Below are 106,264 nucleotides of genomic sequence, written 5' to 3' on the forward strand. Positions count from 1 at the left end.
TTTAAAATAACTCTAAACAAGGTGATTTTATGTCTCTCCTTAATCAGGGCCGTTCCTAAGGGTAATTTTGAGGTGCAACTATCTAAAGCTCAACTTATAATAAAATGGCCCAAATTGAGTTCATCTTTATTATTAAAATTTAGTTTGTGCAAAAGTACCTTAATCATTATATAATCTTAATTTTGTGTATTTATTTGACATTGATATGATGGAAAAAAAAGAAATTATATGATGCATAGTTGGAGAAAAAAGAACCAAAACTTTACTTATACAAAGGCTATTTTTTATGTTTCACCTAGGGCCCAAAACTAGTCAAGAACGACATTGCCCTTAATCCTTATCTTTGTCCTATGTATGAATTATTAGCTTTATTATCATATTTATCATCATGATCATTTAAACATTAAGGGGTGTTTGGTATGAATTTTTTAATACTAAGTAAGGGATTCAATTACCATTACTCCACATATTTGTTTGGTATGATATTAGGTTAACCCAATCCCTTTCTTGAGGGTAATAGATACCCTTACTTTGTTACCATCCATTTATGTCAAGTAACAAATTCCCTTTCTATGATCAATTAAGTGTTTCCCTTATATTTTCATACCAAACAACATATAACTATAACCTATACCTTTACCCTTACTCTTTTTTATCATTTTCCTTTGCATTACATTTTATATTCCCATACCAAACAGCCCTAAGTTTGTTCACAATTTCTAATTAAAATTTCGCAATTCTCCTAAGTACATATAAATATACTAATACACTAAATACTAGTCTTACGACTCAAATCATACATTTAGTTTCTCAAGACCAATTTATACAATATACTTATGCATAAAACATAGAAAACTACTTAAGCAAAACCTTGTGAACCTTTTCAGACTGATCATCAACAGACTCAACAGTGCAAGGATCAGCATCAACAAGCATCTTTACGACATCTCGCATCGTAGGTCGAAGTGATGGAAGCTTTGTAGTACATAGTGTTGCTATCCTTAACACTTTCATCATATCATCTTTGATGCTTTCATTAACAATCTTTGTGTCTAGAACTTGAATGTTGCAATCTTTGTTGTTTAAGCACCTTAAAACCCATTGTACTATGTCTCGGCCTTCTCCATATTGATCCTCGATGGGCCCTCGGCCTGTTAGGAGTTCGAGAAGTACAACCCCGAAACTATATACATCGCTCTTTTCTGTCACCTTGCGAGTGTATGCTAGCTCTACATGTACGGTTAGACACTAAAATAAGAAATTTATGGACTATAAATTGTTGAGAAGTTGTATGTTTGATGCACTATTATGTAGTTTTATGGAAGGGAAAGCTTGTCTATATGGGTGAAAACCCGCGCCCCATTCAACGTGGTGACATTGGAGAGTCGAAACTCATCTATGCATATGTACGGAACCAATGCAGCTACCATTTTTCGTGTTATAGGTTATACCATTCAATATTAATTGTTTTTTTTATAAAATGACCTAAGACATGGCCTAGCAAGCTCGCTATGAGCATCATTATCATCATCAGCATACCCAGTGTATTCCGCTCATAGGAAACTATGATTAGAGTTTGGATGAAAACCCGCACCCCTTCAACGTGGTGACATTGGAGAGTTGAAACTCATCTCTACATATGTAATGAACCAATGCAACTGTCATTTTTCAAGCTATATGTTATACCATTCAATATTAATTGTTTTTTTATATAATGACCTGAGGTATAGCCTAGCAAGCTCGCTATGAGCAACAACAGCATCGTCATCATATCCAGTGTATTCCGCTCATAGAAAACTATGATCAGGGTCTGAGAAGGGAAGGAAAGCGGCGACCCATACCCATAAAGGAGGATGCGGCCAAAGCAAGCTCGCTATGAGCCCAAAGTCTCAAATCCAAGACCTATTATATAAGTATATAAGTGTATAATGGCAATATTAATGCATAAAGATTAAGAAAGTACCAGGAGCCATATAGCCATGAGTACCAGCAAAGCAGATAAACTCGGACGAGTCAGAAGACTTATCAGTGGCTCTCGCAACACCAAAATCTGCAATCTTAGGCTCGTAATCCTTGTCGAGTAAAATGTTAGTACATTTAATATCTCGGTGAATAATAGGCGGTGAACAATCATGATGCAGATAACAAAGACCCTTTGCAACCCCTAAACCGATCTTGTAGCGCTTATACCAATCCAATTCAGGCTGTCCACCCTTAATCTCCCGGTGAAGTACTTGAAACAAGTTGCCCATTTCCATGTATTCGAACACCAAAAAAGCCGTGTTTCCTCTCAATAAGCAGGCATAAAGCTTCAATATGTTCCTATGTCGAATTGTTCCCAAGATGTTTATCTCGGCAGATAACACCTTGCTTGAAGGCCCCTTCCATAGCTGTTTTACAGCCACTATACCGCCATTTTTCTTAAGATCCAATCGGTATACCTTTCCTGTACCTCCACTTCCGATCAAATTCTTCTCGTCCAAATTGCAAACCTCATCCACATCAAATTCCAAATTATGGAAAGACTCGACTTTCCATTTTGGATCCGTGTCAACTTCTCCTTCACATACATTTTCTGAGCACGAGTTTGAAACTCTGTACTTCCTGAAATTGATCAGTAACAGCACGGATAAGATGAACACAACGAGCGACAGCACAACACAAGTTAGTATCAGTTTATTTGAGAAACCCGTCTTGTGATATTGTTCGTCATTGCATACTCCGATCCCATAATTTATCGAAGTTCTCATATCAACCTTATCATCAACACACAACCATTTGTTCCCTTGAAATGAATCAGTTGTGCCAATCTCCAACAAATCTTGTGGAATGCTTCCTGATAGCCGGTTTTCAGACAAATCGATCATACTCAATTTCAACTTTCCTAGATTACTAGGAATGGAACCCATAAGTCTGTTCTTCGAAAGATTTAGCGAGTTCAATGAAGTCATCGTTGCTAGCATAGTAGGAATACTACCATCTAACATATTCCCGGCAAGATTAAGATCAGCCAGCCTCGAGCATTCACTTAACGTTGGTGGGATCGATCCAGTAAACGAATTGTCTTGCAATTGTAAAGACGATAACTGTTTCAACGCCCCAAGCTGAGGAGGAAGCTCACCCGAAAAAGAATTATTACTCAAGCATAACCTCTCTAGTCGAGTAAGTTTCCCGAGTTCTGATGGGAGCGATCCTGAAAACCGATTGTTATCTAGAATCAGCTGATTCATACTAGCTGAATTCCCTATAACAGGCGATATTTGACCTGTAAAATTGTTATCACTGAAATCCATTAGGCCTACATTCGGCATTGACCATATCCCTTCTGGTACTTCCCCTGATAAACGATTCTGACTGATTCGGAACCTCTGCAGTGTCTTACAATCAGCTAACGATACAGGAAGCTCCCCCGAAAAGTCGTTTTGCAATGCGAGCAAGAACATCAGGGTTCGGTTCTCACACAAGTATCGAGGAAAATCTCCTGTGAAGTAATTTTCAGAAATGTCGATACTTTGCAAAGGCGAAAATCTGCCAAAGTTCTCCGGGAATTTCCCTGAAAAGTTGTTTCGGTATATAGAGAAGCCAATAAGATTAGTCCAATCTCCGAATCCTTGGGGAATTTCCCCTGAAAATTCATTCTCATAGAGCTGAAAAACTGTTATGTTCTCGAGATTTTCGATCCCAGGAGGCAATTTCCCGAAGAAATGATTAGCTGAGATATCAAACTGTTGCAAATGGGTTAGATTTGCTAATCCTGCAGGGATTTCCCCTGTCAAAATGTTACCAAAAAGTTCGATTTGTCTAATCTTTTTTAGCTCGGAAATCGATTCAGATAACACCCCAGATAATCTATTTCTGGATAAATCAAATACTTCAAGCTGTTTAAGGCTATAAATAGAATCTGGGATTTCTCCAATTCTTTTACAGTTTGATAAATACAACCAAGTTAAGTTCTTTAGATTGCCTAAACTTTCTGGGATTGTCCCTTCAGTAAAGAAGTTATTCCCAATACCCAATTGGACTAATCCTCTCAAATTACTAACCCAATAAGGAAACTCCCCGGTAAAGAAATTATCCGAAAAATCAAGATTTTCCAAGGCCCTTAAACCCGAAAGATCAGGAATTCTGCCCACTAATCTGTTCACTGTGAGGTTCAGGATTTTAAGGTTAGTGCATTGATTCAATTGAGGTGGGATTTTCCCCGAAATTTCGTTTTCAGATAGATCAAGAAGTCGTAAGCTTTGTAGACGACATAAGGAAGGCGAAATGTGGCCGGATAATGAAGCATTATTAAGTGAAATACTAACTACTCTCCATGTTTGTGTATCACAAGTGACTCCATTGTATGCACAACGAAAATTGGATGTGTTCCATGAACTAAGATGGTTTGATGGATCTTTTAGGTGGGATTTGAAGTCTAGAAGAACATCTTTTTCGACCGTTGGAGATGCAAAGTTTGGAGGGAAATAGTATGATAAGAAGACTAAAAGGATCAAGGTTTTGAATGGTTTGGCTCCCATTTTTGTGGCAAGGTTAGAGAATGAGGAAAATGAGTGATTCATAGAGGAAGAGATCATATAATTGTGGAGTAATAAGTGTTGAATCTTGATTGTGATGAGTCCATGATTTGCTTCTTGAGTACCTAAAGATGGAATCCAAAAAAGTTTTGTTAAATCTAGGAACTAGAGTTTCAATGTTAATGATATGTAAACTAACTCAATACTAGCTCATAGCATCATTATTGGACAATTAAATTTTTTTTTTTAAAAAAAAATAGAGGAAGGGAATTCCGGAAAAAATAATTTAAGTTTCTGTAAATGGTGACAATCAACACTATTATAAGAATGGAACGTAAATCTTGAACCACAAGATCAACCATTGATCATTATAAGAACTGAGGAAGTAAAATTTAAATCATAAGTTTAAGCACTAAATATATATCAAATTTAAATTTTCTATTAAATTATGCATCGATCAATAATTATTAATGTCAATATTTAACTTATTATATAAATTTTGTAACACTAAAAAAATCATTCTTTAAGTTTGATTTCATTTCTCAAACACCTTTAAAATTTTACTCTATCTATTATTTTGGTATAGAATATATAAAAAAAATTTCATTTCAATTTCTACAATATAGCAAAATCAAAATAATGAAAAACTATCAACCAAGTTACGAAAATCTCATGTTACTTACCAACTTTTTTATTTGTTCATTTCAACTAATATGTTTAACGTATATAAATATCTATGAGTCAAACTTTTTTAGGTCTCCGTCATAATAGATTCTAAGATTATTTATAATCATTAAATATAAGATCACACATTAATTGATATACTTAATGATTGCTATTCCTTATTTAAGCTATAATAAATATCCAATTTCAACAATAAAATATAATGACTTAAATACAATCATAGGAGAAACAATAACACTCAAAATGGTGTTAAAACGTCATTAATTAAGTGGGGTTTGGGTAAAAGAGAAAAAAGTTGAAAACTTTCTTGGAAGGCACTCATATGATGAATGGGGCCATTCCCAATCACGTTAGTCATTTCTATACAACATGCATGATGATCCACAAACATACTACTCTGTTTTCTGTACTTGCTTTCTAAATTACTCCTACTTAGACTAATGTTTCTAACACCGAATTTGCCTCATTTTTTTCATTTTACTCCATTTTATAAATTTGATCTATCTTTATATTTTTATATGTGCCCATTATTTTAGTCTTTCTATTTCAAATACGTTGTTGCCTTAAATCTTCTCGAGAGAGGGTCTTTCCGAGAGACATATTAGATATATTGGTTAAATAGTCCAATTAATACAAATTAAAGAAAAAATTAAAAAAGTGGATTTTTTTTGAGGTCGTCTCTTTAAGAGACTGCAACTCACGAGAATAAATGATTTCTTAATCTCTTTCAAAAATAAATGAGACTCAATTTCATTATCGTCTTCAACTCAATAATCTGCTTAAAAATAAGATCAAAGTAATAAAATATAACGAACAACCTATACCCGTGTCACTCGAAAAGGGCCAACATATTAGTAACAACTTTATCAATCACAAAGTTCAAGGCAAAATATTAGTAACAACTTACATACTTAAAGTAAACTTTTAACATAATTACTCCAATTCTCAAACTAATTTAAATCATAAATCATAATCAAATCCATTCCAAATATTAAATATTTTTATCAATTAATCAAAGATTATGTTGAATATACTGCATAAATGATGCAAACCCAAGTCACATATCATAGAATTATTTATGAAAATATTAAAATTTTATAAATATGATGAAATGAAACCAAGATTGAGATAGAAATGGAATACCTTGATGGGTTCAGAGAGTAAAGAAGAAAACAGAGTACTCTGTAAATATGTGATTCAATGTAAGGAAAATGATGAAGAAATTGGAAAATTTTGGGGGAATAGTGATGGGTGTTTTGAAATTAGAGGTAATAATGGAATGTAATAGTAAAAATGGAAGTGAGAGTGAAGGGAATGGGTTGGGACTTGGGAGAGAGATGGAAAGCAAGAAAATGAATTTGGTGAGTTGTGACAAAATACAAGTCTATATGAATGGTAAGTTTTAAGTTTTGTGGTAAAATGAAATGCTCTTTTGGATTTTGCACCAATTAATATAATTTAATAGCAAGTATTTTATGATACCGTCTTGGGATATATAGGCTCATACAACCAGTCTATTAGTTAAAAAATAAGAAAAATTAAAAAAATTTGAATTTACACTCGTATTGAAAACAATTTTTTTAAATAATTTAGGCTAATTCAATTAAATTCGTCTCACGGTGAGACTGTCTCAATAAAAAATTAATAATAATTTAAATATTTTAAAACTCTAGAGTATTAATACACTAATTTTTTTAATTTAATGAGGTAATAGAGAGATTTAGAGGGGTCTTAGACATGGACCCTTAAGGCTATGACTATGGGTATAAGGTCAAGAACACTTACAAGATCATTATCATTATCATTTTAATTAGTGTATTTCACTCATAGGAGCTAAGTTTAAAGTCTGGGAAGGAAAGGAACTAGAAAGACGGCAACCCATACTCATAAGGAAGATGCGACCAAAGAGTCTCTTAGCTCCATAAAAAAACATCAGAAAAAAAAGTTCTTGCAACGAAAAGAACCGAATGAAGCTGAAACCGCAAGCCCGCATCTAACTATACAAGCTTGGACCTTTATCAAAAATTAAAAATAAATAAAAAATATATATAAATAAAATAAAAATAATTACGTAAAAATGAGTAAAAAAATAATCTATAAAAGGCAAAAAACAAAAACACCTACAACTTACAAAAATGTGATTATTTTTTAAATTTTAATGTATCATAGATGTCAAAAGACTCGTAATATAATAAGTGATAGCTTTAAAAAAATTTTGTCAATTGTCCTAATTTTAAAGAATTTAATTTAATTATATGGCTTAAAGTTATTCAGTTGACCAAAAACATTATAAAAAAAAATTAAATATAAGTTGTAATATTTCAGGGAATATTAACGGTTAAAATAAACATATGATTGAACCTTAAAATAGATGTCTAATATTTATTTCAGAAAAATTTTAAAATTTTAAGTACTCCTATTGATTGATTGTTATTGCGCAACTTTGCTAAACAAGTATCAATTGCACAATATTACTAATTATAATTAGCTAAATTTGCAATAAATAAAGCATAATTAAATTAATTTTAACACAATTTTTGCTACTAATGCACTGACTTTTTAATTGGTCAATCATTAAAGTATATACACTTGAATTTTAGGTATATCAAAAACAATCCAATCAATTAATAATATAATTTACTTCGAAATTAACTAGACAAATCAGAAAATTGAATCATATATGTAAGATTAAAGAGTTTTAAAAAATTTTGCAAATCAATAAAATTATTGTCTCGCTAAATTGAAAATAGGTCAAAATAATTTAGTTAAATATTATATATACAACCGTGTGATTCAAGTAAATAATCATGTATATTTCTTATACATTAGTAACCATGACAATTTCTTTATATATATATATATATATATATATATATATATATATAAGGGAGGAAAAATTGTAAAAATTATACTTTATGAAAAGTGAAAGAAATCTGTAAATTTAATGAAAATATAAGTTAAAGTTGAAAATTAAATAAAATAAGTAAATTATAGTCAAAATAAAAATGGCACAGGCTTTATAAGCTGGACTAAAATGAAAAATGTGCTGAGGCTAATTTACTAATAATTAAATTTAATTTTTGAAATTGATAATCTTTGTTATCGATCATCATACATGTAAATATGTGATCAATTTAGTTACATATGTACACTAGTGCGAGAATAAAGGCTTTTTGTTGATGTAAATTTGTCATAACTCATAATATATTATGCGCTTTGAAAGCTTTAATTACTAATTTAGGTCAGACCTATTAATATTAAAGATAAGAAACTTACAATTTATATAAAACTTAGATATGGTAAGATTAATTTTATTATATAAGTTTAATATTTTTTAAAAGATGCATTTATAAATACTGATCTTTTGTACATATACCTTAAAAATGTGCAAAAACAAATTAAATAAGAAAAGGAAGGGGTATTGTATTTAGTACTTATTTATGTGTTTAACCTAGTTCCTGTTCTCGTATAAAAGCCACCTCTAAAGTCATTAAAAACACTTTTACCTAAAAACTTATTTTTATGTCACATTTTTTTTTGCTTTAGTGGTTTTTGTAATTGTAATAATACTGAATTAAATTTATTGTTGTTTAACAGAATTTATGTGTTAATCTATATATTTTCTGAAGTTTATTTATTAAAAGTAAGAAAATTAAATAGAGTAAATTAATGATGATTAAAATTAATAATTTTTGTTTCCTTTGATTTTTAGTGTAGTTATGATCATAATTACAAAAATGTATGTCAAAAAGTAGAATCTAGGTATCAGTTAGAAGTTTTTTGATTGTGCGCATTCTCTCTACTTTCTCAATGAGGGGAATAGGTATGATTTGTCCACATCTTTCAGCAAAAAAACCCTCACCTGAACGATGCCTTATGCGGGATATTGGGAGTGTTCTTTACCTTTACCTTAACTTTAGTTAATAGTTGAACGTTGTGTTATTGTGTGTGATATATGAAGAAGTTCACTATAAAGTTGATTAACCTCAAGGCGAATATATATCATCAAATTCAATATTAAAAAATAACTACATAAATGATCTATTTAAAAAATGATTGTTGGATTGAGCTATGCCTTATTTGATCAACTAGAAATATTAATTTATGAGAAGATCTTAGTAAATAACGGTTATTTATAAGGTAAATAAATTAACCTTATGTGGTAGAATGTGATAGGGTGAGAGTTCACTTGAGGAACAACTCTATTATGCATGGATCAAATGATTAACAAAAAAGTGGAAGAAGCCATTAAAACACCATTCCTTGACAGCTTAAGTTTGTAGGATAGTGCCGACAAAAAGCAGATAGGGCCTTAAGAGAAAATGGGCATTGGTCCTACCTTTAATTCTACTCCTGTCAAAATAGTTCTAGTTATCATCCATCAATATTCTCCAACTAGTAAACGTGTGCATGTACAGTCTTATACTATCCTTTCGTCTTTTTATTAGTCAATTTTACTTTTTACTCAATTTTATAAAATAAATTTTTGACATTAATATCTCTAAATACATACATAAATACATACATATGTATCTATCCTTTAATTTTTAGTACATTAAATATCAAGCATGGAAACCCACAATGCAATACATGCATTGTGCCTTTATTCATACATTGTTTCCGAGACCAAGTTTAATGTGAATTAATTACTAGAATAATTAGCTTGGGTAATTAAATATCTATATAAGCCTTGTTTAGCAATTAATACGATGTTTTTTTTCTAGGGTAAAAGTTCATAAAATTATTTCATTTAACTTGTTTGACTAGATATTCTGTTGTTATTCAAAATTAAACGTTAAATGTATGATAATTAATTTATTGAATTAGAGTTTAGACCACAGTGCAAAATAAGTCACATCGCATTATATTGGTCGCTAATTGATATTTTTTCACATGGTAAAGTTGTAAAATAAAGTGTTTTGGGTCGTTTTGATGGATGTGTCATGCCGTTATCCGATATTTTTCACATCGCATCATTTTCGTTATCGTATCATCGTTTCGTTACTTCAATTATATCCGTTTCCGTAATTTTGCACATGCTATAGATTTTTGGTAAAATGACATTTTAAATGTTCAAAAGTACTCTAAAAGAATACATTATATAACGGTGGACATTTCATACACCTTACTACCATGATTTCATAAACCTTAATAAATACATAGAGAGCTCATTGAGAATTGATGGAGAAAAAAATATATATTGGCTAAATAAGTGTTGTTTCACTCCACCATAGTATTTGTATGAAACAAGAAATGTATTTCGAGATACAACCATTCACACAATATCACTCGGTACAAATGATGTTGAAAGCAAAACTTCGATTCAAGAGAATATAAAATCAAAAAACTACGTTAAGTTAGCAAGAAACTTAACATAGAGTTTGTGAGAGAACGAGCAATATGAATAATCAAATTCTTATTTACTAGACATCCCTTATAAAGAATAACATGTATATTAGCCAAAATAAGCATCATGTCGCGTAAAAACATGACTCGATCAAGAACATATATAGTTTTAAAAGAATCAAAATGAATTGTAAAGGCTCTTGCATGCTCGATCGAGCAGAGCTTGGTCAATTGAGAAGGCATGCTCGTATGAGCAATCCATTACTCGAACGATCATAACGACTCCCCTCCTTCCCATGCTTGCTTTTTTCGACAAAATTTTAAATGTCAAATGTCTATCATTAACTTCCCGACTTTGTATCTCATGGATGCTAACAACTTCACACAAATAGAAAACCTCATTAAAGTAGCTCATAAGAATTGGGGATTTAAACTTTATATAACATATACATAAATTTTGTAACTAGAGTTTTAAATAATAAAAACTCAGAGCAATCAGAATTTCTCTTTATTTTCTATCTGAAGGTACACTTGCTCACTTGCTTTTGGAGGGACTTAGTTGGAGCGAAAACTCTCATGTAGTGACCCCTTCCCTTTCTCTGTGCTAGATGAAGGACAAAAGAATAATACGAACTTTTCTCTTTTGAGCACACGATAATAGTAAAAAAAAAAATGAGTTTATTAAGAAGAATTATAAAATGATAAAAATAAATAAAATTTGTGATGGCCCCATCAAATTCTTTGTATTTGTTAATTATTATAATTAATTTTAAGGACTCCATTAAAATCTTAGATTTGTCATATAATTACATGGTGAATGTGAAAATTAGAAGAATTGATAGAAGACTTACATGAATGATTATGAATATTTTATGGTTAAGCATCATACTAGAGGGTCAAAGAGTACTACTTTAAACATGGAGTAGTAAAGCAAAATCATAGCTTGCATATATCAACAAGACATAGCAAATTAAATTGTGGTAGTCCTAATCATAGATGTATGTGCTTGCTTTTTTGTAACACTAGCCAAATTGGTTAAACTAACCCAACAAAGTCCTTCACTCTCTAAATATGATGCCTTTGATGCTCATTTCGTTTTCAATCTTTGCTACCAAGAAAATCTAACAAGATAGGTTAATTATAGGAGTGAAATTATTGTGATATTGGCTACACATACAAAGAAAAAAGTGCATAAGGCTTATTAGAACAAACCAAACAAGCACATACAAAACTAAATCAGAATACACGTGTTTTAGTATGGGTATTTTATCCCTTTGCACAATCAATTTTCTCAAAGTAATTTCAAAAAATTATATATTTTGTTCGTAAGTCTTAAACACATTAATAATACAGCACGCACAAGGAATTCAACCCCGTACTCTTAAAAGTCATCACCATGCAAAATGCAAAAAATGATGCTCTAACAAAGTGTGCTCGCACAAGCACAATTTTACTCATTTGAGCATTTGGTTTAATTGATGGAGTATGAAGTGGAAGCGATTAACAAGCCAAAATCGGGTTCAATATTGTATTATGAAAGTATACTAATGAACCAGATATTTAGACAAGTGATGAGATGAAATGCAATTAAAATAGCAAACAAGATCATCAAATTTATTGAGACTAATGAGGCGACATCATACTCTAGGCTAATTAGAAATATAAACCTCAAGCATGAGCTTGTTTTACTTTTAATGCATAAAAATATCCAAATACAAATCCTTGATATATTTGTGAATTTATTTTGAATATTGTATAAATCTAGGTTTTTTTTATTATATGATAGGACCAAGAAAAATAAACTAAGTAAAATACGAACTTAAAACCTTATAACCAGTAAAACAGTACTAGCTCTCTAATAGAAATAAGATCTGATTTTCGTATAAATCTAAGTTAGTTGGGATGAAAATCTATATAACATGATATGCGCACGTTATATGGGCCATCTCATGAAAAGCCTCAATCAGCCACTCACTATACACGTTCACATTCTTCTTGTCTTATAGGCTATATAGCTCCTTTTCACTGAACGATGGAATTATATAAAAAATAATAACATAAAAACTTGGATGGGACGGTCTCATATGGACTGGCTCAAAAGTTAAAAATAGAAAAATAAAAATGATCAATCTCCCAAAAGTTAAAGAAAAAAAATTCAATTTTGATACTTAAGCTATTAATTTTGAACTTAAAGGTATCTATTTCAACTTAATGTAGACCTTAAACGAATAAATTAGAATAAAAAATTTCAATTTTGACCTATAAGTGATCAATTTTAACAATAAACTGATCAATTTCTACCTAAATATGATTCTGTTTTCACAAAATCAAAACGAAGGTAATAAAATAATACTATTATAACATTCTGTGGATAAATTTCAAACAACTATTGAACGTTCAATAAGACTGTGAATTATAGTGTTAAAACAATACACAATACAAGTACTCTTATTCAATGCAACATGATGGTTCTAATAGAATATAAGAGTACTTGTACTCTTTAATTATCGATCAATAATAGTGATACTGCTTTTCCCTCAACAGTTTATGTTCATAATGGAATTGGAAATAAAATTGTAGCGGTAGTGTCGATCTATTGGTTCATATAGCTGATTCCAATCTTTTTTAGAATTAAAACTTTGTGGCATTATTGTATTCATATATATTGTTTTTGGACTTTCTTTCCATTTTTAATTTATATGTTTTTAGTTGATTCTAATATGTCATATGATTATATGACTTTGATTTTAGAAATTTAATTTGGGTTTTTTTAAAGTTTTTATACTCAATCCTTAAACATCGCCATCCTTTTCATTTTATCGCCATCCCCTTCAAATGAAATTACAAATTTGCCCTTGATTTTTAAAAAATTACAATTTTGCCACTCTCTACAAATTTCTTATTTATAATAATAATAATAATAATAATATTAATAATAATAATAATAATAATAATAATAATAATAATAATATCAATAACAACAATAATAATAATAATAAACTTTTTTATATTCTTCAAAAAGAATATATAAATAAAATTAATAATAATAACAGTAATAATAATAATAATAATAATAATAATAATAATAATAATAATAATAATAATAATAATAATAATAATAATAACAATAATAATAATAATAATAATAATAATAATAATAATAATAATAATAATAATAATAACAATAATAAAATTAAAATTAATAATTATTATTCAAAAAGAAAAAAAAATAAAATAAAATTGAATCGCCCAGAATCGGTCATTTGGACCCCGGTTCCATCGCCAAAAAAGTGGCGATTGAACCGGGGTCCAATCACGCAATTTTGGGCGATTCATTTTTTTTTTAAATGAATCGCTCAAAATTGGGCGATTGGACCCCGGTTCAATCGCCACTTTTTTGGCGATTGAACCGGGGTCCAATCGCCCGATTCTGGGCGATTCAATTTTTTTTTCTTTTTGAATAATAATTATTAATTTTAATTTTATTATTATTATTATTATTATTATTATTATTATTATTATTATTACTACTGTTATTATTATTAATTTTATTTATATTCTTTTTGAAGAATATAAAAAAGTTAATTATTATTATTATTGTTGTCATTGATATTATTATTATTATTATTATTAATATTATTATTATTATTAATATTATTATTATTATGATTATTATAAATAAGAAATTTATAGGGAGTGACAATTTTGTAATTTTTTAAAAATTAGAGGCAAATTTGTAATTTTATTTGGAGGGGTGGTGATAAAATGAAAAGGGTGGCGATATTTAGTAACTCCCTTTTTATAAAAAGAACCTCCAACTTTTTTTATTGGCAAGATCTTCCTTTTATCCTACTCATCCTTACTTATTTATGTTTTTAATAACCAGCAAATCAAATTATTTCTGCGGATTGAAGTACTCTTAAGCAAAAGAAAAGCATTATCCTCATTCTTTTCCAAGCAATTTATGTTTCATGATGTCCAAAAAGCAAATCCATAACCATTTATCTTACCCATAGACAATAATATATTCAAAAATATCAAACAGATTCAATAATCCGACATTATAACAAATTCGAATTTAACTCGACTTCAAAATATATTTACTATTATATTACAATTAACGAGAACAAAAGATTCGATTTTAAATCTACTCAAAACACCTAACTTGAAATCGACTTGATAATTCAAATTGAGACCTCTAAACATATTCAACTATTCAAATAACTTTAAATCACATCAAAATTAAGACAATCAACATCAATGCTAAAGGGTCTAGCTATGAACAGATATCACACAAATCAAGAGAAGAATATAGACGCAACAACTCAACATCATATCAAAAACTCTAATTAATAATTGTGATTTATAAATCACTATAAAAAGACAAAAATAATAATAATAAAATCAATAAAATAAAAAAATAACTTAAAATAATAAAATTTTCACCTTATCAAATTCTACCACATAAGATGATTTATTATCCTTATAAATAACCGTTATTTACTTAGACTTTCTCGCATCATATATCACTCTGACTCTCTTTTGTAGTATATGAAGTATATTTTGGGACCATTCTTATTTGCTAACTGGTTGTCCATCTAGACTATAGCGAGTGAATTGAACGTCATTTATACTAATAAAAAATTGATAATAAAAAATCATTAGAAATCATTTCATATGAAATTATTACATTTTAAAAAAATTTGTTAAGCTCTTTAAATATTTTATTCTGAACAAAATAAATAAAAATATATCATAAAACCATTTTAATTTTATGGTTTTTGCCTACTCTTAAAGTTCAAACGAGTTTACTTGTCTTTCAAATTCACTTGATTTTAAATTTGGTTCTTATGGTTTTTTTTTTCTTACATTGGAGTCTGCAGGGAGCTTTCTAATACATACTCTGTAATTTTCATCGCTTTCTTGGCAGAGCTGTAGCTTTTGGGGTCTAATTGACCACATTTCTCATGTTCAAGGAGATACTGTTAATCTGGTATGGCTTGTTTTTCATCTAGCCACCGAACCCTGGCTTTATAAGCGGAATTTATTGGGTATGATAGTACGATATAGAATATGAAAAAAGTTACTCATAGGTAGTCAATTTTTCCTTCAAGCTTTAATTAAAGTTAGACTAAATGTACTTGAACACTTCAAACCAAATTGCCCAAATTTTTTAAGAAAGCACCTTAATGAAAGTTTAAGGACCGCCATTATTAAAGATAGTAACAATGAAACTTGATGAATGTCCACTTTGGTTAGAGTTGCGTAGGGATATTAGCCTAATTTTAGTAGAATGAGAATCTATCTTAAAATGTTTACCAATGTGGGGGATTACTATCTATTCTTATATGTTATTCAGTCCCTAGCTTTTTGACCATTCCTTAATAGTGTATTAGTATTCATCATTAAATGCAATTATAGAGACTATTAAAAAGTAGCCAAACATAGTTGTTCATTCGGGTCATCAGTTCGATTTGGAGTTGGATATTTCGGGTTAAATCAAACTCATATTTTATGTCTATGTTGGCTTTTATATAACTATTAGTCTATTTTTATGTCGGGTCAAATTGAATTTAGTTATAAAGTCTAGTAAAGAAAGTCAACAAGTTTATTTTGAATAAGTTTAGTAGGCAACAAGGGGAACTTTTAAAGCAAAAACTTGTCAAATCAAAGATAATAAATAGTTCTTACAATTTCTTTTTATTTTTTTATCATAGGATAGGTCAATCAAAGAGTTGGGCTTGGAGAAAATCAATATCAAGATCTGCCTGTGGAAAATGACATGCTCAAACTGAGAAAAAATCTTCAAATCTTGCAATTTATTCTTTTTATGTTATGTTCTTGCATATATAAGATCTAGTAAAGTGAGAATTATGAGTTTCTCTAGTAGTTAAAGCTTTAACCTTTCATCTTTGAAATAGTCGTTTGATTTTTAATGGTCAACTCCCCTTCGCTCATATTGCTCCTCAAACCCAAAAAAAAAAAAAAAAAAAAAAAAAAAAAAAACAAAAATCCCTTAAAATAGTTATTCTTTCTAAATCAACAATTAGAATCACTATTTCTAATTGTCATTTTGCATTCAATCCATAGATAATTGTATCACTTGATTGGTTTGATTAACTTTTTTTTTTTGGGTCATTTGGTTAGTTAAATGTTTAGTTTATAGCACTTCTTTCTAAATCTTTTGTTACTATTCAAGGAGTCAAAATACAAGTCAAGCCCAATTTGAAACCTCATTTCCGACATAATGTCGGTTGATTTAAAACTTTGCGGGTTATTCGAAATGAGCTTCTTAGTTACTATAAAGATAAAGTTACATACACACGATCATTCAAATCTCCCCTGCTTACATTTGGTAAGGTTAAATATACATAAATGATTATGACAATTTTCTCTAGAAACCGAGTCTTTCATTGTAGAATTTCCATCGAAATCATGAACATACACTTCATACCTCTCCGCACGACTTCAAAAAGAGCGATCAAAGCTAAGAACATAGAAAGTAATGTACGAGTTTCCGATGCCTTTGCTACGAAATCACAAACAAATTCCTTATTCATATTGATAAAAAAAACACCATAAACATTGCTGGGATATTCAACTTTAAGCAAAAGATAACATTTATGACAATCTAATTGTGCAAAACTAAAAATAATATCATAAATATACTAACTCGCAGATTTTACCTAAACTTTGCAGAGGCCAGGATCTAATCTCTTCAGCCCTAAATTAACACCGCCTTGGATATTTGTTGATGCTTTCACGGACGTTGGTGAAATAATAAATGGTTTAGCGGCAAAGCGGACAACATTTTCCAATACGAGAACTACTTGAATTGCAGACCGGATCAGAAAGGGCCGGATGTCCCAGGAAAAAGTTGTTGTATTTTGTTAAACACGTCCATGACCTGAACCGAAAGTATGAGAAAGATCATAAGTTTTCCTACATTGGAATTCAAAAAGATATTGAACAAAAGTGGATGACACGGAAGGATTGCTCTAAGTCCTCTTCTTGAGAGCGACTGAATATTGTTCGCTAGTGAAACAACTAAAGCGAGTTCAACAGAAAGCAAAACGGAAAAACTAAAGAATTCCTACAGTAAACGGAATAAGAATGTGATTTAGAGGAAGGAGTGAATTCATAGAAATCAGATTTTCCAGAATAAGGTGATAGATGGAGATTGTTTTCAGTCTTGGACAAACATTTGAACAATGGAAAGGAGGGGGGAAAAGGGTGACAGTGGCGCAAGGAAAAGAGTATGGAAAGGGCGGCGGCGACACAGGTAAAGGGAAAGGGGAGGGTGATAGGTGGCGGTTGTACGTTGGATGGTGGTGGTGGTGAAGGGAGAGGTTTTGTTTTGTTTTTAAATTTTTTGCTCCAAAAACGTTTTTTATTGTTCAAAAAATGTGAAAGAAACCTAGAGGTCCTTTAGAAGATAAGAAATCCAAAGGTCGGACCTTTATAGGATAAATAAAAGGTCGTACCTTCAAAAGATAAACACCTAAATGTGCGACTATTAGAATTAAATTTTACTTTTTAACATCTGGGAATAAGCTCTTCTATCAAGGAACCAAACAACAGAAATTTAAAGTCCGATTTACGTTGAATATTCCTTAGCAAAATATATACGCATTCAAAACATTTTATTATCAAATAGAATGCAGCTTTTTGTCAGTTTTGCTCAGAATAATCAGTAGGGAGAATCGGAAATTTTGAAACTATTAACAAAAGTATTTGAGGTTCTTGGTATTCAAATTCATGTCGGTATAGGTAGTGATTGTAATCATCGGAGCTTTAGATGTGACTTGGGGAGACAATTGATTTGATTTACAGCATTTCCCTCCCAAAGGTTACCTTAACAGCTGAAATCATTGAGTTTTGACGGAATTGGTTATAGAATCTTATCCTTTATGTTGTTATAGCGTTACCCCCCTCTTCCAAAAAATTAATTGTCGAGTGTAGAACTATGGAAGTATTGATGGCAAGACACGTAACAAATTTCAGATTACAAATAAAAAAATTCTTTTACCTCCTTATCGTTTTGATACTTGACGATATTCATGGGGTTCTGCGAAACCTGCAACAGCAACACGGGTTAAATGAGTTCAAAAGATGGAGAACGGTATGACAGTATCTAGATTAAGAACATACATCCATTATGGCTTGCTGAACTCTGGGGTTCTGGAACGCCATTGCAATATCAGGGTTAGCCATAATTTTTGAGATGACTTCTTCAGGTGTAAGGCCGATTTGATCTGCCCCCAAAAAAAGAACACCCAAGGTTAACCCAATAGATAAACAGATCAAGGTTTCATCATTGATCATAATCATCCAGTGTACACGGAAAGTAAACAAGTTTTGGCCTAAAAATGAAATATTCAAGTATCCATGATCAAGATGAACCGATGAATTGTTTAGAGGTGTTCATTCGGGTCAGAAGCTACTGCATGTGTACGGATGTAGGCTGAAGGAATCACAAGTTCAAGTTCAATAATTGATCTTTGACTTCGGTGATGAAATTTTGAATATTTTTCTGTAAGGGCAATTCCCAGATAAACCGTAAAACTTAAAAATAATTGTAGACGAAGTATAATATTTTCTAAGTAATGGATAAGTGATCAATAGATATTGGAACCTTTCTACAGGTATCCTCAATCCTCACATAAACTTTTTTTTTTTATACTTTACATATCGTGTTTTGAACAAAATGAGAAACCGATATCCCTACTAGTTCTCATAAAATATTCCAAAATCCTTTATTGGGTTCATAACAATTTTCAAGCATACAATGCAGTAGCTATAGGTATCCTGTAAAAGAGCTCTAAAAAAGAAAGACAACGTTCATTCGGAGAAATGGACAAAGAAAGTTTTTGTAAAGCAATCTAACATCAAATTCAAAAGTGATCACGGAACTTACCAAACTGCTGCTTAACTTCAGGACTATTTATATCAAAATTCTTTAGGTTTTCCAACATACGATTGTCGAAATCTGGAGTTCCCCCCATATTGTCTCTGAAAAAAACACAATAAGTTACACTTAACATCAATTGAATCAAGATAAAGTCTCTCAAAAGGTAAAAGGATAGGGGCATATAGATAATAGAGTAATGACTAATGACAAAAAAAAGGTACGAGTGCTTTAGTATGGGAGTGTGAACATTGTCGGAGACTATGCAAAATCATGTCACTACCCCAATAAATCAATGCGGCGATGAAAAAAAGAATAACGTCTTGTGTGATGGAATATTGAAACCTTTAATAGATAGCCAATCAGATCTTATAGGAAAGACGAAAGATGAATGTAACGGACTCTCATGGCCATTTACAAAATGAGATGAAGATGATCGGTGTTGGCTCCCAAACCGACAGCAGTCACAAAACACCCACGTGCAGATCAAAAACGTCCGGAATCGATCGAGTCACTTTTTGATGACATTGTGATGACATTGGGTTCAAAATCCTAATGTTGACTAGATAAAGGAAATACAGTAAAATAAAGATAGTTTCTTTGAGCGGCTTGAAACTCTCCCAAAACAACAAAACTCAAATCAACACTCACAGCATTCTGATATTTTGTCTCCACACCTACTTTATTTATAGAATTACTCGAATTATATTCTAAATGCAAAACCGACGAGTATCATAGAGCTTTTTGGATGCCCCTCGAAGGAGCTCAAAACATATCTAATGGATACATTAGAAGATGATGTTTAGGAGTGCTTCATATTTACTGTCTACACTTCATTTTTTCTAATTAATTTCATGTGTATCATCATCTGCTACTTCATTTAAAGAGTTTACAATGTCAAATTTTAATGCCATGAATATTAACTACATTCACTAAATACCATAGTGAAAGTTTTGTCAAAATGAATGCTAACCAGTAACAACTAACAAGTAAGCAAAAAAACTTCCAACAATTACACAGGTAGCAGGTCCAACAGTCAAGCACAATAGACAACCATATTCCATTACCCAAGTGTCATTAAGTGGCACCCACATAGGTAGTGTTTGGGGGATGGATGTGTACAGCCTTAACCGTATAAAAACAAAGAGGTAGTTTCCGATTAGCCGTATCAGCACTTTCACATAAATAAGAAACGCATATGACTTATCAAGTCATCTTACTAATATCCAAAACAAAGAACTATATACCTTGGCTCCATCAAGAATGGACACTCGAGCACGATAGACATTAAACAAATTAGTATAGATCATGTCATCAGCCATGACATAGACAAATGTGTAAACCAAAATCGACGGTACACCGTTGATAAAATTAAAATTATAACAAATACCCCTTCCGTTTCTTTTCACAAATGTCTCATTTGCTTTTTGAGTATTATTCATCAACCACTCTTAATATTTAATTTATTCTTAATCTATAAATTAAAACATAGTCAAATGGGATCTTCTTTTGATTTATCTCAACATAAGGTGTATTAATATCTATTTTTTATAACTTTTAATAATGCACAATTAGAGATATTAAAGATTGAATTAGTGCATTGGCAAACGCAAAAAGCAAATGGGACATTTGAAAAGAAACGGAGGGAGTATAATGTAAAAAGAGATGAAGAAGTTGAAGGATGGCATCAAATAGAACAAAAACACACTAGCTGAGAATGGAACTCACAACATTTCTTGCAACTGCTGACGGTATACTGGATTTTGTAGCATCCCTGCCATCAAATAAGCTTAGCATCTTTAGTAACATTGTAGCATAATCCCCAAAACGATAGCAGAACATTTTCTTTTTGATAATGAAAAGATTGCATAACACTATACAACACATTATTATTGAAAGATCGAATAGGCAATGAAAAGGCCATCTTCATGTACTAATGAGACTATGAGAGAACTGCCTAAGATGCAAATTAAAATTGTGTAAGGCAGGAACATCACTAGACCTGACAAAAATAAGGCAAAATATGCAATACTCAATGTTCTATGCATTTTATGGCTTTAGTTGAAGGATTGAAGTCACTGTCACACGATTCACTAATCTTCTAGCAAATTGCGAATCAAAAAAAGCAAATTATGGTTGGGTTTGGGCTATTTTAGGGTCATTTTGAGCAAATTGCGAATTCAAAAAGCGAATTAACTGGCGAATTATGTTACACTGGTTGAAGTTAGATACTAAACTAGAAATGGGAGGAATACTAACATAATGGTTTGGGTAAGCCTAATATGTTGTTTATTTGAAGGAATAATTAGAATTGCAAGTGGAATGGTTATTAAAAGTTCGGAAATCCAAAGGAATTCCGTTTTCAATTATGTAGTGTTAAATAATTATTAAACATTAAACAATCAAAAAGTGACTGTTTTAATTAATTTAGTTGGACTATTTAGCTCAATTAAGGACTGTCTAACAATGCAACGTCTGAAATGAGAATTTTTGTAATTTGTAATGCTATTCCACATAAGTATGGCCACCCATTGTTTTCACGTGACGCAGATTTTTTCTCCTAACTTCTTGTCAGACAGCTAATAATATTCTTTTCAAATTTATTTTAAAATATTATATTGGCACAGGTGATAATTTTTTATGGATTCACCTTTGAAAGGAGCACATGTCTCAAATCTAAAAGGAGAACAGAGATCTTATAACACTCATACTTAGTGGGTGAATCAAAATATGAACTCATCTGTATTTCAATCATCATAACACACACATCCTTTCCATACTTTATTGCGACCCCATTATAAATTCTCTAAACCTCAAGTGAAAACACATATTAAAGCAAAGAGGGAGTTTCTTGCTGCTAGATTCTCGACCAATTCAGTAAAAAGACAATGCTTATATTAAATGAACGAAAGAAAAAAAACAACATCCAATAAATGAGTTAATAGAAGGAAGTGAATCAGCAAGCTTACATTTAAAGGTAGCGGGATCTCTCATCTCCTCAGGAAGATGTCTGAAACAAGAAACAAAATAGAAAAGATCTTCATCATTTTTCTCTAACTAGTACCACATGTCAATAACAATTAAGCTATGAACTTGTGATCATGTCCACACCACAAGACAACCAATTCAACTCCGTGCTTCTATATTTAAGGCAAAAGTCGGGTCTGGCAGCATATTCAAGGCTATAATACTTAAAAGAGGGAAGGGGGGAGGAGAAAAAATCACAGCTTTCTGACTACAATTTAACCATTATAACATATGAAATTCGTAACTCGCCATCTAGGTTCACCAGCATATAACATAATTTTTCAGTTAACATAAGTGGGAATGATTAGAAGACGTGCAACTTCTACGCATGTCCAAAGTCATTGTCATAAAATAACATAATTCCCAAATGGGATATCATTTTTTAGGCGAGTATTAATTTGAAGAGTTTCTTAAGGTCATTATCGTTTTTAATCTGCTCCTCTTGTATCACAATATCACCTAATATTTGAAGAAATGGGTGGGTGCATCAGAGAAAAGTCTGATGACAACAGGTATGACACAAAGGTCACAAAGTATGTCATAATAATACGTGAAAAGATCACAATGGAAAGAAGTATTACGGAAAAACCATCTTCTGGACAGACGGATCTTCCATCATTTTCTCCAAAGTGTCCACTGATAACAACGAACCCTTTTTCCCTGGATACGCATATAAAATCAAAATCATCATTTCAATATATTACAAGAAGAAATTCCATATGATCTTTTATGTGTATCAAAATCATCATTTGAATTAATACTCCATACACAAGAATATAAATAAAGAAATAAATAAATAAATAAAACTACATGTCATTTTCCTCATTTCTCTCTCATATAAAGAGCATTGTTGTCGCACTACAGGGACTTTTATCATTGATTTAGACTTTTTGAAGTCATATACAACTAAAATACAAGGAACTTTATAATCTGAACCAAACTTAGCAATATATACGTTTCACTCACGTGTAGATTGATCCTGCTCGGAAGTACTTTCTGTTGAAGCAGCTCCGTTTTGTACAACCTAAATAAAGTGAACTTGAGACTTTACATATTCATGTTTAGATAACCATAACAAAATAATGCTGCTGCAAATTACCTCAGCAAATTTAGTAATCTCGGATGGTGTCGGTGAAGATGAGTCATTATAGTTTTCAAATGCTGTATTTTGAAAAGTTTCTTCAGGAGAAACATCAACAAATGCTGCATTAAAATTGAATATCACCCAATGAAAAATGAAACAATTGTCATCATATAATATTAGTAGACATCAGTTCATACATATTTTAAACAAACTATAAAGATGGCTTTTAAGCCAAAACCAAAGTTGCTTATCTTAAGCTACTATGAGTAGTTTTTTGTTCTTTTGAGTAGTTTTCGGTTAGTTTTTGGCTTTACAACCCGCCTCTACTCTTATATACGACAACCCTCGCCATAACAGCTAGATTAAACAACTCCCTTTTAAGCCAATACTTCCAGCTAGTCAAACCAACTAATAGTTAACTCCAGCCACCAGCCATTACCCAAGACGTTAGGAGGCAATTATTGCACTCAAATGTACAGAAACCTAATTCCTAATGTACCCATCAAACCAGCCAGGTAAAATTTTAAAATAATTATTTCTGCAGCTTCAAGCACACCCGTTCAAAGTTATTGAAGTATTAAGCTTTCAAGTTCTGATTAGTTTATACACAAGGAAATCAAGAACCTCAGGGGGATTGCAACTATACCAGATCTTTTTGTTTCAGTCTTATTTTCCGTTTCCTCTTTAACAACTTCAGGTTCTGATGATTCTGTTTTAGTCGGAGAAACATCTACTACTGCAGAAGCTTCAGAAGCAGCAGGAGATGGATAAGTAGCCCGGCTTGATGCAGATGTAGTAGTTGACTTTGATGAGGTACTCATTCCAGATGTAGAAGGTGGTTGGTAAGGATAACCAAATGGATTAGATCCTGATGTAGATGGAGGTGTGTATGGGAAAGGTGAGCCAGATCCATAGCCTGCATTGCTAAATTGATTGTTTTGAGATCCCATCTGGCTCATCATAGTCTTGAAAGTTTGTTGCATAGCAAATTTCTGACAGAAAACATGACCGGATTTATGAGAATGTAACATGGTAATCCAAGCAATGAAAACAATTAAAACTTTATATCCACCATGTAAGCAGACAGAAACTTAAAAAATTATAAAGGACAAGACAAGTCCACAAATTACATATATATACGCACAAAGACCAGTACTGAAAAATATATCTTGATCATATCATCTTGAGCGTCCAGTAAGTCACTTGATCAACATTAAACGTCTTATATTTTTAATTAATATTATTAAAAAATTGAACACATTCATTGGATGTTGTCCATTCTTCCGCATTCCTTAAGATCACAACCTAATTCCAAGTATTGTGCCGAATAACATTCACAAGTTTATCTAAATCGGAAAGAGTCTAGGTTTTTGTCAACCTAAACCATAAATCATATCGACTATGCAAAGACGGGGGAAAGTACAATATGTTTTACTTTGAGATCCATTTTCTCTGTTTATTTGAATATATTAATTCAAACCCATTTTCTTTTTTTTTTTTTTTGTTCTTTGAATCACCGAGGGTGACCAAATGACAATAGGAGAAAAGAAAATTGTCTCATGACATGTGACACTAGAACAAACTTGAAAATCTCCAAGATCGTGAAATCCAAAAATTGCCATGAACTAAATTTTCAGTTCTTTGGGCTAAGCCTCAACATTGCCAAAAGGAAAATCCAATAATATCCTAATAGGGCCTCCCAAAGAAGAGCTTTCCTAAAGGCATAAACTCCTTGAATGAAATAAACCCCCCCAAGGCAATGTTAGGCACAAAATCCAAATTTCTTGAAAGGTCTCCTTAGTTTCAAAGTCAATGATTACTTGAAGGAAGTAAGGTTGACACTCCCTATAATGGTCATTTGCCAAATATTTTGATACTCACCACTTGGATAGTAATCAATATTTGGTTCTCTAATTTGGGTTAGCTCTACTATGAATATTTTGGAATCATAAGGGTACAACCAACAAAGAATACTATGTACAAAATGTAAAGGATTATTCCCCTCCATTTTCCTCCTCCGACCCTCTCCTTTTAGTATCCAAATGAAGAAATTGTCATCTCTCCGCTTCCCTCTATTTTCTTTCCCTTTGTTTCCTCTCATTTCAACAAAACAGAAAACAATAATCAACATATCAATCCTTCTATTTAATAATTACACATTTCTAAGCATTCAATTCCACTTTCATCTCTCAAAGCTCAAATTTCATAAATTGAAGACCATTCCTCTCATTGTCTACATTCTCCTACACACCGTATCATTTAACATATTTAATTACTTCAAAAGCTTTTTCTTCTTTATGATCCCTTACAATGAAGTACTAGAAGCATCACGTTACCCAACCTTAGTTCCTTGCAAGTTTACTTCTCTTTCAATTTCTTAAAATATTTTTTTACATCACCTTGATATTACATCATCCACCAAGACCATGTAAGCCTCACATTTCAAATCATGCACTCAAGAGCAGGTGACAATACCGCTTTAACTTCTGTAAGTGCATTTGTAATTCCACATCTTGAAAAAGTTGAATTCATATCATAAATGAAAAGGGTTTTCTTGCATCACGGCATCATCCACAAGGCATTAGTGCGTCTCACAAATTGCTAATTAATACCTCAAACCTCAAGTCAACTTCTTGTAATTATGGATTCCACGTATCTTGATATAAGCTTCTTCGACAACAATCCCAACCTTCAAACTTAAAATTGTGGGAAAAAAAAAACAAACACCATTACAATATAATCCACATTTGATTATTGGCTTTATGCATAGTATATTGGTTTTTCGGCTTTTGATTTTTAACTTATTAATTGGTGAGCTAAAAGCCTTATTTAGGAAATGAATTTTAACTAAAGCAACCAACAATCAACAATAAACGGCCAATTGTCAAACACCCTTATTTCGTGTTCAATCAATTTACCATAACGCAAAATGCAAAAGTCTTATATTGACATGTTCGCCTTGTCAAATATCATTTACTTAAGAAATGCCAATCAGTACTTTCAAAGACTTCTACTTACCATAATATACCCCCATATACAAAATCATGACTAATGGAATTGGTAAAACAACCATAAAAGCCAACAGTTGTTAATGATAAAGTCATCGCCCTCTCAACGTGATGTCTTTTAAGGCTTAAGTTAGTCATAAACTCCACATATATCTTCAAAATAATAAACAATATATTGGAACGTACTTCCACAAAATTTAATTTAACACTTAGTTTTAAAAAGTGTGTCTCACTTTGCACCTTGTGCGCTTCGAGCACAGGCTCGGCTAAAACACCTTGGTTAGATGAGACAAAGCCCACTACAAGAGTCAAAAGGTGTGCACCTTGGTACACTTCTATGCGCTTCTTCCCTTGTGCACCAAATGTGCCACCTCATTGGTTTTGTGATTAACTCAAGCTTGTTTGTTTGAAAAAAACAATTAAAACTCCAACCCATATTTACTTAAAATGACATTTGAGAAATTGTTCCTTCCACTAAAAAAACTGGGTAAAGAAGAAGAAATAACTTCAGGCAATCTTCATATTCTTATTACAATAGTTATATGCTAAAGGGTGTTTACCCAAATGATAATGAATGATTTCTTGCTTATTGCAATTATAATATGAATGTCATGTCGTTTAAGTATATTATATGTATTAAAATTGATTTAAAGCTTTATAACAAAAAAGTGTGCCTCGCCTATAAAAACTCAAGCCTTCACCCTGCTTAGCAACTAATCTCTAATGAGCTTTTGCACTTCGATACAAAAGACAGAGTTGATAGAATAAATGATGATCATAAAAATGTAATGAGATGTCTTCATTATTCATGCAGGAGATGTTCAATATGAAATGTCCTAAACTCTTAACAACTTGCAATACATAGTTGATAGAATAAATGATGGTCATAAAAATGTAATGAGATGTCTAAACCCCAAGATTAAACCCAAACATACAATCTCAACAATTGATGGTTGATACAATCAAATGAAGGACATAAAAATGTAATAGGTTATACCAAGTCCCTATGGGAAAGTATATATTCACATATATTTAGTTTATTCTATTTTCCCTTTATTATTGTATAGGATATTTAGCTTCCTAATTTAGTGACTAGTATTACTTGTATATATTGGAGGCCGAGTTACTCATTAATGTAATACAAACCGTATTCCCAAAACCCTAATCTTCCGCGATTGTTTATTCTTCATGGTATCAGAGTCTTAGGGTTCAGATCCAGGAAAAACCCATAAACCTTTGAATGACTCATCATCTACCTTTTCTTACCTACAATGGCCAAACCCACAAATGAACCAGCACAGAAACAAGTAATTTCTATGGAACAAATGTTCCAGATGTTTCAAAAACTCAATAAAACAACCAGCCAAACAGAAAACCCATCCACCATTCGAATCTCAGAAAAACTAACATACCATAATTACACTAAATGGTGCAAGCTAATGCACATAGCCATTGGTGGTCGAGGACGGCTCAGCCATATCACTGCCGCACCTCCACTACCTACAGATCCGAAATTTGCTCAATGGGAACAGAGGGACTCCATGGTAATATCATGGATCATTGAAAATATAGACGGTAACATTGTCAATCAATTCTTGGATTACACCAATGCTCAAAGTTTATGGCAGGGAATTGAGAATCTCTTAAGCAGTGGTAGGGACGAACTCTATACCTTTGATCCGAGTTCAAAAGCAGCCACTTTGACGCAAGCCAATGACACTATTGAAGTTTACTACGGTAAACAGAATGTGTTGTGGAAAGAAATTGACCGGAGAATGCCAAACACGATGGTATGCTCAAAGGACATCACATAATTCAACAAATACATACAAAGGCAAAGACTATCAATTTCTCACGGGAATCAATGAAGATCTAGACAAAGAAAGAAAAGATCTCCTCCACAATGACCCACTGCAATAGTGGAGATGGCGTATGCCACCATCAGGTGAGAAATATCATGTCGGAAAATAACGAACGACGTCTCATCACTGGGATTGGGTCCCTCGGAGATTGGATCGGGGTTAGCCATGCAAAACAAAAACCTCCATAGAAACCGAGATGAAGATGACAGGAGAAAACTCCGATGTACCCACTGTGGAGGCTCAAGGCATACTAAGGAGGGATGTTTCAAGCTTATGGGATACCCCGAGTGGTGGGACGATCTAAAGAAGAGAAAAGTTGCCACCAAGGCACCGACAAATCGAACCGGCAGCAAGGTGCACCTGACTACTGTCGATCAACCCTCATCATGTGATATGTCAGGTAGTGTGAAGGGCTACAAGGGGGAAGAGGATATAGTGGCCGGAACCAAAACAGAAAGAAGAAAGGAGTAGAGAGAAACAGCTGCAACACATGGGAGGGAAGTGAGAACTTTCCTAACTCACTTATTTATACTACCCCTGAAACCCTAATGTCCCAAACACTTGAAACCCAAACCCACATAAAATCGAGTGGGCATTTAAAAATAAAATCCCCTATGTTTTTAAATTCCAGCCCACTCCCAAATAATAAGCCCACATGTTTGTTTAACCCAAAACACCAAACACCCATAAGTCTTCTAAGCCACAAAACCAACTCTCAATGGATATTTGATTGCGGGGCGACAGATACTATGACCTTTGACCCCCGTGATCTTCTATCCACACACTCTACCACCCGAACCCATATCTAGACAACCAATGGGGAATGTATACCAGTTGACCAAGCAGGGCCAGTTGACATCTCACCCTCCCTCCATATTAAAATTTGCTTGTTAATTCCCAGTTTGTCACATAAGTTGTTGTCTGTTAGCCAGTTAACCAAAGATTTGAATTGTACTGTGCTATTAACTTCTGATGGTTGTGTTGTGCAGGATGCTCGGACAGGGACGATTGTTGGGCGTAGTACTTAACGGGATGGGCTATACTATGTTGACGAGGCAATTCAAAATGATAGTGCAATGCTTGCTCACGTTTCTCTTGCTCACCAATTGTGGACATGGCATCGTCATTTAGGTCACCCATCTCTAGGTTATCTAAAACGACTTTTTCCTTTCATGATTGTAAAGTGCCCTTGGATTGTGAAACTTGTGTACTAGCCAAGAGTCATAAATATTCTTATTTTCCTAGTAACACTTGAGCAAATAACCCATTTGATTTAGTACATTCTGATGTATGGGGCCCAAATCCGAACATAAATTCTCATGGTTTTGCATATTTTGTGTTATTTGTTGATGATTGTACTCGTATGTGCTGGGATTATTTCTCGAAACACAAATCTGGAGTCTTTGATGTTTTTGGTAAATTTTATTACATGATCCTCACCCAATTTCATTCCCAAATAAAAATTCTTCGATCTGATAATGGTGGTGAATATGTTTCCCTCGTTATCAAACAATATTTCCCTGAGCATGGTTTGATTCACCAAACATCTTGTTCTAATACCCCACAACAAAATGGGGTTGCCAAAAGGAAAAATCATACCCTCCTTGAGATATCACGGGCACTCATGTTTGAAGCTCGTATGCTTGCTCGTTTTTGGCCTGAGGCCATTGCTATAGCGACCTATCTAACCAACCGACTCCCTACAAAGTCTCTTCAGTTTCAAACACTCTTGCTACCTTGAATAATTTCACTACCATTCTTTCGTCTCATTCCCTTTCTCCTCGCATATTTGGGTGTGTAGTGTATGTTCACCTTCCAACCAAGGTGAGGACCCAATTTGAACCCCGAGCAGTCAAATGGGAGTTTCTTGGGTATGGGGTAACTCAAAAGACTTATCGATGTTATGATCAAATTCACAACAAATTATATACCACCATGAACTGTGACTTTTTTAGCAGTCCTACTACTATACCCAGCCTCGATCTCAGGGGGAGAGTGTGAGTGAAGATCTTAGCTGGTTAATTTATTCCTTGGTCGACAGTTGAGATCAAAAAGAGCAAGTAGGTAATACCACAGACATTGCTATTGAAAACACAGTTACTCCGTCTACTTAGGCTACTCCCGTCCTCGAGCATCCAATTGAACAAGAGATAACACCGAATTCTCCCTCTATTGATATATCTAATGATGATGTTGTGCCAAGTGTTGATGCTCCCAGGATATGAGTTGCCTCCCAAGAGGACACGAGGGGTGCCTCCTAGGAGATATGATCCGGAATTCGAATCTCAGAGATCCCGATATCCTATTAGTAGAGAAGATAATGAACAGTTATCATAGACAGCAATTGCCTTCAACATTGCTCTGTATTCCAGCACTCTTCCAAAAACCACTGAAGAAGCCCTTCGTGATCCGAAATGAAAGAAAGCCATGGATGAAGAAATTACAGCCCTCCAGAAGAATGAGACATGGGAAAAGTGTACATTACCAAACGGGAAGAAAACAGTTGGGTGTAAATGGGTGTTCTCAGTCAAGTATCATGCTGATGGGACCATCGAGAGATACAAAGCACGTCCTGTAGCCAAAATCGACACTATCCGGGTTCTCTTCTCTATAACAGCAAACAAAGATTGGCCACTATATCAGTTTGATGTGAAGAATGTCTTTCTATATGGGGAAATTGAAAAGGAGGTTTATATGAAGCTACCACCAAGATTCTCAGATGAATATAACCAAGGCGAACGGTGTAAACTCAAGAAAGCCCTGTATGGTTTGAAACAGTCTCCAAGGGCCTGGTTTGGGAGATTGACTGCAGCTTTGAAGAAATTTGGGTACAAACAAAGTAACTCAAATCATACTCTGTTTCTCTGGAAGAAAGGGGATCAGATCACGTCTTGTTATTTATATTGATAATATGGTTATTACCGGAAACAATGCTAAGGAGATCGATGAACTTAAGAGACAATTATTTCGAGAATTTGAGATGAAAGATATGGGAAACTTGAAATACTTCCTTAGAATAAAGGTCCTAAGATCCAAGAAAGGGATATTCATTAATCAACGGAAGTATCTTCTGGATCTCTTAGCAGAAGCAGGAATGGTGGATTGCAAACCAGTAGAAACACCTATGGTAACCAATCATGGTCTTCAGAATGTTGAAGGGGCAGAAATGACAGATCAGGAACGTTATAGAAGCATGGTGGGGAAGCTGATCTATTTATCACACACAAGAACAGACATTGTTTATGCTGTAGGGGTTTTAAGTAAATTCATGCATCGACCCCAAGTGGAACACATGGCGGCAGTCATGAGGATTTTGAGATACTTGAAGGGGACAAGTAGTAAGGGAATCCTTTATAAAAGGAATGAACACCTTGATCTTGTTGGTTACACAGATGCAGACTGAGCTGGTGATCGAGACGACAGAAAATCTACTTCGGAATACTTCACCCTTGTAGGAGGAAATCTGGTTACTTGGAAGAGTAAGAAACAGAAGGTGGTCGCCTTATCAAGTGCTGAGGCTGAATTTAGAGGTATAGCAAAAGGGGTCACGGAAATTCTATGGATTAGAAAGCTCTTAAACGAGCTAAATTGCCACCAAACACAGGCATGTCTTCTATACTGTGATAATAAAGCAACAATCAGCATCTTAGAGAATCCAGTTCAGCATGATCGAACAAAAAACGTAGAAATTGACAGGCACTTCATCAAAGAGAAATTGGAAAACAAGATCATCAACCTTCCTTTTGTTAGATCGAAGGATCAACTAGCCGACATTCTCACGAAAGTTGTGCTCTTTAATGATACTTTATGCAAGTTAGGCATCGGTGATCCCATGACCTAACTTAAGGGGGAGTATGGGAAAGTATATATTCACATATATTTAGTTTAATCTATTTTCCCTTTATTATTGTATAGGATATTAAGCTTCCTAATTTTGACTAGTATTACTTGTATATATTGGAGGCTGATTTACTCATTAATGTAATACAAACCGTATTCCCAAAACCCTAATCTTCCGCAGCTGTTTATTCTTCAGTCCCTCCCAACAACTTGCAAATTGCAATACATAGCTTCCTCATTTATACAAAATTCATTCATTATGAGAAACATTGTACCACAAAATAGCATAACTGACAAAAAAACTTACCTTCAACCATGAAGAAGCAAAAGAGAAAAGTGCAGAACATGCAACACCAACCCCAATCCAAAACAAAGGTGACCCACTGTAATTCAACATTAATACATATCAAAAAATTCAGCTAATTTCAACCACAAAAACAAAAGGTAATAAACTTTGCACCAAATTAGAAAAGAAAACAAAAAACAAGATAAAAAGCTTAAAACTTTACAATTGAGAAGGGGGAGGAGCAGCATAAGGAAGTGGATTAACCCCAACAGAAGTGGTCTGTTTATCAGCTGTTTCAGGAGTACTTTGAACAACTTTTTTGTTGGAATTAGAGGAAAACAAAGCAAAAAGAACAGTTTTTGATCTGGGTTTTGAAACAAAGACAGACCCTTTTGTTCTCTTGGGTAGAAGAGGAAGACCAAAGCATTGTTTGGTAGAAATAATTCTACAACCAGGGAAATTGCTTAAACCCATTACTGGTTTTGAAGAAACTAGGGCTAAATTTTCCATCTTTTTGGAAAAGGGTTCTGAATTTCAGGGGATTTATTGGATATTGTAGGAAGAAGAAAAGAGGGCTTCCCTTCCTATGGTTTTGGCTTAGTAGAGACGAGAGAGATTACTCACAGAGAGGGAGGGTGTACCGCGTATGACAATAGAGATAGTAACTTAGGTTTTTTTTCAAAAAAACAATTACAATCGGTACTATCCAACTTTATAAAATGACAGTGTTAGCACTTTTATTATATTTTTTCACATAGTAGCATCTAGTTTAAGCCTTATTTAATTTTCGTTAAATTCTTGTTAATACCGTTTAATTTATCATTTTAACGTTTCCACCCTTATTAAGTGTTGGTTATTATCTTTATAATTTGCCCTAAACCATTGTTATGCTCTCAAATGTTTAATTCACTATTTTTACGTTTGGTTCACCGTTTGATTTATCAATGCTCTCAAATGTTTAGGGTAAATTATAAAGATAAGAACCAACACTTAATAAAGGTATAAACGTCAAAATGGTGAATTTAACGAAAATTAACAAGAATTTATTAGATAAGACATAAATTGGATGCTACCATGTGAAAAAATCTTACAACAGGCTACCACTAGTGTTTCATCAAAGTTCGATATTATCATGTAGAATTTTTTTTTTTTTTTTTTGGAATCCTAGTAAATTAGGTTCATTTGAGTGAAAATCTACCCTTTTGGTTGGGATCAAACCTCTCAAATTTTGATCCAAATCAAAAATTCGACTCGTCAAGATTTAATTTGGACCCGACCAATCACACTAAAACCCAACCCTTACTAAATTTGACAAATTTTTTAGCTCTACATCAATTATCATGAAAATAAACACAAATTATAAGGAGATAGTGTCTCATAGTGATATCAAATAGTTGATCCATTTTTAGTTTTGACGTATTAGTGATTAATTTTAACCTTAACATAATCAATTTGTACTTAACCTATATAACCTCAAATGAATTGGCCTTTTTAAGATGATAAATTAGGATCTTAAGCATCAATTTAGACCTTAAAGTGATCAGTTATATATAAAGTGATAAATTATAATATTAGAGCGAATAACTTTAACTTGATGACTAACAAGTTTAAAAATAATTAATTACAATCTTAAAGTGATTAATTTAAAACTTATAATGACAAAGCATAAGCCATCACTTGTATAATGATCAGTTATAATTTCTAATCTTAAATGAGTACATTATAACTTTAAAGGGATGAATTATAATCTTAAAGTGGTTAATTGTGACTTCAAGTAATAAATTATAAATGATTTGTAATAACTTTTTAAATGTATTAATTTTGACCTTAAAAATTTCAATTATAACCTTAATATTGATCAATTTAATAATTGCGTATTGTAAAAAATTAAAATTAAATTAATTAAACTACTCTTATGTAAATGATTTCACGTTAAGGCGGTCTTTTACAAGATTCGAGGAAAAATCAATAGAGATGTAATAAAGCAGTAATTAACACATGGAGAAAGTTTAGTTGAGAGTTGTATGAACTATTATGGCGCTTATATATACCAGAACTAGAATCGGATGTATTAAAATTGATTTATTAAAATTATTTAATTATTTTTTAAGGAATTTAATTTAGCTATATAAGTACAAATATCACAAGATTGGATTAAACTGAATCTCGAAATCACTGTTATCTCTATCTTCGGATTAAATTAATACTGAATTACTGATAGAATAGATTAAAAACAAGATAAAGAAAATATATAAATAAAATAAGGTTAAAAAAATATATTTGTGGATGAGTTAGAAGATTGAATATAAAACTAAAATATAAATAAAAAATAAAAAATAAAAAATAAAAACTATTAGGAAAACTCATACAAATGGACCAAAAATTTACTAACAGGAACAATAAAGACAAAAGAACACAAAAAGTCAAGAATAGGTCTTCAATCGGTAAGAGTAAATACCCTTTTATTTCTAAGATAAGATCTTGGTTACAATTCATACTTAACCCTAGCATATTTTCATTTTACCCAATAATAAAAAATAACACAAAAAAGTAGAAGCATTTAATACAAACAAGTTTATTCACTAAGGGGTTAGAGAATGATTTTTTGACTTTTGGCTTTTAGCCATTTTGTTGGTTAAACAAAAAATTGGTAAATGACTATGAAGTCAAAATAAGAAAATTAATCATACCAATGTTTTGTTTTTTGGGTTTTATTTTTGTTGATTTTTGGCTTTTAGTTTTTCACTTTTTTGGTTGGTCAAGTAATTAAATAGTCAAGAGATTATTTTTATCAAACATCTCTATAACATTATTTTAAAAAATTCCTTTAAGAATTAAGATCCGACTTAAACATTTAGGTCTAAACGGATATCTTATCATCCAATACTTACATCCTATCAAACAAGTCAACAACTTGAGTTAACAGTCATTTGTCAAACGATCCTAAATATAAAGATTAACTCTTAGTTCTCAATACTTGTTTAAGCTAGTAAAACAATTAGCCCATATTCGATTTTAGGTGTGGGATATTCTTTCAAAAACTTTTTAAATAATACTTTTTCGGTCCTTCTAAAAAATTAATGATTTAAATATTTGAAAGTTTTATAAGTTAATTGATGTCTTTTCTCATGAGAGTAATATTCAAAAATAAGTCAATAAAAATATAAAAAACGAGTCCAAAAATATAAGAATTAAGTCAAAAGTAACTCCAAATTCCAAAGCCTCACACGAAAAATTCAATTTATTATACGAAGAGTCGTAAAAGAAGAAAAATAATAAAAATCAAACATAAAATCTTATTTAGAAAGTGGTAATTGATCTTCAATAAAGATCAAGCACTTGGTCTCATCCTCAAATAATAATTCTTGGTTTCATTTGTTCCTAAACTATAGTAAATTATTAGGGTGATACTTAGTTGATAGCCAGCTCACCTCTACTAATATAGAATATTTTGTTTTAGTAATCCTGGATAGCTTGTATATATATACCTCTTTTGTTTTAGTTTAAGGGCATAATTTTTGATTGAGAAATAAAAGCTTCTTCTTCTTCTTAACCTTCTTGATATACTCATCTACAAATCAAGATTATCTTGATTTCTTATCTGCAAGTTTGCAGTTACTCATGGTATCAGAGCAAGATTTCGCTCCTACTGCTTCCGTCTAATCTTCTTTCTTCATCCTTTGATTTCTTCTTTTTCTTAAAATGGCTGATTCAGAAACGCCATTTTCTAAACAAGCAGAAACACCTTTGACAATCAATGATGAAATTTCGTTAACAAATAATCCTGAAATTCCAGTTCAAAGCAATATGAATTTCAATTTTAATGATCCTTATTTTCTTTCTTCTTCTGACATTTCACAACATTCTATTGTCGCTCTTCTTTTTTCGGGTTCTAACTATGTAAACTGGAGTAGATCTGTGAAGATGGCTTTATATGCAAGAAATAAATTGAGTTTTATTGATGGAACTCTTCTCAAACCATCTGTTTCTTCCTCTGATTTCAAGAAATGGATCCGGAATGATTACATTGTAAGATCTTGGATCATCAATTCCATGGAGAGAGGTATTGCAGAAACCTTCATGTTTGTTGATTCAGCTTATCAATTGTGGAAGGAAGTTAAAGATAGATATGGTCAAAGCAATGTGCCTCAATTGTTTGATCTACATAGATCTCTTTTTCTTATTGAACAGAAAGATTCTTCCATTACTGAATATTATGCTAAAAAAAAGAATATGGGATGAAATTCATGACCTAGAAGGCTTTCCTGATTGTTCTTGTGGTATTCTTGCTAATTGTTCTTGTGGAATTTTTAAAAAAATCTTAGATGCTGACAATAGAATGAAGTTAATTCAATTTCTTTCCGGTATCAACCCAGCTTATGATCAAGTTAAGACAAACATTCTTAGTACTGATCCTTTACCTAACATTAATAAAGTATATCACATTTTACAATCTGTTGAGAGACAACATCAGAATAACCTTTATACAAGTCATTCCAATGAAATTAGTGCTTTTGCTGCTCATCAATTCAAACCTGATAATTCTGCTGGTATGAGGAAGGATTCCGAGAAAACTAAGTTTGAAAGAGTATGTGAGCATTGTAAAGGCAAAGGTCACACGATTGATCAATGTTTCAAGCTTATAGGCTATCCTGAGTGGTATGCAAACAAGAAATTTAAATCCGTTTCTAGAACGGCTGCAAATGTTCAAGTTGATAATTCTGCCATTCTTGGGTCTGTTCCTTGTTCTGGTTCCTCTGGAAAGATGTCTTCTCCTGTTATTGATCCTCAAATGCTATCTGTTGTATGCAAGGAAGTTATTAAATGCATGAATCAATCTTCTATATCTACTGATCCTCTTACTTCTTCCTATACAAATGTGAACTCTGCAGGTATTTTTTTTGTTTCTCATGTTGCTTCTAATTTTCCAAACATTCCTGCCAATTCTTGGATTATAGACACTGGTGCTTCTGAACATATGTGTTCTAATTCTAAATTTTTTTTTTCCTTCCACCCTCTGCATTCTCCTATTCTTGTTGGATTACCTGATGGTTCAACAAACACTGTCACTCATTCTGGATCTATAAAACTTAATTCTGATATCACTCTTAACAGCGTTTTATTTGTTCCTTCTTTTAAATATAATCTTTTATCTGTTGGACAATTGCTTGACAATAACAATCTTCTTGCTAAATTTACTAATCATTCTTGTATATTTCAGGACCTTACAACTAATGAGGTCAAAGCCACTGCTATGAGAACATCAGGCTTATATCTTTTGTGTTCTTCAGCTTCTTCATATCATGTTTCCCCCAATAATCTTGTTGTAAATACAGCATGTTCTTCTTCTAGTCTTGATTTACTTCATGCAAGATTAGGCCATGTTTCTTTTTCTACTATAAAACATATTCCTCATGTAATAATCAATAATAATAAATAGAATTTTCATTGTGAATCTTGTATTTTAGGCAAACATCATAAGTTTCCTTTTCCTGTTTCATCCTCTCATGCTACTGCACCTTTTGCACTTATTCATATTGATCTTTGGGGTCCATACAGATCACCCTCCTTATCAGGAGCCACATATTTTCTTACTATTCTTGATGATTTCTCTAGAACTACTTGGACACATTTACTTCACAGTAAACACCAAGTTTTTCATATAATATCTAATTTTCTTTCCTATGTCTCAAATCAATTTAACACCACTGTTAAAATTATACGAAGTGATAATGGCACTGAAATTTTCCAACAATCTTGCTGTTCTCTTTTTGCCTCAAAAGGTATTATACATCAAAGGAGCCTTCCTGGTTTACCTCAACAAAATGGCAGAGTTAAGAGGAAACACAGGCACCTTTTAGATATTGCCAGAACACTACGATTTCATGCTGGTTTACCTATTAAATTTTGGGGTGATTGTTTATTAACTGCCACATATCTCATAAATCTCATGCCCACCCCTGTCTTGGATTGGAAAACTCCATATGAATTACTCATGAACAAGCCTGTCACTTTTGATCATCTCAAAGTTTTTGGTTCTTTATGTTATCCTGCTCACAAAACTAATGACAAATTTGCTCCTAGAGCTAAACGATGCATATTTCTAGGTTATCCTTATGCTCAGAAGGGATACAAATTGTATGATTTGGATCAACACAAAATTCTTCTTAGCAGAGATGTTATTTTCAAAGAAAACATTTTCCCTTATAAACAACAAGATTCATCTAATTTTACTTCTCAGCAAACTGAGCCCATTTTTCTTTCATCAGATACTTCTGATGATATTTCCAATTTTCAACAAATTCCTTCCATTAATCCTCTTTTAACTCCTTCTTTCAGTTCTCCTCAAACCACTAGTCCTTCTTCTACTTTTGGTTCTGATCAGCACAATAACTTCATTGCTTCCCCTAATTCTTCTCCTCTCCTTCCTAACCCAAGAAGATCTTCCAGAATCCCAAATTTTCCTTCTAAATATCAAGATTTTATTACCAATATTCCTAACATCAAACCTTTAACTACTCCACAAGATATCTCTTCTCCCTCTTCCTTATCCTTTAATGTTCATACTGAACCTTCTCTTCAACATATGTCCTCTGCAGACTTAGATAGTCTTTCTTTCATGCTATCTGTTTATGAACCCACTTCTTATAATAAAGCTAAAAATGACCCTAGATGGATCAATTCCATGAACAAAGAACTTGAAGCTTTGGAAAACAATCATACTTGGGACTTAACTACTTTACCTCCTGATAAGACTCCTATTGGTTGCAAATGGGTTTACAAAATTAAATTTCAACCTAATGGAACTGTTGAAAGATGCAAGGCTAGGTTAGTGGCCAGGGGTCATAAACAGGTAAAAGGAAAAGACTATAGATACACTTTTAGTCCTGTTGCAAGGTTTACCACTGTAAGAACTATTATTGCCCTAGCTGCTGCTAAAACTGGAGTATTCAACAGATTGATATCAACAATGCTTTTTTACATGGCTACATATCAGAAGACATATATATATGAATCCTCCCCAAGGGTATTCCAAAGCTCTTCCTGGTCAGGTATGTAAACTGAAAAGATCTTTATATGGCCTTAAACAGGCTTCCAGACAATGGAATATTGAACTTAAAAAGTTCCTGCTTCATTCTTTGGGTTTTATTCAATCCAAGCAAGATTTTTCAATGTTTACTAAAAAAGATGGAATTGATTTTACTGTTATTGTTGCTTATGTTGATGATCTTTTGATTTCTGCTTCAAATAAATTTATCATTTCTCATATTAAATCTCAACTTCACCAAGCCTTCACTATCAAGGACTTGGGTGATTTGAAGTTTTTCCTTGGCATTGAAATTCATAGAACTTCAGAAGGGATTCTATTGAATCAAAGAAAATACATTCTTGATTTGCTTCAGGACAAAAAAATAAAAAATTGCAAAATTTCTCCTTTTCCATTACCCAAAGGTCTCAAACTCAGTACTTTGACTGGTGATTTATTGGCTAATCCTGAGATATACAGAAGACTCATTGGGAAACTCCTATATTTGTTCATGACTAGGCCAGATATTTCTTATTCTGTCCAGCAACTTAGTCAATTCTTGAGTGCTCCCAAGGCTCCTCATTTTGCAGCTGCTTTACATGTCTTGAAATATCTTAAGGGTTTTCTCAATACAGGGTTATTTTACAGTTCTAAAATTGAATTTCAACTACAAGCTTATAGTGATGCTGATTGCGGAACTTGTGCTTACTCTGGCAAATCTCTCACAGGCTATTGTGTTTTCCTTGGACAATCCCTTATCTCCTGGAAGACTAAGAAGCAAAAAGTCACTTCTAAAAGTTCTACAGAAGCTGAATATAGATCTATGAGTCAGACAACCAGTGAATTAGTATGGTTGGAAGGTTTATTACAAGATCTGGATATTTTTGTTCCAAGACTTATATTTCTTTTCTGTGATAACAAATCAGCCCAATACATTGTAGAGAATGAAGTTTTCTTGGAAAGAACTAAGCATCTCAAACTCAATTGTCACTACATCAAGGATCATGTTGTATCTGACTTTATATCTCTATCTCATGTCAATTCCACTCTTCAACTGGCCGATTTGATGACTAAACCATTAGGGGCTGCTCAGCATAATTTTCTTTGTTCCAAGATTGGACTTCTTCACTATCCCTCATATCCATCTTGAAGGGGGGTATTAGGGTGATACTTAGTTGATAGCCAGCTCAATTCTACTAATATAGAATATTTTGTTTTAGTAATCCTGGATAGCTTGTATATATATACCTCTTTTGTTTTAGTTTAAGGGCATAATTTTTGATTGAGAAATAAAAGCTTGTTCTTCTTCTTAACCTTCTTGATACTCATCTACAAATCAAGATTATCTTGATTTCTTATCTGCAAGTTTGCAGTTTCTATAAATGCTTATCCATATAAGAATCACAAAAACTTAAATGAATACCTATCGGCTATCGTGCGTTGATGTGTAATCATTTGTTTATATTATTCAATCATTCCATGAATTATTTGTTATTATTATCTTTTTTGATGATATGAATTATTTGTTACTCTATATTACATATCACCTCCGTTCTACACAATAATTTGATATTATTTATTATTTAAATTTATTTTATATATTATAGTTAATGTGTATAAAAAAATATAATTAAATGAAATTTTGTTTAAATCGTATAATTGTGTATCCTTACAATAATATATTTCTATGATTTTTAGTTATGCAAAACAATCAAGATTTAAATGATCAAAATAAAGTGAAAATATGAGCTTCACTAAGTAAATAATTGTGGTTTACATTAATTGTATATCATTGGTATGTGACACTATACTATAGGTCCATCATTTTTATATTTTTGTTTTTCTTATTTTATTTTGTTTATTTTATTTGTTTTATTTTTATTTTTTTTTATTGTTATTTACAAATAACCGTGATTGACTAAAATTTTCTAGTGAAAATATAGCAAATACTAATAATACTCCATCCTATTCACCACATGCGTCTAAATTTTCATTAATTTTTAGGTAGTCAATTGAAACCACATGCGTAAGAGAGAGAATCCAATTTATGGTGGGTTTAACACAAGTGTAGAAGAGAGAATTTAATTTATAGTCATATGTGACCACATGTATAGGAGAGAGAGAGTGTTCAATTATGGTAAAAAAAAAGTGCCTAAAATAAAAGTGAGACATTTAAAATGAGTTGACTTCAAATGAAAATAAGACACATGTGTTAAATAGAAGAGTGTCTTATACATGCCACATTTAATTTTATTACGTAATTTAATGTGTTGTTTTTATCGTTGCTCTCAATACAAATTCTTCAACTGGGTCAGAATCCAAAAATACTTACCCTCCTGCTAACTTAATACCTGGTTTTCTAACATAGTTGACTATAACAAGGCTCCAAATTCTCTATTTATACATAGCTTCAAACCCATACAAAACACATTACAATACAATGGCCTTCTCTTCCATCTATCTACTTACAATCATATCTCTATTCTTGTTCCCTACCATGTCTATCTCTACCTCCCTCAAATCCATGCATTTTACATTCTACCAACATGATATTGTTAATAAGACCGATTTCATGATTATTAAGGGTATAACTGGTGCTGATCTCAGTTTAACAGCAAGCCCATTTGGGAGTATTTTTATACTTCATGACCCACTAACTATAAGCCCAGATCCTTCATCTGACTTAATTGGGCATGCTGAGGGTGCAACAATTACATCAAGCTTTGATGGTCTTGATAATTTGTCTATTGGAAAGTTTACTCTTAACTTTAGGGCCCACAAAGGTTCTTTTTCTGTTCTTGGAAGTGTTAATAATCTTAAGCCTTCTGATATTCCTGTGGTGGGTGGTACTGGAGATTTCATGTTTGTTCAAGGGTTTTTGAGATCATCACTTGTTGATATTAAGGGTTTATATTTTGTTTATAAGGTGGAAGCCAATTTATATTGGCCTCCTTTTGCTACCACGCTATGATATATAATCAAGTTTAAGTTATTGGGGTGTTTGACAAAAGGCTGATAGCTATTTTTAGTGGTTAATTTGACTAGCTGATTATGTTAATTGGTTTGACCAACTTGCTGCTACGAGTAGCTTGTTTAAAAACAACTTATTCATAATAATAAACTGTTTCAACTAACTAATTTACCATACACTAGTATTTGCTGAGTTGACCACTCAGCCCTTTATTTATATCAAAATAATAAGTTAAAATAATTGTTCAATAAGCTGTGTTGCCAAACATCCTCAATATTGTTGGTTTGATGAGTGGTTATTGTCTCTCGTTGAAACAACTTTCATAAAAAGAACTCATATGCTAATAACTTAGTAATTGAGTTATTTAACCTTTGTATGAAGTAACTTTATGAATGATTATGTGATGTTATGTTAATCAAATTTTTTAATGTATAAAAGATATAATATAATAATATGGTAGAGTGGTTTGTTAAATATTTTTTATCTTGAAAGACCACTTTTTGTCTTATCGAAAAAGACACAATAATTTGATGAACAAAATAGATACTTCCTCCATTCTAAATTATTTGCACCTTTACAAGATAATGTATTATTTATTCATCACTCTTAATCTACGATTAGTTTTTAACTTATAAGTTAAAGCATGATCAAGCTAAGACTTTATTTGTTTCATCTCAACACAAACATTATTAATATTAAAATTTATAGTATTTTATTATACATAACTAAAGATATTAAGAATTGAATTAGTGTATTAGATTGCACAAAAAGACAAATAGTACAAATATTTAAGAAATAATTTTTATACCTATCTTCATACTCAGAATCGATCTAAAAGGGAAATTATGATAAATTAAACCGATATTTAAACATTTATTGTGAGTTACAAGAAACTTTGTATGAAATCGTTTAAGACCGACATTTAAACTAACATATATATGAGAGTAATTGTCTAAAAAAAATATGAGTAGGTATGAAGTAGCGAGGATGGGTATTATTTTATGTTTGAAAGGATAATAATATTTTGTTAGATAATAGCATATTTTAATAAAATATATATTTTATTATATTGAGTAAAAATAAAATGGAGGTAATTGCTTAACATAATACGGAGTATCTTAACAAGTTAGTATTTTTAAAATCAGCATATAATAAGCATACAGCTGTGAATTGTGATATAACGATAATAAAACATATCTTTGAGAATTTGTCGCCGCATCAAGTGTAAGAGAATTTTTTTTCTTATAAACAAATCAACCTAGATATAAAATATTATTTTCTTATAAAAATAATTGTAATAGCTTGTATTAATTTATTAGAAAGTGTCAAAAAATATATCTAATAAATTTTTTTTTTCAAAAAGTACCTAATAAAAAGTTTTGTCAAGTATAACGTTTGACTGGTCATAATCGAAAATTCTTCTTCTTCATTTTCAATTTCTTTTCCAATTTAATTTCTTCACTGTCTTCTTTCTCTATTTTTTACTCAAAATCGAAGTTAAATTGGAAAAGAAATTGAAGATGAGAAAAAAGAATTTTCGATTTTAACCAGTCAACCGTTATATTTAACGGTCAACTGAAGGAAAAAGTCACTTGGTACTCTTTGAAAAAAAAAATTTGTTAGGTATTTTTTGACAAATTTTTTTTTATTAGGTACTTTTTGAAAAAATAAATTTTTATTAGGTACTTTTTGACAATTTTCCTTTTAATTTATTGAAAATATTGTTAGACTTAAATTTGTGTAGCTCAAAAATATGTGTAAATAAGTTCAGTTTAATATCAATCAACAATTTTATAATTTTCAAAAGGTGAAGGAGGTCGGTGCCATATTGAGTAACTAGTATGAATGATTTGAAAATACTCATAAGTGATAAGAATAATAAATTAATAACACATTTTGTGAGACATATAACTTTTTTTATTTTACACTTCATACTGAATTTAAAATGTAAATACATTAAAAAATTAAATATATAATGGCTAAGTTTTCTAATTATAAAGAAAATTGTGTATTGCATGAGTGCATATAGGATAATACTAATTATAACAATAAAATAATACTCTATTTGTTAACTTATTAATAAAAGTAATCATATTACAATAATTTTCCTACGGTATCAATTGCTTAAGCACAACAAATAAGCTAAATTACTAATTAGAGATGCTTAAAAATTTACATTTATACAAATTATTATAATACAGGAGAATTGAATTAAATATAAAAAAGTATTTTTAAAATTTATCATGAAAAGAAATAAATTTAATACACAAATGGTTGTTGTTTAAGATTTATAATGTTCTATGAATGAAGTTGTAGATGAACTTTAAGACCATCCACAGGAATTGGGTCTGGATTATAGAAAATCTTTTCATTGGGATTAACCATTTTTAATTTAAATTTTGTGACTAAATTATGGAGAAAAACAAGAGTTTCTATTTTAGCATATTCTTTTCCTATACACATTCTAGGTCCACCCCCAAATGGTACAAATGTATAAGGGGCTGGCCCACTTCCTTCAAATCTTGATGGATAAAATTTCTCTGGATTCTCAAAGTACTTGGGATTCATATTTGTTGAGTATGCACTCCAATGTATCTGTAATTTTTTTTTTTTTTTTTATCATTATATCATCATCAAAGTCAAATATATTAATTAAGAGTCACAAAATACATGTTGCATCAATAAATATATATTACTATAAATTTGTATTTTGCTTAGCTTAATGAAAGATAAATTTGATATTTGAATAATGGGTATCTTATCCTCTTTTCTGATACTATTTTAAATTTGTTATTTAGCCTATATATGTATATCAGTAACAAAGAACGATATGATTGAATAGAAGTTTGATGACTTTGTATCCTAAAGCTAATGAATTGTAAGTAGAGTAACTCACTAGATTATAAGTATTTTAGTCATCAGCGAACCAACCTTAGAGCATTCATAGGTCTATGGCGCCACCATTATGTTACAAAATTAATTATTTTAATAAAATTTGTAAAAAAAAGACACATAAAGATTATAACCAAACTTATATGAGAATATAAGAACCAATCTCTTAAAAACAACACTAAAGTAACAATTTTATTGTCAAAAGTTAACACCATTTTGTATAAATGTAACATTTTTTTTAACACGGTCATTAGTTTTTCTGCGGAAATTTTTCTTTTGAGGAAAAAAGTTTCGTCTTAAAAGTAACACTTTTTGTCTAAAAAAAATGGGTTTTTAGTAAACATTAATACTTTCTGCCAGATTTTTTTTTTTCTTTAAAACTTTTTCATAAAAGTAATAGTTTTTATTTGCCAAAAATAACATGGTTTTACCGAGTCTCATATAAGCTTGATTCTAACATGAACTTCTTTTTTTATAATTTATATGTATACATATCATGTATTTTGATTCAACCATTGATGAAAAATTGAATAAAATAGTGTTTAAAGAATGTGATACCTTCCATCCTTTAGGGATGTGAAACCCTGCAAAGTTAAAATCAGTAATAGCCTCCTTGAAACCTCCTGGAGAAGGTGGTTTAAGTCTCATGGTTTCACATATTACATTCCATGAGTACTTCATTTTCTGAACGTCTATCCAATTGAGTTGCTCTCCTTCTCCTTTCGATCTTTTGATATTCATTTGTTCTATTAGTTCAACAAATTACTTTACACGAATTAGTTTGAAAAACTCAACAAATAATCTAATAGACAGATAGACTAGTTGAATTCAAACTCTTATCACAAAACGTGAAGGTGAAGAAGCCTTTCAACTACTAGCATAGACCTTGAGTACTAACAAACATTTTAATGAAGTAACAACAACTTATGTCAAGCCGAATTAATACAACTTATTTTCTTTTTTGGCAATGTTCCACTATCCTTCTTTTAATCTCATTTAGAAACTTATACTTTCTCTCGATCTTAATCATTTATTCTCATCCTTCAATTTTTTTTTTATCATTCTCCAACCCAATATCCCTTTTCACTAATTTTCTCACATTTTGCAATGAGTGTAAATGAGAGGGAAAGAGAGTGTTTATGAAGTAATAAAGTCAATTCAATCAAAAACTTAAGAAAATCATTGAGGCACAAAAATATCATATATACTCTAACACACAGTGTAATACGCACAAGAGCTCTTTGCGTTTGAATTGTGGATGTCCCTTCTCATACCTGGCCTTGTATAATCTACTTTAAATGAAGGGTGATTGAGATTCAAACCTATAACCTTTTTATCACGCTGGCTCTGATACTACTTAATGACTTAAAGAACCAACTCAAACTAAAGTTTAAACTGATAGTTAAAACCTCATAATATGTTACATACTCTAACACATCCCTCACAAGATAGCTCATTAGGTTAGAAATGCGAGTGCTGCATAAAAAAAACCAAATTAAAAATGAAAAATTACCTTGCAAAACTTTATCATAAACATGAGGATGTTTAGAAAGGTAGGCAATTGTGAAGGCAATAGTAGTAGTAGTTGTATAAAAACTAGCAAATATAAACCCAACAATAACTCTAGCAATATCCTCTTTGCTTACACAACTTCCATCCTCATCCCTAACCATCAAAAATCTACCCAACAAATCACCATCAATTTGATCATGATCATGATCATCATTCCCCATTTTGTTCTTTCTCTTCTCCACCATCTCAAAAATCTTCTCTTGGACAATTTTCGACGCTTTAAGAGCCTTATAATAAGGCATCCCAGGGACATAAAGAGGTGTAGATAAAATCCCTTCAATAAATTCAAAAAAAGGATCACGTAATTCTTTCAAAGACTTCAAATTTGGGTTAAAATACTCAACAAAAACCCTATAAGATAACTCAAAAGTGAACTCTTTTATTAAGGGATGTACTTTAACTTGGAGGGAGGGTACCCAAAATGTGTCCAAATGTTGTTGGGCCATAGAATCCATAGTACCCACAAATTTTTGTATATTGTCTAATTTTAGGAACTTATGGGCAATTTCATCAGCCATTTTATAAGAATTTGAATTAGGGTTAGCATTTTGTTGAGCAAGAGCTTTAGAAACAGAGTAGGGTAGCCAGAATTTGAGCAATTTGTTTTCATTAGAGAAGATAAATTTGTTGGCTGCGGGCCCACATAGAATAGCTACTGTTTCACCAGCAATGGAGGTTTGAAATGCATTACGGTTGTATGTTTTCATTCTATCAAGTATGAATTTTTTTGGGGATGATACAAAACTTGGGGTTTCTCCTATTAATGGCCAACCTTTTTTGCCTGGTGGAAATGGTAATTGTTTTTTTGAGCATGTTTTTGAAATGATAAAAAGTTGGAATTTTTTTGTAATAAGTATGACTATGAATGTTATGGTTAATCCTAAAAGAATGGTTAAATCCATAATTTGGAACAATTTTTTTAAATACTCAAGATGTAAAACGAGAAATAAACTAATACAGTGAATAACAATATGTTTAGCTCATGAGGATAAAGGTTTTATTTGAAATGAGAAGAATTGGATATGTATAAATACAAAGATTGGTTCCTAAATGTCATGAATTAATTGAAGTACACTTCAACAATGCATATAATGTTAAGAGGAAGACACAAAATTTTATACTATAATCTTACGCAATGATGTGTTTGTTCTATGATATTAAGCTTCACTTAAAATAATTTGCTACAATTTTTCCTTCTTTTATGTGACTTGGTAAGTTTTGATTGTTTTTGTTAAGTTTTGCCATTCTTTTACCCTAGTTTTTGTTCATTTGTATTTCTAGATGCTCTTTTTTTTAATATAGTTTGGTTGGAGATTTCACTCAACAACTTTGACATAGACTATTGAAATGTTTTACTCCACCATATTGATGTTGGATCCGTCGGTCGTGCATAATTCACATTAGTATGAGATTGTCCATTATGAGCCGAACTCACACAAATTTGTTTTTGACATCTTTTTTATTGGTCTCATATTAATAATTTGTTGTTTGATCAGTTTGTTAACATTTTCTTATATTTCTGATGGGAAATTTGAGAAGTAGACTTAAACCGTTTTGAATTGAGATATACTCGTAGAAATACTCATACAGGTGATTGCTTAGTAAACTTTTTTGACATGGTTTACGTAACAGCATCTGTCCCTTTGAAGACAATCATTTACAACCCAACACTACAAGGGCATTTCACACTTGTGAAAGAACATAGGTGACATCATTTGGTGAAATTTTCCACTGCTTCGATGACCTATGTTATATGGGTAGGTGATGAGTATCAAACCTCTATTATAACGGTGAATAAAAAAAATCTTCAGCCATTTAGTCTGCTCATAATTCTAAATTAAATTGTATTTGAATTGAGAGAATTAGACGGAAAGAAAAGAGATAGATAGGAAAGGTTGTATCTTCCATTGTTTGTATAATAAATTCGGATGAAAAGGATTTGAAGTTTTATTAATGAACAGTTCTCGCCAATAGTGAAAATATTTAAAAGACAAATAATTTTTGTATTCACTCTCTTCCCTTTACTTCTAACAATCAAAGTTTTTCCCTTCCCTTTCTTTTTTTCTTCCCCTTCTCCTCTCCTTCCTTTTATTTCCTTCTTAAATTGTTATCTAAATAAAGTATTAATAAAAGTATGTAGTACTTATTAAAAGATTAGATGAAGTAAAAGAGATAGTCAAAACTCAAATTAAATATAATTATTAGTTGTTTATTATTTGTCAAACCGACCCTTAATGATATGAATATTCGTAAACTATTCTAGAATTACTACTTTACTCTTTGAAAATTGTAAACACCAAAAAATAGTTCAATTAGTATGTGTACTCCCATCGTGATAATTGTTTCTCCCTTAAGCCTCATCATCTCAAAATATTTGTTTAATAAGTTTGAAGCCTAATGCCTTTTTGGGCTTATCACATTAGCTTCATGTACACTTCAATTTTGACTCCTTTTCCTTTTATGAATATGTGTTATTGTGAATTGTTGATAGTTAGTTAGAAGTATTAGTTCGTTAACAAGTGTTGTACGAGACCGTATTACCATGAGAATATAAGTGATTATTTTAAGGTTATATCAGCCTATTATTCTAATTGATTAATTGAGATAGTAAGTAATCACTTTAAAATAATATGTGATCACATCAACATTATGAAAAGTGACATTTATAAAACTGTAATTAATCACTGTAAGGTTATACATGGTCTTTTTAAGATTATAAGTGATCATGATTAGTTTAACACTATAAAATGTGATCACTTTAAGACTGTAAGTGATTATTTTAAGTTTAAAACTTAGCCACTTTAAAATTATAAATAATTTTTTTTAACTTTAAATATATATTAAATCAACCAATAAATAACATGTCACCATGAGACTTTGTGTTTGTTATCAATTATCTCAACCTTTAATAGTACTACTAACTATATGGGCAACCTACAAATAAATATTGGGCCAATTTAATCGTTTAATGATAACTGTTATTGCCTGTCACATAGTAGTTGGAATTGGGCTAGCCCATTGTTATTTCGTAAACTGCAAGACGTGATCATATATTCCGTGGTTCTCTATCCTATTTCTTCAATTTTCATTATGTTCTTGTTTTTTAATACTTTATTTTATTTATTTTAATAGTTCCATTTAATTTTTTACACTTGATGAAATAATATTTTAATTGTTTATATTCTAATCTTTTAAAATTAAAAATTAATTCTCAATATTGTTCATTTGTTAGTTGATTCTACATTATTAACTTGGTGATTAATTTATAGTAACAATTAATTAGTAGAGGGAGCCATTAGCCATTAATGTACATATAATTAAAGGATTTATAGGCCTTAGAAATTAAAGTAGGTAATTGAGGCCTTTTTTTTAACAAGTAGGTGGTTAATTTGGAAGTTATATTATATTGAAATTTCAATATCTGCATAAGGCAGTATGCTTGGACCACTCTAAATGATTGAATTTTATTGAAAGATAAAACAAATAGTAGGTGAGACTTAGAGAGGAATTTAAATCTATTAAACATTAATTATCTAATTAATATATTAAGTTTTTATCTAAACTTAATAGTGTTGCAAATTAGTGGGATAATTGCATTCAAATAATATAATAAAGATGTGTAAATGATAAGACAATTCGTATATGAATAATAGGAGTAAGGAACAAGGAGTACAATTAATATCAAAATATTAATTCTTTTTAAAAAAAATCAAAAAATTAAGAAAGAATTAAGTTTTTGGGAAAAATTATTAAAAATAATCCAATCTTTTACTCATCTGCTATGAATAATCTCACCTTTTAATTATTATTTAATAGTTCACCATTTGGTATGTATTTGCTCTTAGTATATCCAATGATCTGAACCATTATAGGTCACAACCCTACTCCTCCCCTCTAACACTGGATATGCTGGGAGCAAATAAGTATTAAGGATGAGATTTTTACAATATAATTTATAGGTGATTAGTATATACTTCTTGGTCCCAACCAAATAATTTCATAGACTTTTGGGACGAAGACTATGAAACTGAATATAATGAGTTAAAGTAATGGTATTTAGAAATAAAAGATAGAATATAGAGTATAAAAGTGGTGGATTATATCCAAAATTGTGACAAATTAATTATTAAAAAAAGACTAAAAAAATTAGACAAATTGAATTCCAAAGAAAAGTAGAGATGTAAGTTTGGTGTTTGGTTTGGATTCAATATAAATCCATCAAACTAAATTAAATTCGCTTTTAACTTTTTGACTCAAAATTTCAGTCCAAATCACTGAAAAAAAAATAGTCGAACAAAATACAATTCAATTTTGTTTAGTTTTATGTTTAATTGATTTTTCACCAAATTAGTTGTATTTACCACTAGAGGAGTATCTCATCATGTCAACTATAACACAAACAAAAAATCAATTTGATTTTTTTGGCTTTTCGGCATCATGTTGATAAGTTCCAATATATTCAATTAATGAAGTACAAACTAACCATTTTATTATTTTCAATGTATGATGCAACTTAAATATAATACACATAACTATAGCCAATCATAAGACATTTCCCAAAAAAAAAAAATCTTCAATTGTTCTGTTTGGTACAGAAGAAATTCCTGTTGGAATCAGTTGGTAGAGAAAAATTCCTCTAATAAAATTTTATTGAAGTCATTGAGTTAGCCAACCTAAATTAAGAAAATTATTTATCCCTCTCAATGACATTGTCTTAATTATATTTTGACAATAAAAAAGTATTATATACATCAATTGATACACTCTTTATCTATTTAATTTCGTACTGTATACGTACATTTTCTATATACTTTTACTTAACAAGGGACAAAATCAAAAGATGAAAGAATGCTAAAAGGGATGTGTGGCTAATGGTTGATTATAATTAAAGTGACTGATTTGATCAGTTCATTTTAAATACGTTATTAGAAGCAACTTGTTTAAAAATAACTTATTCATAACAATGAGTTATTTCAATTAGTAATTAATCAAACACTGGCATCATCTTTTTGTATCAAAATAAGCAGAAATTTGTCCGATAAGCTATTTTACCAAATACATCTATAAACTTAGAAAACATGAAAACGATTTATTTGACTAAAAAAGTTGCTCCTATACAATTTTAATTGGTACATGGTCCCACTATGATTTTGTTAACCTTATTTTTGAAAACTTCTTTGTTAATTATGAGGAGTTGAACAAATTTGATCCCACCTCTTAATTAACATACAATTTTTGACATTTTATAACTTGGGCATCTATATTTGAATGTACTTTTTAACTAACATTTTTTCAACATGTTGAATAATTAGGTAAATTAACTAGAATTATAAGAAAATAGGTCATTTTTTGAAGTAACATTGGTAGATTGTAGTTGTGTAGATCCATCACTTAGATGATCAAGTCCAAGTTCATTTTCCAAGTATACTAACCACCACCAACTTTCACCAACTTCTTTACTAGTATTATCATCCTTCTTGTCATTGTTAGACATTTGGGTGTCCACATTTTGGAATTGTACTTCATTGTCACCATGTAACAAATCCCACAAGTCCAAATTAGGTTCAAAGGGGATCTCAATTAACTCATCTAATGAATTTTCGATGTTCTTCGTAGGGTACGTGCTCATTTCATCCTTGTTACGATCATCTATATTTTCGATTATGCTAGGGTTCATATTGGTCATCATCAAATGGTCGGATAATGAGTTGTATGAGGAAGAAGACGAGCTTGAATACTCGATTGTGTCGTTGATGATTGTTTCATTCGTTCCATCGAGGACTGCATCATTTGGAGAAGTTGTATTTGCTGATGCTAAGTCGTTACATGTTGATGATGATGATGATGGTGCATTCTTTTCATTAGTCTTCTTAACTTTGAGACGTTTTTTTAGGTGGGTGTTCCACACGTTCTTTATTTCATTGTCGGTTCTCCCAGGAAAATGAGATGCTATTTTTGACCATCTAAAATATAAACATGTATAAGAGAAAAAGATTAATTAAATTGAAAAGATAAAACGTACGTATAATAATACATGAGAAATATCAAAAGAAAATAAAGGTGAAAATGAATATTTACTTGTTTCCTAGTGTTTGATGTAACTTGATAATGGCTTCTTCTTCTTGAAGAGTAAAATTACCACGTTTAAGATCAGGTCGAAGGTAATTAACCCATCTTAATCGACAACTTTTTCCACATCGAGCTAATCCTGAAATCAAAATTGGGGATGATTAATTAGTTACTAATGACAAATTATATACATGTACAGACAAATTAATTAGTATTTTCTCTATTAGAGAAAGCAACATTTGAATTTTGATGCGATTATATAAAAGTTAATATGATTGATTTACTTTTGTGAGAGATCGTCTTACGGTGAAAAGACCTTAAACAAGTAGCTCATATTATTATAATATAAATTAAATAGACTATTTAAGCCAATTATAAGACACGTCTCTAGGTAATACCGTCTTATACAACAATTTGTGAATATCATATGTTCACTAATATACTACTCTACTTTCATAATTATATTTATTTTATTATTTTCTTGTATAGAAAGAGTTGCATAGTATTATCTCACATCTCACACGAAAATCCTTTTGGGTTAGATTTATGGGCACAACACAATTTTCCCTTATATGTAACGTTAATACTTCGACTTGAAATATATGCTAAGAGGTGATTATTTTTTGAACCCATAACAAGGGCTTCTGATACCATATATGTTAAAGGGTCAACTCAACTAAAAGTTTAACGTTTAATATGATAAGCTAACGTGACAAAAAGTCATGAGTTTGAATCTCTCCATCATCATTATTGCGTGAAGGAGCATAACAGAATATATTACACATCTTAGAGTTTCAATCACCAGCTTAATTTATTTGGATTAAAATTCACCATATATATAGAATTCATAAATGCTCTTTTCTTTTATAGTTTGGGTGGAGAAATCACTCAACAACTTTGACATAGACTCAATGTTTCATACCATTATTTTGAGAATTGAGGTATAATATTCAAATAGGTGATTGCTTAGTAAACTTCTTTGACTTGGTTTACCTAACAGCATTTGTCCCTTTGAAGACAATCATTTATACTATTTGTTAGTTAGTTGTCTGACTAAGTTACCAACCCACCACTACAAGGGCAGTTCACACGTGTGAAAGAAAATATGTGATACTTATCATTTTGCAAATAACATTTTCCGTTTTTATTTAATCGTTATCATTTAATTTTTTCACAATTTACATTTTGACTTGCATTAGTGATTTAAAAATAAAGTTAGGTAGAATCTTTATTTTTAGAGGACTAATCATAAAATCTACTATCAAACTATATCTATGTTTTATAATTTTTGTATTTGTATATTGATAATTCAAGATATTATTAGTTTAAAGTGTGCATGACATGTGTGAAAAGTAAGGTGTAACAATTAAATAAAGAAAGTAAAAGATATGTGCATGGAAGCTCAATTTAAAAACATCACTTGTGAAAAGTAAAGTGTAACAATTAATATTAGCAACTTGTAATATTTAAATTATTTATTAATATCTAAGTAGTATTTATAATTAATAGCTCATAATTGTGATTTAGATATTGTATGACTTGTTTTTAATCCATGAATCAATATAAATTTCTATGTAAAATATGTTTTATTGTTGCACAAAAAATTATCTATTATTGAAAATTTTACAGAATTAATAATTTGAAAAATTTAATCAAAATTAATCTATAAACAAGTTATAAAACCACTATTAATATACGAATACAAAAAAGACTTATTAATACATTGATTTATACATATATAATATAATATTTTTAGTAGGTTTTCATGGCTAACATTTTTCTTAAAAAAAAATAAAATTTTACAAGTATATATAAGATATATTATTCTTTGTCTTATTGTAGTATTTAGTTAATAAATATATTTATTTTAACTCTTAAATATAAAATAAAAAACATAAGAATCAATTCAATGAAAAACTTAAGTTGATGGTTGAGACTCTATATTATATACTCTATCAGTCAATACAATCCATTAAATTTGCAAATTATCCTAGCAAACGATTTGAGCCGCATTTTCTTTGGATTATAGGATAGACAGAAAATGAGAGTTAGGCCGTGAGAATTAAACTCGAAATTTTTTATGAAAAGTGGTACTTGCTCTCTGACTAAGAGAAGGCCTGATTTTGATTTTTGTTAAATGAGAATTAGCTATGAGATTATCCTTAGACCCTTAGTCAAATCTTACGCAATTTGCAGTTCGACAACTAATCCCATGATCAGTCACTATACCTACTCAATTATAAACTTTTTATTCAAGTAAAATGCATGCCATTTTTATAAAATATTTTTACTCTTAGTACTAATGAAGCCAATATTTTAAATTTTGTTATCAAAATTGTGATATCATACTTCCAATACAAAATTACTATGAAAGATAATTATCAAGGCACTTAATTTTAGGACATAAAATGATTTAAAATATTATCTTTTTTCATTTCAATAGAATTAGAATATAAATATGGTAAGATATAACGTTCTTAAATCGAAGAAAAATAAAATGAAAGAAATAAGAATGATATAATCAAAAGGCAGGGAAGATATATTTGATAGAAGTTGGAGCATTTTTATATTACAAATGTTCAAATAAATGGGAATGTCCTAATATTAACCCGACCTTATAATTAAATCCAATTTGATTTAAATTTAAAAATGAACTGATAATTATATAAAAGCTTACATTGATAAAAGATTCGATTATATACTGACTCGGAAAGTTTGACCTGATTGAACACCTCTAACCGAGAGAGCATGAAAAAAGTAATTTATTATGGGTTAAAACCATATGAGTTTATTCAGGTTATTTTTCGAATCATTTAATTAAAAATTTTATTTATATTGAATTTCTTAGCAGATAACACAAATAATAACTAAGTTGGCACACATGTAAAAGTGAGTTTTAGCCTACTATAGTTGATCCTCCCCTAGCTAACCAATAAGGTGTCAAAGCAAAACTCAAATTGGATTGGAAGTTCATAATCAACAATGTACAGAAAAGTATGAAGTAACAAAGTCAATAAATACGTTGTTAAGAGTATGATTATTCACATGTTTTAAAAAATTATTCTAAAAAAATCTAAACCGCTTTCTGATTTCTGTTGGCTAATGATGCCAAAATCCCATTAAGATCATCAAAAGTCATGAATTAATTTAAGTAATCAATCTAGTTAAGATAATTGTCGGAAAATACTTTACTTAGTGGATAAATTATCCACTCGACCACTTATATAACTAACAAAAACTCTACATAACAAGTACTCTTAATAATGAATAATGAATATGTTTCATAAAAATTACGATATATTTAATATTTTATCACGCATTCTCGCATAATAATTTTTTTGGTCGTAAGTGTGGATATTGTAGAGACATCCTCGTACATAACGTTAAATATTTAATTCTAAATAAAGGATGGATCAAATTTGAACTCTTTATGAGCATGTTAGCTTAATTCAAATATCATTTTAAGGAATCAATTTAACTAAAAGATTAGCTTTTAGTCTGTTGGAATTGTTTCCCAACTGATAAAATCCTGAAATGACTCTCCTGTGAGGGAACATGATGATAAAAAATAGAGTTTAATATACGTTGAGGTATCATCTGCTTAAGTTTTTAGTAAAATAGGTTTATTAACCGACAGAATAATAATATTTATGATTAATTATTGCTAACCCACTATAATAAAACATAAAATAGTGCTAATCATGGGTGTAACAATAAATTAAAAAGAAGAAAAACCTGCAAGTTTAGGGAGAGCACGCCAATTATTATGGCCATGTTTCTGAATGAAAGAAATGAGCTTAAAGTCCTCAGCTTGAGACCAAGGTCCTCTTTTTACTCCTGCTTTGTCACAGCATGGTTTTCTTCCTTTACCCATATTATTAATTACCCCTTAATTACACACTAATTATAAACCTAGGAATAATTTATTTATACTATAAGAAAAGGATTGAAATTTAAGGGAATTAATTATAACAAGATTTTATAGAGTAAGTAATTAACTCTAGCTAATTATTACTAATTATGGGTTAAGTAAGATAAGAAGTTTGGGTGATGACAAATGTTGAGTGTTAAGTAACCAAGATTGGATGTGTGTGTTATATATATATATAGTAAGTTGGGGGGAAATGAAAGGATGATGGCATTTCATGCATTGGGCTTACGCCAACGTTGTAGTATGATTCCTCCACTTTCACCTAACTCTTTGGACCTTACTCCTACTTCTTTTCGTTTTAAGCTTTTCTTTCTTTTTTTTGTTTGGTATGTCATGTCACTATATTCTATTTTTTATTTGGGGGTAAGATGAGAGATGTGGTAAGTTTATTATATACTCTAAGTGTCCATTTGAGTTTGTGCTTTCTTTTTGGAGGGATACAAGTATAGTTTCTTTGTTATCTTTTTCGTTTCTACCATTAAATGGGGTTTATTGGGTTTGATGATATGGTATGTGTTTGCAATATAGGATGAGAGATGTGGTCGTCAGGTCTATTATATACTCTCTGTCTTTTCAGAGGCGTACTGATTTAGTTTGTTTGTTGTCTTTTCTGAACCCTGCCCCAAGCGGAATTTACTGGGTATTATTGTATGATATGGTGTGATTTGTCCCTTTAAGTTTGCATTATAGGACGAGAGATGTGGTCGCCAAGTCTATTAGATACTCTTTCTATACCTTATTTGTGTTTTCTATATTTGAAAGGGGTACAAATATGGTTTGTTTTTGGTCGCCTCTTCAGACTCTACCACCAAGTGGGATTTACTAGATATGTTAGTATGGTGTGGTATTATGTGCCTTTGAGTTTGCACTATAAGACTGCAAAATTCTCGTATATTTGAGTCTTATAATGTTAATTTAAAAAGACAAAGTTGTATATTGAGAAAATAAATTATAACATGTTCACTTGATATACATATAATTAGAATATATCTTTTATTAACAGAATCAACCAGATAATGATGATAAACATGACCAAGACTAAGACTAGTGAAACAAAGTATACCAAAAAAAGAAAAGGGTGGAGCATTTACTATTTTTAATAAGTTAACATAAAAAGTTTTACGCATATAATTGAGTCTTTCATGTAGAGAAAGATTATAATCAAAAGACTATACTAGTATTACAATAATTTTTTCTTTTCAAAACAAAACTACATTATTTTGATAATTGTAGCTTAATTTTTTTTTTTAAAAAAACATATTTTTAGGTGTATTCATAAGTTTACACTGAGATAGGTCAAAGATTCCATATTTTTTGATTTTCATTAAAATGAACTATATGAATTTACCTCATCAAATTAAGGATTACATAAAAAATTGATAATAAAAATAAATAATTTATACCATATAATTCAACGGGATTTACTGAATATAATAGTATAATACACTAACTCAATAAGAATAAATAATATTAAAATAATAGGATATTATAGTAATTGAGCTTCTATGTATGTCAATTACTTAAGTTTTTATTTGGGTTAATGGACCAATTGGCTAAGAGGTCTTGATAAATTAGACCACTAGTCAATATACAATTGATTAGTTAAGTACTAGTACTATTTAATTACTTATATTTTATTCTTTGTAGATTTTATGCTTTTTTGAGGTTTCATGGGTGGTAATAGTATAGTGTATCATTTGCAACTTTACCTCACGTCATGCTTATCTAATTCTTGTGTGAGCTTAAAATAACATCAACTAGAAGTACATTTTATTTCAAACAAAGAATAGTTTTTTAATTTATGTTACACTTATTTTCAATTTAATTTAGTTCGTTTACATTTTAATGTATAATTATAAAACTCCTAGTTTTATATGTTCTTCTTAAATGAAAGTTATAAAATTTAATGTCAAATTTTAATATTGATTTCGAAATCATATTCATGAGTGATCATGATTAATATGAAAAAAACAACTTCATGAGTGACCATAATTGATTCGTTTTAATAAATACTTTTTAAAAATCAACTTCTTAAAATTTTTAGAAACTCATAATTAAAATTATTTGATTTTAAAATTTGTATTGAAATTTGTAACAAAAGTAATAAGAAGAACAAATGAAAAATATATATATATATATATCATTCGGATGCTTAAATTTTTGATATACATACCAAAATATAATGATATACTTATAAGGTATGCTCAGTTTAGATCATCAATTTGATTCAAAATGAGTTCGATAAAGCTCTTTTAATATAAACATAGTAGAATGTAATTCGTTTTGTTTATAAACGAACTCTATATTTAATAATAATTCTAAATTTCAAACAATTACTCATCCTAAGAATTCTATATTCTTACAATATTTATTATGTTACAAGAATTATATAATAAATAATAAATACTCCCCCGATGAAGAAAAATAAACAAGAAAAGCTTGTAGGAATGTGAATATTTAGAAAATAATGAGATTATTCTCCTTAATTATATTTGATTGTAGTAATTATCTTTATTTTCTTATTTAGTGTCTTGTATTATGTATATATAGGATCTCTGTATTTCATAACAAATATAAAAAATGGTATTCTTAACCCTAAACACTTTTCTTAACCCTAATTTCCGCATAATTAATTTTTTCATGGTATCAGAGCCATAAGGCGAAATCCAGGACCGGCAACCACCTTTCTCAGCCTTCATCATTTACCATGGCAAATTAAAAATCAAACCAAAACACAGACAACCAAATCGTAACAATGGCCCAAATTGAACACATGTTTCAATTATTCCAGCAAATGAATAAGAAAAATCAAACCATAGAACCATTAGCATCCGAATTGAAGGTAGCCGAAAAATTGAATTATCACAATTACACCAAATTGTGTAAATTTATGCATATAGCCATCGAAGCAAGGGGGCGACTAGAGCATATCACCTGCAAACCACCAAACTCCACAGATCCGACATATGAACAATGGAAATAGAAAGATGTGGTAGTCCTTTCATGGATTCCCACAAATATTGAACCAGACTTAATCAATCAATTCCTAGACTATAGTACAACCAGGGATTTATGGAGGGGTATCAAAACACTCTTCGGTAGTGGATGGGACAAACTTCAGATCTTTGATCTGAGTTTGAAGGCGGCGTCTTTGAAGCAAAATAATGACACTATTAAAGTTTACTTTGGTAAACTAAATACCCTCTGGAAAGAGATCGATAGGAGAATGCCTAACCCCATGAAGTTTGATGAAGATATCACCATTTTTAACACCTTCATCCAGACACAAAGGCTATACCAATTTTTGGCCGGAATTAATGACTCGTTTGACAAAGAAAGACAGATCTATTAAATCAAACACCACTGCCGATACTAGATGTGGCTTATGCCACGATTCGTCGGGAAGTAGCTCGACGTGGAATCATGGTCCATGTTTCATTATTGGGGCACAACCCCTCAGAAATTGGTAGTGGTCTCATTGCACATCACCGGTCAGAAAAATCATCACTCCGGTGAAAGGATAGAACAAACTTGAAGTGTAGCCATTTTGGTGGTTCTAGACACACCAAGGATGGATGTTTCAAGATCATAGGCTACCCCGATTGGTGGGATGATCTACAAAAGAGGAAGGCTGCCACCAAGGCACCGACAAGCCAGACCAGCGGCAAAGCCCTCCTCATGGTTGTAGACTACACCGACGGCAAGGAGGACCACATTGGAGGTGAGACAAACGAAACAAAAGTGGACAGAAACCCAACAAAAAACATCACAGAGAAAGAGGAGAGAAAGAGAGGCCGGATGAAGAAGGGGAAGGGCAAATGAAAAACTTTCCAAAATTAAGTATTTATGGGGAGGGGGGAATACTCCTAAAAACCTTAACCTAACAAACCCTAATAGCCCAAAATAGGTCGGCCCACTTTACCCATAAAAATGCAAAACAAATAACCCTCTTGTTCCCAAATCTTTTCTTTCAACCCAACAAACACATAGTCAACCCACTACGACACCATGGATCTTTGACTGTGGTGCCACAGATACTATGACCTTTGACCCAAATGATTTTTTAACCCATAAATCCTTATCCCGATCTCATATACAAACAGCTAATGGAGAGTGTGTTCAGGTTCTTAGTGCTGGTTTAATTGATATATCTCCCTCTATTCATCTTAAAAATTGTTTACTGATTTCCAGTTTGTCTCATAAATTATTGTCTGTTAGCCAGCTGACTAAAGAGCTTAATTGTACTATTCTCATGTCTGCTACTGGTTGTATTGTGCAAAGTGCTCAGATCGGGACAATCATTGGACGTGGTACTGAACGAGGAGGTCTATACGATGTAGATGAGACGACTCAACAAAGTCAAGCATTGCTTAATCGTGGGTCTCCTGATCATCACCTCTGGCTATGGCATCGGCATTTGGGTCACCCCTCTTTAGCTTATTTAAAACATTTATTTCCTTGTTTTAAGCGTACTATGTCTTTGGATTGTGAATCTTGTGTCTTGGCGAAAAGCCATAAACACTCTTATTTACCTAGTATTACTTGCACTACTAGTCCTTTTGTTTTGATACATTCTGATGTATGGGGGCCTGCTCCTAATTTTGGTACTCATACTTATTCTTATTATGTTTTATTTGTAGATGACTACACCCGTATAAGTTTGGTTTTTTTTTTGAAACACAAATTTGAAGTTTTTTTTTTTATTATTATTTTTTACTTTTTTTTTACTGTTTTTTGTCACCTTCTCTAATATGCTTAAAACTCAATATCATACTACACAACAAATTCTTCGTTCAGACAATGGGGGGGGGGGGGGGGGGGGGGGGGTGGGATTTATTAATTTTGCAATGAAAACCTTTCTTTCTGATCATAGGATGCTTCATCAAACCTCTTGCCCGGACACTCCACAACAAAATGGGGTGGTTGAGCGCAAGAATCATACTTTACTTGAGATCACTCGGGCTCTCATGATCGAATATCATTCCCAGCCTATTTTTGGCCCGAAGCTATTGCTACAGCTACATACCTTACTAACCGTCTCCCTTCCAAACCTCTCCACTATAAAACCCCTCTCGAAACTCTGGGCTCCTTTGTCTCCCTTCCATCTTTCATTCTTTATCTCCTCGGATTTTTGGGTGTGTAGTGTTTGTTCATCTTCTTAAGCAGGTTAGGACTAAACTTGAGGCACAAGCTATTGAGTGTGTTTTTGTTGGCTATGGGGTGAACTAGAAAGGATATCGATGTTTTGATCCGATTCATAATCGCATGTATACCACCATGGATTGTGACTTATTTGAACAATCCTATTATTATACCCAGCCTGGTCCTTAGGGGGAGATGAGCAGTGATGACCTAAGCTGGCTTATCTACCCAACTGTGACTAAACCAGTTGTGACTGATATACCAGAACCGAAAGAGTAAGTAGGCGAAACTACCAATGTTGTCTCTGAAAACATAGTATCTCCTTTTCAGCCAAGTGCAGTCCTACCTATTGAGCATCCTGATCTACAAGAGGTAAATTCTGATGTTCCCTCTGTGATTGAGAATAATTCTGATGATGTTGTGAATGTAGACATACCAAACTGGTATGAGTTATCACCCAGGAGGACAAGAGGTATTCCACCAAGGAGATATGATCCAGAGTTTGAGGCTCAAAGATCCCGATATCCTGTGAACAAAGAAAATAATGAAAGTCTTTCACAAACAGCCATGGCTTTCAATTCTACTCTTTACTCAAGTGATGTGCCGAGAAATATTGAGGAAGCTCTCCGAGATTTAAAGTGGAGGAAAGCAATGAAAGAAGAGATCTCTGCCCTTGATAAGAATGAAACGTGGGAGAAATGCAAGTTGCCACAAGGAAAGAAAACAATGGGGTGCAGATAGGTATACACTGTCAAGTATCAAGTTGATGGAACTATGGAGAAATACAAAGCTTGATTGGTAGCTCAAGGGTATACTCAAACTTATGGAGTGGATTACTTAGAGACTTTTTCCCTGGTGGCCAAGATTGATACTATTCGTGTTTTATTCTCTGTTGCTGCGAACAAGGATTGACTCCCACACCAGTTTGATGTTAAAAATGTCTTCCTCCATGGGAAAATTAAAGAAGAAGTATACATAAAAGCTCCTCCAGGCTTCTCGGGTGATTATAGACCAGGTGAAGGGTGTAAGCTGAAAAAGGCTCTCTGTGGCTTAAAACAATCTCTAAGAGTATGGTTTGGGAGATTTACCTCAGCTATGATGAAGCTCGGGTACAAGCAGAGTAATTCAGACCACACAATGTTCCTTAAGAGACAAAAGGGCCGTATCACATGTTTGATCATCTATGTAGATGACATGATCATTACAGGAGATGATGAAGAAGAAATTAAGGTTCTTAAAGAAAAATTGTCATGTGAATTTGAGATGAAAGATCTGGGTCAACTGAAGAACTTTCTTGGCATTGAAGTCTTGAGATCAAAATGAGGTATCTTTATTAGTCAGAAGAAGTATATCCTTGATTTATTAGCTGAAACTGGAATGATTGATTGTCGACCTGCAGAAACACCTATCATAGCTCATCATGGTCTCCGGATGATTGAAGGAGGGAAGCTAGCAGACAGAGGGCAATATTAGAGAATAGTTGCTGGAAAACTTATCTACCTTGCTCATACTCGACCTGACTGCATATGCTGTTGGAGTAGTAAGCAGATTCATGCATCGACCCCAGACACATCATATGGGAGTAGTTATGAGAATCCTAATGTATCTTAAGGGCACAAGCAGTAGAGGAGTGTTTTATAAGAAGAATGGATACTTAAACCTTCTAGCACACAGATGCTGATTGGGCAGGTGATCGAGATGATAGGAAGTCGACATCTGGGTACTTCACATTGGTTGAAGGTAATCTTGTCACATGGAAGAGTAAGAAACAGAAGGTAGTCACCTTATCAAGTGCAGAAGCAGAGTTTAGAGGAATAGCCAAGGGGATCACAGAAGTCATATAGCTTAAGAAACTCCTAAGTGAACTACATTTCCCACAAAAAAGGACGTGTAGCTTGTTCTGTGATAATAAAGCAGCAATTAGTATTTCAGAGAATCCCATTCAACATGATTGCACTAAGCATGTTGAAATTGATAGACACTTCATAAAGGAGAAATTGGAGAAAAAGGTTATCAGTCTACCTTATGTGAGATCAGAAGATCAACTCGCAGACATTCTCACAAAAGCAATAACCTCATAAGCTTTCGAACAAACTTTATGCAAGTTAGGTATTGGTGAACCGAAAACCTAACTTGAGGGGGAGTGTAGGAATGTGATATTTAGGAAATAATGAGATTATTCTCCTTGATTATATTTGATTGTAGTAATTATCTTTATTTCCTTATTTAGTGTCTTGTATCATGTATATATAGGATCTCAATATTTCATATCAAATATACAAAACGATATTCTTAACCCTAAAAACTTTTCTTTACCCTAATTTTCTGCATAATTAATCTTTTCAAAACTCCCCCTAACTACTAAAGACTATGTCAAATAAGAATTTGTCTTAATTTTGCGCATCTTCTACTTTATAGTTTGTGTGAGAGTTGTGCACTTCTTTTGTATAAATTCACTTTGATTAATTTTTCATAAAACAAAAAATTAAAAAAATATCACATAAAACTTATACAATTAAATTTAATTTATTTCAAACTCTACTCAAAATTCTGACCCTAAATTTGTGAAAATATAGGAGTACAAAAATTTAAAATGGATATTATGAAAATGTAGACATAAAGACGAATATCTTATTTCATCTTTATGTTTAGATTTTCATAATATCAACTTTTTTATGATTTTTTCGCGCCTATATTTTAAAAATTTAGGGTGAAAATTTAGAGTTGTGGAGCGATAGTACTATGATACATATGTATAATCATAGAATTTTTTAGTCCAAGGAGCAATGAATTTTTAAAATGCAAAATTAAAGAAATAGAAGAATATAAAAAATATTGCTATTTCAAAGAGACATAGAAAGTAAAATTTTAAGTCTAGGGAGCAATGAATTTTTCAATGTGTAAATTAATATCTCACTTGACTCACTACAAGCAGTTGGGTTCTTAAGAAGTTATGTAAAGTAAAGTAGATTCTTATGCTATGTTTGGATGGAAGGAAATAGAGGGGAAAAAAGGGAAAAAATTTAGAGGGATGAAGAGTCTTTTGTTTGGATAACTAAATGAGAGGGAACGGAATTAGAGGGGAGAAATTTGAAGGGAATAAATGGATGATTTTTGTTAAAGGTATCAATTTTTCTAAAGTTGAAAATATTTGAAGGGAAAGGTCTCATCTTTCTTCCATTCCCTTCCTTTTCCTCCTAAACAAACAAGATTTAATTCAGTTCTATTTTTCTTTCTTTTCTTTTCCTCCCCCTCCCTTTCCGTTTTTTTCTTTTCTTTTCTCTTCAAAATTGTTATACAAATATAGTGTTAGGGTATAGATGATAAAGAACACATACTCGATTAAAAAGGTGTATGAAGAATTGCTAGGGAAGAACCCTCGAATTCCTTGGGCTATTACTATTTGGAATAGAGCTTCTTTACCTAGAGCATGTTTCATTTGGTGGTTAGCTATACAAGACTATTTGAAAATGACGAGCAGACTTAAGGCCATAGGTTGTTATGAGAAGGATTTTTGCCCCATGTGCATCACTGCCTCAGAATCAATCAACCACATCAACTTCAATTGCCCTTTTAGTTTCAAATGTTTGGAAGGATTGATGGTTTGGTTAGATATTCATATCCAAACACCAAGTTTGTAGAATCTGAGCACGAGAAGTTTTAAGATATCATATGGAAAGAAAAGAGTTGTTTTGAAAGCTTTAAGCAGTCTTAGATATGCGATTTGGCATGCTAAAAATGAGGTGATCTGGAACTTTCGTCTTCAAAGAGTTGATTCTGTCATTCGAAACACTAAAGAGGAGACCATGATAAGAAAAGCAACTAATCCTTCGAAGCAAATTTCTGCAACAGATGCTACATGGATTGCACAAAGACATACATAGTTTTACTGTTTTGTTTCTTACTGTTGTTTGTTTTTCTTTCTGACTGGCATGTTGCCATGTCTGTTTTCTCATTTCCTTTTGGCTTCCCCATCTTGGCTTGGTATCACATAAAGAGTGAGATCTTGATACCCTTCATAGGAGGTGAGCTTCGTTTTCGTACTGATGCTTTTCATGCCGAGTTTAGTCGGGACACTTCCAGTTTTGATGTATAATGCCTTTGTTTTGGCTTTTCCTTAGTAAGTAATAAATTTTTATTTGCCAAAAAGAATTTATCTCACTTGGCTATATTTTTCTTATATTTTAAACCTTAAGGTTAAACTTTGTTTATAAATAGTAAAAAAAATTGCAACATTGAAAAAACTCTTCATAGCTCTTAGACTTAAAATTTTAATTTCTATGTCTTTTTGAAATAGTAAATTTTTTTATATTTTTCCGTTCCTTAACTTTGCAATGTCTTTGCCGTGTTCATTAATATTCATTTATATATTTTCTTACAATTTTAATACTATCCACACAATTTAAATGACTCCAATATTTATAGGATGAAAAGAGTATATTTCACAATTTTTAAGAACAAATGTGAACCCATATATTTTCAAAAAGGCACATTAGAAAGAAAAGATGAAAAATCACTAATGCACTATAATTATTAAGATTTTAACGGTCAAAATCAACTACTTAACAACAAAAGTCAAAGTTTTAAGAAAATAAGAACTATTTCATAAATATTCAAATTTAAACCTTGATATTAAAAAAAGTGGTTAACTTGTATTAGAAAATATAGAATATTAAAATAAGGGAGTAGGACTTACTTAATTACTTGGCTCTAAGGTCAATTACTTGCTTGAAATCCCAACCGTAAGTTAATAGTGATTGACGATGTTGACTATCCATCCATGAAAGCTTAACAATAAGAGACATAATTGACTGATTACGCATGCGTAAGATATCCGATTGTACAATTTCAAAATTTTAATTATAAAAGATTAAAATTAGTTATATAAATCAACATATCAGTTTCAATAGTCGTTTGCGTAGATTCTTTCCCTCTATATATACTGATCGACTTTTTAGTATCTTAATTTGTAAAACTAGATTATTTAAATTACCTTCGGTAGATAAAATTTTTTTAATTATTTTGTATTTTTAACCCAATTCCCTAAAATTAAAATCAAAAATCTTCTTCAATTAAAAAAATAAAAATAAAAATAATGTAGTTTTCGAATGATAATAATATACTCTTGCAGTTGGAAAATAATTATCACATATGCCTAACCTTTCATAATCTCAATTGTTACACTATTAATTATATTGATTTTTAAAGCAATACAATGGAAATAGTGTTTGTGGATATTATTTTCAAAGGAGTGAATGACAAGAAGAAGAAAATGTAAACACATGAAACTTGTGACACTAGGATTTATTATTTGTGGTTAGGTTTTCTTGTAATTTTTAAAAATTATAAGTTATTCTTAGCTAAGGTAAGTATACTCCTATGTCCCACAAAAATTACTAACATTCAATCCCACTATTTAATATATATGAGTTTTTAGAGTTAGATATAATAATTTAAATAGGACGGATGAATACTAATTTGTACTATATTTAATTGTGGGTTTTTAAAAATTATAAAAAGTTAATATTTGGAAAATATATATTGATATAAAGCTATCAAGATCTCATATAAATATATTTTTCAAACTGATTAAATATTTAAGTATTCTATTTGAAAAGAACAAAAGTGAACTGAGAAAGTAATTTAATTCCTAATATAGAATTATTACATATATAATTTAATACAAATTACACAAATAATGATATATAATCACTATTTATTGTTTATTAAATATTTCTACAATTAACTTTATATATGTCATTATTCTTAATTTATTTTTTGTATGATTATCCTCAATTATTACCTATACATCAATCAATACTCTTAAAAAAAATTCAAAATGTTTTTAGATACCATAAAATTTACAAAAAGAAAATTTTACCCTATACTCTTGTGACTTACAAGATTCCATTAACAAATAAAAAAGAGATTAGATAGTAGTATTAATTAATTGGTTGTATTTAAAATAGAGTGAATATGATTGACAGTCTTAAACCTCAACATAGAAATTAATAAACGTGTTTATATATAAAAAAATATGTTGGTAATTTTACATCTAAACATACTTATAGAACTTTTTAATGTAATTTTTGGGCATATATTTTCTTATTTGGAAATTTTCATATGAAAATTTATACAATTAATACATTATTCTCCGTGAAAAGAAAAATACAATGTGTATAATGTGTATGTACGTTACATTAAATGTTTTTAAGGCCTTAACGTACTCAATTTTATATTTTTGTATAACGAGTTAATAAAGATCTAATACAAATCCATCATTCGTGCCACGATTTCAACCTTGGCAGAAGTGATGAAATAAATAAATTGTGGTTGACCATCAAAATTTTATAAATTAAACAAAATTGATGAATTTATAATCATTAATGTTGTTGTTAATTAAATTCCAGGAATCCTAGATAATTATTTGAATTTTACTATTTTAGTGAGAAATTGGTTGAAAATTTTTTTTCGACTATAATTTAGTCGGAAATGTAGTGGGAAGGTAAAGGGTGGAAATTTTCCCTCCTTTTCAATTTTAAATTCCGACTAAACACCTTTATAGTCGTAGATTTAGTCGGAAAATTTTCGACTACTAACGAAACAATAGAAGATTCAATCAGAAATTTCCGACTAGCAAGGATTCAGTAGCAGTTTAGTTGAAAATTTTGACCAACACATTTTAATACTTTCTCCTACCCTCCCCTAGAGTAAATAGTTATCCCACAAAATTAAGAGCTCCCTTCGTTTTTCATTACTTTGTAATCATTCTTCCACCTCTACGACAATTAAATTTTAATAATTTTTCATTTATTAACTTTGTTTTCTTATTTTGACTTTTTTATCCTCTTAAATATTTACATCCAATCTCAGCATGTCTCGAAGAGTAATAGGTGTGGATGGGAAAGATTGTTGGTGAATTGTTTGGGTCAACATGTATCGTTGAGACTAATATTCCTACCAGATGTAATAAGAGAGTTAAAAGGGCAATTTTAATCATACATATAAATATATTTGTAAAGACCTACTTTTAGTCACGGCTAACTATATGTTGTCGTATCACTTATGACTCGCAAAAAAAAAAAGATAACAAATGTACTTCTACTGCAAATTTTTTGTTGAAGGTAATTTTTTAAAAAACACTTAAGTCTTATTAAAAATGCAATTTTATTATTTTGTATATCTCTATTTTTTTTTAAACTCATTATTTCGATAGTTTCAAATATTTATAATTTTATGGTTTTCGAATTCTAATAAATATACAGTAAAATAGTTCATCAAATCATATGTATTTATTTATGTGATATTGTATATGATATTTGCTACCAATATTCATCAGAAACATTTAATCAATTTTATCATTAATAAGGATACAGTTCCATAGATCCAACTCTCCCAAATGGAAATCACACTCTAGACGAAAGCCACTAATAGCACTGAGGTAATAGAATGTTGCTTTAGTTTTCAGATTTATTACCGAGGTGATTAGTATACAGAAAAGAGAGAATTTGAAGGAATATAATTAGTGGTGTTCATTCGGGTCATTGGTTTGATTTCGGATCAGGTGTTTCAGGTCGGTTTGAAATCGAATTTTGTATTCATATTGTTTTTTACATAATTTAAATCATTTTTAAAATCATGTCAAATCGGATTCGATTACAATGTCGGGTAAATTTCGAGCTATCGAATATATTTTGAAAACCCCTAGATATAATCATATCGTACAATTTAACAAGACATGAACCTCACAATACATTCTATTTTCCAAGTAATAGTGTTAAGTTTGGCTTTGGCCCTGTGGTCTAGGCTTTACTCTTAATGAATTAAGCATATAATAACAAAATCAAATTAGGCTGAAAGCATTAATGAGTGGAGTAGATAGTATTAGAAGAGATACCATTTCTTATACATTTTCACATGGAAAGTCTTCAAGTCAGCTAAACTGTGTGTACACCAGAAACAGATGGCCATCTAAAATAATTATACTTGTACCATCTCATATGTATGTTTCTCTCCCACCCACACAAAATATTCGGAGTATACATCAACTGATCCCATCCAAGAGTCTCAAGGTGGTTGTTGGCTGTGACTTGTTAGCATCTTTCAAATATCCTGTACAGCTTCTCCAGTGACGCCACCTGTTATTCAATGTCCGCGTGTATATTTTTAAGGAAAGATATTCTAGTTAGAAAACGCAAATGTAGGATTTCGAATAGAGTTTTACGCATAATGTATACGAAGATATAAAAACAGTTTCATAATTAAAATTCATTGAGATAACGCTGATTGAGACGATCAAATTCGACCTAGCCTGCATGCCATGTCCCGCTAGGCCCAAATGGGCTTGAAAAGCCTAAATTTTGGGATCAGAGCAGGGTTTGGGCTGCAGGATAATCAACTCTAAAATGAACCAATGAATATATAAGATTCAGCATCATTTTGTATCAGTGTCACATGATTCGCTAATCGCCTCGCGAATCACGAATAAAAAAAAATTGAAATGGTCGGTTTTAGGCTATTTTTGAACCATTTTGAGCGAATAGCGAATTCAAAAGGCTAACTAACTAGCGAATTATGTTTCACTAATCTGTATGCTTTTCTTACCTGTACAAATGTCCCGTTTTTAGCCATCGAATTTGAGGGTTTAAGGAAGAGTCTCATCGCAGGAAATAGAATGTGCTGCACAGACCACTCGCGTTGTGCCCAGGCTGTCTCTGCCTCTGCAAGTAATTCATGCTCGATCTCATCCTCGCCGGCCCCATTGGTACCTGAAAATAAAGGAAGTAGGCATTAAATCGTATTCGTTAGAACTTTTGAGTTTAAGATGATGATTTACGGAAATATACCAGATGTGTTCAAATCTTCACCAAGAGAGACTACAGAAGGTTTTTTCCTGTAGTGTTGTATGCCATCCCCTGATGGGTTTGGCAAAATAGGCGGATGCATGGCATAGAAATTCGCAAGAGCAGCCGCAATTGTTTGGAAGCAACTTTTCTCATTCTCCCAGTCAACCTACCAAGAAAAACGCAAACCAGAGCTAAACGAAGTACAGGAAGCAGAATACAACACAAAACTCGGATAAAGAAACATGAGTAAAAATATTGATCTTGTAAATAATAGCAATGAACACGGTAATTACATCATTGCCAAGACAAAGAACGAATTCAGGAACACGATCCATGTCAGGTGTGTACTGGTCGAGTATGACAGGGAGCCTGGACAAATTCCCAAGTCCATCTATATAAATGCAGAAATACTCTTCCAGCATTTCAGCTTTTCTCTTGAGTAGCTCCGTGTTCATCTGGAGACCAAATGATTCATCAGATAGTTAAAATCAGCAATCAGCAGCATTAGTTAACGAGTCAAAAACAAGTTGCGAAACACTAATAGATAATAGCTGGTATATTACATGGCCTAAGGTTTTAAATCCACATGAAACTCTATGAGTGAACAGGGGATGCCCGAAGTAAGAAAATATAAGCAAAGATGACGAGCGTGGCAATGCTAAATAAAAAAACCGCAACACAACAAGGTGTCAAGGCAGAACAAGTAGGGACATATATCAACTTACAATCATCCCTCAGTCCCTCCCTCTTTCTTACTAGACCAAATGGCTGGGATTTTATTTCTGCTTCTGCCTCTCAAACTCTATAAATTCTAAGTTGGAATTAGGAAAGTTTAGTCATTATATCCGAACCCCTCCGAAATCAGGGTCACTAATCATTTACCTAACCTATATCAAATGGACAGCAGCATTCTTCATAGAGAAGTGCAAAAGAAGTAATCACCTCCGCGATTTTTTTCTTCAGATCATCGTTTTCACTTCCATCCACATACATATCCTCCTCTTTAAGTGCCAACATTATTAACTCTGGCAGTGATGCAGGGTCACTCAATTGTATAGCATTAAAATGAGCAAAACGGCGTAGAACTTGTTGATACATGAGTTCTTTGCTGGACAGAAAGGAGGATAGTTAGCCTCACGAAAGTTACCAGGCAAACCGAGTCAGAAGAGAGAGACAACAATAGTATTTAACATTTAATCTTTATGGCACTCAACAAACTCGAGTAAGAAAACCAACTCGTAAGTTGTTTTCCACTCAGAACATAGCTGGTACATTGTTGAACACAGATGTTGCAGCAAAAGCTGTACCAGTCAAATGAAACTAACCCTTGTGGTGAACCGAATACAGATACAATAAAAGATTCATGCAGAGCATAGTAATTCTTTTAGAAAGGCAGAGAAGTAATAATAGAAATGGAGCAAGATGTACACAAACGGCTAATAACTGTTTTCATCACCAAAAACGATCAGTGTTATTAAAAACTCAAAAGCAGTTGTATGATACCTCAAGCTTACTACATTTGCTAGATAAAGATGAGTCTTATACTGCAACAATGCTAAAACATTATCTGCCATTCCAACATAAGTGCAGCCTCTGACAATTTCAAGCAGCCCTAAACATCGTAACAAATCAATAAACTAACAGAAAGCTTCAGAAGCAAACAATTTATTTGGAAAAAATATCTAACCAGGATGAGAGTTATTATCAATTTCATCCATAAGCTCCTGAATGCTGGTAAGATCGGCACTTTCCTTGGGATTTCGCCTTTGTCTGATAGAAGACCTGCAAAGTATTCAAATTCTTTTCTTAAATATATCACCAGCACAGAAAAAATAGGAGTACGTCTGTTAATTTTCATAGATAATGCTCCAAATTCCCTTAATGCAGTACAATAAACAATCCTGTTGATATAAACTAAGCAAATTTTACTAGGAAAAAAAGATGTAATACTGACTATTTTAGCACTCAGAAAAAAGCAGGATGCACAAAGTAACATAGCATGATTAAAGATGATAGTATGATACTACACGTAACACCCCGGCCCAACGGACCACTGGTGACTAGTCATGGAGACTGTAGACTGGCCCCACAAATCAATACAAATCTTTTCAGCGCACTTTGTCCTCACTCATGCGCACCAGGGAAAACTTCCCAAAAGGTCACCCATCCTAAGATTGCTCCCCACCAAGCACGCTTAACTGTGGAGTTTTTAGTAAACGGGCTCCCATGAAAAGAAGATACATGTTGTTGTTATGAGTAGTCTATCAATCCTTTTTAAATCTCAATCTGGGGTATCACACTCACCCCCACTTAGGAATACAAAGTTCTCGTTAGACCGAAGTTTTCCCCCACTAGGTGCACTGCACACAATCAGCCACGGTCGTACGGTTGCTCTCATACCATTTATAACACCCCGACCCAACGGACCATTGGTGAGTACTCATAAAGACTGTAGACTGGCCCCACAAATCAACACAAGTCTTACAAGCATGCTTAACTGTGGAGTTTTTAGCAAATGGGCTCCTATGAAAAGAAGATGCATCTAGTTGTTATGAGTAGTCTATCAATCCTTTTTAAATCTCAATTTGGGGTATCACACTACAAACATTCGTTGATCAAATATGGTTATAAGACATAAACATGCAATCAAGTACATATAATCTTATTAACATCACTTATGACAAGATTAACGGTAAGTGATTTCAGAATAACAGCAGCACACTTAGCATTAGAGAGCAAGTCATAAGGGTAGAGCGTAGAGGAAAAAGACACATAATATAATATAGTATATACATCTAAGGACTAAACTCCAGGTCAGCCATTCCATCTGATCTACTATCTAATTGCCCACTCAACTTACATTTTGAGTTCTTAAAAACGCTGCAACCTTCACTACTGTTTAGTGGGCATTCTGAGACAGGTGACAGACACAAATATATATATACAAACACCAAATACTTAGTAGTTATATGTGGTAAATGGGACAGGTCCGTCCAACGGGTTATGGGCTAGTTTACATTTATTGGGTCACTAGCGGCGCGAGTCATTAATGGGATGGATCGTTACTGGTCTTTGTTAGAGTGAGTCAATAATGAGTTAATAGAGGGACAATAATGGGTTTTAAAAGGTACAACAAAGAGCCCTTCATTGATATCCTTCCGAGTTCTGATGTTACTTTAAGGTGGCTTGTAAATATATTGTTGTGTTGAAACGATGTACCTAGGGCAACAACCAGCATCCCCATTTCAAGAGGGACTTAGTCTGTACTTGGCTAAAGTTTATAAAGATTTTCCTCTTGTCTGAAACCTTCTTCTATTACTAATCTTTTAAGAGCATCAGCAGTAGAGGATAGCAGTGAAGACAGTAGCAAAAGAAAAAGAGACAGACAGAAGTTGCGGTAAATGGAAATGAGTTTCTTTAGACTTATTCGACCTGCTAATGACCCTCTTGAAGAATTTCACCTGCACGCATGACCCATGACCCATCTCATAACCCGCAAACAATAATGTTGACCCGCCCAATTCCGCCCAAACCTGCCTAGTAATCAGGTCTGTTAGTAGTACAGGCTCTCAGCGAAGTTTGTTATATACTGATACAATCTGACAAGAGCCTCATTCTTTTTGATGAGTAGATTTCATTAGACATTTACTACACTCCTTTATTGCCAGTTCGGGGAAGAACATTAAAGGAAAGAAAATGGAATGTAGGAGCTGCCAGTGATGTGATATATTAATGAAAAAGGGAAGAGATGAGAGCAAATAGGAAAATCATCACAGCAGCCTCTCAATATCTTCCCCTTGCAACACGAAGAGTATGTGCTGGACATTAGCATCTTCTACTCAGACTTTCTTTTCGCTCCATCAAAACAGAATCTATCCGTCAAAAGTAAACACAAACCAGAAAACTAAAGGCTCAATTTATGCAATTTTGTCACAACTCAAAAACAGAGGCAGGCCTGAGCTATATATATGCACTTCATCTGCGGTTCCCTCGTTGACCTATCTCAGAAAAATAGAAATACTGGGTACACATTCACCATCCAGGTCCTAGGTCTCCCATCTGGATGTCCCCTATACAGGATACAATGTCCTAGAAATCCTACCAAACTTCCAGTTATGTCCCTGTCCAGACTGACACAATCATGTAGCCGTTTAGGGATTGCTAGTCCCTGTCCATAATAAATTTGTTAGTAATCACTTTAACACACTAAATGTATATAAGTCAGCCCAATAGAGAGGTCTCACCATGAGACTGTTTCTTTAAGAATTTGTGTAATATAAAATATCTTAAGAGAAGTGTCAGAGCCCAGAATATGCCATAAATGAGATATTGCAGCGTAATTCTCAACAACTCCATCACCCATCCAATTTCATTTATTTAGAAAGGTAACAAGCTTAACAGCAAGTGATAAGAATATAAGCTGCATTGAAAAAGGCTCACCTTATTGAATTCAAGCTAGCATTTCTATCCAGCTGGGTAGAGGGCTTAACTTGCATATATGCATGCAACCTTCCTGCAGGATCCGATGCATCAGTTCTAACCATCTTTCGCACTGGAACTTTCTGTGACTTTAATGCTGCAATTGAACCTCCTGGGGGGAGGGTGTCAAAAAGTCAAAAGAATATTTTTTTATAAATTAGGAGAAAACTGTGAGCATCTGATGCGTGATTATATCATTTAACTGTCAGTCAGTATCGGTCATGCAGCGTTTTAGCAAGCAAATATTATCAGTATGAGTCCAAGGAGGAAGAAGATATATTAACTTGGCTTCCTCATTGGAAAGAGGCATTTCAAAATCTATTATTAAGGTCTTTCCTTGTGTGTTTAGTTTGTTTCATGTTTATTATAAATCTTGTCACAAATACTTTTCCCCACTTTTTTATTTGCAAAAAGTGAACTTTTGTTATTTTCCAACAAACAAGGAACCATGTGAGAAAGTAAGAACTTTCTTTGGATAAGGTCAAAGCACATCCTTGTAAGTCATTATAGTCAAACAATGCAGTGGTTGAAGTTTAATAAGTGTTGGTAAAGTGATATTTGTGGGAAAAAAAAAAAAAATACCATACGATGTTATCCATACCTGAAGTTGAAGGACCAGACTGTGAATCCTTACTTGCTACTTTAGGAGCTGATGGGGATGACATTTTCACCTGCTTCATGAGTTCAATAATACTTAAGAAAATAAGAGTAGAAGATTTTTCCCCTTTCCTTAATCTAAAAAGAAAGTTGATAGATAAAGGACAACTCAAAGGAACAAATGTGTTGACACTGCAGATAAGAGTCATAAAGAATTCAGGTCCTATTGGGAAAGCCTTTCCTAGAGCACCGCCTTTTTAAGACCGGCTGTTTCATATTTTACACCATCCCGCCCCAGTTAACCTTCCTGAGAAAACAGCAACAGGCTACTTTTGATAGTAAATAAACCCCATGTTTATGAATTTTGCAGCTTAACATTTGATGTCATTCAAACTTATGAATACATGCATGTAAACATTAAGACAGAGAGACCCAAAACTATCAATACTGTGTCAAGTTTTGCAACGAGGAACTAAAATCCGTCATTTTATAAAAAGAAGATTAAATTAAGAATACAGAAAAGTTATTGAAAAAAATACCTTTTAGCAAATTTTTTTGGAAATACATTATTATAATAAACGTCCAACCAAACCTTTCAATTTTATTAGATATAATACAGCAGATATAAATACAGCACCTAAATCAGGCCCATTAGCCGGAATTAAGAAAGGAGAAAATAAGAAGGAACTTGTTTTGTGATCCATATTAATCTTTGAAAGCAAAAAAATAGTCTTTGAAGGCTAAGAGCCTAAGAGTCTTCTTATGGTGGTATTTATTGAATATATTGCCTTGGTTTTTATAATATAGTTGTTGTGGATTGGTGTTGACATATAAAAGAAATTTGGAACAAATCCCATGTGTAAACGGGGATTTTGAAGAAACTAACTTCCATTTTGATTTTCACTAGATTTATAAAAAAATGCTCAAGTGAAAATCTCAAACCTTATCTCGTGATCTTTTAGTTCTTTAAAAATTGCTACCCACGACAATCGATATAGGAAATTACAAGAAAACAGAAGGCAATATCATGAGAAGGAGAAATTCAGGAAATTGGATTACTGATTTCTTTTATAGACAATTCGAAAAGGCAGAATTCTCCTTTACAAGAAGTTTAAGTCAACAGCATCACGATTCTCCTATGACTTCCTATCTCCTCCTCTCTTATTAACAATGATTTTCTATAACTATCTTGACCCCAATTGCCTATGACTTTTATTTCCCACCTTTCGACATTCTTCCATAACTGCCATACAAATTCTAAGGTTCACTTCCCTAACTTCCCTTCGTATCTTTTATAATATGTGAAGTGAATTGCCAGGTACTCTACTGCAGGTGAGTGATAGCAGTTTTCCACTTCTCCCTCTCAAAAAAAATTAACTAACTAAAGCAACTCAGCAGAAAAGATTAAAGAATAGTGAAGCAACAGCATTCAAATTCTTCAGGATCAAAATAAAATTGCTACAGCTTCACCAAGACATCAAAGTAGCTCTCCATAAGGAATATAAATAAGCTACTCAGTAAAGGTAGACAATGAAGACCCAAGTAACAATGATGTCAATCCAAACCTCCGACTCACATTAAAGAATGCATTCCAATTCCACCAAATGAGCCTAACATGATGCATTATGTCCATGTAGAGAAATATTTATTCAACATACTTGCAAATCCATAAAACATGAAAGGAAAAAAATGGTTAAGGTCATTTGGTAAATGACACTTGAATTAGAGTTTGTAATAGACATCAAAATCTTTACTTTATAAGAAATAATCCCTCACAACGGAAAAGAGAACAACAGGTGTTGGATGATGAAAATTCAAAACAAAAGGAAAGTGAATAGAAGTCAAAATTCCTACTTTGTACACCTTATACTAGTTGGCCAGTTTCATATTTGCACTTTAGGTGGTATGCACTTCATTTGTTACCTGTTCTTCGAATATTCTTGTATCATTGGCATTTGTTAATTGCTGCTCCACTTCTGCTTGTATCTTTTCAATTATAGTTTCCTGATTCAGAAGACTCACCTACCAATCAATTGAATTAAAAAAAAAAAAAAACTGTTATTATCTACTAATCCGGGAAGCACAACCACAAACAAGAATGATAAGCAATGCAACAAACATCGAGAGAAAATTCTGAAGATGATCAAATGGGCTAAGCCAATCTTGTAATCCAATTATTGTCATTTTTGAAAAGGACATAAGCATTCAAAGCTTACATTTAACATCAGCTTTTCTTTCTTATTACAAATATTATAATCAATCCAATTCAAGTTATTGGAACACAAACAACTCAGGCAATGAACGCATAAAACAAGCTGAATAAGGCAATCAAAAAATTGGTAAAAGCAACCTGCGATTCTCAATATTGAGGCAATGAGGCATCAATGAGAAATTTATTTAGACTACTAGTTAAAATGTCATTCTTACCTCACGTTTTGTAGGATGTATGTTCACATCAACATGCTCAGGGGGCAACGTAATTGACATGTATACAAAAGGTTTTGATGCCCTGGGATAGGTTGCAGCATAAACAATCTCGATAGCCCTTTTCAAAGTTGAGCACTCAACCAACCTATCTGATACAAAACTCCCATAAGAAAAAGTAAATGAGTTATAGAAGTTAAGAACATGTTCCCAAACTGTTACTAATTATTTGAATTATGACACAGTAGTAATGTAGGAAAGTAAAGTATTGTAGGAATATGCAATTATTCTGTGATTATTTTATTCGCCATGATTATAGCCTTATTAAGAGTTAACCTTGTTTGGATATATCTCGATGTATATATTGGAATGTGGGACTCTAATGAAAGGTAATACAAACCAAGTATTCAAAGACCTAAGACAATTGTTCAATTGAAGTTTGAATTTAATTTAACTGATCTTTCTATTCACCTTTGGCAGTTTGTAAGTGGATATCATTTGTAGCTATGGATGATTTGAGGTCATTTGGATTAAATGTCATAATGTTTGTTGCTCTGCAACCAAAAATTCAATGGGTATGAATTTTCTTGCATAATAGTCAAACACCATTTGTATATTGGGCCACTTTATTTTCTTTGGGATGGCCATGTGGTTTTGGGTTAAATGGTGTTGTTTGTGGGAAGGGTTATGTGAGGCATAAAGAGGAGATAATTTTAGATAGTGATTGGAGTTCAGTTTTCTACCTACCCATTCTTTCTCTTTTTCCTTCAGTCCTCCAAAGCTGCTCCCTTCCAATTCTGTCTCTCTCCTTGTGTCCTCCATAGTTGTTGGGTTTACAAAGATTTTTCTCTCATTTTTGTAAGAAACCTTTTCTTCAAACAAAGAAGAAAGGTTTTAGGGTTTTTACAACTCTTTGGTTCCAATACTACCGTCGAGTCTAAATTAGCCTTGGCTTCCCCTTCTGGATTGTAAGGGATCTTCCTTCTAACCACTTTTCAAGTAAGTCTTATCCTTTATTTTTTTGTTGGAATAAAAGATTATCGAATCGGTTTTTTTATGAGGAAAATGTCGAGCCATGCTTTTTTAGATTGGGAAGAACTTGATGTTTTTTAATATTCCTCTATTCGTGGTTATCATAACTTGGTTGGGAAGAACAAATTTGTTTTTAGGTTCGATTACCGAAACCCATTAGTTGGTGTTGAACCAGTTTAGTTGCAATGATTGGGTTTTTAAAGAAGTATGACTTTCATTCTTCTCTATTTTTCTAGTGAGTTTCTTCTGGTAGATGATAAATGTCGATAGGGTGGGTCTTTATTGGTCCCTAGGAACCACTATTGGCTCTGATTTCATGATAAATTTGTCATTGGGATTGGACACAAGACCCATACAAGACAAACGTTGACTATAACCTTATTAGGAGTTTCCCTTGTTTAGATATATCTTGGTGTAGTTATTGGAATGTAGGACCCAAATGAAAGGTAATACAAACCAAGTATTCAAAGTCTTAGAACTATTGTTTTACTTGTTTTCAAGTTAAAGGAACTCACATATCAATACATTAGTGAACATCTTATATCCTTTTCAAGTTCAAAATAGAGTAGGGGAGAGACGCTTGAAGAATAACATGAAAAATATCAACTAATAGACACATACCATTAATAAACAACACCATAGTTATCTTCTTGGCAACATAATTTGAATTGGAGATGAAACCCTTCATGCTAAATACTGATCTAGATGGATCATCATCTGTGACTTCTATATTTATCAGATTACGAGAAACAGACACACCATAAACAGATCTAATTGCATCAATTCTAGAAGACGTGGGAACAGATTGAACATCAGCTCTTGCAGCACCATGCTAGAAAAAACAAAAGCACAAAAGAAGGATGTTGAATTCAGAAACCAGGTTGCACTATACTCAAAAAGAAAAAGGAGGTCGAGGAACATAATCATATGCAATAACCACTAACCTTTCTACAGGAAAATCCCACACTTATGTGATGAATAGCAAACCGACTAAGTACGTCAACCATCTTTGGATAATCATCATTAGAGTTCTGAAGTGTTTTTCTCCGTGCACTCATATTATAGAAGAGATTTTCAATCTACATTCAACCGAAGAAGTTGATTTCAAAACCACATTACTCACTTTTGCAATTATCTAGATTCCTAAGACAACCACTCATGGAACATCAAAGCTCAGCACCTTATGTATTAATTTGTCCTCAACTTGGATCCTATGCTAATTATTAAAAATAATTAGCCCGAAAAAAGAAAATAGTTTTACACTAGCCAAAAGTACGTATTGTTGTAGATAAACTAAATACAGCACCTCCTCAAATTACTTTCTTTGAAACATTAAATTTTAACATTGATCATCTACTCAATAGTTTAAACAACACATTAAGAGTTACAACAGCAAATGTAAATTAAAAATAAAAAATAAAAAATAAAAAATAAAAAATAAAAAAAGTTTCTATATTCAAGAGCAAATCATAGTTAAGCCTTCTTTTACGCAAACAACTAGCATACAAAACTTAACAAGATTCCATCACCCCCAATGTCATCAAGTAGCTCCCACATACAAAGGGTTAAAAGGGATCACAAATATGCAACCTTACTCTTGTCAAATTGTTAGTGAAAACAACAAAAGGTCTCATTTCAACAAGTAACAACATCACACACCATAATCTGAGTTCCTTTGACAGCAGCACAAGGCTTAGGTTCATTCTCCATAACACCGTCTTTATAAGAAACCCTGAAACAATAGCAAAACATAATTTCATCAATTCTAAGAGTCATTTCATCAAACACTTCGTGCGCAAAAAGAAAACCCAAGGAATTTTACCTATATCCATGCAATTGCCCAGGAGTAATAGTTGTGACAGTGACATGACCTACATAAGTCATACTTGCTAAAGCCTCACCTCTAAACCCCATTGATTTAATCGTCTGTAAATCCTCAAATTTCGACAATTTTGATGTTGTATGCCGTTCACAAAGTATAGGCAAATCCTCAAACTAATAAAAAAATCAATAAAATTAACACGAAATTAAGACGGAATATTCAACATTTCAATACTCATCAAAAATTCAGTCTTTATTAAAAAATACCCGAATTCCATGGCCGTCATCAGAGACTTGAATGAGTTTAAGACCACCATCTTTAACGACGACATTTATGGAAGAAGAATGAGCGTCCAGACTATTCTCAATGAGCTCTTTTACGGCAGAAACTGGTCGTTGAATTACTTCGCCGGCTGCAATTCGATTAATGACTGATTCTTGTAATCGGTAGATTTTTGGGGGTTCTTTAATTGTTGGAGTAGAATTGAATTCTTCCTGCATTTCTGTAACTTCATCTTCTTCAATAGGTATAGGTTCATCAATGGAGTGTATGTTTTCCATTGTTTTCTCAGGAAAGTTAGTGGTGAATGACAAAGTCCCATGAGTATGGGTTAACTTCAATGGTTCGTTTTATTTTCCCGCCAATTAGAAAGCACTTTATATGAAAATATTTCCACCTTATATGTTCTAGATTTAACTTTTTACGCAATTTAACGTGTTATTTTAATTATTTATATATTAAATTATATACATTTAAAAATTATATAAAGTTAATATTATGAAAATATGCGAATAGACGAGTTCAAACAAGATTCATCTTGACTATATTTTTTGTTACACATTAGCCGCAATATATAAAATAAGCTTGAACGATGAATAGTGTCAATAACTGTAATATAGCAAGTATATCAAAACAGACGAAGTATATACTCTACGGTATACTTGGAAAATTAATATTAATTATTTAAATTTTTATCATTCGCGAATAATAATTTCACTAATAACATTAAAGTGATTACATATAAGCATAATGATCACTTATACTCTTTATGTGATTGCTTATAACCCTTATAGAGAGCACTTACAGTTTTAAGATGATAGTAAGTGGTCACACTAAAATTGTAAATGATCACTTTAAACTTGTAAGTAATCACTTAAAACTTTAAAATAATCATTTATAACCTATAATGATTACTTATAACCTTATAATGAGCACTTACGGTTTTATAATGACCAATTACAATCATAAAACTATAAGTGCATATTATAAGATTATAAGTATTCACTTTAACATCGTAAGTGATCACTTTAAAATTGTGATGCGTGTTTGGGTTGGAATTCTTCAATGTAATGTGAAGATGCAAACCAGCCTTCAAATCCACGCAATGTAACAACCAAACAAGCCCAAAACACACACGAAACAGTGATATGATTCACGCAAACAAAACAATGTTTGTAAGGTGAATCTTGAATTGAAAGACTAGGAGTTTTAATCCTCCAAGGCCAACAACCAAGGACTACTCTCAGTTGCAAAAGGTGATGATCTTGCACTACTCAAGATCGTTGAATGTTCATACACATTCAAGGAAGAAACAAAGGATCAAAAATCCAATGAATTCTGATTTCTGAAATTTTCAAACTTAAACTTGAGTTTTACAAGGCTAATGCCATCTATTTATAGACATATGGGACGAGGGAAATACAATGAGAAGGCTAATGACACGTCCAACTAATAATAACGGTCATAAAGGAACACGTGCACAACATGTGCTCATTTAAAAGAATGAAAAACACACTAAACTAAGGATTCTGATTTCTGACAGCAACTTGCTGACCAGGCGACCTTCCAGCTGCTTTCTTATGCTCTTCCCAAAGTTTATAATGGTCACTAAGAGTCTTGGTAGCAAGTTCCTAGTGTGGAGATTCCATTTCTACCCTTGGTGGCACAAGATACCATGAAACACGACTTGGCCAAGGCGTGCTAGGTCCTCTGGTCAAAACATGCTTGCTGAGCTGTTCTGTTCTGTTCTGAGCAACCTGTTGACTGGCTGACCTTCATAGCTCGTTTCAATGGGTTGTCCATGATGTATAGCAATGTCCTTGGGCCAAGGCATGAAGTTCCATGTACCAAGATTCCATTTTCATCTTCCATGGCCTCTGAATCCCTCTTGCTTGGACTGTGCAAGGTGTGCAAGGTGTGCAAGGTCAGCTGTTCGTCAGTTGGTTCTTTGCCCTGCTGTGCTTCTGTTTGGAGCCCTGTTTCTTCTTCTTCTGTTGAGTAATCAGCCTCCTTGCTTGTATTTGATTCTTGATTTAGTTCTTCATCCATGTTGCTTATGTGAGTCATCATTGAACCATCCCAATATGGTTCAAATTGTAAAGGATTACTTTACGATTCTAAATGAGCACTTAAGGTTTAAAGTGAGCACTTAAAAGATTATATTCATTTTTAAGTGTTTGTTGTAATGGTGGTGGTGATAGGTATTAAGATTTTTTTGTTTTTTTTTCTTCATTTGGAGATTTGCTGAATGTACTGAAAATTGCATATTGCATTAATAATGAAGAATAAGAAAAAGAGAAAAGCAGATCATTGAAGAAGCAAGGAAAAGAATAATGTAATAGAAGATAGAAGTGCATTTTATAATTACAATGGATGATTGTTAAAATAGAAACTGATTGTAAAAATTATCAATTGTAAATTTAAACTAGTCTATATATATTAATTAAATCTAAAATAACAATATTTATTTTCATAACTAACCTTTAAGTAATTATTTATAACATTATAATCACCATTTACAATATACAAATGATCACTTATACCACTTCAGGTATTTCTAATACCTGATTGGGTATCATACAACTCTTAAAAGCTAAGTCAAGATCACAAAAATACTCGAACGAGTATTTTAATGACCTGGTTCGATATGTGAATCAAAAATGATAGAAAAAAGGCGAATATTTCGTAGACTGAAGACTTGATTGAGTATTTTATTTCTTTGTCTTTTGTTTTGAATTCCATTATTATATATTGTTTAATCAATTGAATAAAAGGATTTAAATATGTTTGATAAAGATTGTTTTCTATAGATGTTGTTGGTGTATATTAACTTTTAATAGCACGACCATAATTAATTCATATTTTATGTGTAATTGTTTTTGTTAGTCTTTAATGATTAGACTTTAGGATTAAAGGGTAACCAAGGTCTAATGAAATATCAATTATCCTCTTTAACTATCGATTCAAGATTTAAATTTAATCACCTATATATTTAGTATGCAATTGATGATTCCCCTACATCCCTAGCAATTAAAATTTTGATATCTTTCTACTTTTAATTTAAGTTTTTGTTATAGTTTAGTTTACTAAAGTTAATCAATTTTTTCTGTTATTATCCACAGTCTAGTAAACTGCAATTTGACTTAGATATACAATGCATATATTACAATGGAAGCATCATACTTTGTTCTCGTTACTTTAAGCCATATGTTTTATGCAGAGTTAGAGATCTCCCTAGAAATGATGACGAGAGCTTTTACAATGATTGATTAGGTGTTCTGTTTATATTCACACATTTGATTAGATTCCACGGGAAGAAAAAAGTATATATACTAGATGAAAGAGACCTCAAAGTTGCTCAAACTTAAGTTTTGCACAACTATCCAAATGTTAATTAATTTATGAACAATTTTCATTCCTAATCAAAAAGTATAACCCTCATATGACACACGAACAGATTGACATGGCGGTTCAAGATAAATTTGTATAATAATTTCAAAAATTTGTAAGTGCATTATTAATTGTAGATAATATAAGAGACTAATACATAGTTTTTGGTAGTTCTCATGCTAGAAAAAGATTTGGTGATAACGGAGAAAATGTTGAAATATTAAAACACATTAGGACCATTGAAGAACACACCTGTTGTGCGACAGCGGAAGCAAAGATCGAAAACAATAATGAAAAGCAATAAAGATTCAAACAAACAATAAAGAAAAACACACCAACAAATTAACGTGGTTCACTATCAACGTGATAGCTACATCCACCGGCACAAGAATTAACTTTTCACTATATACCGGGATATTACAAGATGAACGAGAAGCCACAACCTCTCCAAACTTTTTCTCTCTTAGTTTTTCCTCACTTTGTGTTGCATTGCATCATACCCTAATTCTAATTACAAGAGGGGTTTATATAGTATGCCACTTAACATTGACAATTAAAAGGATGCCCAAAAACTAAGTAATCGTCAAAAGAGCGTGCAAAAACTAAATCCCGCACAAAACGCACTGCTCCGCGGCTTGCGCAAGTGCGCCCTGCCTAGAACTCCGCGACATGTGACTATTCCAAGACATAAGCTTCTCCGCGACCCACTTAATACTCCGCACCCTACGTATATCTCCGTGGCCCGTGCACTTTCGTTCCATCACCTTTTTGACTCATCTCTTGATTCATCATTCACAAAATCCCAACAATCTCCACCGTGACAAGAACCCGTAGTCAACCACTACCTCATCAAACCATAGTGAAACAAAACCATTCTCAAGTCGAAACTAATGCAAAGTGATAAGTGTAATTATTTACACTTATTCATATCATTTTATACTCCTTAATGATGATTATTGTCAGTAATTTCGTGCTTATTTTGAAGATCTGCTCTACCCATTTTGGTTATTCATGTTGATTTTGAGCGTTTTGATCGTTTTTAAGCATAATTCTTATAGTTTTAATGTTGACGGAGTTTACTAAGGATATTATTTCTCATTTAAAGATGTTTTACAATGAAGATAGGCAAAAGAGTTGAAAAGTATTTAAAATACTAAAGTTTTGAGGTGAAATTTGATGAATGCTCACTCTTTTGGTCATAACTTTTGATAGAAATATCGCATTAATTTAAAGTTTGCGGCATTGAAAAGTAGACTTCAAGAACTTTCCAACAGTATATTATATGTCCAATTCCAACAACCGACCAACAAATGACGACTGTTTAAAGTTCGCCAGTCAGAAGCAAAGCGACGAGTCGTCGCCTGAAAGCCACGACTCATCGCTGCATGCGACGACTCGTCGCTTCTTCATTGAACTCTCATACCCAGGCAGAAACAAAGCCACGACTCGTCGCCGCATGCAACGACTCGTCTCCAACTTGCTGATATTCAAATCTAACGGTTTTCTTTCACTATTTTAGTGGTTTTATTTATTTTACCTTTATTTTATTATTAGAAATCAGTTATTTTTGGGGAGATTGTTCCCCAAGTAACCTTAGAATATAAATAGGCATAGTTAATTGCATTTTTTTGGTGCTTTTAATGCCCTAGATGTTCTAGTGCTCTAGTTTTCATTCTTAGTTTATTAAACTTAGTTTTTTTATGTTTTTCATTGCAACTTTCATTTATTTATGCAATCTATGGTTTGTTTATGTTCCAATTTGTAAGTTTCTCTATCTTGTCCCTTAATTATTCATCAAATTGTCTTTAATTCATTATTTTCATCATGTTCATCATCTAAATTAGGGTTTTGCTTATTATTAATTTCATATTAGTTATAATGTCTAGTGAGTAGATTTTCTTTCTAGGATTAAGGGACTGACCCTTATTCGAGCATGAAATGATATTTGATCGATTAATTGTGTGAAATTTGGGTCTATGATTAAACCTATGCTTAATGAGCCTTAGTTTAAACATCTTTATTAACCTTTTCAACAAAACGGAAGTTTGAGATTAGGATTAATTTAGGATTGAGGTATATTTAAGTTAAAATCCTATTAGCTTAACCAATAAAAAGGAAGTTTGAGGATCAATACTAGTAAGGTCTTAAACCGATATTGATCAATAAAGCGAAAGCTTGAGATTAATTTGATCACGTTTAACCATGCCAAAGGCTCAATTTTATACAATTATGAGAGTAATTGACTCCCATGTTAGAATTAGATGATTCCTGACATCCTAGATTTGCTTTATTATCATCGTCTTCATATTAATTATTATCTTAGCTTTATTTATTAGTTTTAATTGCATCATTTTGATTTTTGTTTATAGTAGTGTTAGATTCTCAAACCGATTATATTGTTTGTCCGTATCTCATACTTATAAATTGAACAAATTTGTTAACTCGCTTCCCTGAGTTCGACCCGTATTACTACACCTACACCGTACGCTTGTAGTTATTAAAATTTGCACCTATCACAAAGTTCAAGCATAATCCATACATCCCGAAAAGTCTCTAACCAAGAGTCATCCCGATAAGTCTTCAACCAAGACCCGTCACATACTCGTTTTCAAGTATAACCACTCATAATGCTCAGCTAGCATCACAAGTCACTCATAATGCTCCACCTGGATCACGAGTCCACGAGGCAAGCTCCACCTTGAGGTTGTGCACACCTCCACCTTTGAGCTCCCTCACACTGCCCCTAAGGGCCTATGCTAATGAATCCAGCATAGTAAAGAATTTACTAGGATTGTCAGACCATCCTACCTTCTTTACCTCTATCTTCATGTACGTCTATTCCGAATGAAATCTGATTACACTGTGCTTCTCCTGAACATTAAGTACTACCTGATCACTAAACAAACAACCATAGTACACAAAAGCCAACCAAGGTTGATCACAAAGAACCATCACCGAGATCATAACACAATCAAACTCAGCGAACACAACCCAAGCTTCAACCAATGTAACTAAGCACCTAACATCATTCCCGTACATAAGAAACACAACAACTGATCCAAGCAAATCGTAGAGAGAAAAAATCTCTACCTGCCAGTGCCCCCACCCAGGTTGTGTCACAAACCTGCAAATGACACTTCTAGCATGTGCAAAACAAGTACACATCACAACATACTTCAAATACTGAACCGTAACTTTAGACATGTAGACGACTCAGGCTCAAAATGAGGTGATATAAATGAGCTAAGTAACACTACCGGTCTATACAATGGTTCTGTAACAACCTGGAAAAACTTGGATCGTTAAAAGAGAGATTTTTTTATAATTTAGAAGAAAACTGAGCAGGACCCGAGTTAAACCAAGATGTCATAAAGGCATGAGGAAACGAAAATTTTAAAGTTAATACTTGTGGATCGAGTTCTACTAGAGTTGTTATAGATTATTTAGTGATATTATAGCCTTAGCAACAGATAAACGATATGAAATCAAAAGTCCAAGGAATACCTCTCGAGAGCGAGGTCGCCTCTTAAACAAATTCATTCCTTAAAAGCTAATAAAGTTCAAAATTAAAATCCTTCTGTACTCTATCTGTTTTATTCTTCAGGTGTAATCCTCACTCCACAGCCTGCAACTTAACTCATTGCTAGTTATTAACCCCGAAAGAGAAACAACATCATCGCAGGATCGTTAAGATCAAAGGTACACGCCAGCAAAACATCTCTTATAACATTATAACATAAAGCAAAATCACAACCTACCATACGTCGGCTACAGTTCAATTACTTTTTAATAAATTTCAAATGATTCATTGAATCAGTCAGCCATACTGCTGTACTTTCCCGGCCATACTGCCGGACCAAACCCCAAACTTCAAGAGTGAGACAATACATTAGGGGGAGCTAAACCCTAAGCAAGTCTCTATCATAGGCAACACGCCTTACTTCGGTGCCTATGGTTAAGTATGCATATTTCCGCGGTGGCTCATAATGCCCCCATAAATCGTGAGTAAAATTCTTTCCACCAATTGACGTCATACTACGTCTACTTTAAAGTTAGTGAGGTCATACTTTATTAAGAAAGCATAACATCATCTTCATACTTTATTCAATATATTATTATTATCATTCCTTCATAACAACCAATCCACGATGTACAAAGTTTTACTGCGTGTACGTACCTTAAGAAAGCAAAAGCAAAATCCTAAACGTACTTATCAACTTCCCCTCACGAATCAAGTTCCTACATGATTCAATCGTACATAAGTGAATAAGCATACATTCACACTAACTCAACCCACAATCAAAACACACACACACATCTAACACCAAGCCACTCTACAATAAATTCATGATCACCCAACACACTTCATAACAACACAAACTTTAAAAAAAATCAGATTTGAGAATCTGTCCAGAACAGCATACCAGCACTGTTAAACTGAAATCCCGACTTCACCGTTGCGTTCGGAAGGCATCAAAACCCCGTGTACCAATTTTCATAACAATTAAAGTACCCTAAGTATTTTTTAACATATTTTAAGGTCAAAAAGAGTCCAAAAACTCATTGTTTTTGACAAATTTTCTAACCCTACGGGATTATGTCAAATTACTAAGAAATCTTGAAATATTAATATCTTGTCATCCTATTCAAATTCTATAATCATCACATTCATAAACCTTTAAATAATTTCTTTTTAATTATTTCATCTTTAGCATTTTAACCTCACAATAAAATTTAAAATCAAACTACACACTTTCATCAACACGATCTTCAAACTTAGCACATATTGTACTCCCATAAATTTCCTCTTAATAGTAAAAACAAATTAGATAAACAATCATGTTATCTCAAATCATAATGTACACTCCATTGAATTTAATTTTTTTTTTAAAAATCATTCCTACAAAAACTAATCATATGAACATGCTTATAACTTCTACAATCTAACACCCATTAGAAATTTCTACAACGTACAAACATTATAAATTATAACATACAATATAATATAATAAATAAATAAAATTTCAGATTTAATAAAGTTATTATTTGATAATTATTTAAACATAAAACTCATGTCTTTTTATTAAAAAAAACATACTAAGAAAGTATACTTACAATTGAATTAGAAAAAGATGGGAGAAATCCTAAAATGTAGGAGTTAGTCGTATGAAGAGGAGAAAAGGAAGGGAGAGTTTTTATTTTTGTGATTTGTTTGATAGAAAAAAAAATGCTTAGATTTAGGAATTGGTTATTATTAGTAATGAAATTAAAATCTTTCAAATTCCTCAAAATGGAGTTACAAAATCCTCTTAAAACTCTCTACCTAGTTGGCCCTTCACTCCCTTTTTCTTTTTTTTTTATTTGAATTTTTTTTTTAATTAAATCATAATTTATTTAGATTGGGTTAGTTGTTGAACTGAAATTGGAATGAAATTGCATATGTTAGGCCATTTCCATGAAAAAGGTGTAACTTTTTTGATTAAATAAATTACTTTCTAATAAAATAATATTAATAAGTAAAATTATTAATTCAAACCACTGCGCATGCTCATTATACTCTACAATGTGCTCATAAGTTGGAGGTTCAAATGACTCCACAAAAACGGCTACCAACCTTGCCAAACCCACAAGGTTCAATGCATAACCTACCACACTTATAGTAACCAAACAACACTCCCTACAGCCAACCTATCAAATTTCTCGATAACACTTATAGGCTTTTCTTGAAACCTTCTAGATCGGCAGAATGTTCCTTGTACTGACTCCTTTAAACTATCCACAGAGATAAAGATAGCACCAAAAATCACAGCCAGACAGATACTTGGGGCAGCATTAACACCATCAATCTAGGGTCGAACAGAAATGGATGAGGGGTTAACCTCATGTTGGACCTCTTGAGTTTTGATGATGACTACACTTTATTTAATCAAATATGTTTTAGAAATTATGTGCAGGTCGATATCCGGTCTTCACTATGATCGGTTATAGTACCTATGACTTGGTTCATGGAAATGTACATGTCAAAAGGATCCAAAAGATGTTAGAAGAAGTATATCGCTTGGGATGTAAAATGGAGACAGGAGGTCTACTGTTCCTAAGTTGGATGTTCTAACAAAACTGGAAATTGGAGACAGCGCACTGTTCCTGAACTGGAGTCAGCTTATGTCCAATGAAAATTCTAATTATTATTTTAATTATTATTTTAGTTGATGTGTTAATTAAAGATAATTTATTGCATTAATAAAATATTAAAGTTAATTGGCAAAATATTTTCTAAAATATCTAACATGTGATTTTCTAAATATAAGCCTTTATTTTAAGATCTATGTTTAGTAAATGACTAAATTTAGCTAAGCAGGAACAACAGCTGATTTTAAGGAATCCTTAGCTATTATTAGCTAAAGGTAATCGTCCCTAATATTAGTAATAGGTAACCGTCCCTATTATTAGCTAAAGGAACCTGTATCTAAATTTAGCTAAAGTATACCGTGGTTATTATTGGAAAAAGAAACTGCAGCTAATTTTAGTATATGGGAACTGCTGCTAAAGGGAACAGTATCTATTTTTAGTAAATGGGAACAGCGGTTATTATTAAATAACCGTGGGCTTGATTTTGTCAAGATTAATACCTAGTTTTTAGAGACTAACCGTAGGATGACTTGGATTTTAAGATCCAAATTACTCTCCTTATTATTTGGGATAAGGGAGTAGTGGTTGGTTTATTCCTTTTTATTAGGGAAATTGACTCTATAAATAGTGGACTCGGTTGTTCTTCAAAACTTGCCTTAGTATGAGCCATTAAATCATACGTGATTTTGGGAGAAAACTTTGTTTTAAAAATGCTAATTAATTTATTAGGGAAATTTTTACAAGAAAACTTTGTTTTAAAAATGCTAATTAATTTATAATATTTTCTTGTGCAACTTATTGACTTTATTTTTAGAGAATTTTTATCCTTTTGTAAGGGATTTTGAGTGATATTTGTAATTAGACTTGGGTAAGTCTAAGGGGGAAATAGATAGCTTTTAGTGAAGCTAGTGTGGAGTTTAGCTTCGGAGTTTAGCTTTTAGTGAAGCTAAGTTTGTTACTTTGAGTGAAGCAATTTGAGAGAGAAGTTGGCCTAGTTGATGCGCTTCGAGTGAAGTAAGGTGTTTATGTAATTGTAACAAGTTGCCTTAAATATAGTGGAGAATTTAGAAATCCCGTGGGGTCGTGGTTTTTCCTTCTAAATAGGCCTAGAAGGTTTCCACGTAAATATTGTGTTGTCTCTTTCATTATTCGTTCTAAGTTTAAGCTTTATTTATTTTATTTAATTCCGCAAAAACAGGGCAAAAACGCTTAAACTCGTAACAACAACAATTCACCCCCCTCTTGTTGTTGTTCCCGTCTCTGACTAAGTCTACACCTCATACTCCACCTCAAACTCGGTACCACTATCACCATAACCAGCAGCTGCAAAATACACCACAACACACCAAAGCCCTAATAAGACTCCAAACATGAGATAGCACGATTCCCTATTGAGCCACACCACACATATACTGGTCACCTCTAATCCGTTGTGTAAACCCCGATCGAACAAACTAATCCAGTATCTACTCAACAACTAAGTACTAGAGAGCATGCATAAGACTCTCCCTAACAAGGTTCGATTCGTTATTCCTGTGACGCTGCTCTGCAATGGTGTTATCCCGTAAGTATGATGCCACACAATACCTAAAACACAGAACATAACAAATCCACAAAACGAACTATCCAAATGTAGCCAACTAACCATTTTACCATACAAGTGATCATGAGTTTCAATGCTAAGCTCACACCCATGTTTAAACCCAAAAACCCAATGCTTGTCTTCCTCCAGGTAGGCATCCTTGACATATGTAAGACGATTCCTAATGGAAAATTTCATCCCTTTACTCTCACCCATATGACAATGCATATCCCAAACCGTCATCTCCTAGTAACAAGTAGAAGCATTAACAGCAGAACTAAGCAACGTAACACCCTGAAAGAAATACATGGATTTCACCTTGACACCCCTAAGTATCAAATCTGAACCCTTAAAGACACTCACTTCCCCATTTCTAAACTTACCCTTGAACCCCAAATCATCTAAGGTTCCAAGCGATATCAAGTTCTTCCCCAGTGCACAGAATCATGCCTCACCTTAGTCAAAGTAACCCTTCTCCCATCACTAGTCTGAGGTCTCATGATACCAATACCTACTACTTCACATGGAGTACCGTTAGCAATCGTAACTGAACCCCCAAAGTAAGACTCATAAGTATATAACCAATCCCGACGAGGACTCATATGGAATCAACTACTAGAATCAAGAATCCAGCAATCAATCAAATCACTAGACTCAACACAACTAATCAATGCTAAATCTTCCTCTTAATCATAGCTCTTATTCTGTTTACTTTCGATTACTATGGCCTGAGATTTATTCTTTAATTCTGGACACTTAGACTTAAAATGTCCTGGTTCCTGACAGTGATAACATATTATGGTCCTAGTGTTGCTAGACCCATATGTACTATTACTAGTATTCGACCTAGCACCGTTATTGTTAGACCCCTTTTTCTTTTGAGAATTTCTACCTGACCTAACAACTAACCCACTTCCATAATTCTCATAATCACTTGTCGCCTTTTGACACAACTCCCTAGTATAAAGTGTTGTCTTCACTTCCTCTAGGGTTAATGAGTCTTTGCCAACCACAAAAGACTCCACAAAGTTCTCATAACTATTCGGTAGAGAAACAAGCAATATTAAAGTTGCATCCTCATCATCTATCTTAACATCAAAATTACACAAATCTAGTAAAATAGAATTAAGATTTTCTAGATGATCCCTTAATGGCGTACCTGACTGCATCCTAAGGCTAAACAACCGTTGTTTCAGTAGCAATTTGTTGGTTAAAGATTTCTTCATGTAAAATGACTCCAATTTTAACCATAATTCTGCGGCCGTCTCATGATCAGCAACCTCCGTGATGATATGATGATCAAGACTTAGCAAGATGGTAGAATGAGCCTTCTCTTCCATCACTACTAATTGTCATCAGTCCATCCATCTCCAAATCCGACGTAGATGTCACACTCTTTGGGATCAATGGATTGCCAAATCTGCAACTGCTTTAATAACGCCTTCATCTTAATCTGCCATAGCCTAAAGCTATTCTTCCCATTAAATTTCTCAATCCTTATTGTAGAAACTCCTACCATTGTTTCCCTCAAAAACTCTTCCTAGGATTAAACCTGAGCTCTTAATGCCAATTGTTATGCGACAGCGAAAGCAAAGATCCAAAACAATAACGGAAAGCAATAAAGATTCAAACAAACTATAAAGAAAAGCACACCGAGAAATTAACGTGGTTCACTATCAATGTGGTAGCTACATCCACCGGCACCAAAAATAAACTTTTCACTATAAATCGGGAGATTATAAGATGAACGAGAAGCCACAACATTGGCTCTCCAAGCTTTTTCTCTCTTAGTTTTTCTTCACTTTGTGTTGCATTGCATCATACCATAATTCTAATTACAAAAGGGGTTTATATAGTATGCCACTTAATGAAAAGAAAGTAGGTAAGCAATTACAAAGAAACCGGCCAAAAAACTAAGTAACCGTCAAAAGAACGTGGAAAAAAACTAAATCCCGCACAAAGGGCACTGCTTCGCGCCCCGCGTAGAACTCCGCGGCATGCACTCCAGGCTATTCCAAGACAAAAGCTTCTCTGCAACCCGCATAATACTCCGCACTCCGTGCTTCCGCGCCCTGAGTATATATCTGCGGCCCGCGCACTTGCGTTCCCTCACCTTTTTGACTCATCTCTTGATTCATCATAAAACCCGATCTAAGACTCAACTCGAGTCACAAAATCCCAACAACACCGATATAATGTATGTGACATGAACATTTATAAATTTCATATTATCTCTCATGCCACTTATAGAAAGGCACTAACAACAATGAAATGTGTTTGAAGTCACAAAGGTCAAGAACAACATTCCTTAGTAAACTAGGGTTTCCACGGCCTCAAGTCAATCATTGAATATAAATTCATGCATATCTCCCACCAACGTGGTGCCTTATGTTTAACGTTGGAATTATTTTATTGTTGTTCACTCTCGATCATTTGTGAACAAACATTTACTCTTCTTGCATTTAATTACTTTTGCATTTAAAAACGTTTAATAAAGCTTCTAGTCATATTCAAATCCTAGGATGTTTCTCTAAGAGAAAGTCTATGCACTTGTGATTGAGCTTTCTAAGTACTCACCTAGTAAGTTTTTCTGACTTGAGCGTGAAAGGCAATCCCTAGAGTCAAACTTCTGGCCTTTAACATGTGCTACTTGTGTAGGCTTGGTCATTAAGATTGGTCTTATTGCAAGAAGCACATGATAGGAAAGACAAGCTTCTCTTCGACTATTATATCATACTAAGTATACCCACCTTTGATCTCTTTGCACAAATCTGATTAGTGGACTCTATTGATCCGTTTAGTAGGTGGTATTAAACCGTGGTGATAGGAATGAAAAGTAGTGTAATTTTTGGTTGAAAATTCCCTTGGTACCTTGATGGTCATGCTTGTTCAACTTCAATCATCTCATTTTTTTCATAAATTTAATTCCAATACATTACCATTGGAAGAAGTAATATTAGGTGGTAATAGAAATTTGTGAACAAAAAAACTTTTTTGTGATCAAAGTTTCATTACCATGGAAATGATATGGAACTTCTGATGAAATTTTACGCTATAAATCATTCTCATAACCACAATTAAGTACCACTAATTAAACGGGTCGTAATTGTATCCGGTCCTAAAAGGGAATATTAGGTGAGGAAAATAAGGGACAACGTTGATGAGATCTTGTGCATGTCAAGTTTTGCATTAGCTTCAATTTTGGAGATATTTTTTTGATTCTAGTAAGAGCAGAGAATTTCTATAGATAAGGAGGAAAGATAATTAATTATTAATGTAATCGGTGACAATTAAACTTTTATCAATCATAAATGTTAAAAGAAGCAATCAAATGACCACCGATAATCCATGATTTCCTTGAACAGTGAGATATTTGTGCAAGGAATAGTAGTTTTGTGAAAACATTAATAGGGTTGGAGAATAATTAAGTAAGATGAAGATGCCTTAGTAAGGATACATTACTTGTTATGTATTATTCCTAACAACAATTAGGACTTGGCAAATACATGAATACATCAATAATCAACATGACCCTCCTTTAGTAAGGATAATGTCTTCTATTGTCCACGTTCTTAAATTTTTTAGGATTTAAAATTTATTTTTATGTACAAGGTTGATTATTAACTTGAATTAAACGTATATATAATTTATAATTTTTGCTAAATAATATAAGTTATAGTGTTTGTTTATAAATTAATTCAAATATTAACAATACAGAATAAAAAAAAGTATTATATTATTTATCACGTCTTAAGTTACTCTTTATATTTTTTACTCTAAAGCTCAAAATTAAAATGGACCATACTGAAATTATTGATTAACAACATATATGAACAGCGGCAAAGCTAAATTGGGGGCCAAGAGAGGCTCAGCCCTCTTGCAGAAAACGCGATTTTTTGTATTTTTCGTGTGAATTAATTGTTTGCGCCTTTTGCGGGACGTGAAATCAATTAGGCACGCCCACCTATTACTCCAGGAACAAATTCTTTCTTACGTTCAAGGAAAGTAGTGCAAGTCCAAAAGCCAAGTCTTGTTCTACACTCAAGCCCAGCCCAAATGAAGATGTGATTGTATGACTTCTTACATTAACATATTATAGACGATTCTTAATATTTTTAATAATTATTATTATTTATTTAAAAAAATTGAAATTTATTTTAAATATTTTTTAATTTTGGTGTAAAGAAGAGGAAGAGATATTGATTTTTTTAGATGGCGAGAACTAAAATTTTATCAGGCTATCACAATCATAAGAGTGGAAAGAAAATCTTCAACCACTAAGTCAACTCATAATTTTAAATTTTTATTTTTTTTGATATTATTAATAGTTTTATAATAGTTGATTCAAAATAATAATTTTCGTGTAATTTTTTGCAACTCATTTTATCGTGTGTTTTCGAATAGAGGGCAACTAATTTTTCGTAATTCATATTTTTTTTATTGAAAAAAATTAATGAATAAAAATTGAGCTTCCCTTAGATTTAATTAGGTGAGGAGAGGTAATGCTTGACCTGGAGAAATTGATCAAAACATCTATATTCGTACTTGAAATATTCACTTTAGTTATTTAAAATTATTGTTAAATTGACATTTTGAATATAAAAAATGTTAAAAGGTAGGGAGAATATAAAGAGAAAAGTAGTATAAGAGATAAACTTATATCAGTTTCTCTTGTATTTCATTATCTGTTGTAACTCAGTACTACACTACCTTACACATATATATAGCACAAGGAAATGGAAAAGAAACAAATGTAGTACTATTGCAAGCGATAGATAAATCCACATGACAATGCACTCATTGTGTGGTTACATCAATCACAACACTCCCCCTTGAATTCATTACATATATGTGGAAATTTTATTATGACATTCATAATCCTAAAACTGTCTCATTAAAAACCTTTATCAGGAAAAACCCAGTGGGATAAAAAAAACTGATCAAAGGAAAAAAGAGTACAGTGAGCATATTTCTCCCCCTGAAGTTAACATATGTCTCGAAATCGGCACATCCCAATCTTGCGTACCAAATACTCGAATTGCTTTGACGGGAGTGACTTTGTGAATAAATCAGCGGGTTTTCACAGGATTGAATTTCTTGGACTTTCACCTTTTTATCTCTCTGTAGATCATGTGCAAAGAATAATTTAGGTGACAAGTGTTTTGTTCTGTCTCCCCTGATGTATCCTTCTCTGACTTGGTTGATACATGCATCATTATCTTCATAAATTGTAGTTGGTGCCCTAGTTGTATCGTTTAAGCCACAATCCTATATATATGTTAAAAGGTAGGGAGAATATAAGGAAAAAAGTAGTATAAGAGATAAATTTATATCAGTTTCTCTTGTATTTCATTATCTGTTGTAACTCATTACTACACTACCTTACACATATATATAGCACAAGGAAAGGGAAAAGGAACAAATGTAGTACTATTGTAAGGGATAGATAAATCCACATGACAATGCATTCATTGTGTGATTACATCAATCACAACAAAAAATACTTTATTTTTTTATATGTTACTTTCCCCTTACCTATTGTTGTTCTTGTTCCTTATCATTCAAATATTGCTCTTTGACCCGCTTTTAGTTAGTTTCACTTTTCTTTATATACTTAGTATTTTTATTTAAATTTATTTGTTAATTATTGTTAAAGGTCAAACTTATGGTTAAGTTCTAGGTTTGCGAATAGCTGCAGGAAAAACTTTTTTAAGGTATCCATCTTGAGTCAGGAGACTCTTTGGCCGCATCTTCCTTTATGAGTATGAGTTGCCGTCTTTCGTTCCTTTCCGTCAGACCCTGCTCATATCCCTATAAACAGGATATATTAAGTATGACCATGATAAACTGTAACTTAATAAATTTTGGGCATTGTTATATATCGCCATCCTTTTCATTTTATCGCCACCCCCCTAATAAAATTACGAATTTGCCCCTTGACTTAAAACTTGTTTAAAAAATGTAAATCGCACTTAATAACAATATTATCACTTTAAAAACATTAAATTTAATGTTTAAATGTAATCCTGAACATTTTTATCGCGACCCTATTTATATTGAATTTTCAGACGCGCCATTGTATGATATACGAATTCAAACACGGTACTATCTCTCTAAAAACTCTCTAAAAACTCTCTAAAAACGTTCTTCGATTTTAAACAAGCTGTTAGTTGGAATCGATTAACTATGGCTAACGAAAGCGACTATGAATCGGATCCGGTACGTACTTTAATCGATTTGAATCGGTGTATTTTTTTTTAAAAAAAAAAGGGAAGTCGCAAAAACTGGGCAAGTGAACCATGGTTGTGTCGCACAAAACGTGCAAGTGGAGCACGGTTCAGTCGCACAAAACGTGCGACTCTACCGTGGTCCACTCGCACGATTTGTGCGACTCCACCGTGGTCTGCTGGCGGTTTTTGTGCGACTCGTTTTTTTTTTGTTTTTTTATTATTTACATTATTATTTAAATTATTATACGTCTTAGTAAATTATTATTATTATTAATATTATTATAATATTATTATTAATAATAATATTATTTGTATTATTATTATTATTATTATTATTATTATTATTATTATTATTATTATTATTATTATTATTATTTTTAGTATTATTATTATTATTATTAATTTTTGTTATTATTATTATTATTATTATTATTATTATTATTAATGTAATTAATTTATATTATTAACATTACTATTATTTTGTTATTATTTATTTAAATAATTTATAATTATATGTTATTATTATTATTTTCTTATTATTTAATATTAATTTGTTTTAATATTATTACAATTATTTTTTTTTGTATTGTTATTATTTTAATATTAATTATTTAAGTAAATTATAATTTTAAATTAATATTAATTTGTATTTCTAATATTTTAATATTAATTATTAAAGTAATTTATAATTTTTATTTATTATTGAATGTTTTTATTATTAATGTTTGTATGTATAATTTTTTAATGACCTAATGTATGGTTTGTTTCATATTTCAAATTTGCAGGACTTTGAAAACTTAGGAGACAACGTAGATTACTCCGGTAGATTTGTTACGGATAGGGAATTTGATTCCTTAGATGAATTACATAGTTGGGCCAATGCGATAGCAATAACAATTGGTTTTCAATTTACACGTGCTTCTTTTTAACAAAAAGAAGGACGTTCTAGATTTAGTGTGTATTTAAGATGTCACTGCTATGGTAATATTATGGGTGATTTACATAATTTAGATAATGCTGCCCGACCTGGTTCTAAAAGTAGAAGTTGTGGATGTAAATTTTTGATTGTAGCAAGTAGTCGTAAACTAGGAGAAAGACCTTGGACGGTAAAGGTGTGTCCTGGTGAAAAAGGAAGACATAGCCACCCGTTCTTAGTGTACAGAGATGGTCATGTAAGGGCAAATAGGATCAATATAGATATTCGGGAGCACATATGACAGCTTAGTGCAACTGGCATGCAACCGACCTTTATCATGACTTCTATTAGAGAAAATTTTCGTGGTTTTTACTAGTATGAATTAGATTTATAATGCTAGGCAATCAATAAGGAGGAAAGAGATGGAGGGTAGGACTCCCCTTCAACACTGTCTTTATATGGCCACAAAACATAATTACGTGGTCTGGACAGACATGGATAATGAAGGGGGATTGAGCAGATTATTAGTTGCAAATCCTACCTCTATCAAAATGATACGTACGTGGCCGTATGTTATGTTGATAGATTCAACGTACAAAACAAACAAACAAAAGTGGCCACTGTGTGAAGTAATCGAAATGACGCCAACCAATCAAAACTTCTTGGTTGCGTTCTGTTTGATGTGAGATGAGGCGGCTGTGTCATATTCGTGGGTGTTGCAGGGATTGAAAGATATTTTTTTGCACAACTCATACTCTTAGCGTCATTGTAACTAATCGAGACGAAGGTTTATCTGCAGCTATTCGTGACGTCTTCCCAGGTAAAAAGGTTTTGTTGATTAATTATTGTCGTTCTATTTATTGAATATTTCTTAATTACGTTCAATGTTGTGTTTAATGTAGATGTGCGGCATTTGTTATGCATTTGGCATATTGCAAACGACGTTGAGAACATGATGGACAAGTTGTGTGGCGGGAAAATAAATTAACAAGGGCAGTATTCAGGAAAAGTAGATGGAACCCCTTGGTTGAAAGTTCTACAATCGAAGAATTTGAACAGAGATGGCAATCGATCGTGACTACCTGGTCGGTTAGGAACAAAAAGATCGTTCGGTATTTGGCTAGAAGATGGATTCCACTTAGAGAGAAATTTGTGCGTGCGTGAACGAATGAATATTTACACATGGGTAATCAGACTACCAGTAGAGTTGAAAGCCAACACTCATCTTTCAAGTATTATCTTGGTAGCGGGTTTCGTGCGACTGACCCGCGGTGGACTCGCGGATTTCGTGCGACTGGTCCATTTTTTTAATTTTTTTTCGTTTTTTTAATAATTTAAAATAATATGATTCAAATAAAAATTACCTCGATTATTTTTTTCGGATTGAATTTCTTAGTTTTTGCTCAAAAAATTTATGTTGTAATTTTGTTTTTTAAGTGTGATAAAGGAGTTATTTAGTGAGGTTAGAGTATAAATAAGAAATTTTAAGTCCAGTGGCAATTTCGTAATTTTTTAAAGTTCAGAGGCAAATTTATAATTTCATTGGGGTTGGCGATAAAATGAAAAGGATTGCGATGTTTAAGGATTGGTTAAATTTTTAATTGAACCTTGTTGCACCGTGATGCTAATCATTTGCCGGAGAGTCCAAAAATTAGATGACTAATCTCTAAACTACTCGAATAAACAAGAAAAAAAGTCAAACTTATCGAGATCCTTCTTTATTAAGGAAAAAAACATTACAATAGCAATCTTGGAATAAACCCAAAAGACTGATTTCTTGGATAATCAAGACTCCAACGAATAGGTAATGTAATTGGTTCAATCATTATTAAATATGATTTTGACATATAAACACTCCATATTCTTTGTTCAGCAAAAGTCATCAAATTAAGTTTTAGAGACGTGTTTAAGCATCAAAATTCAAATAAAGCAACAAACTTTAAATTTTAATTTTTTATTTAGAAAAAATGAATGATATCAAATAATTATTTTTGCGTAAAAAGCCTTGTATTTGAAATTATATGAAAAACATACAATTAACTTTAAGGATACTAAAAACAAAAGCGGTCTTAATAGTAATGACAAGAAAAATAGAAATTGTCTAAATTATGAATGATAAGTGCAATTATTTACACTTATTTATATCATTTTATACTGCTTAATAATAGTCGTTGCCTTATTTTGAAGATTTATGTTATATTACTCATTTTGGTCATTCATGTTGATTTTGAGTGGTTTTGATTGTTTAAAGCATAATTCTTATGGTTTTAATGATGACAGAGTTCACTAAGGAGATTTTAACTCGGGTGAAGATGTTCTACAAAGAAAATGAGCAAAAGAGTAGAAGAGTGTTTATAATGCAAAAGTTTTGAGATAAAATTTGATATATGTCTACTCTTTTGGTCATAACTTTTGATAGAAAGATCTACTTAATGCAAGGTTTGCGGCATTGGAACTAGACTTCAAGAGCTTTCCAACGGTATATTATATGTCTGATTCCGAAAACCGATCAAGAAATGGCGACCGTTTTAAGTTGTTGCGATTTTCCAGCACAAAACGCCGATTCGTCTTTCATGTCCTGTTTTGGGCAGCCGACTCGGCTTTGGGCCACTGTTTTGCTGCACGATATTTTCACTTTAATCTTTGAATTAGCTTTTAGGGTTAAGTTCTTATTAGTATAAATAGGCCCTAAAAAACTGATTAGGGTTTCTTCTTCTCCTTCCTCTTCTTCTATCATCCTTTAGACTTTCTTCTACTCTTTTTCATTAGTTTTTACTCTAGAATTCATCCTTCAATTTAGTTCTTCATTAGGTTCATTCCTTGGAGTATTGTAAGTTTTTCTTAGTATTTAAATTTCTTTGTTTTAATTTCTTTGTATTAGTTTAATCTTCCATTAGTGAACCTTTTTTATTGTCATCAATCTTCCTTTAATAAAAACTAGTTTTGTTCTTCATTTATTGCTCTTTGATTCAATTGTTGGGTTCTTTGGCATTTAATTATTGCTTTCCTTGCAAATTTCATTATTATCATTTTCATTTATGTTTAGTATCATCTTAGGATTTGTGTTTATTGCTTTCACCATGAATAGTGAGTAGATACACTTTCTAGGGTTAGTGTTTGAACCTATAATTTAAGTATGATTTGATTATTAAATGTGTCTATGAAATTAGGATTAAAGTGGTTAAATTGTGCCAATAATCCTAAATTAAATATGTTTTGTTGAACTATTCAATAGAACTAGCGTGTGAGATTAGGATCAACTTTTCTTTAGGGTAAATTTTAGTTAAATTCTTATTATTTCGTTCAATAAAACTAGTGTGTGAGAATTGAATTAATAGAGTCTAAATCTCATAGTTAATCAACAGAGCGAGAGTTTGAGATTAACAAGATTATATCTAGTCACATAATTAATCCGACATCTCATAGACACTAATAAAGTTTGATCATACAAGAATTTAGGGGATTTCTGACACCCTAAATCTTTTATCATATAGTTTTAATCCATATTTTCATTACATTTTTAGCTTATTAGTTAAACAACCAATCAAAAATTTTTCTCCTTAGGCAATATAATTACTAGAAATTAGCAAGTTTCTTGTCCTAACTTCCTTGTGTTCGACCCGTGACTACACGCACACCGTGCGCTTGCGGTTAAATAAAATTTGCACATCAATGAAAATAGGTCGGTGGCTGAGCAATACAAGTCATGCGACTAGGCAAATTTGTGGAGTGCCAATAAAGGTTGAATAAACACTTGTGGTGTAGGATTTTAGATATGTTTAGTGCAGTGTTTGGGAACAAGTATTTTATTTAAAATTATGGATTTTAATTAAAAAATTATAAATGAAGAATTTGAGGATGACAAGGTTCAACTTTAATTACTTTAAAAACAATGGTGGAATTTGATCCAAATCCAAATTTGAAAATTTTTTATTTGCCAAACAATAAATTTGAGCCAATTATAATTTTCCAAATGAAATCATTATTCCCAAACATGGCATAGTGAAATTTCAAGAAATAGTTTATAAATATCTAAACCAAGATCTCAATCACAATTCCGCGCTACAAAACTTGGATTTATGATGCACCAAACGGAGATATTAGAACGTCGAATGTCGTCCTCTCTTGTGGTTCGCAAACACGAATCGAACCGCAACTTACACAAAATAATGAATATAAAATCCTTTTTTATTACTTTTTAAGGTGTAATATGATAAGTGTAAAGAATTAATTAGCACTTTGTATAAGATGTTAGTTATGTCTAGAAAAGATCAGCATGTGCATCTTATAAACATTTGCTCAACAACTCTTTAAGAGTTACAAGTAAAATTTACATGTAGTACTTGTGAGCTTTCTTATGTTTTATTGTGTAATTATTTTATGTGATCTTATAGTTTAAATGACATCAAATTCCTAAACCCGAATTTTAGTTTTAGCCTAAATAAAATAACAATAAATAAAGGCAAGAATAAAACTAAAAAACTTTAAACTTTTCGAAACTCATCTAACTCTTTTCTTTGGCAATATCAACAATTGTTATTATTGACTATCATTGAATCCGCCCTTGACTAGAATACATATTTGTAATTAACAACTTTCAATGTGGATTTTGGCTTTTTAGTCTAGATAAAATAATACATAAATTATTTTTATACACAAATTAAAAAAATACTTGTTATTTCTTATAAGTCCTCACTAAGTGCAACCGTTTCAGACTCTGATATATTGATCATGATGATGATGAATTGATGAAGTCAAGTATTGTATTAATTATTAATTATACATTTATAAATAACTTATATATTTTTTTTTGACTTGATAAATAATTTATAATTTGAAACTCCTTTACTTAGAAATTAGAATCATAATTTTGCAATTTTTTTACAAAAGTAAATTAAATAAGGCGTAGTTGTAGGGTTGAATTTTCAACCGTTGATGGTGGCTTAAGTTAGATTCCACTTGGAAAGAAGGCGGCTTTATGTTTGACAAAATTTTCACAACCTGTCATCTAAACAAGTGTGAAGTGTGTGTTTCTCGCATATTCATAGTTGCCCTTGATGTGCACTTGTAGGAATCTTTAATCCACTAGAATGTTGCTCTTTTTATTTTTGGATCATTGTTTTTAATTAGATATATTATAAATAAAGGGAAATTTTTTATGGCTTAAAAAATCTCAAATATTTATTTAAGTTTGGTCTTTTATTTTCTAGGGTTTCACATAAAAAGTGATTATTTTACTTGTTTTTATTTCCTTAAAATACAATATTTCAAATCAATAATTCTAGAGGTTTGGCATTCCCATCTCAAATTGATAATTTTAAATTAGTAAAATTTTTAATTTTAAAGAAAAAAAAAACAATAAACATATAAGTTGGATTAGATTGAATTTTTATTCAATAAAAATATTTCAATTTAGTCTTATTTGATCACTTATAATAATAAGTTTAAACCAAAATTTTTTAGTTTGAAGTTAATGGTAGCAGGAAAATAAAAAAGGAAAAAAATTATCATATTTAACCAGTAAAAAATATGAATTAAACTTTATTATAAGGTGGAAAAAAGTCTTAAATCAGACTTATTTTATTATTTTATTTCATATTTTAAGTATTGTTGGTTCATTGCTCATTATTCTTACACTTCACTATTCTTACTCATCAACCAATCCACTTGTATTATCTTAAATTATCAAATATTTGATTTGACATAATTATTTTATTTCAACAAATAACAATTACATATCTCAACCTTAACCTAGAGGCTAGATGAAAGTTGATTACAACAAACATATTGCATGTGCAAATATATGACTTAGCTTTATAGCATGTATACCACGCTCATACGAAGCAAAACTTTTAATAATGATACGCTAAACTTTTTTGTGAATATCCTAATTCTAACCCATTGCGTAGTTATTACTTGTTATGACTTATCGAACAAAAATTGCTCGCAAAGATTGAATTGTAGTCAAAAATAATTTATTATAGGTGGTACTTTAAGTTTTATATTTGTTAGAATAATTTTTTATTTTAGTTTTCATCCGACATATTTTTATTTGTTGGTGACCAAAACATCATATTGCTTGCTAATGTGGTTATACACGTGTACTACTTTTCTAACATGGCGATATGTGGCAGCACACTTGGCATCTCATTTGGCAGACACATCAAAAATTGACCTTATGTTTAGGTTACCAACAAGTAAAAGTCCGTTGAATGAAAACTAAGTTCAAAATTAAAGTTTCATCAAACACAATACTTAAAGTTCGACCAAATAAACTATTTTTTTGCCAAAGTTTGGTATGTTATATGCAACTTTTCTAAATTATGAGTTCATATATAAAACAATTCGGTTATCATCATACTCCATGTTCTG

General features: G+C 32.0%; 6 protein-coding genes across 8 annotated transcripts; 1 reads left to right on the forward strand and 5 right to left on the reverse strand.

Annotated features, from left to right (window-relative positions):
- Positions 1-304: 304 nt before the first annotated feature.
- LOC130809972 (receptor protein-tyrosine kinase CEPR2) lies at positions 305-6,646 on the reverse strand. Its single transcript, XM_057675852.1, has 3 exons — positions 6,345-6,646; positions 1,964-4,642; positions 305-1,229 (listed from the first exon to the last, which is right to left on the reverse strand). The coding sequence occupies exons 2-3, from the start codon at positions 4,575-4,577 to the stop codon at positions 856-858; spliced, it is 2,988 nt and encodes a 995-aa protein (XP_057531835.1). The 5' UTR covers positions 4,578-4,642; positions 6,345-6,646; the 3' UTR covers positions 305-855.
- A 10,027-nt stretch (positions 6,647-16,673) lies between these two features.
- Positions 16,674-33,227, reverse strand: LOC130809973 (protein TIC 40, chloroplastic). 2 transcript variants are annotated; one of them, XR_009040974.1, is made up of 13 exons: positions 32,786-33,227; positions 32,584-32,659; positions 24,213-24,558; positions 23,582-23,685; positions 23,449-23,506; positions 23,064-23,142; positions 22,425-22,465; positions 21,184-21,229; positions 19,465-19,559; positions 18,699-18,802; positions 18,577-18,624; positions 17,234-17,454; positions 16,706-17,076 (listed from the first exon to the last, which is right to left on the reverse strand). XR_009040974.1 is itself a non-coding variant. In XM_057675853.1 (12 exons), exons 1-12 carry the CDS (start codon positions 33,070-33,072, stop codon positions 17,395-17,397), a joined length of 1,344 nt encoding a protein of 447 aa, XP_057531836.1. In that variant the 5' UTR covers positions 33,073-33,227; the 3' UTR covers positions 16,674-17,394. The 2 variants fall into 2 exon arrangements, 1 of the variants encoding a protein (XP_057531836.1); XM_057675853.1 differs by having other exon boundaries at positions 16,674-17,454.
- Positions 33,228-42,001: 8,774 nt separating this feature from the next.
- LOC130809974 (dirigent protein-like) lies at positions 42,002-43,019 on the forward strand. Its single transcript, XM_057675854.1, has one exon. It carries the CDS (start codon positions 42,030-42,032, stop codon positions 42,558-42,560), a length of 531 nt encoding a protein of 176 aa, XP_057531837.1. The 5' UTR covers positions 42,002-42,029; the 3' UTR covers positions 42,561-43,019.
- A 1,605-nt stretch (positions 43,020-44,624) lies between these two features.
- On the reverse strand, positions 44,625-48,599 carry LOC130809975 (beta-amyrin 6-beta-monooxygenase-like). Its single transcript, XM_057675855.1, has 3 exons — positions 46,966-48,599; positions 46,011-46,198; positions 44,625-45,155 (listed from the first exon to the last, which is right to left on the reverse strand). Exons 1-3 carry the CDS (start codon positions 47,924-47,926, stop codon positions 44,859-44,861), a joined length of 1,446 nt encoding a protein of 481 aa, XP_057531838.1. The 5' UTR covers positions 47,927-48,599; the 3' UTR covers positions 44,625-44,858.
- A 3,428-nt stretch (positions 48,600-52,027) lies between these two features.
- LOC130809976 (transcription factor MYB58-like) lies at positions 52,028-57,162 on the reverse strand. The gene is made up of 3 exons (XM_057675856.1): positions 56,829-57,162; positions 53,103-53,232; positions 52,028-52,987 (listed from the first exon to the last, which is right to left on the reverse strand). The coding sequence occupies exons 1-3, from the start codon at positions 56,965-56,967 to the stop codon at positions 52,342-52,344; spliced, it is 915 nt and encodes a 304-aa protein (XP_057531839.1). The 5' UTR covers positions 56,968-57,162; the 3' UTR covers positions 52,028-52,341.
- Positions 57,163-69,875: 12,713 nt separating this feature from the next.
- Positions 69,876-81,998, reverse strand: LOC130809978 (DNA mismatch repair protein MLH1). Of its 2 annotated transcripts, none has more exons than XM_057675857.1 (16): positions 81,633-81,998; positions 81,367-81,539; positions 81,204-81,276; positions 80,489-80,623; positions 80,166-80,376; positions 78,516-78,664; positions 78,012-78,110; positions 76,093-76,165; positions 75,453-75,603; positions 72,700-72,794; positions 72,516-72,624; positions 71,955-72,120; positions 71,306-71,467; positions 71,013-71,178; positions 70,771-70,934; positions 69,876-70,304 (listed from the first exon to the last, which is right to left on the reverse strand). In XM_057675857.1, the coding sequence occupies exons 1-16, from the start codon at positions 81,924-81,926 to the stop codon at positions 70,260-70,262; spliced, it is 2,265 nt and encodes a 754-aa protein (XP_057531840.1). In that variant the 5' UTR covers positions 81,927-81,998; the 3' UTR covers positions 69,876-70,259. The 2 variants fall into 2 exon arrangements, with proteins under 2 accessions (XP_057531840.1, XP_057531841.1); XM_057675858.1 differs by having other exon boundaries at positions 69,879-70,304; positions 76,093-76,162.
- Between the last annotated feature and the right edge of the window lie 24,266 nt (positions 81,999-106,264).

Source organism: Amaranthus tricolor, chromosome 4 (genome assembly GCF_026212465.1).
Source record: "Amaranthus tricolor cultivar Red isolate AtriRed21 chromosome 4, ASM2621246v1, whole genome shotgun sequence".
Classification (NCBI taxonomy): Eukaryota; Viridiplantae; Streptophyta; class Magnoliopsida; order Caryophyllales; family Amaranthaceae; genus Amaranthus; species Amaranthus tricolor.

Bases quoted from the DNA above. Each gene is read 5' to 3' on its own strand.
- LOC130809972 (XM_057675852.1), bottom strand. From the start codon at position 4,577: ATGATCTCTTCCTCTATGAATCACTCATTTTCCTCATTCTCTAACCTT. The intron at 1,230-1,963 runs GTACTTTCTTAA...CCGTACATGTAG, and splicing joins TCATGGCTATATGGCTCCTG to AGCTAGCATACACTCGCAAG.
- LOC130809973 (XM_057675853.1), bottom strand. From the start codon at position 33,072: ATGGAAAATTTAGCCCTAGTTTCTTCAAAACCAGTAATGGGTTTAAGC. The intron at 21,230-22,424 runs GTAAGCTTGCTG...ATTTGATGGCAG, and splicing joins AGATCCCGCTACCTTTAAAT to GGATGCTACAAAATCCAGTA. The intron at 18,803-19,464 runs GTAAGTTCCGTG...TTTTGGGGGCAG, and splicing joins TGAAGTTAAGCAGCAGTTTG to ATCAAATCGGCCTTACACCT.
- LOC130809974 (XM_057675854.1), top strand. From the start codon at position 42,030: ATGGCCTTCTCTTCCATCTATCTACTTACAATCATATCTCTATTCTTG.
- LOC130809975 (XM_057675855.1), bottom strand. From the start codon at position 47,926: ATGGATTTAACCATTCTTTTAGGATTAACCATAACATTCATAGTCATA. The intron at 46,199-46,965 runs GTAATTTTTCAT...TTGAACTAATAG, and splicing joins TTATGATAAAGTTTTGCAAG to AACAAATGAATATCAAAAGA. The intron at 45,156-46,010 runs GTATCACATTCT...AAAAAATTACAG, and splicing joins ACATCCCTAAAGGATGGAAG to ATACATTGGAGTGCATACTC.
- LOC130809976 (XM_057675856.1), bottom strand. From the start codon at position 56,967: ATGGGTAAAGGAAGAAAACCATGCTGTGACAAAGCAGGAGTAAAAAGA. The intron at 53,233-56,828 runs GTTTTTCTTCTT...TTTTGATTTCAG, and splicing joins TGCTCTCCCTAAACTTGCAG to GATTAGCTCGATGTGGAAAA. The intron at 52,988-53,102 runs GTAAATATTCAT...TTTATATTTTAG, and splicing joins CATCAAACACTAGGAAACAA to ATGGTCAAAAATAGCATCTC.
- LOC130809978 (XM_057675857.1), bottom strand. From the start codon at position 81,926: ATGGAAAACATACACTCCATTGATGAACCTATACCTATTGAAGAAGAT. The intron at 78,665-80,165 runs GTATGTGTCTAT...GTTTTGTATCAG, and splicing joins TATGGTGTTGTTTATTAATG to ATAGGTTGGTTGAGTGCTCA. The intron at 78,111-78,515 runs GTAAGAATGACA...ATTGATTGGTAG, and splicing joins TACATCCTACAAAACGTGAG to GTGAGTCTTCTGAATCAGGA.